This window comes from Phyllostomus hastatus, unplaced genomic scaffold (genome assembly GCF_019186645.2).
Source record: "Phyllostomus hastatus isolate PE091 unplaced genomic scaffold, TTU_PhHast_1.1 phas_contig_210, whole genome shotgun sequence".
NCBI classification, from domain to species: domain Eukaryota; kingdom Metazoa; phylum Chordata; class Mammalia; order Chiroptera; family Phyllostomidae; genus Phyllostomus; species Phyllostomus hastatus.
The window spans coordinates 22391258-22534390 of record NW_025333737.1 but is presented as its reverse complement, the minus strand read 5'-3'; the positions used below and the strand labels follow the sequence as shown (position 1 = coordinate 22534390).

The 143133-nt window shown below is 49.1% G+C and overlaps 1 protein-coding gene and 1 long non-coding RNA gene across 3 annotated transcripts; one reads left to right on the top strand and one right to left on the bottom strand.

Moving 5' to 3' along the window:
• Window positions 1-41757: 41757 nt before the first annotated feature.
• Window positions 41758-42713, bottom strand: LOC123817685. The gene is made up of 2 exons (XR_006785477.1): window positions 42451-42713; window positions 41758-42179 (listed from the first exon to the last, which is right to left on the bottom strand). It is a non-coding gene; the product is annotated as an uncharacterized LOC123817685 (long non-coding RNA).
• Window positions 42714-61065: 18352 nt separating this feature from the next.
• On the top strand, window positions 61066-111992 carry HLF (HLF transcription factor, PAR bZIP family member). 2 transcript variants are annotated; one of them, XM_045836811.1, is made up of 4 exons: window positions 61066-61658; window positions 63739-64071; window positions 104754-104974; window positions 109845-111992. In XM_045836811.1, exons 1-4 carry the CDS (start codon window positions 61544-61546, stop codon window positions 110058-110060), a joined length of 885 nt encoding a protein of 294 aa, XP_045692767.1. In that variant the 5' UTR covers window positions 61066-61543; the 3' UTR covers window positions 110061-111992. The 2 variants fall into 2 exon arrangements, with proteins under 2 accessions (XP_045692767.1, XP_045692766.1); XM_045836810.1 differs by having other exon boundaries at window positions 109842-111992.
• Window positions 111993-143133: the final 31141 nt, after the last annotated feature.

Sequence of the window (143133 nt, the reverse complement as noted above, 5' to 3'; positions counted from 1 at the left end):
TGGGGCCAGCAAAACCTTTAAGCCAAAATCTGATAAGAACTTTACAAGAAGTGAAAAAAATCACAGGAGATCTTAGTCATGAAGATGCAAAACTTATACACAATATATTAACAAACCAAATTTAGCAATGTTTAAAAAGGTTAATACATTATCACCAAGGAAATCTTATCCCAAGAAACAAATATTATTTTAATATTCAAAAAATTGAGCAATTAACTCATTACATTAACAAAATAAAGGCTAAATGTCATATTCTTATCTATGCATAAAAAAGCATTTAATAGAAGTCATCTCCATTTTATGATTTAAAAATCTCATAGCAAACTCAAAATAGGAAGGAACTTTCTTAATCTTATAAAGGGTACCTATTTTAAAAATCCACAACAAATATCATACTTAGAGGTGAAACATCCTATGATACCTTATCACTCAAGATTTCATCACGCAATACAGAACAGCATACAATTTAAAACTTATGCATGGTTTGTTACCTATTTCTGGAATTTTTTGTTTAACATTTTGGACCATGGTTGCCCGCAGGTAACTGAGACCACGGCGGCTGAAACCATGGATAAGAGGGAATTACTGTTCTCTCATGTAAGTCCCTGCTACAAAAGTCTCTTTCTCTGTATTCATTCTCTTCCTTCTCTTCAAAGCTACATCCTCATTTAATGGATGACAAAAACAACAACAACAACAACAAAAACGCAAGATGATCCTTCAGAATTTCTGTAAGAGATCCAAAATAAAAGGAGCCCATTCCTCAAATGACAAAGAAACCACAAAGGTAGCCATTCAAACCAGTCTCAAAGGCTGTGAAGCTAGGGACCTCACTGATGGCTGGAGCCGCCTTACGCAGACAGAGTATTTTGCACGTCTGTTGCAGACCTCTGCAGAATCGGCTGCCTCCCTTCGGGGCATGGGGTGCCATCATTCACGCACACCGAATGGCCTGTTTTCCTTCCAACTGGTTGTGCACAAGAGTAGGTTGCACCCGTACTCATAGGATATGATTTGCAAAAGGAAACCAGAGAAGCAGCATGTTCGTGCATGTGCAAAACCCTTGCCCAGAAGATGACTTATTACATTAGAGGTGATCAAGCTTCAGAAGGAACCAAGAAAATTCTTTTATGTTGTTGGGAACATGCACAGCCAAGTATGTGCCGAACTGAACTCCTCCCTTGGTTCTTGCCAAAGGGCTGATGTGCTGTGCTGCTCTTTTTTCTTTGTCTGACTCCAGGGCTGTATGGAACCCATTTTTAGAATGCCAGACATGCTATGACAAGTCCCAGATCTCGCAAGCCAACCCAAACCTGGCTGGGCTCAGAGATGGACGGCATGCTCTCCGGGAGCTGGCCCCTGCTCCTCTCTGCATGGATTCAGGAAATGAGGGCCTACCATTGACAACGCTCCCTCCCAGGGCTGTGCAGCTGCAAGGAGAGCACATCCAGATTCCCTCCACGGGAAGCTGCCAGGAGCCTGGAGGAGGATGGAGTATCTGGAGAAGGGGGTGGCCATGAGAGAGAGAAGCTCCAGCTCTGCGGAGTTGTCAGCCAGGGATAAAGGGGACTTAGAATGAAAACCCTCGGAGGGTATAACCTTTCAAAACCACCTTCAAGACAGACAGACATCTTTGCTCTGACAAGAGAGCCCAGGAGGACTCAGTCATCACAGTGAACTCAGTGGTAAGCAGGCCTTACCTCATTTCATCTTCATGATGCCCCTATGACGGGGGCTAGCATCCCCTCCATTTTGCAGATGGGAAAACTGAGGCTGAGGGAGGTCATGCAGCTAGCCCAAGACCCCACAGCCATGGGCGTTAAAGTCACAACCGGACACTATCTCCCACTGAAAATAATCCATAGCCCAACAAGGTGTTTAGCATACCAGAAGCATTCAGTAAATAATTATTAATGAAAACATATGACCTACCTTATGTTGAATAAGGCAGGTCAGCACTTATTATAAGGTCACTAGTTTAATAGAGTCTGGGCACTAATCAGCTGTGTGACTCTGGGTAAATTGCTTGACTCCTCTAGGTCACATTATCCTCTCCTAAAAAGAGGAGTTTAGACTAGTTACTCTCTGTGTTAGATGAGACGATGAATAATCATATGGTGAGGCCGCATTTAACATAAGCTATCTGTCTGGTTTGACCAGAGCGCCCAGTGTAACTTTGACCCGAGTCCCAAGAGAAAAAAGAAAGCATGAAGTCTAGAAACACACACACACACACACACACACACACCCCTTTCTAGCGCTCCATGTGACTTGGTTGAAGAAGACACTGCCATTAGCAGAAGGGCCCTATAGCACGGCGGCCACTCCATTCTCCGTGACCAGACTGTCCCATCTGTCTCCGTCAGAAGCACTGCAGCCACTCCTGACTCGAGAGGACCCCACAAAAGGCTTCTCTCTTTGCGCAGCCTGATGGCTTCTTGCTGGCAATTGAAGTGCCGAGTTCTTTTCCACAAAATGACTTCATCGGGACAGAAAAAAACCTACCAGAATCTGCTCAGAGCAAAACTGTGACCTTGAATGTTTTCAGACACACCTTTTCTGTCCTTTAAAAAATTCCTTTTTTTTTCTTAAAGGCACTACATAATAGTGCATGGGCAGAACTTACTGGACTGTAGAATTGGTTGTTTTTGTATTTGTTCTTACTTTTCCTGACTGCTTCCGGACTCCCTCATTCTCCTCTATCCAGTCTCCGTCACAGCCCCCTCCTCTGGAAAGCCTCCCTTGACTCCATCAGGCAGACGTGGGCACGTTCTGTAGGAATCAATCAGACTTGGGGACTAAGGCCTGTGCGTTCTCCCCTTGGCATTCCCAGTGCCTAGCAAAGTCCCTGATGCAAGGTGGGCATCGAATATACACATATTTGGTGAATGAATGTTGAAGGGATGCTTCAAAAATTCAATTAAAAACATAAGAGAGTAAATAAAATGTAAATAATGAGAAAGCATATATTAAATACTGCTTATCAGTGAATGTACAACCAGACAATAAGTATGCCGATGACCATTTTCCTCTTTAGACTTCATGAAGTGCGTGAGCTGAATAGGTCCTGGGCGAGTAGAAGCCAATGAGAGGTAGTGTATCTGGGAGAGAGGAAGATGCGTTTCTCGAAAATCCAAATACACTTTCATCAGAGCTTCCTATGAGCCTTACCCCAGCCCCTACCACCAGGTGAGCGGGTCAGCCAGGAGGCATCTGTGAGAAACGGGCTGACCATCGCTGCCCTAGATCTGAGGAAGGGGGAATGAGGCCACGGTTAAGTTACATGCCCCAGTTGGAAGGAGTCGCCTTAGTGCGGAAGAGTGAAGGCTGGGTTAGGGAGTGATTTTTGTTGAAAATGAAGGTATGCAAGGAATGAAATTTGGAATATCACTCATTTCAAACACGGTGGCCCCTGTTAAGACAGAGTTTCTCTGCTGAAGAACAGATGCAGAGGGAAAACATAAGACTTTATTCACTGGGCAGGCGATGTTAATCTGTGGATAGAGTGACCGTAAATTCAGTTTGCCCTGGGCTGACATTCTGCCTCTTAGTAGCTCTGTGACCTTAGTCATGCCACTGACCCTTCTGGGCATCATGTTTTTATTAAGTATATTTTATTGATTATGCTATTACAGTTGTCCCATCTTTCCCTTGTGATCCCTCAGCCCAGTACCCCCATTCCCTCCGGCAATGCCCCCACTTAGTTCATGTCCATGGGTCATACATGTAAGTTCTTTGGCTTCTCCATTTCTTATAGTATTCTTAACCTCCCCCTGTCTATTTTGTGCCTACCTATTATGCTTCTTATTCAGTAGGGAGGGGGAGAGGAGAGAATGGGCATCATTTTTGTCACTAGGGATAGTAAATTATCACATATTTTTGAAAGTAGGCAATAATAAGGGTTTCTTTCCTTTGCTCCAGGCAGTAGGCCACTGGGGGAAAAGAACTGACAGGAAACTTCCTAAACTGGGAGGAAATTGGCCAAACTTCCAACTGCGGAAGGTTTCCTGTTGAAATAAATTGGTTGTGGAAAGAAACAGCAAAGACAGGTAACTTAGGGTTCCAGAATCAACCACCAAGTGAGTGTGTGTGTCGGGGGCGGGGGGTGTTCCCACAAAGCACCAAGTAGTTCTTTGGACGCCAGCTGTGTGTCCTGCAATTCAGCTCAATTCTGATGCCCAGAGACAGCAGTGGATTCTGCAGACTGAAGGCTCAGTCCTACAAGGCTGTTTCGGGCACCACCCCTCCGCTCACCCCACCCCACTTCACACACCAGCCACAAGTCCGGGTTGTTAGCTGTGCTTCTGACTGACCGGCTTTAGACTGGAGGTCCTAATGACCCCTTCCCTGGGCTTCAGACACCAGTCCTCAGTCGCGTCCTGGCTGTTCTTTGTACTTCTCACTAACGGGCTGTGAACGATAGGCTCCCATGACCCTCTTCTCTGGTTTGATTAATTTGCTAGAGTGGCTCACAGAACTCAGGAAACACTTTGCTTAGTAGATCCCCAGTTTATTGTAACAGGACCCACCTTAGGACAGCCAAGGGAAGAGATGCATGGGGCAAAGTGTGTGGGAAGGGTGTGGGGCTTCCTGGTCTTCTCACTGCTGCCCCTCCCCCCCCATCTCCACATGCTCACCAGCCCAGCAGCTCTCCAAACCCTGTCTTTTTGGGTTTTTATGGCGGGTTCATTACACAGGCGTGACTGATAAACTCCTTGGCCACTGGCGATTGATTCAACTTCCAGTCCCTTGACCCTCCCTGGAAGTGGGGACTGAGAGTTATGAACCTCTAATCACATGGTTGGCTCCACTGGCACCCAGCCCCCCAGCATTAGGTACTTTCTAAAAGTCACCTCATGAACGTGACAGACACCTTTATGGCTCTCATTAGTTAGGAGATTCCAAGGGTTTTAGGGGCTATGAAGCAGGAACTGTGGGTGAAGATACATATATATGTATCACCCAAATGACCAAGTATATATTTCTTGCAAATCATAACATAGCAGTCGGAACACTCAAAACTTGGAATCCGTGTCATATCACTCGCTTTAATTCTACAGATATTTATTAAATGCCTACTATGTGACAGGCATTGTGCTGAGCCCTGAACATGCGGGGAGGAGTCAGAGAGACAATCCCTGCTGTCAGAGAGCTCACAGGCTATGAGAAAAGACACTCATTAAGACTTTCGCATACTTGAGTGAGGAGCATTTTGAAGGGTGGGTGCTACGGGAGAGTAGGGGAACACAGGGTCCAGTGTGTGCTATCAGATTGCTTACCTGAAAGTTCCATTGATGCTGAAAACAAAGGAATAAGGATGAAATGGTAGATTTTATATTTTCCTCCATTACACAGATATCTCTTGTGTTCCTACTATGTGCTAAGCACTAAGGAGACAGAGATACTAAAGACGCTATGAAAAGTCTCAGCCCCCTGAGACCTCAAAATCCACTGGAGACGCACAAAATGAAGTGCACAAATGCCACGTTATATCATAAACTAAAAGCTTTGGAAATAGAGGAGGGAACAGTGGATCTGCTCCCTCCAAATGGAGACAAAATGCACACCTCTGGGTTGGAGAGATCCAGGTGTGGGGCTTGGCTGGTGATTTCCATGCTACCCACCCCCCCAGCTTTTACCCTGTGACTCTGAGTGATCCTGCAGTGCCAGCTGGTATTGCTAACAACTTGAAGCATTAATGTGATACAGTGATGCCCTCAGAAAATAAATAGAGCTGATAAAAAAAAATTAACATGTTCAAAAATAAAGGCATCCTCTGTTGACTTGTTCACACATGATAAAGTCTACTCAGAGCAAGAAAGAAAGAATACAGCAGTAAAAATCTCCCAAGCGACGGCCAGAGGAAAGATCTGTCTCCTCTCCAGCCTCCTGTATAAGTGACAGAAGATCTTTCACTTCCAGGGCCCTTTCCAGGTTTCAAAGTGCTTTCGTACTCAAATGTCATGGATCCTGCCCACCAAGTCCTAAAAACAGTGAGTGTAGATACACCGCACCCACTCTATCCACAGGGATGCTGACGCTCTACGGGAATAAGCCATTTGTAGAGTCGCATGGCTGAGAGTGGTGAAGGGAATGTTAGAATACACGTCTTCTGATTTTCTCTCTAATGATCTTTGAAGACCCAAGCCAGCACCTCTCAAACTAGAATGCGCATGTGAGCCGCAGAATCAAATTCATAAGTATGGAGTGGAAGCCAAGATTCTGACTTTTCAGTTGGCTCTGTGATGCCCAGGCTGCTGGAGAAGGGGCACTTCACAATGAAAGGGGGCTGCTGTGGTTTATATACATAATATATTTACAATACATAACCTGTATTTCCCAGAAGAAATTATTTCAGTGAGTCATGACAGTGGGCGATCCTTTTCACTTTTTCAAAGTACAAAATAGTAGTCCCTTGGCAACTTTTACTTGAGTAATACCTATTCTCCACTCATGTGTCTGGGGCCATTGGTAGGCTTACTGTAGTCACCTGTCTTGGTCTTCTCTTGTCTTTTTTCTGGGTCTATCTCAGTTTCTGACTCTCTGACTCTGTTACCCTCTCTTTCATGCTTGACCATCAGATGATGTCCTTGAATTACAAGAAGTGGTGGTTCACATTTTACGCTGTCCATAGTGTTCTGCCTTCCGAGCTCAGGCCACTTTCCCATAATCAGTCCATCGATATGTACTCACTAACTGCCTCAGTGGGCTCAGGAGACACTATACTTCAGTACGGCCTGCCTAGAAAAGAGACACATGATGATTTAAACCAGAAAAACATGGCATCAAGGAATAAGATATTGAGAGTAAAGCAAGTGTGCTGTTGGAAGTAATAACGGAAAGAAAATATGTTCAGTGCTACGAAGTTATGGGAAAAAATGTAAGACATAGTTATAGCCCTCTAGGATGCTTTAAATCTTGTTGGGAAATTGATGATGAAAATAATTGCACTCATATTTATTGATGGTAGAGATCAGTTAGCACACTTGTTTGATTTTTGCCATCGAGCATTCATTCCTCATGTGTGACTGAGGGGGTGATGGCAACGTGTCCCCCTCTGGCCACTGTCTAAAGAGGCCTCTCATCTGCATAAAGATTCCCTGCTTACCATAATGGAAACATTATTTCCCTTCCATAAAGGGGTTGGAAGAAGTAAGTTTGCAGCTGTATGAAAAATAATACAATAATTAAAAAGTAATAATACCAAAAACTGTTTTGCCTAGTCACAACTATAAACCTACTTTTGCCAATCCCTTATAAGCTTTCATAGTAGTTTGTATCTTTTATGTAATTTTACCCTACACTATGCTTTTTATATGTGCATGTCTTTGCCAGATTCAACTGTGAACTCCTTAAGGGCAGGGGTGTGCCTTATTCATGCCTCTGTCCCAGTGGTGAGTTTTGGTTGTCACAACTTGGCATGAGAGTGGCGGAGAGGGAGAGTGCTATGGGCATCTGGGGGTAGAGGCCAAGGATACTGTTGATTGTCCTTCAGTGCACAGGGCGGCTCCCCCAGTGCAGTCCATATGGCAACAGTGCCAGTGTTGGGAAACCCTGTTGTACCCGTAGTGCCGGGCACATAGTAGGTGTCCGATAAATGTTTGCTCAGTGACTGAAGATGAATGGATGGTTTGTATGTTCTTACGTAGCTTATCTCTTGCCTGAATCCCCTCCATATGGGTTGGCTCAGGGATAATGTCATTGTCTCTGGATGGAAGGTCAGTCACGGTGACCTGCACTTTGTAAAATGGCACTTGATTTGTCTGCTTCTTTCTCCCCTTCCACGGTGCTCCACTGGTGGTAGATCAAAATGCATATTCCTGAGGATGGTAGACAAGGCCCTCTGTGCCTGCCATGCACCACTCCCTACTACGTACCCCATACTCCAGCTACCCTCACCCAGTTATATTCAGCTTACAATACATACACTGCTATTTAGAATTCACATGGCTTTGCAAACATCTTTCCTTTGCCTAGAGTTTTCTATCCAACCCTATAACATATGTACTTTTTGAGCTCCCCTTCCTTCACCCAGTCATCTTGTCTATTTTACTTTTGTGTGTCCCCTTATTCACTACAGAGAACTGACCAGGCATTCTTCTGTGATTTCCTCTTGGGTTCATTGCTTCTACATAAAATTTTTATGACATTATATTACAACTATTTGTTTGCATATCTGTTCCTTCCAACTAAACTGAGATCGTTTAAGATACATATATTTTCTCACTAGCACCTGTCTCCATTCTCCATTCTTGGTAAATAGGAGGTACTCAATAATTGGTTGATAAATGAATGAATCAATCAGTCAATAAAGGATGGATGTTCTCTAAGAATAGCCCTGTCAGGTGCTGGAATAGACCTGTTTGAGGTTTCAGGTCTAAACCCACAGATATCGGACAAATCACTTAGATCTGCAGATGACAATAGCTAAGTCATAATAAGGTTATGATGAAGAATATGCATATTCTGGTATGTTTATAATAAATCCAGCCAACAATTCCCTTTATTGATTATTCCTTTGTTTTCTTTTTTTTAGAGAAAGGAGGAAGGAGGAAGAAAGAGAGGGACAGAAACATCAATGTGTGGTTGCCTCTCACATGGCCCGCACGGGGCATCGGGCCCACAACCCAGGCATATGCCCTGACTAGGAATCGAACCAGTGACCATTTCGTTTGCAGCCTGCACTCAATCCACTGAGCTACACCCACCAGGGCTGATTATTCTTAATATAATAACCTAGATCCTTAGACCTGTGAATGGTAAACTAGGATGCTGTAGACCAGTGATTCTTAAATCTAGCTGCATATTAAAATCACCCGGAATACCGTTACAACACAAAAACAGTTGAGACACCTCAAGTCCAACCATTTGAATCAGAATATATTGGATGGTAGGGTGGACAGACATGATTTAAAAGAATAAAAGAAATAAGAAAATAAAATCCCACCACCCTTGGTAATTCTAATGTGCATAAAAGACAGAGAACTGCCCTGTAGATCTTCAGAAGCTCTGCACAGAGGAAAACACTCCAGAGACTTAAGCATGCACAGGAAAATGTGGTTCCTCTCAAAATGAGTGTGACCAATGGAAAACTTTCTACTTTACATAGAATGGGAGGGAGACTGGGGCACTCGTTCACACAATGGGAACCAAGCCCATCCCTTCCACCGGGGAACCTACAGTGGAAAATCTGACCTGATTTCTTACTGCGACAGGGAGGGTCATTGTGGGAGGCTCCCCGGCCAGTGGATGTGGAAGTGCCAAGCCCTCCGATTTCCTCTCGGCCTTCCCTTAGTGCGGGCACTGCACCGTGCATGAGTGTGCTGTGGCTGTTCACATGCTAAGGACGGGGAGTTGAAGTGATTTCTTGCAAGTCTTGTTTGGACGAGGGATTCTCCACTAGGGGTATACATCAAAATCATCAAAGAAGAATTTTGAAATAAAAATCCCTGGAGATAAAAACCCATGAATTTGTTTGTTCGTTATAAATTCCATGAGTGATTTTCAAGTTTCAATCCTAGTTAAATATAACTACACTTTAAATGAACCAGCATCTGGTAAAAAATCAGTTCCCTGATTTATCAAACTTAAAAGGAAATAAGAAAGATCAGTATCATCTTCTGAATGTACTGAATTCCTGCTTGGGGGAAGTTCATTTCAAAAGGCATTTATTCCTAAATAAACTGAAGAGCACTGCTTGGAGACAAGGGGCACACAACTCCATCCAGGACATGAACTGCAAGTAGGCAATGTTCTGTTAATAATGCCAGCATCTGTTCTGTGTTTTCCACTGGAAAGCAAGCATTTCCCATCTAATTCCACCGATTCACTCTTCGGAGTATTATAAATGCTATGACAGATTCTCTCCTTCCATGCCAATGGATTGGGTTGGCTGTGTACAATCACTAAGATTAATTTATAGAAATATGTAATGAAACTTTTCAAGGGTTGGAGCATGGGCACATGCAGCTAGCATCACATCCATGCCCATGGCCACTTGCCATGCTGTTTGAGGTCTGCATCTGCTGCTGGTTAGCAAAAATTCCATTCACAGCTGTCCAGATGAATCAAATGTCCAATTAGCATTTCTTGCTCAGTGACAGGATTCTGCCCAGAAGAAAAATTTGAAAACAGAAAGCACACCAGAACAGAAACTTTTATTCATGTTCTTGCTGAAAACACTGCTAAGAATTCTTGAATGTCTGAGGAGGAAAAACTATAGAAAGCTAGCAAAGTCTTCTAACAGTATATTTTCTTCCTAGATGCACTTAAGTTCAAAGGATTTCTCTTCCTCGTATGCAGACTTTCCTGATGAGAAGCCTTGACCTGCCCTCCCCTACTCCTCAATTCCAAAAGACCATCAGCATCGTAAGTTTCCTATTCACTAGAAATGGAAGATGGTGTGACCTTCCACTAATAAAACCATGTCTTGTTGCCAGTCCAAAGTTCTATGGTCACAGGAAAAGGAACTCAGCCTAATCTTCAGATTTCCCTTAGTGGTGGTAACCAGGATTTATTTTGTACTTACATGTTCACGTATGCTAAGGTCCTCAGAATAACTACAATAGAATAACAACTCTTGAAGACTCATAGGAGAATGGCCCAAGAAGCTATTTCCTCCATTGGTTAAAGGTTTTTTGGTGGTTTTCAACTTTATATGAAATAAAATTACCAAGGCCCAGCATGGTTTAGCCTTTAGTTGTTTCTCCACTTTCAGCTTCTTCCCTTGGTCCATGTGCCGCAGACACACTGGCCTAATTTCGGTTCTCTCGCTCAGTAAGCCAACGTCTCCTCTACCCCAGGGCCTTCTTCGCGCATGCGGCTTCTCCTGAATACTTTCCTTACCTCCATCTTTCAGAGTTTCACCTCCTCTGATAGTCTCTCTGCGATCAAATCCAGCTCCATACCCCTCCTGTTGTAAAGCACTTCTAAGTCCCTTCTTTGTTTCTTTGTACCACTTAGTCACAGTTTGTAATTTATTTTTCCTTTGTGTAGATTTTCTTTGGCTTTATTTCCCAGTGAAAGGAAAACTCCAGAAAAAGCAGAGCTTATGTGAGTATCTCTTTCCATTGCCTAGCACCGTGCCTTTTACTTACTAGCATCTCAATAAATTTCAGGTATCTATAAGAATGAATGAATGAGTGTGAATTTATATTCTAATTCACAGTGTGACCTAACCATGCTTTACAATGGGACAGACATCTTCTTTTTTTTTTCTGTCACTAGTAATGAAACTATTTTATAAAGAAAGTCTTTCTAAATAAGGATGTTTCTGTGTAAAGAGGAAGTGAAAATTTTTAACAGACTTAAATTCCTTAATAACAGCCTCCATTTGTGTAACATATTATAACTCACAAAGCACTTTCTTGCACTTTTATGTTTGTCTTCCCTCTACTACAGGGAGGAAAAGTATAGAGTTTCTGTACTTTCCTAGTTGCCCATGTCCACAAATTTATGGAGGGCAAAACTAGGATTCAAACCCAGGTGGACAGGCACTTGATTTACTGGCCTCCCCTCCCCCTGCCTCCTCCCAGCCTCATTATTCTCTCTGTCTTGCAGTCAAGTGACTCCTGCCAAAATCTGGAGATGATTTTTGGAGGAATTTACCCTGAAGGAGAAATATAGTTTGATTTAAAATTTGATTGAATGTACAGCTAAATTAACATGCTGGAGAAAATCCATTTTCTAGGAGCGGTTTCAGTATATATTTGCAACAATTACCAAATACGATGCATATGTTAAAAACAAAAGCAAAACCATAAAAAAAAAAAAACAAGACAATGGGAGAAGCAAAGTAACAGAAACCACTCTGTCTAACCCAATGGGAAGTGTGCGCTGCTAGCCAATTAAGAATGGTCACAAGGAGGAGAGCCGTCCATATATTGTTTTCTCTCTGGAGACAGGTGCGCACACACTGTGCTTAATGGAAGTACCCCCCATAGTCAGAATTGTTCCGTCCCTTGTCATTTCCCCGTTCCAGAGTTAATTTTTCGGACAAGCTTCCCTGTGGACGTTGCGGCCCAGCCGTTTCCAGGGCAGCACGTGGGCCGCGGCTGCAGAGGTCAGCCAGCCTCCCCTCCGCAGCCACGCCGGCATTCGAGGCAGTAATTACAAGAGCAAAATCTAAAGTCAGCCAAGTTTTCTTTTCAAATTTTTACATAATGATTGTAATATTTTTACGTAAATACGTGTTACTTTTAAATTATTTATTATCATGTATGATGTTTCCTTCAAACGACGAAGATCAAAATGAAGAAAGGGACAGGAAGATAAAGGGGTAAAAGAGGGAGAGGGAGGGCAGGGAGGGGGAGGGGGAGGAGAGGAGAGGGGGAGGAGGGCCGTGTGCCAGGATGCCAGTGTCTTGTGTTATTAATGAAAATAAATTTAAAGATTCAATTACTTTTTCAATATTAAGACGCGTTGTAATTACGGCATTTCTCATTCCCATCAACTTCCAATTCCTTTCTCAGCACGCCTCGGAAGTTTGAGTATGTTCTAGGGAGAAAGTCCAATCGAGATGCAGCTGCTTGCTGAGGTCACAGAGAAGGAACTGTTCGCAGAAAAGACGGGGAAGACCAAGATAAGCCTCACGGGGAGATCTGCTCTCCCCGTATTTGTTTCCTCAGCAGTTTTCCTTTCTCAAAACTCTGAGCAGAGACACAAGCTGCAGGGCTGAGCAGCGAGAACAAAGTTGACTGTTGTCATCAAGTGCAACTTGCACAACATTGTATCTGAAGCATAGTTCGTAACGTTTAGAGGTCTCACTGTGCTGCGGAGCAGCTAGCATAAATGGTAAACAATTCCCACAGAGGGTGGGACTACATTTACATTGTCAGATCAAGATGTTTCTTTTACTCTTGTCCTTCATTCTTTAGTATCCGTTGTAATAGTGTCAATAATTTACCTTTAACTTGACCAGTATAATCAAGACACATAGATGTGGACACACACATACCCCCCCCCTACACACAAATGGTGACAGAGTCAACTCAAAAGCCAATTCACATTATGCCTGTGCTTCAATTCCTCTTCACCGTGGCTCAGATTTGTGCTTCTCTCTCACCAACTCAGCCTTCTCCACAGTCTGCTTCTGTGGCTCTTCAATCTCAGGAACACCTGATTCAAACATGTATATGCGTACAATTCCCACCTGCATGCCTAATCTTAGATGTCTGAGAATCCAAGGAAGTCTAAATAGGTATTGAATCTACCTGTTTAGGGGCTTGTGGTAGGTTCTTCTATATGAATGATAGTATCTACGTTTTTCAAGAATCTAGCAAGTCTAACACGGTACATTTTTTTCTAGTCAACATAGAAGTTGAAGTTTAAAGAATGACTTGCTCAAGGTCACAAAAGTAGTAAGTGGTGAAACCGGCCAGGTGTTCAAACTCCAAATTCCATGCTCTTTTTGTAGCAACACAGACAAACTCAGGAGGCTGGGATTGCAGCTATCACCTGCCATTTAGGCTGAGAGAATGGACTAGGCATTGCTTATATCTGACCAGCATCTTATCCCTGGGGGTCCTACTGCTCCCTTACCCCATGAGATTCCCTTGTAGATGGAAAGTGTTGATTCTTCTCTAAGCACATCCTCTCCTCCTCCAAAAGCTGGGTACATGCTTCAAGGATGTCTGATCCTGGAACTGAGTTCCTTCACTAAACTCAATGGCCCAAGGGGTGGGCATAAGAGCCAAGCAAGGTCTATCAGCACCCATCTCTGGAAAATGATAAATGGAATAGAGGAAAAAACCTTCTTTTTCCACTGAGTTTGCTAAGCTGGAACAATGCAATTCTTGAGCTGCTGGAAGTTGTACTTCCTGGCTGCAGGAAGGAGCTCATCTGCTATCGTTGAGAATAAGGCAGAAAGACCAGATGGCATGCTCTTTCACTTCTTTACGCTTTTGCACATATGGTTCTCCACCTCGAGAACACCTGTTTTGCTTTTCTGTTCAAAAAGAAAAATATATAGCTAACTCCTGCCTCATCTCAGCTATTAGTTCCTTCAGGAACGGTGTCCTCTTTCTCCATGTTGCATTAGATGCTCCTGCTCTGCACTCTCATAACATCTATGCTTACTTACACCTATAATTAAAATGATCACACAGCAATGCAGTTACTGCCTATGGTCTTCCCCACCCCCCACACGATGCTCCCCTTACAGAGAGTGAGTGTGTTGTGGTTATCATTGCATCCACGTCACTTAGGAAAGTCACAGGTACACAATAAATGCTCATTGTTTCTAGAAACAATGGATGGTAGTGGATCTTAGTTTGAAAACTGCTTCTCAAACTCCAGAAGCTGTTGAGAATTATCCTCCGAGAAGAGATACAGGGAGAATTATCTGAAAAATTCTGAAATTCCAAATTCTCTGCAATTCTCATGGTTAAAACTAGAACCAGTGAGCATTAGAGACAGATATCTTTTAGGCACAATATGAGAAAGGAAGTCCAGTCAGTCACATGATTTTAATGGTTTTCTTTGTCTTCGGTTTATAAGCAGTTTTACTATGTTCTATATAGATATGATTTTCTTTGTTACTTATTATGATGTGATAGTACTTCTTGAAAATGCGATTTGATTCCTCAGTCATTTTCTGGAAATTCTCAGTCAGTATGCCTTCAAGTATGCTTCAGCCCCATTTTTTCTTTCCTTTATTTCTAGGACTCCAGCTACATGTATGCTGGACCTTTTCGCCATGTCCTTCTATCCTCCTGTTTCTGTATTATCTAGATATTTTCTTCTGGCCTACCTCCAGTTCACTAATTCTCTCTCCAGCTCTGGCTAATGTGATGTTAAACCACTCAGCTCTAATTTCAGTTACCACATTGTTCATTTCCACAGTTTTTATTTGCTTCTTTTTATAGGCTCTAGTTTTTTGCTGAAATGCTCCATTTACTCATCTGATTTCTTGAACACATTAATCATGGTTAACTCAAAGTTCATACCCAACAACTCCACCATCTTGATCATCTGTGGGTCTATTTCTATTTTCTCATTTTTTAATTTGATATTTGTTGTTCATCTATATCTCTTTGCCTGACTCATTATTTTGTATTGCATTCTAAATATTGTGTATGAAGAATTGCAGAGATAATGCAAGGCTATAAAAGATGTTATATTCATCAGAAAAGATTTTATTTTGCTTGTGTTTTGCTGGGCATCAGTCTTTGTGAGGGCTGGAGTTAGTTTATTTCTGGATACTTCCACTTCTGAAGTGTAGCTCTTTGAGAATTTCCATGGAAATCCTTGGGCTAGTCCTGCTTGGCAGGCCCTGTACTCAATTTCTGGCAGAGACTCCTCCATATGAATCAAAAGAAATCTCTCATTAGTTTCAGCCTCTCAGCCACCAACCGACATCAATTGGTCTCAAATCTAAAGACTTCATTTGCTCTGAGTTCTTCCCCTTCAAGTACTTGCTGCATTGGTAGCTGTCCAATTCCTTCAAAAAGATTACACACACACACAAATATAAATATACATGTATATGTATATCTATACCTATATCTACATCTACATATGTATTTATTTCTAGTTTAGTAGTTCTTCAGTACTTTCAAAGAGACTTAAAAAAAAATGTTGTCCAGCCTTTCTAGTAGTTCTTAACAGTGGGGATTCATTTGAAATAAGTTTGTCTACCACTGCCAGAAGTAAAATCCTACAGAAGTATTTGTATGACAGGCTTGGATTTGACTGGACAAATCTTAAACTTTGTTTGGAAAAGTAGATGCTAGGTAATAGCCAAGGAAATGTTTCAAGTTATAGAAATGTGTTTTTATACTCTACAATTTCAGTAATAAACCTGTATGATGCTGAGATAAGAATAGAAAACTAGATCCATATAACAAAAAAATAAAGAAATGATGGTTATACTATATATTTATTATATACTATATTGTTGGGAACTGCCCTGCCTGGTTTCAGAAGCTGTAACCCCCTCAAGGCTAAGACTGAGGGAGCGACCTTCAGACCATAAAACACCAAGGAGACAAAACTTATCTCCCTGGCAGGAGCACTGCTTCTGCTCCTTTTACTTCATCCATAACTGGCCCCCAATGCTTGGTCAGCTAGCCAATGACAGGTAAGATTCCCCAAGGGGGGAACGACCTAAGACAGGCACGATCATGTGGGATGCCCCCAAGGAAGGACTTGGGGGGCTACAGCAAAAGGGGATGATGGACCCTCACCCCTCGGCTTTTGACAAAGCCTGAGTCCTCATTCTGTCTGCCAGAAATCTCCTAATCTCTTGGCTGCTTTACTTCCCCTGCCTGACTTAAGCCTGAAACAATGCCTTAAGCCTGAAACAATGACAGAGGGTGGTGCAGCCCTGTGCTGGAAAGGGTGGGTTCCCCTGGAAATCAGGCCTAAGAAAGAATATGTAAAATTCTGTGAAACCTGCTTTGTTTAGAATGCTCTCAATTAAATGATAAGGGTCCAAGTAAGAAGTAAGTTTGTTCTTCAAAGTTTTATAGCTCTTTAGCTAACAGACCCTGACTCAGAATAAGCCCTCAGAATTCTTTGTTATCTGTTGTTTGATCCTTACTGCCTGACAATGATTAATGAGCTTTACCTGTATTCTTGTGCAAACGAACCCAATAAAAGCCCATTGAGGAAAAGGCTCTTGGCCCTTGTGCTTTGAGAGATCGGCCACCTTTCCTCCCCAAGCAGATCATGTCTTGGTAGACTTATTCTCATCTGTGGCAGCCAGGGGGGCCCTGCTGGCAGAGCCCCCCCCCACTGTCATATATATAAAAGGCATTTAACCTCATATAAAATAAATTTCATGTGATTTAAAGGTCTAAAGATTCAAGTAACCATAATATTGGAGTAGAAAAATCCTTCCTAGGTGAGACACAAAGTAAAAAACAAATAACAGATGAGAAAGATATATATCTATATCTTTATCTATATCTATATATGTATGTGTATACGCTCATTTAATTTATATACTTATATACATATGAGTGTATATAGAGACAGACAGAATGACAGATAGAAAGAGACAGAAAAGGGGGGGAGACAGAGATAGAAACAGGGAGACAGAGAAAGAACTCTAGCACAGACCAATACAAAGGTAAAAAGACAAACTGTCCAATAGAAAAGTGTCCAAGGTGAATAGACAATTTACATTAAAAGGAAACTTTCAAAACCTATTTGAAGGAGCCCAACCTTACTGCATTAAAAAACCTGAAAAACAAAATAACAAAAAGAGAGGGGTTTTTTTAATATTTCAAATTTAAAAAATTCATATACATTCTTGACAAAGGTGTGAAGAGATGGGAGCTCCTATATACCGTTAGTGGGGAGATAAATTGATGCAGATTTCCTGGAGGGCAACTTGTCGGTATTTATCCAACTCTAAAACATGCATGTCACTTATACAACTCACTTATACAGAAATATTGGCAAAAAAATGATATTGGCAGTTGGGTAAAAAGAAATACACCGAAGCATTATTTCTAACAGTGTAAAATTAGAAGCTATCCAATGTCCCTTCTTAAAGGAAAGGTTAATTAAATGGTTGTGCATACAGTAATAGCCCACAATAATCTACTTAAACATACAAGGCAGTTCTATACTTACTTTCATAGACTATATATTGATTAGCGAGAAAAGCTGGTTATAAAAATTTTAAACTGTGATGTCATACATGTTATTTGTATGTGTCTGTGTGTAAGTGGCTTCTTAAATGAGTTGAACTCAGTAACCAACAGAAAGTAGCTGTGTAATTGTTTCCATGTTCCCCCTCCCCAGTCGTGTGATACTCTAAAGGCAGACCCCACAGCCCCTTTTCTGATCGCTTGCAGATAGGAAAAACACAGCCAGTCCAGACCAGAACTTCAGTTTTACCTTCAACTTAAAACTTCTCTTTCCTTCCCAGCACAGGCCTGTGTAGTATAGAATCAACAGTGGGGGAGGGGAAAATATCGATTCTTTCACACTTTCTTCCTCTTCGCCCACCTTTGACTGACAGGGTCAAGTCATGGAAAAGGAGGTTTTAAAGAAAGAAGAACCAAATCTGACCACCACTGTGAAATCTGGGTGTCCTGTCGATGACCTCCGTCATGGCAGGCACCCAAATTCTAGCTCTGTCATGGAGGCACACCTGTGAGTCCTTTAGGAATCCTTAGTAGAAGCTTCGAAATGACAGAAGGGGCTTCTTTGTCCTCCTACAACTTGCCAAAGCAGTTCACCCTGCAGTGCATTACTTCTGGGGTCCCTGCACCCTAAAAGACCACCCATTAGGGCAGGCTCTCCTCAGCAGGAGTCAAGGTCAATGATACTTTGTGTGCAAAGCTCACACAGTCTCCCCCACCACAGACAACTTGCCGAACTCCGGACCCTCGTGGGGCGCAGCCATCACAGATAGTCCCCTGTCTTTGGGCTTTTCCTGGAGGAAGGCGGCCACCCATCACTGTGTGCACACACATCCCCACTCCTGCAGGCCCCCTCAGGTCCCCCTTAGAACCCTCCGGCCCCACTCAACATCAGCACCCTAGCCAATCGGTGTCCCTCCCAGCAGACGTTCGGCTGGGGGGCAGGACCTCTGTTTCCTTTCTCGTGGGCGTGAGCCATTCATGTAGGGACCCCCCTTACAGGGTCCGAAATAGAGGAGGAGGAAACCTAGACAGCTCTCTCCACTGCTACAGATTCCTTCCAAAAAAATTGTATTTCGTGTTAATTTCTAGCTGCATTACATCAGCTGTTAGTGGTAATGTCACTGGTCTCATTTTCCTTTGTTTTAGTAAATCCTGTGTGAGTTTGTATCATGTGTCTCTTTAGAATAAGGACAGTTTATCATCTATTATCTTCAGCTTTGGTTCGGTAGCTGCAAATCCAAAACAATAGGAAATACCTGCTTTGGCACCCTGTCACGTTTACACCACACACACTGCCCAGCGCACACAGGTGTATACATATATATGCACCTGTACTCATCAGTGCCTACCCCCTGGGAATGCTGAGCACCCCTGCAGCAGAATTAGCCAGCAGGGGGTGAGCTGACTTTGACTTTCATTCTATATTTCTGTATTATTGGATTTGCTTACAATACATGCAGTTCTTTTATAATTAAGAAAACAATAAAACAGTAATGATAGTAATAATAAAATATTGATAATATCTAGCATTTTTAAGTCTCAAAGTGCCAGGCTCTGCGCTAGATGCTTTATGAACATGATCTGTTCCACTCCTCTCACCAGCCCCACGAGGGGACCATTTTAATAGGAAGTGATGAGGAAATTGAGATTCTTTGAGGCCAACTTGGCCAAAGTTCCAAACTGTGCTGGGCTTAGAAAGCAGTGTAGCCTGCCTCCAGAAATCCGTGACAGTCTTTCTTCTGTGTCCTAATCCAGTGTAGCACATAGCAGAGCAACAGGGAGGAAACGCTCAGTGTCGGTCAGCTTGTCTGCAGGCGAAGATCTGTCTCTGGGCTTCTGCACCACCCAGCACAGTGTCCTGTGTGTTGTGGATGTGCGTGAGATGCTCAGTGCATGCAGGCTGAAGGCACTGAGAGGTCATACAATTTATCCTTCAAACCAGGACACTTCTGGTAGTGAATGTGAGTGTTATTCATAGTTACACAGGTACAACATGTGAAGATGAGCATTGTTCTGTGGGGGCAGGGCTGGACAGTCACCCTGTTGGGGGAAGGAAGGGAGGAATGGAGGAGGGAGGGAGAAAAGGAGGGAGGGAGGGAGGAGGGGACGGACGGAGGGAGGGAGGGAGGGAGGGAGGGAGGAAGGAAGGAAGGAAAAAGGAAAGATGGCAGGCAGGCTGAGGGAAGAGGAGGGGAGAGAAAAGGGGGAATACCACTGTGTCTATGGTATTTTATGATCCCACACATTTCTGAGTAGTGACTAAAGCTTATTCCTCCACAATTAATGGCAGGAACCTTGAAAAGTAAAATAAACCCAGGAGAGGTAATATATCTGTAAATGTGTTTAAGTTATTCTAAACTAATTGTGTCAAGTATTAATAAAGGGGAGGGATAGACAGCTATCCGGAAGGGAGAGAAGGGTGAAGGTTTTGAGGGCACATTACCCTGTTTATGTTTAACTCCTGACAGGCCAGTAGTGACTGTGTGAGGAGTTCGTTCCCATGATCCAGCGAAGAGCAAATGCCCAGGATCAGAGTTCCCTCTAACCGTCCGGGCAGGGAAGAGCCGTGGAGAGGCCGGTGCTCTCGCTCAGCGGCTGTGCTGCGAGCTGCTCAGCCGGCCGGAGGCAGGGATGCCATTTCCAGGCCAGGCCCAGCCGAGGGTCATCAGTCCTGTCCTCCTGCTGAGGGGGACCAGCACAGAGGACAGGCCTGAGCTGAGCAGCAAAAGGCTTAAACAAACTGCTTGGGCAAATGGTGTAAACCTTCCTCGTCTGCCCAGCTGGGATGACCACACTCACCTGACAGGGTGGAAACTCAGGGAAACGGACGTGGCAGGTGTGCCACATCCTGCCATTCACTCGGTCCATTTGTCCTGAGTGAAGGGTGAGCAGCCGGGGACCCAGCCAGTGCTCTGCTCTTTCACAACTGCCGGTGCTCTGGACAATCTGTGTGTTCCCCCAGAAACGTACATGCTGAAATCCTAACCCCCAGTGTTTGAGTTTTCAGAGGTGGGGCCTTACACAGGTGCTCAGGTCATGAGGGCAGGGCTCTCACAAAGGGGTTGGTGCCCTTATAAGAGAATCCACAAGAGCTCCCTAGCCCCTTCAATGCCCTGAAGTTACAGTCAAAAGACAGCCATTGTGAGGAAACAGGTCCTCTCCAGACACTGGACCTGCCACTGCTTGATCCTGGACCTCCCAGTCTGCAGAACTGTGGCATCTAAATGCTCGTTGTCTGTTAAGTCACCTGGTAGTTACAGCTTTTTTGTTACGGCAGCCCCGGTGGACAAGACAGAAAGAATGTCACATTTGCGTTGCCCTGCAGGTCACGTCCTGGACCAAAAAACAGCTTGGGCTTGCTGAGAGCATCCCTCTCCCCCGACTACTCGTTCCCCCCACCCCACTGCCGGGAGGGTTCCCACCATGGGGTCAGTCATGGGCTTTTCATTCTGTGGGATTCAAGGCACCGTCAGGAGGCATGCTGAATGCTGAGGCCCAGCACTGACAGTGGTGGGTGGGTCCACAAAACAAGTTGGGGTGTGTGTGTGTGTGTGTGTGTGTGCATGCACGTGCACATGCATGTGTGTTTAGTGGGAGGGGACGAAATGAGATGCAAAGGAGTGAGGCCCTCGGTGAACCACGAACTGTCTCCCACACGCTGACCCCTGCATTCGGAATCTTCACTTGTTCTCCACATTTAGTGAGGGGGAAAAAAATGAGTCGCTGACACACCGTATAAATCTAACTTTTCTAAGGGCACTTTATGTTATTAAACCTTAATGAGAAAAGCCTGAGCAGAGGAGCAGCCTAGCTTATTAAGCTCATTTTTTGCTCTATTTGTCATTTCATAAAGAGATTCCTATTCAAAGCCTGCACGACAGAGAAGAAGTGCTCATTCTCCTTTGTGGAGTAATATGTTTTGTTTGCTTTAAATTGGGTTTGCATTGGGCCTCGGAAGGAGGGATGTCATTAAATCCTGATCTGTGATGTTGGCAAGCCGCCATCCGAAAGGCCTGTGTTACTTCCCGTGGCAGGGTTCAAAGAGAAACAACAAATGCCAAAAATAAGATTATGGTTTTGCTTGATGTGTTGATTTATAATGTTTTCATCAAATTACAAAAATCATAAAATTAGGAAGGTAAAAAGAAGGGCATTAATTTTTGATAGGGAGACTTGTTCCCCCACTTAAAAGATTAGAAAATCATAAGACTAGAAAGATAAAGAAGAGATTAATCCTACATAGGCAGATGCCCCTCACCTAAGGTACGGAGATGCTGTGTGTGTTTTTCTGTGAAGATGCACACGCGCAAACCCATAAACACATGTGTGTGCTGTGAAAATGGTATCACACCTTGTGCATAAATGTGCATCCTGCTCTTTCCACATAGTCGTGTGTCATTACCAGTTCTCCAGCCATCAAATGTTATTTGAAAACAAGATTTTTTAAAAGATTTTATTTATTTATTTTTAGAGAGGGAAGGGAGGGAGATAGAGAGAGAGAGAGAAACGCCAATGTGCGGTTGCTGGGGGTCATGGTCTGCAACCCAGGCATGTGCCCTGACTGGGAATCGAACCTGCAACACTTTGGTTGGCAGCCTGAGCTCAATCCACTGAGCTATGCCAGCCAGGGCTGAAAACAAGATTTTTAAAGCTGAAATGGCTACACGCTCCCTATCAGACATAAACCATCGTTCACTAAAAGCCCTGTTTTTTATTGACCACCATATTAAGTAATGTGTGAAAATTTATGTTTAAACATATATTGGGGGTTCAATATCTCTTCAGATATTCAAAGAATGGCCAACTTCAAAGGTTTCGGGAGTCTTGTGAAACGTCCCCTGCGACATTTCTTACTGCGGGACTCCCCCTCGGGCCGAGGGCCCAGGGGCACCCCATACTCACCCACCTGGAGGATCGGTCATTTCGGTCACGCCACGTGAGGTGCCCTTTGCACATTTTTATATCAGTGGTAGTGTCTGTATGATTAGATATTTCTCTTTTTAATTTAAAACTATTTGCCCTTCTTTATGTTTGTTTGCAAATTTTCTTTCACCAGGCATTGAATTTATTCACTCTTCCAAAGCTCTCAATTCTGGTTCACTTATTCCCCCTTTGCTATCTGCAGCTTACCGAAAAAGTCAGGTAGTTGAGTAATTTGTTTTGATATCCTACAGATCACAAACAGTTTAGTACTTTGTCTACATTTTTCTTCACTATGTCTTTGCATTTATTCTTTCAGATGAAATTCAGAATCAATCTGAAAAGCTTCCCCACCAATTCAGTATGTTGCTGAGATCATGCTGAGCCCACGCATTACTTGGGGAATGCCTGTTTTCCAGACCCCAGCACTTGGGAGCATGCGCTTCCTACGCGGGGCTTTAAGCCTGCCCTTTGCTGTTTCCCAGCGGTGTGGCCCTGGGCAAAGGACCAGACCCCCTTCTACCCACTTCCTCCTCTGGACTCCAAGCCCACGGACACAGGGAACATAACTAGGGCAATCCAATTCATTTAAACATCCAAGTTAGATTCTTATTTTATGTTTACCAGAAGATGGCTTTCATGTGGTGTAAATATGTTTAAAATTTAAAAACAGGAAGAAAGCATTTGCGGATAGTAAACTAATTAGGGATCAATGAGACTTAAAGTCTAAAAGCCACAGAAGAGCTCATTAAAAGGAAGGGTGTTATAGCTGATCATCTAAAAATGTAAGGAGTTCATCACCAACACTCAAAGCAAAATTAAAACGGGTGTGACAAACTGGAAAACTCATTTGCCTATAATTTTTAGGTTAGGCTACAGTTATAATATTCAGAATTTCTGAAATTACCTGTGGTAAAATCTAGTTATAAAAATTATGTATCTCAAGGATAGCATTGTTATTTTAAACCTTATGTAATAGTGTAACTTGCTTATATCAGTCTCTGGATTTGGGTCAAAATACTTAATGATCTTTCCATTGGAAATAACTGGTAGTGGAGAAAAGTTTTTGTTAGTTGTTACAGTGTCAAATGACAAACAATACTATCTTCATTTTGCAATATATTGAGTTTGCTGGTGCTATTTTAAAACAGTGAAGCAGCAGCCTTGCAGGAAAACAAGAAAGTTTAATAATAAAACACCCAACTTCTTTAAATTCTTTATTATTTATTATTTATCTTCTTCAAAAAAGATAAAGAATAAAAATTACATAAATAAAACCTCCACCTTGCTTCCCCTGCAAAATAAAAGGCCCCAGATTTCAAGGCAAAATTCCTCTGCCTTGAGTCTCAAGAGTCTATTTGGAATTTTTTTTTTAAAGAAAGGAAAAATATAATTTAGCTCTCTTCTAAGTTCTTTGTGTCTCCCTTTAATGAGTGCTCTTGGAGGCCATTAATGCTGTAGAGTCGGTGGAGATTGGGTCGTGGTGTGAAGGAAGGAACCAGACTTCCATACGTGTGTTTCAAACCTTCAGTCACCTAACGAAAGTGACCACGTGTGCACTGACCTCCTCCCCACTCTGAAGGGAAGCCCGTGGCCTACCGCTGCCGAGCCTAAGGGTGGGAAAGGAGACTCGACAGCAGACAGACGTATGCGTGTCCATGAATTACCGAAAAGCGCACTTCAAAGCCCATGAGTTGATGCAAGTCACCCAGGAGGGATTTCTTCCAGGCCTTCCCTGTCCTCCGTGAGAAGGACCTCTGGAAACAAAGGGATGAAATGAAGGCAGTCTTACCCAAATGGAATTATTGGTGGAATCAGGACTAGCATTAAGCATTCAGAAAATTATTTGTTTACATGCAGTTTTAATCTGATAAATTTGACAACGTAAAATGAATGACAAAGACAATCCTATCCCCATGGGTCCTACGTAATGGACAGTGAATACATTTTAACTTTGTAGCGAGCAAAGACAAATTAATATGTCTCCACCCTGGCCTGTGTGGCTCAGGTGGTTGGAGCTTCCTCTGGAAAGGTCTCGGGTTCCATTTCCGGTCAGGGCACATACCCAGGTTTCAGGTTTAGGTTCAGTCCCGGTTGGGGCATGTAACAGGGGCAACAAATCCATGTTTCTCTCTGACACTGATATTTCTATCTCTGTCTCTGTCTCTGTCTCTCTCCCTCCCTCTCTCTAAAAGCAATGAAAAACCATCCTCGGGTGAGGATAAAAAAATTAATATGCCTCCAACCCGCAATAACTTCGGAATTGTCAAAAAAGTGACCTGGGAAGTACAAGGTCCTGTTTCTATTCATTAATCAGTTTGAGGCGCCTTAATTAAATTGTCCTTTGAGCTCCCAGAAGGTGAGTTGAGACCATAAGGCATAGCTTGAACAAAATTCTCCAACAACTACAATGTCAATAGGGGGAAATAATCTCTGGATCTTTCCAAGATAAAAGGAAAATGGAATTCTCTTGTACTACGCATTTTCTGTTGGAAGGACTAACATGTGGAAAAATAATTAAACTTCTTTGGGGTTCTTGTTCTGCAAAGCAGAATTAGACTTACATTTTAGGAAGGAGGGTTTTTAAAAGTATAAATTTGTCCTAGTTTCTCCCAAATCACACTAGCATGAAAGGGGCCAGGGGGAAACCAGAGAGGTGACAAGCTGAGAGCGGTCAAGCCGCTGCTAAGGGTGCAGGCAGTGACCCAGTGGTTTGCACTGAATTCACATCCACAGTAGAATCACTGGCCCTGAAGTTCTTGGGTCTCCTGGGGGTGCGTTTATCTGCTTCTTGCCTTGGGCTTGCCAGTCTCTCATGCTGTGACCTCAGTGTGCCACAGGGTGGCCTTGACCATCAGATCTTCTTCTTTGCCACCTCTGCTTCATTCTTAACTTCAGGGCTACCATATTGCTCTAGCTGGACCTCCGTCTGCCTGTGAAAGAGGGGGAGGTTCTTCCCAGCATTATGATAACTTCTTATAAGCAAACCCAAAGAGTAACCTGGCTCTTGTCACTTTTGTCCATTCATCTAACGTGCATTCAACAAATATTTAATTAACATCTACCCCATGCCAGACTCTGGGGTTGGAACTGGGGGCACAGTGAAGAGCAAGACAATGATGCTCCCTGATTTTGTGGAGCACATCTCGTGTTGTCATTATCTTCCTTTTCCAATAAACTTCAGGTAATCTCCTCGGGTTCAAAGAATCATCTGACTGGCACTTTCTAGGCTAGTTCTCAAAGCATTGATTCCTGCCCTGGCTTGTGTGGCTCAGTTGGTTGGGCATCATCCTCTAGACCTAGAGGTCACAGGTTCAATTCCCAGTCAGAGCACATGCCTGGGTTGCAGCTTTGGTCCCCAGTCAGGGCACGTGCAAGAGGCAACTAATCAATGTTTCTCTCTCACATCGATGTCTCTCTCTCTCTCTTCCTCCCTCCCTTCCCTTCTCTCTAGCATCAATACAAGAAAAAACACACGCATTCATTCCCACCCAGCCTCTCAGAACCCTCTTTTCTCTTTACCTTGGAAGGTACTTCCTGCTTACCCAAGTGCTTTCTGCTGCCCCCATGCCTTTTTCTGCTCACCTTTCTCAGATGTTTCAATCACCATGTCTCAGAAACCCACCCTGCATTCCATCGCTCAGCGCTTTCCCAAGAACCGCTGGGGGTCAGTATGAAAACGGAGTGCCGCCAACCCTCGTGGGCCAGCGTTCCATTGATCGTGGGAGGGTATGAGCTAGTATTCAACCTTCAGAGCTGAATAGTTTCTATGATCAAAAATTTCACAGGCAGCTCTGGCTGGCGTAGCTCAGTGGATTGAGTGCGGGCTGCAAACCAAAGTGTCACAGGTTCGATTCCCAGCCAGGGTACATGCCTCGGTTGCAGGCCACGACCCCTAGCAACCGCACATTGATGTTTCTCTCTCTCTCTCCCTCCCTTCCCTCTCTAAAAATAAATAAATAAATAAAATCTTAAAAAAAATGTTCACAGGCAATGGGTGGTTGAAGTTCATGGTTAAAGTAATAGAGGATGCATTTCGTATGTTTTGCACACTTTTCCTCATAGCTAAATAGTAAGGAACTCAGGAGCAATGTTAGAAAAGTGTAATAAAACCAGTTTTCTACTTCCCATCCTACACAGTTTATGTACTGTTTAGGGAGCTTTGTAAACGGGAATGCTTCAACACAATTGGGGTGAGCTCTAATGGGTCTCCAGCTTAAAAGGAAAAGGTATCTAATTAATTTCTTTACCCTTTTCCCTTTAGGATAGTGCTTTTGTCATTCCTAAACATCTTGCATTGCAGGAACAACCAGCATTCCCGTTTTTCTTAAGGAGCTTTCTGGTCAAAATATAGTCAGAGCCATAGCTGTACCTTGTGCATAGTTGCACACTCTGTTCACACTGGAAAAGACATTTGTGGCTCTGAGCAATGTTCTCCAGGATGGGGAGGCCGGAACGTCCGATCTCAGGCTAATGAAGGAGCACATCCAACCAGCCCGTATCACAGCACCGTATCACCAAACGAGACCCTGATAACAAACACCTCTGAACTGGCCTCAAAGGTCAGGCCCATTTGTCCTGTCGGTCTCAGAATTACCTCTTCCATACTATGGCCCGTAGGCGGGGGGAGTGCCTGTGCAGAACTGGAAGACACTGAGAAAGATGTTGCAATACGGACAGGGCAGGGCCCGAACAACCACAAACCTTTATTGTGTTACATTAAACAGTTGTAATCTTCTGAGCCGGATTGGCTTGCTTACTCCCAGGGTGAGAGGGGGCTTGTGAAGTCAGTAAAACTGACTGGAGATGGGCAGGCAGAACCATGGAATCCAGAGGCCTCAGAGGAGTAACAGCTGCAAACGGGACATTAGGACGTCCCGACAATGACAACAAAGAAGAGTGCTGGCTGGACCGTCTTGAAGACACAGATGTAGAAAACAATCCCTAGGAAGTATCCTGACCCTCTGCAGTGACTCTGTGGACTGAAGGCAGAATCGCCTAAGCGGAAGAAACAAAGCCATGCACCCAGGAATTCTGGGTTTGTCAGCAAAGGCAATGCAGAAAGAGGATACGAAAAGTTTTCCCAGACAAAAGAAAAGGCCAGCTGATCCCAGCCTGACAGATGCTGACCTGCCTGAAGGGAGACTATGGCGACAGAACAGGATTGGTTGGCCAAGAGTGTAGGAAAATGGGGATCGCAGAAAGAAAAATTGGCATTGTGTTCTCGGTCCCACCCAGGGAGGGAGACTGTGAATCTGGAAGATTCGCCACAGTCCACACGTCCTTCAAGAGGCCACACACACACAATGTGTTGGCTCAGAACTCCTTTAGAGTCAGATTAACCAGGACCGTAGCTCACCCACCGACTTACTCGCTTCCTTATTCACTGACATACTTGCTTTCTTGAACAAGATACTTAAATTCTCTGAGGCTTCTTCATATGTAAAATCAAGATAACAATAGCCAGTTTTGCTGTCCCTTCTTTATGCACGCACAGTGAGACTCCATGTTCCAACCTCTCCCTAAGTTTTGGGAGTGGCCCTAGGACCCATTTCTAGCCAATGGACCATAAGCAGAAGTGGTGTGCAACTCTTCCAGGCCCGACCCATAAAAACGCCCCGTGTGCAGTCTCCGACCCTCTTTACGCCCCCACTGGCTGGGGGTGACAGAGCTCCCAACACCCTCGATCCCTGGGTGACTGTTTGGAGCAGATCCACTTACCAACCTGGAATCACCTTAGCCTCGTTGCGTGAGAAAAAATGAAATTCTATTTGGCAAACCATGACTTCTTTAATTTCTAAAAAAATTAAATTCTATTGGGTAAACCATTATGCATCTTAATTAATATATGAGTAATTGTTTTGTTGCAAGAAGTAGAAGAGATGGATCCATAAAACATACAAGATAGTGTTGGGCACAGAGAATGTGCTTAAAATTTGTAGCTCCTATTTCTATTTTGAGCTGGACCACACTTCTTTGACGCTGGCGCAGATTTGAAGGTAGCAAAATTGAAAAGTCAGATGCAGCTGTTATTTCTTTTATTGTTTTTTCATTGTCATAATAGCAATAGACACTCCATCTGCGGTAGAAAGAAATGGTGCAGATATGCTGGCGTGAATTCACATGTATCTGATACCTCTACTGCCTCTCAAGTGGTACATCCAAGGTTGAGTGAGCTCGGCAGCCCACACAGAGACAAGATTGTCAAGTTGAAAGAGCCCAGAACTGCACACTCACTGTCTTCCTGCCTTTTAGCTCGGGTTAGGAGGTGACGAGGGGGAAAAGGCTACATCAGATCACTTGTCTAAGATGTCATTTGAAATTAGGTTTATATTTTTTCTTGCTGAACCACAGTTATGTAATGTTCTTAGTTATATGTTTTATTTCATACCATTCCACTCAGTCTACCAGAGATTTCAATGCACTAGGACAGGCTGTAACCTACCACACTCTACTGTCTTTCTCCTTCCATACAAATTCCTCACTTTCCAAACTAACGTGTGCTCCCATGTAGCTCTCTTGTCCTCTGTAACTGAAAACTAAAGCCCAGGAAGAAGGACACAAGCATTTGGGATCAAGAAAGGAAATCCACTTTACAAATGAATATAGTCAAATATTTATCCATCAGCCATGTACCAATGACTCTTTACCCCAATCCTGCATTTTTTCTTTTGTGGCATTTACAAATATCTGAAATTTTATTTTTTATTTGCTTGGTTATTATCTACCTCTTCCCACTGATGTGAGCTCTAGGAGAACAGACTTGATCTTGTTTACGATGGTATCCCAGCATCCAGAACAGTGTCGGTCAGAAAGTAGATACAAAGAAGCATTTTTTTTCCAAATAAATAAATGAATTTGTAGAATGAATGGAGGTTTGTTGTAGGATGGTTTTCCTGGATCTTTTCAATTCTGATCAAAGAATTTCTAGACCAAAAAAAAAAAAAAATCTGATCCCCATGCCCCAGACCAGATCTGGCACCAAGATCAGGTTTCTCTGCAGGTGCCTGTCCAGCCCTCCAGACAGCTGGAACCTGGAGGCAAAGCGACTCCAGGCCACACAACCAAAACGGTGCCGGAGAGTGGAAGCTCATGCACCACCTCTGTGGAGATGCATCTAGCTTGTCGCCACTCCATTGTATCGTAATTCATTGTTTCCACTTCCAGTGTTAGGGAAAGAGGAGGGCTTTGGGGATTTCTTAGCCGAGAGGAGAAACGCTGAGATGAGACAAAACCTGCTCACGAAGACAAGTCTTGTCAAATGCGTCGTCTCGTGTCTGTTTTGGTTAGGGCCACTACACTGACGCACCTTGGGGGGTGCTCTGCATTGAAGGGCTGTGTGGGGCCTCTCAGATTATCCTCAGGGACAAGAAGGCAAATGGTGGGTGAACTGGCACGTGATGGAATGGTCACCAGTGGAGAATGTGGATCTTTGGTGGTGGATTTGGTATGAACACCTGGAGTACACACTGGTCAAATCCCAGACAGAGCTAACAATAAGAACTAACACATAGTGACAGAATCATGTCCCCTAAATGTCTCATTGAGCTGTGACAATGGACTGAATTTAATAGAGATAAATATCAAGGCATACACTTGGCTTCAACAAATCAATCACACACCTCACCCAGCTAAGTTCTTTTAAACCCACCAAACCGTTCTCAAACTGCACAGTCAATATCCTGGAAAACACAGTCCCCGCCAACGTGTGTGGCCCACGTCTAGCACCCTCTCGCCCAAGGACACAGCTAATTCATTTCTCGATCCAGCCTGTTACCTCCTCTCCGGAGCTCTCGCCTTGTTCCTGCGTTCTGGCTGAACACTGACTTGTCCTTTGGTTTTGACCACGGGCTTCCCTCTGCCGCTATGTTCTCATTTCCCTGCTTCGACCTCTCCCAGTTCACACTCTAGCCTCTTTGAGCCTAGTGTCTGGGGCCCCTACCAGCACCTTCTCTGACCATAGACAGCTTCGGGACAGAACACTTCGAGTATTGACCAATACTGGCACACACGAACAAAATGCAGGCCCTTAGCTAGCTGGAAGCGCAGTGCAAATGGCCTAACCGTGGGTCAGGCTGTGTTCAACTGGAGTCATGTTGCTGAATTCATGATGCCTAAAACTAGAGGGGCTGTTGCCTCCCTGTGTTCATTCTGCGAGAGTCAGGCTGCATCTTAAGGTAGGACCTGCCTCCGTGCATTGCACATGCCTGTGTGTCTCAAGAAATAAAGGTGAGGGACTTGAAACCACAATCTATGAATGAATGTTCCCCCTTTATTCCCAGTGAAGAAGGAGGCAAGGAGTTGCCTTGGTTCTTTATTTTTAAAAGACCCCACAAAACAAACTTAGCTCATTACAAAGGTGTACTCGAGCCGGTCAAAGCAGAAGACAGATAAGCACAAAGGTATATGTATCTTCATTCTTCTTCTTTCATTCTTTCCTTCTATACATTTATATGTTTAAAAAACTGATTCACACTTCATTGATTCATACCTTTTTGTACTTTGCAGTATATTAAGATGTTTTGTTAATGAAGTAAATATTATTCTATGGCAGGTTTATCAAAGAATGTACATTGGAACTTTTCAAAAGCATAGAGAGGGGATTTTTGTTTTTAAACTTTAAGAAAATACCATGAGCCCTGGCTGGCGTAGCTCAGTGGATTGAGCATGGGCTTCGAGCCAAAGTGTCACAGGTTCGATTCCCAGCCAGGGTACATGCCTGGGTTGCAGGCTATAACCCCCAGCAACCGCACATTGATGTTTTTCTCTTTCTCTCTCTCTCTCTATCTCCCTCCCTTCCCTCTCTAAAAATAAATAAATAAAATCTTAAAAAAAAAAGAAAATACCATGTATAACGCCATGCTAATTTAAAGATTTTTTTAAAGGAAAATATAAATGATCAACATTGGCTCAAAAGGAAGTCTACTTAGTTGGTTCCCTAGCTCAAGGTTCTCTGACTGGCGACCCTTGTCCACGTGGCCACATGTCCATAGTGGGACATGAAGGAACTTTGTTTGTATGTTTGTTTCATCAAGGGCAATTGATATCTTGGAAAGCATTTCCCTGTCCCCAAGTTTCCTTTGATAATGACTTAATTTTCTAAGAACGGAAATGCATCAGGATTCAGCCACGTTACTCGAGGTCTGCTCCGATGTGTCCTTCCCCCCCCCCCACCGTTGGCACTGGCCCACCCCCTTCTCATAGGACAGGAAGTGCCCTCTGTTCGCCACGCTTCATGCCTCTCTCTGAGTGATGTCAGGTGGCGGGTTTGGGGAGGTGCCAAAGGAATAATAAACACTGTCTTCAAACTGGCTCAGGAAGGCTGGTAATTCCTGGTGATTTCAGGCCGGGTGCCAAGCTGTTTGCTGAAGTTAGGAGGGGGACAGAGTTCTTAGCGGATGCCATCTGCACACCGCCCTCCCAGATCCATCGCTGGGCCCGGCACAGCCTCTCCGCCTCTCTCTCTCTCTCTCGGGGAAGGAACAGAGGAGGAGGTTCACTGTGACATGATTTGGGAACCTTTGACTGTCTCCGTATGGTCCTGGCTTCCTCTCATGAGGCAGCAACACTGAATCTCCCCTGCCAGTTAGGGCCACTTAGTACTCCAGAGAACAGGCCACCTGAAGACACCCCTCCTACTCTAGAAAATGACGGAGTTCAAAGCACACTTTCAGAGTGTGCACCCACACCAGGCTAAAGAACTCCCACTGCCCATGCAGACCTGATGAGGACCTGCCTCCCCACCTTGCCCTGTTACGTCCCCTGCATGGAGCGCACTTCCTGTCCCTTGATGGCTTATCTTGCTGCCAGTGCCGCGGGAGCAGCCCCGTACCAGTGTCAGTGATCCGCCCTTCACTTGGGGCGCGCTCACTCGCGGCCATTCTGTTATCTCTTCCGCTGCACTTACAAACGTAGGAGCCTTAACTCCCCCACTGGAGTCTTGACTTACTTATGGCACGGACAATGGCTGATCCACCTTGATTTCCCCTTGGGCACTCCACAAATGAATGAAGGATGCATCATCCCAAGAGCTGCCGATTTCCTGGTGCCCAGGGACAAGCAGCTCACTTCTGTTTCTTCTGGGACACTTTCTAAGTGATCCCTCTTTCAAAACGTACTTAGTCCCTGCCATCTTCTTGCTCCCCAGAGCTCCTGACTAAGCTCTGTTTCTTGGAATCAGGGAAAAAGTTCTGGGTTCTTTTGAGCTTGTCTTTCTGCAAGCTCACCTAACACATGTTGACCTGCAGAGGTGCTAAGCATTGGCCATATACAATAGCTCCTCCAAGTTCCCCCATTCCCTCTCCTGTGTGAATGCATCACACGACCGACTGACAGACTGCTGTCCCAGCAATCACTGCAGGGGGAAGCTGGAGGACTCCCCCTGCAGACGCACCTGTGCCGGCTTCACAGCGAGGCAGAGCCGTGTCGTGGAAGGCGCAGCAGCCCAGGAGTTGAAAACCCAGGTCTCCCCTTGCCTTTCTCTGACTCTGACCTCTTGAAGAGCCATTTGTCTTCCAGATTTCTTCCCTGTGAAATTTGATCAGTGCCTTCCAAATCTTTTCCAGCCTCATAGCCCTTTGTTGTAGTGCAGTCTTACATGAAAATGAAAACAAATAAGATAAATAAAAACAGAGCTGTCCTGATTGAAATTACAAAGGATGGGGCTTAATCTCGTTCGATTTCTCTTTCCCCCATTCCCTCCCCTCCAGCTGCCCCTGCGAGAGCCCTGTGGAACCTCTAAGTGCCCTGCGGGACAAAGTCCGAAAGTAGAACAGATGGTCACAGAGGGGGCTTCCTCATCTGAGTTTCTGATCCCATGATGTGGCCGTCACTGACTACCCAGCCTTGAGGGGAGTCGAGGGCAGCACAGGGTCATTACCAACAAGAAGAACCCGAGGTCTGCCCAGGGATGATGGCCCGTGTATGCAGATGGACCACATACCAACGTCCCAGGTGTTACCCATTGCAGGGCTGCTTCAAGGCAGGGACTGTTCTTCATTCATCCCTGCATTCTCAGCACTTCGTGCTGTGGCTAGATCAAAGCCGTCATTTCTTTCTCACCTTTGATGAATCCCAGTCAGTCTGAGCTGCTTCCCCTGCCTCCTCTGATAAAGCATTTAGTTCTACCCTGCTTCACATCTCAATTAGTTGTTTGTGCACCTGTCTGGCTACCATCCTGCTAGATACTTGAGGGCACGGACAGCCTCTTACTCATCACTGTATCCCAACCACACGAAGAGTACAGAATGAGCCATGGGTGGAAAGTTGAGAGAGCCAACCTAGAGATATTCAGAAAACAGCTGAAAAGCCAGCAGCAGGAAGTTTAAGTGAGTGAAGAGCAGTAAGTTTTAAAGGTAGGGAAAAGAGGAGTTTTTAAATCTCAGCTACTAAAAACAAACAAACAAACAAGAACTCACAGTCCTCCCAGGATCAGACCTGAATGCAGAAAATTGGAAAGTGGTCAGCTGAGGTTTCTGCCCAGGGCTGTGAGAATACAGCAGGAAGGGCCAGGCACCTGATGTTGTAACTAGAAAAGACACCGGCGTTCGGCTGCCTGTCACTACCAAATCCAGTAAGCAATGACAGCGATTGAATCTTTTATAGGCACTTCATTCAGATGGCCGGCAATCCGAGAAGATGGCAGGCTCACACCCTAACAAACCGTCTTGCCCTTTCTTTCCCAGCCAGATCTTTTATAAGGGGGTTGGGGGAGGACAAACAAGGTGTCAGTGAAAACCTTTGAAATTCAACAGTTGCCTCAAAGGGGGAAGGGTAGTCACTTGCTTCTTCCTGGTACAGACGTCTCCGTCTCTAGACGAGGTAATCTCCAGACAATGCCCCAGGAGGTCAACTGCTTAATCCACGGCACCAGGATGGGCCTTATCTGTAGTTGCTGAAACAAAAACTTAACATACACATTACTTGCTAGATTTATGACTATTTACCTTAAGCTAAATTTTCCCAAGTCTTAAACCCCTATCATTGTGTGGGAACTGGGAGACACGTCTAGGTATTGACAAAGCTACCCATTCCCCTGGTACAGGGAGCTTCCAGGTGACTGGGTGGGGTTGAGCATATTTGCATAAGGAGCTGAGTTTTCAAAGGGCTGGAAACTCCCTTTTCTTTCCCTTTTGATGTTCAACATTGTTTGAAAATTCCTGATGGTTGTGATGGTACTAACTAGATAGAACAGGATACCCACATGTCACAGTAAGCAGAGGCGGTGTCCCTGGCGACCATGATTGTCAGATTGAGGATAAAGCATGTGTTCCAGCCTGGCCATCTTATCACCAAGGAATGTTAGCAGGGACCATAACATTGGGAGCGCAGAGATGAGCAGAATGCTTGAAAGAGGACCCTTATTTTCCCTGTGTTTTCTCTTGGAAATGCTTTGGCAGAAACAGCCACTGATAAAGAGCCTTTCTAGGTTATCTTTGGCAACAACTTTGTGACAGAAAAGCTGATTTTTAGACAATTAAGTTACTGGTTTGTATCAGTCAGGATAGGCTAGGGTGGATCACAATAACAAGCAAACCAAATCCCAGTGGCTTGGGAAAGTAAAGATTTATTTCTTGCTCATACTCTATTGTTGGGAAACACCCTGCCTGGTTTCAGAAGCTGTAACCCCCTCATGGCTAAGGCTGAGGGAGCGACCTTGGACTGTAAGCCACTAAGGAGACAAAGTTTATCTCCCTGGCAGGAGCACCGCTTCTGCTCCTTTCACTTCATCCATAACTGGCCCCCAATGTTTGATGAGTTAGCCAATGACAGGTAAGATTCCCCAAGGGGGAAACGACCTAAGACAGGCACAATCACGTGGGAGGCCTCCAGGGAAGGACTTAGGGGGCTACAGCAAAAGGGGGTAATGGACCCTCACCCCTCGTCTTTGACATAGCCTGACTCCTCATTCTGTCTGCAAGATGTCTCCTAATCTCTTGGCTGCCTTGCTTCCCCTGCCTGACTTAAGCCTGAAACAATGACAGAGGGTGGTGCAGCCCTGTGCTGGAAAGGGTGGGTTCCCTGGGCAATCAGGCCTAAGAAAGAATATGTAAAATCCTGTGAAAACTTCTTTGTTTAGAATGTTCTCAATTAAATGATAAGGGTCCAAGCAAGAAGTGAGTTTGTTCCTCAAAGTTTTACGACTCTTTAGCTAACTGACCCTGACTCAAAATAGGGCCTCAGAGTTCATTTTTATCTGTTGTTTGATCCTTACTGCCTGACAATGATAATGAGCTTTACCTGTATTCTGGTGCAAATAAATCCAATAAAAGCCCATTGAGGAAAAGGCTCTTGGCCCTTGTCCTTTGAGAGATTGGCCACCTTTCCTTTCCAAGCAGATCATGTCTTGGTAGACTTATTCTCATCTGTGGCAGCTGGGGGGGCGGGGAGTCCTGCAGATGGAGCCCCCCCACTCCATATCCATAGCAGGTTGGCAGGGACTCTGCTTCATCTTGTCATTATTCTCAGTTGGGGACCAAGACTGAAGGAGCAGCCATTACCTGAGGCATAGGTGGTCTCCTTGGCAGAGTGAGAATGGAGCCCTGGTGGGTCCTGCATCAACAATCAAATTCTCTAGTCTAGAGATGGCATGCATTACAGTTCTACCTGGTGCCAGGAAGGTAAGGAAGCTGGAATCCTTGTGAACATCTTTTAACAACTACTGTACACATGGCATCCTTTGCTTAAGCTGCCTCACCAAATTCAGACTACAGTGGGAAAATCGGAATACCAGTAATGACACCGATGGTAGGAATAATAATAACAAGTAGTATTTATTGAGGGCTTGCTATTCTATTAGAATAGAGCTGGATACTTGTCTAAGCACTTTCCCTATTTCTCCCAACAATCTGGATCACAGTGAAGGTGATCTTAGGGCATGAAGGAACAGTCTCTCAGCATGAGTCTAGTCTTACACCCATATAGATTTTATTAACAAAAATGAACTTATTGTATAAACCAGACTTATGAAGTGGGACATCAATTTTACATACATATCCACTTTTCACTTGGCAAAGGATGGATTCAGCCGAACAAAAGCAGGGAGGTATAAATTCAAGGTCATGAGTAAGTGAACTAGGACACTGTTGCTTGTAGTCCATTGTCTATGTTAATAATAGTCACTTTATCAGTTCATGCATGGCATTTTATGACAGGCTTCTCTCATCCTAAGCAACCACAGGCTTCTCAAGGGAATCAGTGATTAGAATGCCTTTCCCCCCATTAGCTCAGGGACCGTCCCTGGAGGAACACAGGCAGGAGTGCTTGCTATGATATATTGTTTGTAGAATTCTCTCCGAGGGACACTTAGAAATGGAAGAGGAGTGTGTGTGTGTGTGTGTGTGTGTGTGTGTGTGTGTGTGTGTCAGAGAGAGAGAAATCAGTCATGCCTGTGTATCCCTAAGTGTTTTTATGTCCGCACACCTTGCTTGCTCTAGTCATAATGTTTGTGTCCCCCTAAAATTCATATGTTGAAATCCTCTCCACAAAGATGATGCTATTAGGAGATGGACCTTTGGGAGGTGCTGAGGTGATGAGGGTGGAATTCTCATGAATGGGATTAGTGTTCTTACAAAAAAGACTCCGCAAAGCACCCTAGTCCCCTCCCACCATGCTAAGGACATGCTGGGCTGTTACTATGTTGGATGGGTGCCCTCACCAAAAGGCCACCATGTTGTCACCTTGATCTTGGACTTCCCAGTGTCCAAAACTATGAGCAATAAATTTCTGTTGATTATAAGCTAGCCAATATTTTGTTATATAGCAGCCTGAACAAAGACTATAGCTATTTTTACAGCCCTCAAAGGGAATGACCTACCAAATATTTTTGAGAAATTGCCACTGATTTGGGAAAATGTTTTAGAAACTGCACACCAAAATTATGAAATAATAATAGCTAACATCTGAGAGCTTATTATGTGCCAAGCACCAAGGTAACTACTCTACCTCTACATGCATTTGGTTGTCCATCCTCAAAGGAATCCTATGAAGTGAGGAATATTATCCACTCAAGTTGACAAAGGATGGATGGAGGCACAGAGAAATTACACTGCTGTCCATCAGAGCCAAGGGCTTTCTGACACCAGAGCCCACACTTAGGACCTTGGCATCACCTGCCTTCTTGAGCTTCCCTCTGCCCACCTGAGTGTGACACTGTGTTCCAGCCCCAACCCACCTCTAAAACTTATTGTTCCCTATGCATTATATATGTAAGAACAAAGGCTCTTAGAGAAAAATGGAAGACATCCATAACCAAGATCCTGAACTCAAAGGGAATCTGGTTAAGTTAGGCAGACAAGACAGACACTTGGAAAACACTAAAATGATGCAAGACAGCATGCAATTAAGAGCCAAAGTGGATGCAGCACGACAGATCTTCACAGCACAGGGGCCACAGGGGTGGGGATGGGTTGGAAAAGATAAAGAAGAGGAGAGGGCCTTGGAGGATTGCTCAAAGTCAGATGAATATGGGAGAAGGGAAGGGCTGTGTAGGTGGTTGGGTACGATATGAGCAAAGGAGTGGAGGTAGAAATGAGTCTAGTATTCTGAAGAATAGAGACCAGACTTATTGGCAGGGGTGAGGAGGAGTTGTGTTGAAGAAGAGGGAGAGGTGATGTTGGAAATGTAAAAGACCAGGTTCCCCAGGTTTATATCCTCTACGGTTATAGATACACAGTAATTATTTAAATTGCACTGGCTCCCTCTCCTCTGCTCATCATTTCTAGTTATATCAGCGAGTACCCAAGAGTCTTTCACATGGGCTTACAGGTCAGCCACCCAATTATGGTCACCTCACAGCACCTGCTATGGTCTTCCTGTGCTGCCCTGGACCTCCTCCTACCATCCTTCCCTGGGATGCAGGATGAAAGATGTCTCACCACCGTTTGTTATATGGGAAGGAGAGGGAGGAGTCAAGAATGATACCAAATCCATGCATGCATCATGTTCATGGCATACTGTGTCATCATGGTACACACGCACACAAAGCATACCCGGTGTTGGCGTGTTCACACCATAAGGGGAACGATCTCCAGCACACTGTCAAATTCAACAACTATCAGTTCAAGATCAAAGTGTACACTCAAGAGCATGAGCAGGACTAGAGGGAGACAGATGAAGCTGGTAGGGTACAAAATTTCAGGAGGCACTCACTCTTGGAGTCTTGCAAGGGAAACAGTTCAGGAAGAGTCTGTCAATGTCATTGTCATGTGGGCTGGACAGGCCCAAACTAGAAACCTTAAAGTGTCTATTTGAGACTCTATGACTCAGAAATATCAAGGAAGTCTTAATAGTTGTCAACAATAGATGTTGGGTTTTGACTTCTACTCATAATTGTCTGTTTTTATCTTTCTATTTGTTTTATTTAAAAGTATTTATTTATTTATTTATTTTTAAAGAGAGGGGGAGGGAGGGAGAAAGAGATGGAAGGAAACATCAATGTGTGGTTGCCTGTCGCATGCCCCCTACTGGGGATCTGGCCCACAACCCAAGCATGTGCCCTGACTGGTAATCAAACCAGCGACCCTTTGCAGGCTAGCACTCAGTCTACTGAGCCACACCAGCTAGAGCTGTAAGTCTTTCTTACCCATCACTTTTTCCTTCAGCTCAAATCATACTCTACACTTTAAAAATTATTAACTAGGTATGAGAATTTACATGAATATATAATCTGTTTATTCATTTGATAATTGAACAAACATGCATTAAGACAGGGATGTGTTAGTTGTTGTGTCTATGAAGAAAATAAACAAAAAAAAAATCAATGAAAGTTTTGCTTTCCAGGAAATCCCAGCCTATCTGGGGACGAGAGGGAGGCAAGCTTGTGAACAACTAAGGGCAATGAGCAAGTGTAAGTTTGTTGGGGGCTGCAGAGACACAGTGAGTGCGTGGCTCTCTCCATCACAGCTGGCAGTGAGTAGGAGGCAGGACATCAAGAGGCGTGACCTTCACGCAGGGTGCAACACTTGAGCTGGGTCTTCAGGGGTGAGTCGCCCTCCACCCCCATAACCCAGGCTCTCTATTGCATCCTGTTTCATAGCATCATTTTGGTATTTTCCAAGTGTCTGTCTTGGAAATGTGGCCTAATTTGACTTTATTTCCTTTGACTTCAGAGTCTTCATCATGAATGTCTTCCATTTTTCTCCAAGAGCCTTCATGCTTCCACATACAGTAGGAGTCTAATACTTATACCATGGGTGAATGAAGAAATAGCACATAAATATGGTATATGTACACTTCCTTCACAGGGTTCATGCCAAGGGAGGTTTTGCCCCCCTTGATCTCTCACCACAGCTCCAGCTGGTTTTCTAGTGGTGGAGGTAGATTTTTTCCCTGATGTGGTGATGTTCTTACCCCCTCACTGAGAGAGCATATAGTGCAGGGAAAAATGCAAACACCCTGGCAGCATAGTTTGGGTCAAGCTGAGATCTGTCACCTAATCCACACCTGGAAAGGGGAAAAATAATAGCAATATATTAATATTAGCAAACAGTAGGAAATAGAAGCGATATGAGGGGTTGTGGGGGGACTCGACCCACAGGGCCTCCCCCAGCCCTGGCCACCACGAATGAAAATAAGTCTACCAAGAACTGATCTGCTTGGGGAGGAAAGGTGGCCGATCTCTCAAAGCAGAAGGGCCAAGAACCTTTTCCTCAATGAGCTTTTCTTGGATTCGTTTGCACCAGAATACAGGTAAAGCTCATTAATCATTGTCAGGCAGTAAGGATCAAACAATAGATAACAAAGAACTCTGAGGGCCTATTCTGAGTCAGGGTCTGTTAGCTAAAGACCTATAAAACTTTGAAGAACAAACTCGCTTCTTGCCTGGACCCTTATCATTCAATTGAGAGCATTCTAAACAAAGCAGGTTTCACAGGATTTTACATATTCTTTCTTAGGCCTGATTTCCAGGGGAACCCACCCTTTCCAGCACAGGGCTGCACCACCGTTGTTTCAGGCTTAAGTCAGGCAGGGGAAGCAAGGCAGCCAAGAGATTAGGAGACTTCTGGCAGACAGAATGAGGACTCAGGCTTTGTCAAAGACGAGGAGCGAGGGTCCATCACCCCCTTTTGCTGTAGCCCCCCAAGTCCTTCCTTGGGAGCCTCCCACATGATCCTACCGGCCTGTCTTAGGTCGTTCCTCCCCTGAGGAATCTTACCCGTCATTGGCTAACCGACTAAGCACTGGGGCCAGGCAGGGTGAAGTAAAGTGGTCAGAGGCAGTGCCCCTGCCAGGGAGATAAGCTTTGTCTCCTCAGTGGCTTATGGTCCCAAGGTCACTCACTCAGCCTTAGTCATGGGGGGTTACAGCTCCTGAAACCAGGCAGGGCATTTCCCAGCAAGGGGCACAATTGCCTCAGCATCCATTCCCATTTGTTTGTTTTCTCTGGCTCCCCTCAAAGCACAGGGGCTAACGGACTCCCCAAATGAATTGGCATGATCCCTTCTCCTGCTGTGGTGTGGGCAGTTGCCCCGAATCAGACCAGTGAGTTCGGGGAAGATGTTTGCTCGCTGCTTCTGGGAAAGAAGCATTTTCATGAAGTGAGACCCGCCCAAAGCTTCAGATGAAGCTGGTACAGTGGGAAGCATGGCAGAGGGATGAAAAGCCACCAGGTGCTGGTGACATTGTTTAAATGCTGCATCAAACTATCCCTGAAGTCTGTCCCGTCCTGGTTCAACTAAATGAACTTTCTGTCCAAGCCACTCAGAGTTGCAGTTTCTGTTAACTGCAACCAAACATACCTGGCACACTGAATGGCAATTATAGCCGCATTACAAATCCAGAGTAATCGGGAGAGCAGAGCTCCACTGCAGATGCAAACTTTCTTTGTAGGCTTTAGAATGCACATGGGTTACTGAGGGTCCTTCCTTTTGCAAGATAGAATTCTGACAGGATCTTAAAGATGTAGAGGACTTGTTATCTAAAAACTTTTCTTAACAGAGTTTATCAGAAAACTTGCAGTTTTGAAATACAAGCTGCACAGAATAAGAAATGTGGTAGGTATCATACATGACAGAGTTTTCAGAGGGAAATGATTTTCATAAAACCTGGTGTTCAGCACAGAGTAAGTGCTAAATAACTCTTTGTTTTTAACTTTTTGTTTTTGTAAATTAATCATATAGAGTACAAAATTTAAGTTATAAAAGTGTGCAAGAGTCAGACTTTTTCCTTCCTCTGCCCTCTCAGGCATCCAATATAGCTTCTGGTATGCTCTTGGTGCATTTTTGTAGAACTATTCTATACATTCACAAATATACATATATATATTTGTATTTTGTCTAGATACATTTACAAATACACATGTGTATATTTTGTATAGATACATTTACAAACATAATTATATATTTATTTTTGTGTATAGTTACAAATATATCTACCACATAAGAGTTAGCACCCCACACACACTATCCTGCTCCATTTTATTTATTTATTCATTTATTTATGTCACAGTGAATTTAGTGGTCTCTTCATGTCGGGGTCTATGGAGCTGTCTGTCCATTTCGTAACTGCAAAGAATTCCAAATACAGCGCAATCATCACTTATGTTTCTGTGTACTTGACCAGACTTATTGTTTGTTGGACATTTAGAGAGTTTCCCATCTTCAGCAAGTCAGTGATGTAATGACTGCCCTTCTAAGGCGACATTTCACACAAGCGGGAGCCCATCTGTAGAAAAAAATTCCAAATCGTGGAATTGCTGATTCAAAGGGCATATGCAGAGTAACTTTGTCTTAATTTTTGAGTTCATGAATGATAATTTCGGTGAATTCGTGGGAAGCCCCGTGGAGCGCCAAAGCAGCTCTCAAAGCTGAGGGTTATTGGCACGACGATTGCAGGACCCGCAAAGCGAAGGCTCGGTCAGGCTGAAGGAGGCAGCTGCATCCTCTGGTCCCCTAACTCGCTGAGCTCGCAGGCCGACTCGCAGCACTGAACTCACCTTTCCATCTGGCAGGGACTAGAGCACGCCCCGCCAGAGCCCAGGCCCTAGGACCCAGCACGTGCGATTCCATGTGAGCTTCTCCGCCGGCGCTCAGAGGGGAAGTACGCATGCGCCTTCCAAAGTAGGTCAGACTCCTCCTCTCACGTGACCCGCTCCCCTTAGCTACCCCGGCGCCTCCTCGCCAGGGCGCAGTCGGGATGCGCTCTGCAGCCAACGTGATGGGGCCGGGCACGGGTGGGGGCGGGCCTGGTCCGCGAGCGCCTGGTGCCCGTGAGGATTCGTCGGTTCTCCTCCCTACGGACCGCTCCGCTCCAAAGTCGGGCGGGCGAAAGGGAGCGCTGTGCGGGTGATCCTCCAGGAGTGTGCCTGGAAATGAATGGGCGAGGAAGGGACCTCAAATCCCTGGCGCTGGCACCGGGCTGAGTCCACTTTCCTGCTGTTTGAAGCAGTGCCGCCTGAAAGAAGGCAGCGCGCGTCCCGTTTCAGTGTAAACCGAACCACACCGATCGTTTGCAGTCCCATTTGTATGTGGTGTAACTCAGACATTCATGGAAACTTGTAAAAGGAAATGAAAAAGAATGTTAATGGCTCCTGGAGCTTTACAGGGATATTGCACAGGCTCCATTTCTAATCTCCTTCCCCCCACTCCCCCCACTGAGACACTCCCCCTAATAGGATTTTAAGCAGATTTCTCACCTTCCAAAAGAGATTCCAGAGATGCTAGTGGTGTTGATGGGGCGGGGAGGGTGGGGGGAGCTGAAGGCAGCTCCGAATCAACTGAAGCCTGAGTTTTATGGATCAGGAACATTTTTTATAGCTTGTCCCTCCTCTTCTGCTTTTTAACTTGTTGCACACAGGACAGGCTGTGCCTTAGTGAGTTGCGGTCCAATGGGGGAGACTGACAAGCAAAATCAATGGGTTACAACGCAATGGGCTACCAACCCTTGAATAGAGGAGCGCCCGAGGGTTACATAAGCACGGTGGAGGTGGGACAGCCAGGAGCAGGGGTGGGTACCCTGAGTCTTGAAGGCTAAGTGGGAGTTAGCTGGCAGGAAAGTAAGGCCGAGGGGGAGGAAAAGTGTTCCAAACAAAGGGAACTGCTAACAGTTACATAATATTTCCCTCGAGGAGTTCTTTACTATAATTGTTTTAGCAGTACATACAGTTGGAATGTATATTGTTTCCATTTGTGCTCTTCTAAGACAGTCTTTAGTGAACACAGTTGAGCATAATGCTTTTTTCCCTTCCACTTTTAAACAAACCCCAGGAGTGGGATTGCTATGTAAAAGACACAAATGTTTTGTAACTTATGATAAAACATTGTAAATTGTTCTCCAAAGAAATTGGTGCTAATTTGTACCAAGGTGGCATTTAAATTTTTAGCGTTTAGGTAGTAAGTAGTCCATTATTTATTTCAAGCCAATGAAGCCCTATAAGATTAATACTGGATACTAGAAATGCCATAGATCAAAATGCGGCACTTCCATTTTTTTGTGATTCATGATAAAATTCTAATCGAATTCAAGTTTGGGAAACGGAAACTATCAGATCAATGTGTTTCATCCTTACACGGAACTCCCTGGCATGTACCCGTGTAGGGGGTGTGGTGGGGGGTGAGGGGCGGGGAACAGGAGTGAGACGATCTCAGGTGGCACCAAATGTCTGTCTCTGATTGCTGCTTTCTCTTTGTGAATCAACTGCAACAAAGTAACTCCGCATGAGCCAGAACAAGCCTAGGCATTTCCACACCTCGCCAACATTGTCAGAACAGCAGCAGAATCAGAGAGACCCAGAGTTTGACCCAAGAGGCCACTATAACTTGCAGGAGGAAGATGGTCACATATTTGGCAACCAATTTCCAATAACTTCCAAGTTTCCCAGCTCAGTTTCTGCTGGCACATGTTTGGGAACCAATTTCCAATAACTTTCAAGTTTCCCAGCTCGGTTTCTGCTGGCACCTGTACCTGCAAGGAAAAAACAGTAATGTGACATTCAAAAGGACATTTAGGAAAATGATAATTTAATTTCTGTGGACAGCGAAAGCAGAATGCATGTAGCTTTTTGTCTGTATTAACCTAGTTCATTAAGGAAACCTGAAGCATGGTGCAGTTGTAATTTTGCATTGATGTGACTGTACTTCATACTGTAGTTGTTTTTCTAACATCTATTGTGCACACCGTCTAATGAGTGACCTTATGTTTTACATGGGGGGGGATGGGGATCACCACCCCTCCATTTCAGGGGTCGTCCTTAATTGAGCTAACAAATCAGAGTAGTTTCATTGTCTTTTCATGAGGATTAAAAGAGCTAATTCAGCAAAAGCACTTAGAAGAGTATCTGGCACATATTTAGTGCTCAATGAACATTTGTCATTATTATTGTTAGTGTAACAATGAGTGGTTCAGTGAGAGGAAGCCTGGGCTTGTTTCAATGGTTACCTGATGCCATTCTTTCTCCTTGGATGGGGTGAAGAAGCATGTGTAACCATGGATGCCGCCTTTCCGCCCTGCAGGGGAGCCAAGCCAACCACACGCCTGATAAACAAGAAGAGGCAGAGGAGGTCACACCCAGATCAAACTGGACTTGCAGCCCACACTACCTCTTGACATTTCTGTTGTTTTAGCTGAATGCATCGTGCTTGTTACTTCAGTCACTGGAGCTGGGTTTGGGCTTTTTGTTATTTGCCCACAGAAGCAAACAGTCCCATACAGTGGTCCTGTGTGTTTGTTTTCTAGGGTTGCCACAATAAAGCACCACTGGGTGGTAACACTGGGTGGCTAAAACAACAGGAATTTGTTTTCCCAGACCTCTGAGGCCTGACAGTGGGAGATCAAGGTGTTGGCAAGGTGTGTTTCTTCTAAGGCCTCTCTCCTTGGCTTGTAGGTGTGCATCTTCTCTCTAAGTTTTCACATGGTCTTCTCTCTGTGTGTCGGTCTTACTTTCCTCTTTGTGTAAGGACACCTTTCATAATGGGTTAGGGACCACCCTAATGACCTTGTTTTAACTAAAATAACCTTTTAAGACCCTATTTGCAAATACAGTCAAATTCCGAGATACGGTGGGCCAGGACTTTATAATATAAAGTTGGAGGGAGGGGCATATAATCCAGCCCATAACATCCAACAAGACATTAGTGATATATAATATGGATTGTTTGAAATCAGATCTTTACTCTTATCCTAGTTCTCCCCAAGGTTTTTGTTTCGGGGGGCGTGTGTTAGAGGCTGAGGAAGGGACAGAAAGTGAGATTGGATGAACGTCCCTCTGAGTATCCCTCCAGCAAAACAACATGCAACGAAGCTGCAGCTAAGTCTGCTCGTAAACATCTGCCCTCACGTAACAATTCACATTGATGACAGGAAAGCAAATGTAAAGGTCGCTTTGGTTACGTCGCCCTTTGTGAAGATGGGCAGCTTTTCTAAAGAATATGTTTCAGGCCAATCTCTGTCTCTTCCCCTTTTTCTTTCTGAACACCTCTTGGCTAGACCATTAGCTCTTTATCGAGGAATGGAGCCTCGTTGCGGGACATGGCTGAACAGCTGTTTCTGCATTCTTCCTAATTTCAGGAAGGCTCGGTTCCAAAACGAACAGAGAGCTTGGGTTGCGGTCCTAGGCCGGCCGCTGAACTGCCCCGTTTGTGCTGCAGGGAGACGCTGAGCGGCAGGAGGAGTCGCTTTCCCGCTTCGGACTCAGTTTCTCCAAATGTAAAACCAAGCAGACGCACCCCAAAATTCCCCGTGTTTCCATCTGCTCATCCTATAACGGGATGAAAAGAAAGTATTTTGGTTTCTTTGTTGGGCTTTGTTAGTAGAAACTGGTATTCTTCTCCAAAACACTCCCCCAGCATGCAGGTGGCGGTCACACCCCTCCCGTATCAGGGGCTCACACACACACACAATGAAGGTGTGTTTCTCTGAGAATAAGAAGATCCAGGTCGTCCACCTTTGAACACCTAGTGCTGTTGATTTCATTGTACAATTCCTTTATTTTCATTTCCCCTGGAGTGAGGACGGGGAGGGGAGCAGAACGGTCTGCGGCGGAAGCCAGCGTTTGCAGGACACTGTTTCGTCTTTGCTGCTCAGCCTGCCACCCGGGAAAGGGTGCTCCCACCCAGAGGTTCCTCCCGGGGATGCGTGGCAGAGTCACCGTGAGATTTGTAAAAATGCGTGTGCCTGGGGCTGCACTCCTCAGAAGTGTGAGTCAGCGAGTCTGTGGAAGGGCCTGCATTTGCGGACAGGTCTGCGGGCATAACGCACCACCAATTCTGAGCTGTGCGTTTGCTCCCAGCCACTCCCTCCTCCCACCCGACCAGCCCCAGGCCCAGGGGACGGAAACAGCTCGCGTTACAAGTACGGCCCCCACGGAGAGAAGCACATCTGCAATCACGGGAGACAACTCTTCTCCAAAGCCACGTATTTGGAGTTTTCGTTGGTTGTAAGAAAAAAGATATCTAAATAATTCATAAAACGTTACCTATTTCACCACTCTAAATGCAGTTATCATTTCTGGAATCAGGTGTAATGTTTTTCTGTAGAACTAATGACTAATGTACTCTAGACAACCGCAAAACCTGGTGTGGCATTTGCAGTGGATGGAGAGCAATATTTGGTGTCAGCGTTCTTTGTTAACTCACCGAGGGATAGTTTAGTATTACCGCCCTAAAAAACAATAGGCTTAATACCATCAACCCTCCCGGAGGGTCTGTGTAAGGAAATTGTTTGCTGAACCACAAATCAAGCAAGTGCCAGCCGCCCCACTCCTCAGACTCGCGTCGCCGTGGCTGCCCGTGGAGTTTGTTCTCACTGCACTCCAGTGAGGAGCATTCAAGGAGAGAACAACGTTACGCAGAACATAGAGGAACCAAGAATTCCCTGTTTCTGCCAGAAGTCCAGCGCCTGGAGCCGGGGTATCAGCAGGCGTTTGGGAGTCTAACAGAGCGAATGGATCCCCCAGCTCCCTCCTTGGCAGGACCAGGCTACCTGTGGAACTCCGACCGTCACCTCGCCTTCTGAGCTCCAGCAGCTTTCCCCGCGCTGTGGCCGTGGCTGCAGTCCTGGGCGGGGTCGCTGCAAGGATCAGAGTCAAGAGGTCGTCGGTAAAGTGCTCAGCACCCGACAGGCACCCTGAAGTGGTTCCTGGCACCATCATTATTATTTTTCCTAAGGAAAAAAATAGGTGACAATAAGCAAGAATGTACTTTTTCCTCATGGTTCCCACTTACTGCGAGAAATTCAGAAGGAATTAGACTAAATTTGGGAAGCTCGGATTTGCCTGTGGGCAAACAGGGGCGGCAGGCCTGCAGTGGCAGCTTCTCCGCAGACGGAGCACACGACGTGCACAGACACTGAGGCGTGCGTGACGTTCCCCTCGGCTCCCTTTGGACCCCACGGTGGCCGTGAACCAGCAGCTTCCCTTGCAATCTGGTGACAACTCAAACCCTCTCAAGTTGCTGCTACAGGTCGGCACAGTCTTCGTCAATACGGGGAAGGTGGACTCAAACGGAGAATGGATTATTTACAAGATCTCATGTTCTCACAGGACCTAAGATTAGTGGGTCCAAAGCAGGTGGCTGGAAACTGCACCTTGGTTATTATGAGGGAAGGGAAGAGGGAAAATGAGCCCTTTAAAAAATGTTAACCCATTTAAGTCCTGAACTTGCCTGGGGCAAATTCTTGCATCCATTTGAATGTCCAGGAAGAGTGGAAGCAGAAAGGAAGGAAGGAAACAAGGAAGGAAGGGAGGGAGGAAGGATGTTAACATCAGATATTCAAAATCAAGCAGAAGTATAACTACCTGAAATATAACTACCATAAATCTTTTTGCACCAAATAACATAACATGAAAATGTAAAACATAATACAGTTGAAATAACATATACATATCAACAATTTACCCACCCTGTAAATAGAGAATACATATTTTTTTCTGTGCTGAAACATTTTCAACACTAACTACATACTAGGACTCAAACATTTGGTAAATTATCAGATGTTGGCAACTGCCCTGCCTGGTTTCAGAAGCTGTAACCCCCTCAAGGCTAAGGCTGAGGGAGTGACCTTTGGACCGTAAGCCACTAAGGAGACAAAGCTCATCTCCCCGGCAGAAGTGCTGCTTCTGCTCCTTTTTCCATAACTGGCCCCCAGTGCTTGGTTGGTTAGCCAATGATGGGTAAGATTCCTTAAGGGGGGAACGATCTAAGACAGGCATGATCACATGGAGGCCCCAGGGAAGGACTTGGGGGGCTACAGCAAAAGGGGGTGATGGACCTTCACCCCTCGGCTTTGACAAAGCCTGAGTCCTCATTCTGTCTGCAAGAAGACTCCTAATCTCTTGGCTGCCTTACTTCCCCTGTCTGACTTAAGCCTGAAACAATGCTGGAGGTGGGTGCCGCCCAGTGCTGGAAAGGGCAGGTTCCCTAGGGCGATGAGACCTAAGGAAGAATACAAAAAATCCTGTGAAACCTGCTTTGTTTAGAATGCTCTCAGTTCAATGATAAGGGTCCAAGCCAGAAGAGAGTTTGTTCCTCAAAGTTTTATAGCTATTTAGCTATCTGACCCTGACTCAAAATAGGCCTTCAGGGTTCTTTGTATGTTTGATTCTTACTGCCTGACAATGATTAATGAGCTTTACCTGTATTCTTGTGCAAAATGAACTCAATAAAAGCCTGTCAAAGGAAGGACCGGGGCGCTCTCCCCTTGAGAGAGTAGCCGTGCCATCCCTTTTTTTCCACAGGACTCGGTAGTCCGTGTGAATTTGTCTCGTGTCTCATCCAGGACACTGTGGACACTGAGGGCCGGTGTCTGCGTCAGTCAGATGCGCACATAATATTAGCACTGGTTAACTCTGAAGGCAGGGTTCAGACTGGCCTGTATTTTTTGTGGTCTTGTACAGAAAGTATTTGAATATTTTATAACCAACGTATGTCATGTTTATTAGAAAAAATAAGATTTTTTTCATTAGAAAATAATATCTAAGAATTACTCAATACTTACTGTGTGGCAAGTCTAAGTATTATTAAGCATGTGTCCTGACATTTCATTTCATCCTCACGACAACCCCTGCAATAGTACAGCAAAGACTGATGGTTTCTCCCGTCTTCCCACACCTCTTTTCTCTCTTCCCTAATGAAGTAAGTTTTAGGTAAACACGTACCACTCACCTAGAGATACTTCCCAGCTTCTCTTGCAGCTAGGCAGTCAACTAACTGGATGAGAGTGGAAGAGATGAATGCAACACCTGCTCCTCTTCTCTCTTCTGACCTCTCTGGCTGCTGGGCGGTGGGCCCAGTGCACATGAGGCGAGCCATTGCCAGGCCAGTGAGGGCCACCCTGTAGAGGAATGGGGAGAACGAAAGAGAAGCCCTGGGTTCGCGATGCCATGGCGCCCAGGCTAGCCTTGGATCGGTGGCAACCGACTATTGAGAGAGGGAGAAATAAATTTCTGTCTTGTTGAAACCACTGTTACTTTCCTATCTGTTAAAGCTGCCAAATGAATATTATTATTTTACATTGTGTAGCTCTTCTTTCAAGAATTGTAATATTTACATTGTTTTATAACCACAAAATTTTATTTTAATTTTGTTTAACATATTTCAGTGCTCACCAATAAGCCTTCTATGCCTTCAACATGACTACTTTCATAAATATTTTATTCTAATTATGTTCAGTGGCCCTGATGCTGTCTTTTTATTTCAGAAGGACATGCAGATGACAGTCTCATATTCCTAGAGTCCTTCATATTGGAATGGCAGCAGGGTTGTTTCCAGAATGCCCCGTTTCCCCGAAGTCTCTCACATTGTTTCTTGTGGTGGTTGTCATTGTCTTGTTGTTGTCATTGTCTCTTGGGCTGACGGGAAGTTTGATATCATCCTGATTGTTTCTTCTCTTAAAACTCGACTCTTTCTGCTAGGACACCTTAGAATAACAGCTTCACAAAGGTTGTGTGACAGCATCAGCCAATATTTAATCATTTTAACAGAGCACTATAAACCCTTCAGTGGTAGATTTCTGATTTCATCATGCAATTTTCTTCTTATATCATTTAAGTTTTCTTTTTGCTCTGTTATCATCTTAAGAAACACCAACTATCTATCTTAACTTATTCATCCATTCAACATATATTAAACAAATGTTGATTACCAGTTTTTCTACTCAAACAATCATTTTTATCTTATTTTATTTCACTTTATTTTTTTGTAAAAAATAATTTATTTTTTACTGTTGTTCAACTACAGTTGTCTGGATTTCTTCCCCGCCATGCTCCTTCTTCCCACCCACCCCCACCTCCCACCCTCAATCCTACCCCCTTTCGGCTTTGCCCAGGGGTCCTTTATACATATTCCTTGATGATCCTACCTCTTCTTTCCCCCGTTATCCACCCTCACCCCTCTGGTTACTCTCAGTTTGTTCTTTATTTCAGTGTCTCTGGTTATATTTTGCTTGCTTGTTTGTTTTGTTGATTAGGTTCCATGTATAGCACTCTTAATGTCACTGTGTGCCAGGCATTGTTCCAGATGCCAACAGCAGAGTAATGAAGAGGGCAGAGAAAGCTTCTACCCCATGGAGCATGTATTTTAGTGTGAGGAGGCAGAAAATAATTTAGCAGACAGAGAACTAAACAAGATTATTTCAGATACATACATTTTAGAAAGAAACACCAGGATGACGTGCCCGCGTGGCTGCCACAACACAGTGGGTCAAAGACAACGTCAGTGTTTGAGCTAAATCCTGAATGATGTGAAGGAGCCATTCATCCAAAGCTCCTCATCTCCTCTTTCTTTGTCACACTTCACATCCAACCCCTCAGAAAATCCTGCTGGGAGTTTTTGAAAGTAGATTTCAAAATATATCTTGAGTCAGACCACTTTCACCATCTCAGCTGCTACCACTCTAGACCAAGCTACCTTTATCTCCCATCTTGTCTCTCTGTTTCCAATTGTACGCATGCCCTCCAGAGTTGTTTCCTCTAGCGTCCGTAATGACTTCTGAAAAATTAGTCAAAGTGTGTCGTTCCGTTGCACAGGTCCCTACACTGGCTTCCTATGACAGAGAGGGTTATTTTCTACCAGAAACCATTTATTTTTTTTCCTCTACAAATGGAATTGCTCGGGTTTAGCTGGGCACATTTCCCAGCTTCTCTTGCAGCTAGTTTTGGCCATGTGACCAAATCTGCCCAATAGGATATGAGCACAAGTGTCATGAATAATTTCTAGTCTGTGCCCTTAAGAAGAAAAGGATTATCCCTTCCTCCTCCTTCCCCATAGTTCCATTGGCAGGCATGTGGACCCACACAGCGGTGAGCTACCTTCCTCCAAGGAGAAGATGGCAAACTCTGGGGGAGGGTGGGATGACACAAAATGTACTTCCTGTCGCTGTGGAGGCCCTTGGACTGCTTACCCTCAGCCTGTGACGTGAGAGAGAAATAAACGTCTATGGAAATGAAATCATTGCCGTGCGGGGATGTGAGCTGAAATGATGAGTGGCACTTCTGGATCATGCGCTTCCAGGAAAAGATCGCTGTGCCTTTTCCTGACCTTGCTCTCGGGGGTGCAGACACAGCGGCAGCAGAGGGAGCAGCCACCTTGCACCTTGGACTCGGGGCTGGAACGCTGTGGTCAGAGCTTCGATCTCAGCTGCTATGCCGCAGAAAGCCAAGGATTTTAAATAACAAAGAAAAGTGATCCAACACCTCTTCCCTTTTTTAATCCTAGTGCCTTTCGAGGGTAAATTTTTTTTGAAGTAAAATGTATATTCAGAAAAGTCTGCATATTTTAAGTGTTCAGCTCAGTACATTTTAACAATATAGAGATCTCTATTTAACCAGCATCCAGGTCAAGAAGCAAAACATGACTCCAGGCCCAGAGTCTCCTGCTCACATCTTGTTCCGTTCACTTACCCACCCCCACGTCATGCTGAAGCTGACCCCTGGCAGCTTGCCCATGATGGTGGTCAAATTTGCAGGAGTTTACGAGCTGGTTGTTAAACACAGCCACTATGAAAAATAAGTCTCTATAAACTTCCAAGTAAATAAGTTATATTAAAAGCAAAGGCAAGAACCAGAAAATGCAAGCAAAAGTATAGTAACAGATAGCAGACCAGGGTGGCCGGGAGATGGGGAGGGGGAGGGGGAGGGGCTAGGAGGGGCCTGAGGAAATCGGAAGGGCAGTGGCTGTGCTCGTTAGCTTGATTGCGGTGGTTTTGTAAGTGTGTGCAGAGGTGAGAACTTATCAGACTGTATATTTACACATGTAAGTAGTTTATTATATGCCAATTATCCCTCAACAGAAGTGGCAGAAAAGAGAATGTGCCGAGGACACAGCTCACCAAATATTTGCTGAGAAGCTAAATCAATACAGACTAGACTAGGAAGGTTCAAGGGTGGTGGAAATCCCAAGTGTCGTTGGTCGCATGACATCATTTTAATCCTGTATTCTCAGGGGACAGCCGCCTCTGGGGCTTTCAAATTCACCTGTGAGCAAGGTGCTGGGAAGGCCATTTGGCACACAGAAAAAGGTAATACATATTCAAAACCTCCCACTTCCTAATAATATTCAACTGTGTTTCACTAGTATTTATGCTCTCGACATTATTTACATGTATCGTCTCCGTCTCGTGGAAACCCCACACGTTTTGCTACAGCAAAGCTTTTCCCAATTCTGTCTTGTGACATCACAGTAGTAGCTCGAAACTGGCCAAGATAGGAGGAGTATTTACACCAGGGAAATCAGTCAATACTACAAATCATGACTTTCTTTTCTTTTTTTTTTTTTTTTTGGAAAGCCAGTTGTTGAACATTTCTCAGCCCCTGCTCCCCAGAGTAACCGCCCCTAAACTGGCTTCTAAACCCATAGGAAGTCTGTGGGCAGCGCAGACCCTTTCGGAGCCCACTCTGTGGCCCCGCCCACCAAAGAGTGTGCGCGCTTCGTCCACAACTTCGTGTGGAGTGGATTCACGGAGGGGAGAGTGGATGGTGGGGGTGTGAGGATGGGCGAGGTGGACGCCAGCGAAGACGTACGTGTGGCCACATTTTGCTCTTGGGACGATATCTGAGAATGGGGTTAGAAGGGGGAGGCAGACCTTTGGGACGATGGCCCGATTCTGGAGAGGTTCTAGGACCTGAACTGCTTGGAGAAGAAGGGCTTGAGGACTGAGAAAAGGGTAAAAGTGTCCAAGGAGGGGGCATCATCTAAAAGAGGTTTAACCTGCAGTTAGAGGATTAGGTGTTCAGGAAAGGACCGCGTGGTCAAGGAGACGAGGCAGGTGGCAGCCATGAGATTAGGCCCCCCATACTTTTGCAGAAAAGGCAGGTATTATTGCAGATCCCTGGTTTCAGAGATTTCTTTGATTTGAGTCAGGATGGGGAAGGTGACTCACACACAGGAAGAGAAAGAGGAGGAGTCTTATCTCGATGGTAAAATTACACTGATAAGATAGGGAGGAGAAAACCTGGAAGAGATTAGAGGGAGGAGGGGTGGATTTTCTTTTTTTTTCTTTTTTTTCAAGATTCAACATTCAACAAACTCCTACGTGAGTGGAAAGAAGAGGAGATACTTCTATCTTTTTGTGCGTTCATTCATTCATTCATGCATTTAATGTGTATGTTTCAAGCAGTCGGCTCAGAGCATTTGATGAAGAGGCAATGTCTGAGCCTAGAACTTACTTAGATTTTACAGTCAGAGTCTTATTGTGGTGGCTGGAAAGGAAAAGATTAGGCATTCAGGAGGCGGTGGAGCCGGTTGGGCAGGGGTGGGGGGGGTTGCACAATGAGAGCGGAGGAATAGAGCCAGCCCTCCTGCTTCCCCCCGCCCCCCCCCCACAGCCAGGTGAGGAGGAAGGGGTGTGCTGCTGCTGGGGGCGGAGCTCCTTCTCCTTTTTCTTTCTTATATTTTTAACTTACTAGTATCCTAGCGTAGAACCTTGGAGCTATCACGAAACCTAGTATCAAGATAAGTTCTAAAACTGATCTAGAATCTAGGGCAGCACTTTTTTTTTTTTCTTTTTTTACAGATGGCCTCAGAATCCCATAAAGCAGAATAACCTCACTAATGGGTTAAATTTTGTTCCCCCCAAAAAAGATATGTCCCAATCTTAACCCTTAGACCTGGTGAATGTGACCTCATTTGGACAGAGGACGTTTGCAGGTGAAATGAAGGACCTCCAAAGGGGTGCTAAGCCTAAGGACTAGTGTCCTTACGAGAGGAAGCAGAGGGGGGCTCGAGACCCACAGGCAGAGAGGCAAAGGCCACGTGAAGGTGGCAGCAGAGCTTGAAGTGATGCGGCCACAGGCCAAGGAATGCCTGCAGCCACCAGGAGCTGGGAGAGGCGAGGGAAGATCTTCCTCTAGAACCTTCAGGGTGGGGAGAGGGGCAGGTTGCCCTGCTGACACCTTGATTTCAGACTTCTGGCCTCCAGAACTGTGAGAGAAAAGTTTCTGTTGTCTGACACCACACTTGGGGTCATTTGTTAGGGCGGCCCTGGGAAACTGCACACCTTGTCAAGAAGGCAGAAACATCGACCCACCCCAGACTACTGCACGGAAATGTTTAGCAACAGACCCAGGAATCTGCATCTCAACGAACTCCTAAACTTTGCTAAACTTTGACAACTACTGATTAAAAAAAAAAACAACAACACCCAGCTGAATGTGGCTTCTGTCTTTCTGGACTGAAGTGGCTCCGTATTTCAAGATTTAAAAATAAAAATAAAAAAGGAAATCCCATAGTCTGCCTGCCATTCATTTTCTTAGCAAAGAACCCAGGCTTATTAAGCAATGATATGAGATACCCAGATTACTGGTTATTGGAGACTTGTAATTACTTAAGCATTGACTGTGTAGCAACTGGAGACAGGGTGACAGGCCTTCTTGGACAGGAAACCTTTCTGATTCTGCATGTGCGAACACTAATAAGGAAGGAGAGCTGAATGACCGAGGTTTAGTCTCGGCAGGTAAACAGAAACCCAAGCTGGAGAGGTAATGAAGAATCTGGGAAGCATTGATAACAAACACGATTAACATTCAGAATTGGATGAAAGCTGACAGGCAGAGGAGGAAGAAGCAAGCCCCTGAACTCTGGAAAGGACATTGTTCACCCTTCCAAGGGCAAGCGAGTAGGAACAGTTGAAATGTGAGAGTCAGAGAAGACGATGCTCAGCAAGCTGATCGGTACCTTTAGATGACCCAGGCAGGTGATTCTAAATGTTGATGTTGCCCCCATGCAATCTAGCGAGTCACACCTTTGAATAGTTCCTGGGTGTCTTCTGTGCAGTGAGCGAAGTGGCAGGCACAGAGGACTATCCGGAGCAGCAGTGGGGAGATGGGTGTGTAAGCAAGTTCCAGGAGTACCAAGGAGGACTAGCTTTTTGAGGAACGCTTCACCGAGGAGCGGCCACAGAGCCAAGTCCCGAAGGTTGTGACAGGCATTTGTCAGATGAGGAAAGGAAGCGAGTGTGAAATGCGATAGTATGGAAACTCGTATTTATTGAGTCCCTGTTTTGTGCCAGGCACTAGTGTAAGTTCTTGATGTGCATTACTGCATTTAATCCTCACCCCTGAGGCCCCTATAATCACTGTTCTCATCTTACAGTTGAGGAGCTGATGCACCGAGAAGCTCAGTGACTTGCCCGAAGTCACCAGGCTAACAGATGGTGGAGCAAGGGTGTGAGCTCCAGGGGGATTGTTCCAGAGCTGTCACTGAAACACTGCATGCTGCCTCCTGCTGTTGGGGGCGGGGTACAGGTGGAGAGCTAACGGCAGGGATGGCGGGGTCTGCGCTGAGCTGGAAATGAGCCTGGAGACTGGTGCTCAGCTGGGCTAGGTCGTCCACTGCATAAGAGCATGGGTTTTATTCTACAAATAGTGTGGACACACTGAAGGCTCATAAGCGAGAAACAAAATAAAACCGAATGAGTACTTCTGAACAACGATTTTGGCGGTGATGATTTAGAAATGGGAATGAAGGGGACAAGTGTGCCGACAGCAGTGAGTGAGGAGGCTGCGGAGACTCTCTGAGGGAGAGCTGGTAGTGTTTTAACAAAAGCAGCGACAGGATGGGAGGGAGAGGGTGTTTCTGAGAATTGTCAGGCTCTATCCTTGATGTTAAATATTGCCTCTGGTGCTCAAAAAGTCACATTGGGGGAAGAGGAAGAAAGCAGGGTTCAATGTGCAGCTTTTCACTTGGTGGCAGGGTGCGCGATGCCATTACGGGAGGGCGGAAGAGTGAAAAGAGCTCCTTTCTGAGGGAGAGCCAGGCCAGGCCAATCTGGCTGCACATGGTTTGTGCCATGTGTCGGAGGTAAGCCAGATGCCTTGGCCTCTAGTAATTAAACCAGGTATCAGTGTCTCAACAAAGACACCCACTAATAGATGTAAAGTTGGCCAGTCGCTTACAAGATGGCTCACAGGAAACCCTGCCCGATGCAAGAACGCGGTATGAGATGATGACAGTTTCTATGGATCAGAACCTTTGGGGATGAAGACACAATGCATTTTAATCTTGGCTAATGTAATTATGATGTACCTTGGTGTGTTCCTCCTTGGATCCAACTTCTTTGGGACCCTCTGAGCTTCCTGGACTTCCTAGAAATCTCTTCCCTTTGCCAGAATGGGAAAATTCTCCTTCATTATTTGTTCAAATAGGTTTTTGATTTCTTGCTCTTTCTCTTCTCCTTCTGGTACCCCTATAATTCAGATGTTGGAATGTTTAAAGATGTCCTGGAGGTTCCTAAGCCTCTCCTCCTTTTTTTGAATTCTTGTTTCTTCATTCTTTTCTGATTGGATGTTTCTTTCTTCCTTCTGGTCCACACTGTTGATCTGAGTCCCAGTTTCCTTCCCATCATTATTGGTTTCCTTTACATTTTCCTTTATTTCACTTAGTGTAGCCTTTGCTTTTTCATCTGATTTGCAACCAAATTCAACCAGTTCTGTGAATATCCTGATCACCAGTGTTTTGAACTGTGCATCTGATAGGTTGGCTATCTCTTCAATGCTTAGTTGTATTATTTCTGGAGCTTTGATCTTTTTTTTTTTTTTTTGTCTTGATGCACCTGTTACATAGTGAGGGGCAGAGCCTTAGGTGTTCACCATGGTGGGCAAACCACATCACTGCTTTGTGATGCTGTATGTGGGGAAGGGGTCCCAGAGGGAACAATGACACTTGCTCCACTCTCTGCCAGCTTCCAGTCACTTCCTCCACTTCCCACAAGCAAATTGGGCCCTTCTGGTGCTGATTCCTGTGTAAGTGGGCTTGTGTATGTTCTTGGACCCTGTGGGTCTCTCCAACAAACTCTCCTGTGAGGCTGGGAGTCTCTCCCGGCACCTCCACTCCCACAGATGTTTTCAATCAGTATTTTGAGGCTTTATTTCCCCGAGCTGGGGCCCTGGGTTGCGAGACTGTCTCGGTCCCCAATTGTTCCTCCCAGTTTATCTGCGCACGAATGTGGGACCGCCCACTCCACCAGCCACTGCCCAGTCCTGCCGGCCAGCTGCAGCCTTGCGTGCCCCGCTCCACAATCCAGCGCTGGGTCTGCCAGCTGCTGCCTTGCCCGCCCTGGTCCTGCAGCCACCGCCTTACTGCAAGTCCTATCCATGTGCCCATCCCTGCCCCTCCTACAGGTCTGGATGAGTGTGTTTCTTTCACTCCTTGGCTGTTGGACTTCCATATAGTTCGATTTTCTGTCAGTTGTGGTTGCTTTTCATTTTTAAATTGTTGTCCTTTCTGTTGTGTGAGGAGGCACAGTGTGTCTACCTACGCCTCCATCTTGGCTGGAAGTTTTGAAAATCTTTTCAACAGTCACTGCTAGAATAATCGGGTAGTCCCATGAGAAAAACAAAACAAAACAAAAAAAAGAAGCAGCAGCAGCTGAATCCGTACCTCAACATTATACGCAAAAATGAATTTGAAATGAGCCAGAGACCTAAATGGAAAAGCTTAAACTTTTAATAAATAAAACTTTTCATGATAAAAGTTTTAGAGGACAGTATCTCTAAGACTTGGGGTAGTCAAAGGAGTTTCAGTTCACAGAATGTAAAAATCATGCAAGACAAACTGGTAAATTAAACTCATCAAATTAAAAGCTTCTGCTCACCCTGGCTGGCGTAGCCCAGTGGATTGAGCGCGGGCTGCAAACCAAAGTGTCGCAGGTTCGATTCCCAGTCAGGGCACATGCCTGGGTTGCAGGCCACAGCCCCCAGAAACCCCACATTGATGTTTCTCTCTCTCTCTCTCTCTCCCTCCCCTCCCTCTCTAAAAATAAATAAATAAAATCTTAAAAAAAAAAGCTTCTGCTCATGGCAAGACAACGTTAAGAAAATTAATAGGCAAGCCACAGATTGGAAGAAAATATTCACAACACATGTATCTGCGAAGAACCTGTACCCAAAATGTATTTAAAGACTCCTAAAATTCACTAGTGAAAAAACAAACTACCCCATCTCAAAATGGGCAAGGGACCTGAACAGACACTTGGCGTAGTCCCTTCCCACATTAATTCAAGCCTCGGCCAGGTGTCTTGCTCTGACCGGTGGAACTTGAGTGAGCAAAGTGTTGATGAGCACTGCACACAGGGGGATGCATCTTGAATTGCCAGCTCACGGCCACCCTGAGCTGCTGTGTAAGAAGCCTGACTACTCTGCTGGAAAGACCACATGAAGAAGCCATGTAAGGAGACCGTGTGAAAAGAGAGAAGTAAAAGAGAAGGCCAGTCATCTCAGCATCCCAGCTGAGCCTCATCCAGACTGCAGAATGATGGGAAATGAAATGCTTGTTGTTTTAGGCCACTCATTTTTTTTAGCAGGGGGTGGGGGGGGGCAATTATAGGTAGGTGGGGGAATGAAGCAGGGAAATAGCCTTTGCCCCTCCAAAGGGATGGAGGGGGGTCCCTTATCTCTGAAGAACAATACAGTAGAATTGAGGGATTCACAAAGTTCAGGAAAGACCGTTAACTCCATGCCCAGCTCAGACTCCTTCTCTGGACTCCCTCCCCAGATGTAAGTGCCCATGTCATCTGTATCTCTCTATTTTAGCTTTTCTAAGACTATATTATAATGTTTGCAAATATGCCAGACCCTAAACTGTAAGTTCTTGTGGGTTAGAATAGTGTTATTCACCCTTTTCTCCCAAGTCCCAGCACAGTCTCTCCCATACAGAAGCTCAATACATGTATGTAGCATTAGCTAAAAGTCTGTTTTTGAAATTTGGCTGAAATCTGAAACATAACACCATTTCACTTAGAACTGTTACCTTAACTTTTAGTCATAATTTTGAAGTAGGGGGAAAATGTAGAAGTCATTTGATCGTATGCCCTTTTAGGAGGAAACTGAAGCTCAGAGAGGAAAAGGCACCTGCCAGAAGTCACTCTGCCTGGGACCCCCCGCACCCACGTGGCTCTGCGGGGCTCCTGGCTTCCAGGTGCCTTCTCCCTCCCACCTCCCTCCTGGGGGGCTCCAGGGAAGTAGAACGCACCAAGACTCCACCTTATCCCAGTCCAGGGATGTGGGCTTTGTGGAGGTCTCTACACTGGAGAAGGCCTTTATGTCTTAGTGAAAGAACATTTTCTTTAGTTTGTGCCCATTCCTTCTTGCAGACCCTCTCCAGACCACACTACCAGGATCTGAGAGAGATGTGGGGAGTGGGGGAAGAACCTGCTTCCCTGGAGCTCTCCAGGCCTGGATGCCATCACCCTGAGCCCACCCCAAGTTGTGTGGGGGATGGGGATCCACTCGCACTGGGGGCAAAAGGGCATAGAGCACTCCTGGGCCACCAGCGCTGTGGTGCGTCAAAGTGACAGCCAGAGACACTGCTGCTGTGGCAATGAACGCCAAGACCCCCTTTAGAAATACTTTGCAATCCTATTTTAATTACCGTGTGGACTTTGTAACTTGACCCACGAATGGTCATCTGTATTCTCCTCGAGCAAATATTCCTAAATCCCACTCAAGTGTGTGTGTCTCTTCCCTGACCTCATTCAATTGCAGGCAACTGTGTATCCCTGTTGCTACCCCCTGACAGCGTGGGAAACAGCTCACAGCGCTAGGTCAGGCGCTGCCCTCTCCACTCTACTTTTTGTATATTACTAGAACTGGCGGTAGGTAGCTATTTTCCGTGGTTGAGGGAGCGGGTCAGGAGAGGGGGCACTAAGCTCTCTGGGGCCAGGAGAAATATTTAGAAGAGTATTCACCTTCAACTGAACTAAACTTGTCGTTCTTAAGCTTCAGTATTCATTAGAACCACCGTGGTGCTTTACCAACTAATGATGCCTGGATGTCAGCGCAGAGGTCTGACTTAATTGACCTGGGATGTGGCCTGGGCATGTGGATTTTTTTTAAACTCCCCAGGTTATTCCCAGGTTGAAAACGACGGAAATAAATCCCCCATCCTTTGAACCACACTTTAAAACATCAAATTCTTAGCCCAGGACGTTGGCCTTGGGGATCTGGCACCTGACCCTTTACAACCTGCCAGCTCCGCATGGTCCTGAAAAATCCGCGCGGGCGACGATGCTAAACACGCTGCCGCGGAGGGCGGGGCGGGGGCGGGGCAGCGCATGACCACGCCCCCTATACGCCTATCGGTGCGCGGTGCGGGCCCTGACGTCACTCTTGTCAGGGCCACGGCACATGGGTGGCCGGATGCGCTGAGCCCGGCGCTGCGGGGCCGCGGAACGCGGGGGAGCAGCCGCCACCGTCGCGGGGAGGGGGGTGGGGTGGGACCCCGTGTGGCCTCCGGCGCTGGCGGGACGGGGCCGCCGTGGCGCGGTGTGTTCCGCTGTTTTGCGGCCATCTGCATATTTTGTCTTTCTTTTTTTGAATTTTGAACATTTGACAAGACGAAGGGGTTCAAGGCAGGTGAGAGCATCCCGCGCGTCGCGGCGGAGCCGGCCGGGCACTTGGCGCGCTCTCCAGAGACCGTCTGCACCGGGGACCTGAAAGTTTTTTTTTATGCAGATGTATTTATAAAGATATAAGTAATTTTTTTCATCTCGTCTCCAAGCGAGTACTTTTGGCAAAGGACGGAGGAAAAACCTCAGCAACATTGGGGGGGGGGCGGTGTTTTTTTGCTTTTTTTTTTTAACTAAAAAAAAATATTTTCAACGCGATGGAGAAAATGTCCCGACCGCTTCCCCTGAATCCCACCTTCATCCCGCCTCCCTACGGTGTGCTCAGGTCCTTGCTGGAGAACCCACTGAAGCTCCCCCTTCATCATGAAGACGGTGAGCGCTGCCCTCCGGGCTGCCCCACTCTGGGAAGGGACGACGCTCCCGGGGTCCCCCCTCCTCGGCATGGCACCCCTGCTGGCTCGCTGGAGCGTCCACCCCCCCGCCCCCGCCCCGACCCCACACCCTGGCCCTGCTTCAACGAACTGGAGGGGCTCTCCCATCACCCCACCCCTCCTCAAGCATGGGGGACCCGCTTGCTGAGCCATGTTTGAAATAGCCGTGGGGACCCGGCCCAGCCTCCCTGGGTCCCAGTCGTGCGGCGCAGGTGGGAGAGGTAACTGGACAGGTCAGTCTTTCCTAAAAAAAGGCTTATCCGCCCGCAGAGTGAAACCAGCTTCTCGAGAGCGGGGCTGTTCCGGATGGGGAGGAGAAACCAGGGGGCTTGCCTTTGGGCAGGTGGGGGCTCCGGTGGGGGAGTCTCACTGCCCAGGCCGCGTGTTGTGATCATATTATTGTTTATGTTGTTAGCTGGGGTTTGGAACTCAGGAGGTGTGAGCAGAGTTGCGTGTTCTCCAGTGAAGAGTAATTCAGAAAGGGGGGTGAGAGATGGCAGGGAGTGGGGGTTGTTTCTCGGCGGGAAGCCGTGCACGCCTCCTGCGCTGACACTTTCCCCCGTGCACTTTCTTGGTGGGAGGGGAGAGAGGAGCAGCCTCACGTGTAACCGCGCAGGAGCCTCCTCTGGCTTGAGCCCTTTCTTGGTAAGTCCCAAACCTTCCCCAGCAACCTTGGCTGGGAAGGGACCCGAGGGGTCGGTCGTGCAAGGAGGTGCTGAACCAAGCTGGTGCCACCAGGGATTTGGCATTTGGGCTATTGCGGTTTCTTGCTTTCTGTATCACAGCAAATGCGGGCGGTGCAGCTCAAAGTCTTGAAAGATCATTTGGCTGCAGATACATTGGGAGTGCTGGCATCTTCTTTCCTAGCCGGAGACAACCTGTTGCATTGCAAACATTGAGGGGTTTGGTTCGTGGTCTGCAGTAGCACAGCTTTCCCGGTGACTGCCCTTTAAGGAGTAGCGTTTGGGAGGAAGGTGCTGCCAGTCATCTTTTTTTGCATCCGTTGTTGTTTTAAGTCAGATTCTCAGCAGATGAAACCCTGGTGTATTAGAATGGAGGACATGTGGAGGCTGTTTCTCTGAAGAAGAAACTCCGAAACCAAATTCCTTAGTCCCAGATTTCACCAGCGCCTGAGGACTAGACTTGGCAAAATTCAGAGCACTGGTTAAAGCCCTCAGGGGGTGAGGCAGTACTTCCAGGTAGAAATAGCTGCATACCTGCGTCATAGGTATGTGGAGTAACCACCTTCTCCATTAGCTGTGCTTTTGATAGGTTGCATACATGTGTAATTTTTGTGAATCAGTTTACACTTAAGTGTTTGGAGGAAGAGGGGAGAGAAAACACTGTTTTAAAAAAAAAAACAAAAAATCTCCTTTTGTGAAACACAGTGTTGCCCCGTGGATTTAAAAGCGAATACAGGGGAGCTCAGGAGGTGTTCTGGGTTTCCTTCCACGCCAGCGTGAGGTATTGGTCAAGTTCCTTCAAGGCTCAGGGTCTCCATTTCCTCATTATGAATGGGGGTGACCGCTATTTGCAAGTTGATTACAACATTTTTGGAGGTAATTTATGAAAAGCCAACTCACCGGCTTTCCAAGTCTGAATGACTTCATGTTGTTACTGTACTAAATTTGGTGGCGGTTGCCTGTTGTCTTAAAAATCACAGCAGCTTTATGGAATTGCAGGTGTTGTATTCCCACCGTGGATTTTGATTGTCTGTCTCCTCAAATAATGCCCTGAGGTCTGTGCTCTCTTGTTTATATCCTTGAGCAGCCTGTAGCCCTGTCCCGAGGGCAAGTGCTTTCTTTCCAAAGTAAATAGGAAGATGTTGAAAAATGGGCAGAGATCCGAGTCCTGCCTGAACTTTTAACTCTAGACCCACACAAGCCAGCGGCCAGACAACCCTGCTGTTTGTGAGGAGTGGTTTTATGGCAGAGTCCAGGGGAGGTGGTTAAAAAAAAAAAAAGAGGGAAAAAAGAAACTTTGTTTCTTCTTTAAAGTCCAGTATTCCCCTTTTCCTGCAGCATTTAATAAAGATAAAGACAAGGGAAAGAAGCTGGATGATGAGAGCAACAGCCCGACGGTGCCCCAGTCGGCGTTCTTGGGACCCACCTTATGGGACAAAACCCTCCCCTACGATGGAGATACTTTTCAGTTGGAATACATGGACCTGGAGGAGTTCTTGTCAGAAAATGGCATTCCCCCCAGCCCTCAGCATGACCACAGCCCGCACCCTCCGGGGCTGCAGCCGGCTTCCTCAGCTGCCCCCTCCGTCATGGACCTCAGCAGTCGGGCCTCCGCACCCCTTCACCCGGGCGTCCCGTCCCCGAACTGCATGCAGAGCCCCATCAGACCAGGTAAACTCTCAGGAGGCTCTCCCTCCAGAGGGGAGGAGGGCTAAAGGGAGGGGCAGGATGAGGGGGGGGCATAAACACCTTCATCAGGGGGCACTTAGCTCGCTCTAAAAGAGGAGCCTTGTACCGGATGGGGCAAATACAAGTTTACAGTTGTTTGTATGGAAAATGATACCATAATAAATAATAATGCAAGAGTAAACTGTTTTGCATGCTCACACTGTAGACCTACTCGCCCCCCCATCCCCCATATTTCATGCACAGCAATGGTTGTCCCACTTCCGTGAGTATCTGTATTACCTGGAGAGCCAGCTAAATGCAGATGCTATGGACACCTACCCTAGAAATTCTTATTCTTCAGATCTGGGGTCATGGCCTAGGAATATGCATTTTTAACTAGCTCCCTGGAGGGTTCTGATGAAGCTGACCCAAGGACTGCGGTTTAAGAGCTACCAACTTACAGTTAATGGTTTGGACAATTCAGGTGTCCGTCTCTTCTGCTGTCTCTCTTCCCCGTTCCCCAAACACACAGATAATAGGCTCCTGCTGAATGAAGTGGGTAGACCCCCTGTAAGGCTGTGGTTTACCCATGTTCATCCTTGACTTGGCCTAAAGGGAAAAATGATGTGAGTTTTGGGTGTGCAGCAGATAGCTTTTTTTAAATCTTTCCATCTTGTGTTGTCAGTAATTGGGAAATTGAATTTAAAAGCAGCTCTCATATTAACTAGCCTTTTTCAACACCAGACCCTATATTTCTCTCTTTAGCATTCATGTGCCTATCACACTTAATCTGCTTTTGCGAAAGCCCGTGAGGCCACAAGGTCGGCTATAAATAGTGTTGAAATATTACAAAAACGTCACCTGAAATGACCCCCGCTTCAGAGCCCACTGCTGGGCACTCAGACGCAAGCACGCTGAGGCCCCTGTGGCTGCAGGCCCCCTGCCCTCTGTAGCACAGAGTGAACAGGAAGAAAGGCCACTCTCTGTGCACAGGTAACCAGGAACAAAGGTGCAGCCAGATACTCTGTCGGGAAGGTGGCGGAGCTGAGGCCCTTAGCCGCAGGGGAAGACAGAAAGCAGGACAATGGGAGGCTTGTGCTGGAGATCACTCCTGAACCCACCGTCCTCGCCTCCCGCACAATGTCTGTGACACAAAGAGCGAGATTAAAATGAAGGAAATGATGCAAAGGAGGAAAAGCACACCCCTCCCTTGAGTATTAGCACTGGAGTTCGAGTTCTTCCATTCGTAGCTCTCCGTGCTGGCCCCTTCTCGGAAACCTGCTTTGAACTGGAACTCAAGGCTACCGGCTGGAATGGAGTTTAGCCGTGACCTCTGACCAACCCCAGGGGCTGCAGAAGCCTGGGGAGAATACTGCATGGGAACCCGAGTCCCTGTCACTGAGAATGTGCAGTGGCACTATCTTCACTTTCTTCCCAGGAACACACACCCAGCAGAACAACCACAGTGGGGAAAACCAGGGAGAAGGGGACAGAGCCCCAGTGAGGAGGCACAGCTGTGTCTCAGTACCTCTTTGCTGCTGTGTGACCTTACAAGGTGACAACCTCTTGGAGCCTCAGTTTCCCTTTGTGTAGAATGGTATAATTTGTATTTGGTTGGGTTACTGTGAGAATTAGAGATGGCCTGTATCAAAAGGTCAAAGGACGACTAGCACAAACGTTCTATGAATGAGAACAGTTACGGTCGTTGTTATTTCTATGTCTACTTTTATCCTTTACTTCAACCCCTGTCTCCTGGAACACCTACTGACAGGGGTCGGGTCCAGTAGAGAAGTTCTTCTTGAGAGAAGCGTCAGGGAATTTGGACCAATGGGGATTGGATCGGGGTGTTTAAACCCCAACACTTTCATTTAGTTGACAGGTATGTCTTAACCCTCTGCCAAATACAAGACATACCATGTTAGAAATACCAAATTTTCCCCCGAGAACATGCACATATTAGGTCCCCAAAGCTGGGTTCGCAGTGAGAATCAAGAATCAGGGTTTGGGGATTTGAGGCTGCCACAAAAATCATTTGTTGTCAGAGTTCGTTAGGATCAGTATTCCTCAGCAACTCCCAGGAACTCGAGGTGCCCTGGCCAGACTCGCCATCCACAGCCGAGGGCCCCTGAGTTTCCGTGAGTGTCGTTCCTTAGCTCTTAGCTCGTGGAGGAAGGAAGGGCCTTAGAATCCAAAGGGGCAGTGGGATCTACAAACATTTAACTCATCATTTAAGTGTCTCTTTGATCATGGAAATGCACCCCCAAATAACCTACTTTCAATTGAAAACTCAGCGATACTCCTAACAAAAAAGGAAGAATGTCAAAACTCTTTTTCAAGTACCAGATGCAGACAAAGTGACCCCCTGCTGTTTATGCAGTGTCCATCCAGATGAAGATTATGCTAGGGGGTGTGGCCCTGGTGGGTGGTGGCTCACAAACAAACCTGAAAAAGGAGAAAGTTCTTGATTGTGCTGTGTAATCACCCCGGTGGCCAGACTAGAAATACCAAGTTAATCTTGGGGAAAATAAGCCCTCAGAAGGGAGGCGCATAGAGGTAGCCTCGAGCATCCTGGGAATTGTGTCAGTTCGGTCCAGAGCAGGATTTCTCCGCCGTGGCAGCGTTGGTGTTTCTGGCGAGCCTTTGCCATGGGGACTGTCCTGTGCGCGGTAGGAAGTTCACACACACACACACACACACACACACACACACACACATTTCAGCTTTGACGAGTGAAAACGGATCCAGTTGCCGCCCAGATGTCCCTTGGGGGCACAGTCACCCCTGTTGAGAACCACTGATGTAGACTTGCAACCTGGACAGCACACTCAGGGCTTAACCCAGGACTCGGACACACATGTGGTGGGGGGGGCGGGGGGGGGGCGGGGGGGTTTGTACCGCCAGTGGTGAACGCCCTGTAGCAAAACCTTCGAGAGTGCCAGCAGACGGTTAGGTCTCAGGAAGATATACAATGTCAATAAGAGCATCGCTATGCACTTTTGGTGTGGAAAGCTATGACATCAGGTTAATCCAGAGACAGTTTCAGAGTGATTTTATTAAACATTTATTTTCTGCTGTTTGCATCTTTCGAGCTGTGCTCGGTAGCACCGTGCCATTCGGGCTCCCTGAAAGGGAGTCTGGCTGAAAGGGAATGGAGCCCTAAGGTGGCCCATTGTGCATTGCTAGGTCTGCCCAAAACATGTCTGGGAATGACGAGATGAGCCTTCTTGCGAGTTCTCCTACTACCTGCCGTGAGTGCCCCCGACCCCATTTCCCATTTTATGCACCCATCTCACTTCCTCTGATCCAAGAATGGATCAGATATCTGTAGAAATACACTTTTCCTTGGAGAAATGACCCGGGCGCCCGCTGAGACCTTCTGTGGCTCTGGGGAGACTGCCAAGCGCTCTGGGCTGACGTCTTCATGAAGCAGGAGAGCGGTGGCCGCCGGCGCTCCGGCCACCTGCACGAGCTCCTCTGGCACCTGAGGGGCAGCTTCCGGGGGGGACCCAGGCCAGCAGGGATGGCGGAGTCATCCTGACCCTGTCGTCAGTGTTTGCATTCAGGTGCTGCCAGAGGTGGTACTTGGAACCACTGGGTACTGGAAAAATAAGGATCAGTTTGCCCCAAGAATTGAGCAGTTGCTTTAAGGACAGCAGTCCCTTTAGGGAAAGTCATCTATAGCAGACAAAGGCAGAGTTATTTTTAAATCACATGCTTGTAAAGCCAGAGTTGAAATCGTTTCCTCTGGTGGTTTTTCTTTGAATAGCTTGGGGGTGCCCTGCACTGTTAGACCCATATTCAGCTGAGGATTGAGAAGGCTCCCTTTCCAGCCCTGAGCACCGAGACTATGTCAGGAGGAGGGCTGGTTACGGAGGGAAGTGAAAACCCTCACGTGCAGGGTGGGGTGGGGTTGTGGGAAAAGGGGAGCTTCGGTGGGCAGCACAGAAGAGGGGGAAGGTCGGCGGGTGGGGCCCGGTGCCCCTTTTCCAGGCTGGAATTGGTGGTGTCTGCACTGACCCGCCCTTGTGCGAGGGTCTTGGCGTGGAAGGACGGCGCTGCCTCTGGGACCTGAGTGACGGGGAGTGGGGGGGGGGCGAGCCCTGTGCTGCCGGGTCTGGGGTGGCGGGAGGTCCTGCCAAGGCTCCAGCACTCGCCAGCTTTTCCCAGGCCCAGGAGGTGAAGCTTCAGCTTCCCCCTCCCCACACGTGCAGGCGGTTCGTGTGTTTCCCACCCGTCGTACCGACACCTCTGCAGGTCGGGAGTGTCATGGCTGACGGTTGCTGTGCTCTGGGCCTCGAGTGTCCTGGAAGAGCCTCAGGGTCCAGAAAAACGTGCAGAGGACAGAGCCAGCTTTGCCGTGGAGGCAGGCAGACTCTTCTCTGCCTCCTCTGAGAGTCTGTCTTCTCCAGCAAGCCCTGCGGAGCACAGGCTTGCCCCGTGTCTTGGCCGTGTCATGCTGTGCCACTCCCAGGGCAGTAGCCCCCAGTCCCCGGCCTTCTGGCAGAGGTATTTTCAGAGAGGTATGGATGAGGGCAGTGTGCTTGTTAGGGGCGTAGGCCGCAGTCCCAGGGACTTGGGTCCACAGCCTGGACTCCCATTGACCTTCTGTGTAACCTCGGGCCAATTTCTCAATCCGTTTAAGCCTCAGTTTACTCACCCATTGAAGGAAGAGTGTAAATAGGCCCCCTCCCTAGGGTTTTAGCAGGGTTCAGTAAGATACCACGTCACAGAGGGTGGCACGGGGTGTGGCCCACGGAGACCCGGTGCCGGAGCTGCCCTTACGGTGTCAGTGGCACAGGGGGGAGGAGAATGACTGCACCCCCAGCCCCTGTTCTTCACTTGGGATTTGTTCCATCCAGTCCCCTTCCCTCTGCGAAAATAGGACATGCAGTTTTTTAATTTTTTGTCAGCACTCCCAATATTCTGTGCAGCCTGCCCGACTCTTCTCCTGCACTCTGAGTTAGGACAAGCCACTCCCCCATGTTCACCCAGCAGCATCCCTTCTGGGCTAGCACCTCCTGTGGAGGAACAGCCACGCGCTTGGTGCCCGCACCATCCCCACTCCAGCCCCCAGCCGCTCCGGGGCCCAGCTCGCGTGAGCCCCGGCGACCCTGGCTGCCTGCCCGCGTGGCCGTGTGCTTCAGGCACGTGGCCGTGCCCTGCGGAGCTCGCCCGACTCCGACTCCGACTCCGGGTGGTGCGCTGGCTGGCTTCCGCCCCCCTCCCCCACGCTTGCTTCTCTTCCCAGGAGAAGCCCAGCAAATGCCAGCGAGAAATTGTAACGCTGACCCTGGCACGAGAAAGCTGAGCTCTGTGGGGAGATTCAGATGCCAGGGAAACCTGCTCTCTCCCACATCCTAGCCAGACCCCGAACTTGGCCCAGTCTCCTCCCGTCTGCCCAGCGGCCCCGTCTTCTCCACATCACTGGGGTGGGCAGGGTTCCTGCAGGCCAGCTCCTGCCAAGGGTGTTGGCAGAGTCTTTCCAGTTCAGCACTGTGCTTACCAGACTAGAAAAAACAGCCGTGTAGGGACAGAACTAGGTAGAGGAGAAGGAAAGGGCTGGGGGAGGTGGGAGGAATAAAAGCCGTGATAACATCCGAACGTAGAACGCCAGAGGAGGAGAGGACAGCAGTGATTTATTGAGCTTCTCAGAAACCTCTCTGCCAACCAGCACTAATCACTTTCACCCAGGAATCATTTTTTATGTCTCAGCAGTGAAAATAGAGGGAGGAGGGAAGGTAGTAGGGGAGGTAATAAGATTTAAAAAGAAAAAAAAATGGGAAAAAGTCACACGGCAGAAGGACAGGGAGGTCCAGGGTCTGTGTTTGACTCTATAATGGGAATGCACGAGAATATTTTTCATCCACTGTAATATTTGGCGTTGCCTCAGCGAGTGTCGGCCGGAAGCCACTAAACCATCGTTTGGGAATAAACTTGCATTTCCTTCAGCCACAGGTTCCTGCTGGCTCACCTTGCACAGCGTCCGTCAGAGTGGCTTGTGTTTGAGACACAGGTCTGGTATAGGCAGCGTCACGAGGCGTCAGAGCCTAGGGTCTGGTCAGCCAGCCAGCCAGCCAGCCTGCTGTACACTGACTGTGCCATGCGCACTCCAGATCTCCGGCAGGTCGGCTCAATGACCCGAGCCCCTGACTTCCCATCTGGGACTTTGGCATAATAGGGGACCTGCCTCATGGGATGTAGAGGGTCCCAGGAGCCAACACGCGTGCAGAGTACTTGGCATGGAGCCCGGCACCCAGGAAGTGCTCAGTGACAGCCCACTGCTGTGGGAGGCATCCTCGCTACCCCCCGACCTCGGTTCTTGGGAGAGGTGTGGGAGGACCCAGCCCGGGGGTCTCCACACCTCTCCCTTCCTAGCTGACGAAGGCCTTGGGTCGAGCCATTTAAATTTCTTCTCTGTTTCTCTACCTCAGTTTTCTCCGCCTCTCTTAGCCTCTGAGTTTTAGGTAACCTTGGGTCACTGGCTGTAATCTTTATTTATTCCTCCTCACTCGCTAGATTAGAAAATCAGACAAACAAAATGCAGTTCAAGGAAGTTCTTGATTAGAAGATTTCTCCACGATATGTCTGCTAGTACAGCAGTCCATCCATCAGTGCTACTGTTGCATTTTTAATAATAGGCATTAGTCATTGTACTTGATGTAACATAATGGCCTGGAGGTAAAGAAACTAGAAAGGCATGTTTCGGTGCTGGGAGAAGGAAAAGGTCCAGTCCAGTTCAGCCTCCTGCTTACAAGCAAGGCTTTGCATACTCCAGAATAGTAATTTCTCTTTCCCCGAAACGGCCCTGTAATGGGCAAGTTCTTCTTCTCTCCGAACCTTCACTTTCTCATCTGCAAAGTAACATCTCTGTTGGGTGTATGTGAGCCCTCTCCCTCCACCACAAGTCAGTCTTGTTTCTTTTCTCTGGTAAATGGCATGAAGGTTAGAAAGCCACAGGGAAGTCGTGGGAGCAAGGAGCAATGTGGATGGCGCCCAGAAGCAGCCTTGGCTTGGAGCTGCACCCTGGGGCAGACAGGCAAGAGTACGGCTTGGCTGCTGGTCTCAAGGAGATGACAGTGCAGTGGGGCTAGTAGGGAAGATAGAACATTTAGGGGAAGCGGTGAGTGACGGGACGAGCTAGCGTGTTCTCCGTGCCAAACGATGGATTCACGGAAGCTGCCGATTCCTACAGAAAGGGGGAGAGGGAAAGAAAGAGAGTAACATCTTTCAAAATGAGGGAGGAGTGCAGACAAGAAGACCTGCCAGACCTCACAGGAAGCAGCCACTGCCCAGGGCAAGAGTGCCCCGGGCGAGGCTTCTTGGAAGAGTGGGGCCTTCTGTTGGGCCTGCAGCGAGAGGTGTAGCAGCCAGAACGGTGCTGCTGCGTGGGCAGAGCTACAGAGGCAGGAATGCCCACGGGGTGTTTAGGGAACAAGGTGTAGATCCAGTTGGCTGGTGCAGGAAATTCACAGGAAGGAGTCAGGGAGATGAGTCTGGAGAGGTGGGTGCCAGCGAGGCTGGCAGCTGCGTGAATGCCAGGCCCCAGTGCTTGAACTCGATCCAGCAGGCCGTGGGGAGCCCTGGAAGGTTTTCCAGTAGGGAAGTGGCATGTGGACATTTCCACTTGGGTTCAAGGTTGGATTGGAAACATTTTTAGATACTTCACAATAGTTTCCTCTGGCAAACCGGGACTTCCTTATTATTATTGTTTGGAAAATAAATACTCTCCCTTGAACATCAAACAGCTTTTCAAAACATAGTGTTCTAATGATCTAGACAAAGTAATTCAAAAACACAGGGTTTAGGTTTCACTTACAAAGCCCATAATTTGGGTGATTGGGGGAAGCACTCTTTGGCAAGGAAATAATTCGAGGGATTTGAATGGTTCAGAATGTAAAAGTCTAAAAGCAGGCCTGGTCTCATAGGAGTAGAAAAATAGATTTTAATAAACCTAAACGCATTAACATTCATCACATTTAAATGCTTCTACTTTACAAAGCTTACTAGGTTTGCAAACAAGTGTAGGGAACCGACCTCTGTTTGCATGTGTGTTCGGTGTGTGTGTATGTCCACGTGAGAGAAGGAGAACGAGGAAGCAGGCGTTGATGCCTCAGCGATCCAAATAGCACTTGCTTATAAGCATTACCTGCAGCAGTGATATCAAGCTAAAAATACTTAGCTACGTTTCTGGCCAGCTTATTAATTTTACTCCTGAGAGACAAAGGAGTCATTATTACAGTTTTGCATTCTTGAGTCCTGACCTTGTATTTGTGGCTTCCTTCTTCCCTGGAACAGGAATTAGCTGCACAGCGCGCTCAGAGAAGGTGGCGTGGGGGGGGGGGGGGCGTGTATGGGTTCTGTATTGGGAGTACAGCTAGGGGAATGGAACTTGGTGGGAGGACCCGGGCTCTGAGACGGGGGTGGGGGGTGGGGGGGGAGCTGCCGAGTGGCGCCGGCATGAAACGATTCGTGCAGGTGCCCCTGAAGTGTGCTCTGACGTCAGGCCAAGACTGGAGAGAGCTGGAGGAGTTGTCATAACCCACACTGGCTGACGTAAATAAAAAACCACAGTCCGTGTGTGCAGTCGCACTTGCAGCGATGTGTCGTAGACAGTTACAGGAGTGTTGGCAGCATCGAGTGTCTGCTGGTGGGAAACGATGCAGGACTCGCTCCCGTGGCGCTGGCTGCTGGTGGATGCGCGCTCCATGACTTCATGGGGAAACTCCCAACACGTCTTCCTCCTCCTCTGACTTCAACACATACTGTTATTGTCTCCGCTGCCTACCCATCCAGCCCAACACGGGGATCCAGTCTTACTTTCTGTCCTGAGAAGTCACACAGTTCCCCTGTCACACAAGGCCCTGAAAAGTTTTGTTTTTAGAAGTTCAATCTAGGATTTTGGTTTTTCATGAATGATTTTGGGAAGGTGCTTTGAGATTTGGGGTCTTATAATCAGGGATGGCACATGGCTAATTAAACCTCTTTCCCCAGATTCCCACAAACAATGAGTGTGCGCTACAGAAAGATGCTCGAGGGAGCTACCACACTAAATCATCTGTGACAAAATGCGCTCTTAGAAAGTGGGATTGCATAAACGGATCAGCAGAAATAAATGCTTTGGCAGAGACTCCTTGAGTGGGAAAGAGCAAGGCTTTCTTTTCTAATTAGCTCTGGGTAACGGTGAGCTTGGATGTCTTTGCTGAGAAACCGAGGCGTGGACAGCAGAGCAGAGAAGGAGAGTCTCCCTGCTGCACTTTAATGGAAAGAGTTAAGCAAGGCTGTCCATTCATGCACGAGAAGTGAACGCCTCTTGAATTGAATCGAATGGGAAGAGCTAAGGGTTGTTTTGGGAAGGGTGCCCCCAGGCCCTGGCCAATGGGAATCAGTGCTGTAAACCAGATGGACGAGATCATCTGCACAGGCGGTAATCAGATTACCCAGAACAGACGTCAGGATCCACCGAGACCTACAGGGTTCTTCTGAGGAGAGCAGCAAACAGTTACGCTCCCTCTGTCCGGAGGACGGAACTGAGGACTTAATTCACCTTAGAGTGGATTCCCCACGCTGCGGCCGTAGTGTCACCGTTGGGGGTCATGGAGGCCTTTGGCAGAGAAAACTTGGAAAAGAAAATAGGGTGGAGATCTCAGAGCCTGTCAAAATAATACTGCTTTTAAAAGACCAAAGGCCACCGAAAGATTTATAGAGGAAAGAGCAGGTTATGTAAAACGTAAAGATAAAATTAAACCTGATAGAGCTTATGAGAACAAGAAAACATAGTTTTGTAGAACTGACTTTGTAAGACATGGATTTATTTCATTGCAACTGATTTCTTTATATTAATATGCTTTCCCCAGGAAGGTGGGTACCTTTTTTCCCTGGTAGACTCTAAAGTATCTTTATTCAAATGGCAAGTGACAGCTCAATAATTTTTAAAATATTTGCATCCATGTCAAAAAATACATTTTTTTCGAATTATAAGTGAAATTTACCCAAACATAACAAGCCACTTAGTAATATTTAGTTATTGAGTTCCTTAGAAGTTTGAAGATGAATGACAGGAAGTTTCAGTAATGAAGCAATTTGAGTTTACTAATACTCTGTTTCTCTTTTTACCCGCAAGCCAGCCTGGCAGTGGCATTCCACTGATGCAGAGTCTGTGACCACTTGATCCTGAATTCATTAAGCCGAAATCATTTTCTCTGTCCTCTTTATAAAGAAAGATATTACCAAACACATGAATTACGCACACATGATTTGGGGGGGCACACTTATTTGCATACAAAATAGGCTGTAAAGATCTTAATTGTGTGTATATAAATTGTTCTTAATTACAGTGTACATTAGCGAATAGCAAGAAAACTTCTGTCACTTGACATTTCAGTAATTCGGGCTAGTAATTCCGTGAAATTGTTGCGAAGAGAAATTGTTCTCTTTGTCTCCAACCCCAATTTGTCCCACCCCACTAAATTTTTATATTTTTAAACTTCAATTTTCATATCATTATGTGGAATCCAAAGAGCATTTTTGTTCATTTAACTACCGTCAGAGAGCATGTCCTAGACCAATGCCCGAGGATGCTGGTCTCCTCTGCAGTCTTACTAATGAAACGATGATCTATTTGAGCAACCTCCTCTTGTTCTTCCCTCCTGCTCACCAGCGGGCAGCATTAGGTGGTGGTTGAACCCCTGGCCTCAGCTTAGACCTCGGCCCTGCCCTCTACTGGCTCCGGGGCTCCCCCACCTTCGTTTCCTCCTCTGCGTGTGCAGCCCATAACGCCTGCCCCCGAGCATTCCTGGAGGAGCCGGGGAGATCATAAACGCTAAGTGCACAGAACAGAGCCCCACATGGGAGTGGCAGCTTTCATCCCTGTAACTTCTATGCTACGATGACTGTTCCTTCCCCTCCCCTACCCGCACAGTCATCTATGGACGCTTACGGAGGACGCTTCTTGTGCTGCGGCCATGATGGCCGGGAACTGCCCCCCACCCTTCAAGCCACTGTGGGGCAGAGAAGGGAATGACGAGGTGGAGTGGTGAGCATCCTGTCCGCTGACCTCCGTGAAAGACACACTGCAGCAGGAGACGCCGGCAGCGGGGGTGGCCCTGCACCCGTGCGTGGCCCGCCTTCGTGGGGAGCTTTCCTAAGAAATGGGGGCTCCACGGGCCAGGGCCGCGTCTTTCGTCTCTGTCCCCCGCCACCCTCTGACTCTGGGCCCGGAAGACCTTGAGCAGGCCGGGGTGATGAGGGGTGAAGGGTGAGATGGAACTTCTCTGCGTTTCCGTGAGCACCCTCGAGACTTTCCAAAACACATCATCAGGTTTTTGTGGCTCGGGTTTTCTTCTTTTTCCTTCTTGGTGACACCTCAGGGCCATGAAGCGCAGAACTGGCCGTTCCCCTGGTTGCTGGTGACAGGCGGCTGAGTGGGGATGGGCAGGACGGCGGGTCTCCAGTGGTAGCCAACTCCCCGGCCTGCTGCTCCCCTCGTGTAAGTCTCTCAAACAGCTTCCTCCTTAACTCTCCTACGAGACTGCAGTGTGGCGGAGGCGGGGGGGGGGCGGTGCCTGGAGAGCAAAAGTGGACCCTTCTGTCGAAGTGGAATGGAAACGGGGGTCAGGGGGCAGGGGGGGAGACGACGGAGAAAACAGCAGTAAACTCTGTGGAAGACAAGTGCGAAAATGGTTTTTCCTCCAAGGGGATGACTGCAGGTGGGTGGATTTAAGAATTGGTATTGACCTGATGGGAGGGCTTTTCAAAGGCATTGTTAGCGGCGTGGAGCTCTTGGCAATGGTCTGGACACAGTGCGGCCCGTGCTGTGCGTGGGGATGAGGCAGGATGAGCTTTACACCAGCCCTGACCTAAGGACAGCAAAGTACACGGTGGCAAACCAGGCCAGATCGCCCCCTCTGAAGAGGGGTGTTTCATTCTAGCTTCCTCAGCGTATTTTTATATCCTATCAGATATCTCTGAATTTCATAAGAGAGTGCACACAAGGCTCCTAAGTTTAAATCAGCTCAATGCATATGAAATCATAGGAAGCCAGAACATGGATTACAGCCGGGGCGGTGCTGAGCACTTGACGTGAGAGCTTGTCCGAAATCAACTCCCACTAGAAACGGTACTGGCTCCTGGAGTCCAGTCTGCCCCCCAGAGGATGGAACGTGGCGGCTGCATGGCCAAGGTGTATCTTCTCCTCTCTGCGTCAGCTCTTCCATTCTCATTGCAGGCAGCTTAAAAATACATGCGGGCGGATCTCAGTGGCCAAAAACCATATGGAGATCAGGATGAAATCATCTCCAAGGCAGAAATAACAAGCTTTCAGAAAGGCAGTCAGAGAACCTCAGTCCTAATAGCATCAGCACTTCACTGGCAGGCCCCTTAGGCACTAAACTCAATTGGATTTGGAGTCGGACATCTCCTGAGAAGCCATGAGACCTGGACGAGTCACCTACATTCTGAACCCCTCGTTTTCTCCCCTGGACCACGGCCGGGTTGTCATGAGGGTTGAACTGCATGGAGTGGGCCAACCAGTGAACTGACCTGGGGCTGCTCAGAGCTGTCCTCCAGAAAGGTTTAAAGCGGAGTGAAACTCTGGCCTTTAAAGATCTTTTTCTACAATGTGCTTGTAGTTGAGTCTTCTGAGTCTCACTCCCAGATTTCTGAGTTGCTGGCTGAGGCCTTTTTAGACCTGTGGCACGTCCCTAGGTCCACAGAGAGATCTCACTTGTGGTCGCTGCTCTGCTATTGGTTAGAAGCAGAACCCTAAGCAAATCACTGGCCTGTCTGGGTTTTACTTCATTTTCTGCAAGATGAGAACAATCTGTGTGCTCCTAACTTACAGATGTGTCATCATATCAAATAAGAAAGCCAATTAGAAAAGTAGCCAAATAAAAGTCCAATCAAATTATAAATAGGGTTAGCATTATTATTGCTATTGGGTTTTAGGTTCCCCCATTGGCAAGAGGGGAAAACAGGTAGCAACAGTTGCAAGGTAGGCCATTCCCAAAGAGCTCTGGGTTCCAGAGACGGTTTGCTGGAGTTGGGTCGGGTCCCTCAGCAGGTGACTGAATCTCTCCAGTCCTCGGTTTTCTTATCTGCAGAACGTGGGTGCTTGTTTTAGCTCGGTGACTCTGTGTTCTAAGACTACTGTGAGCTGGAAGATTAGCACTCAAATTTTGGTGCAAAAATATCAAGCCTCTTGGGGCGATGATACTGTTCCCAAGCAAGCACATGGATCAAGGCTGGCATTCTGCCACCCATAAAGGAGGACAGGTTTAAAAACTTAAGCTGCAAAGCAAAAGACAGCTGACACCTTTGGGGAAAAAATGCAACCGCATTAAATCTAGTTATTTCTTTAAAAATTGCCTGTACTCTGGACAGGAACCACGGCTTCTGTCCGGTGCTCAGCATTCCAGAGTAAACCTGAAAGCAAATTATCTGGCCAGAATGACTGCTCCGAGGCTTGGGTTTGTTTGTTTGTTTGGTTGTTTGTTTTTAGCCATGGTTTGTTAGCCAGACAAAATAATTTTTAAAGAAGAATAAAAAAGGAGAACCCCGAGGCCCACAGCTCAGTCTTTTGATGGCGACTTTTCTGGAAGGGCAGTGGCCGGCTGTGCTCCTGGGCCGCTCCTCTGGGCGGCTGGCTGCGGGTTCGGAGGACCTCCCGTAAGAGTGGGTTACGTCTCACGGCCACTTTGATGGACTCGTGGGTGCTTGGAATGTCACCTCGACAGACCGAGGCTTGTTCTGGGCTCGTTGGAAAGAGTTCTGCGATTAATTAGGATGGCTGCCGTGGGCCTTGGGATTTGCTGTCCTGACAGAGAAGACTGGGAAGACCCTTCAGTCCTTGTTCCTCCGCTGAGCACAGGGTCAAGGACTCGAGCCAACGCTGTGTCCGGTGTCCTAGCAAAGTGTTTTTCCAAGCCCCTGGCATGCACTGCCTTGCTCTCCGAGGGGGGCTTATTCTGGTTGGCTTACAGAGAGAGTGGAAGAAGGGCGGTCTGTTGGTTCTGCTCCCTGGTCACAGGACAGGAAGTGCAAGGCTAAGGGAAGCTGTAATTCCAGCAGTGCCTGTCAGATTCCTGTGGGTCCAGAGGAGCACAGGCTTGGGCACTCGCCACTCCAGCCACAAACCCCAGAGCCCGGTGGGCTGTGGCCAGCGGTCATGACTGCGGATTCCCTGGAAACCCAGCCCTCGGAAGGAGCAGGAGGCTCGCCCCCAGCACTCCACACTCGGTGATCCTTGACATTTAAGACAGAAATGCTGTCCCCTTCTTCAGGAAGGCACTGGGGAATTGACCAGTTGACCTAGGGTTTGGGGATGCCCTTTGGTTATCCACACTGATGGAGCCAATAGTCGGAAGCCTGTTTCTCTTCACCTTTGGAATATGCTTCATGCTGGTCTGCTTTCCTGGACGTTCAAACTCCTCAGATTTTTCTTTCTGTAAAAAATGCTTGAGGAGGAGCTTGGTGCTTTTCACAGCTCCTCCATATGCTTTCCATAGCCAGCCAAACGCCCCAGAGGTCTCTCAGTCCCCTAAGTTTAAATCCGTGAACTGCACCAGTGGAATAATAGTAATGGCATCTTATGAGCACTTAACTATGTGCTCCCTGGGGCCAAGGTCGCTCTGAGGCAGGGAGCGGGCTGAGGAGCCTGTGGGGCGGGGAGGGGTCGTGGGCTGGGGTTAAACACAGTCTGTGGAGACGCTACAAGAGCTCCCCAAGCGTAGTGGATATGACTTCCTCTGCTCATGTGGTTTCTTACCGTTTCCGATGGCTGCACTTGAGCTCTGCGTGAGATCGGCTTTCAGTTATCCTGAGGCTGAGGAACCGGTTTGCAGATTAACCCTGGTGAAGAAGGCTCACCTGGGCCTGGGAGGTGCCTTCAACTCAGCCCGCCCTGTAATTAGCTGGTTTTGGCTGATGGCCTCCCCGTGGTCAGGGAGCCGAGATGCAGCGTCTTCTAGGACCTTCTACTCCCTTCACCCAGAGGAGCCCCCTGGCCTGTCACGCCCTGCAGCCTCCAGTGTCGTCCCTGAGAGGCTCTGAAACTCCCCGGGGTCCTGGCCCACTGCCCCTGCCACCTTGGGGCCCCAACACAATCTCCGAATTGGGAAGAGCAGGTTGGCTGGAGGGCGTAGTGAATGTGAAAGCCCCAGAAATGGGTGAGCTAACATGTTGAAAGGAAGCCCTAAGAACGAGGCAGCTGTTCTCCTTCCCTCCTCAGCCTGCGGGGACCCCCCTCCCCCGAACGTAGACTGACAGGCTTGAGACACTGAGCCACGGCCCCCTCCTGAGGTCAGAGGAGGCCGAGGCCACAGTGGCGGTGAGGCAACCGTCGCCTGCCTGCACAGGCCCTGGCCGGGTGGCTCCGTTGGCTGGAGCACTGTCCCGTGCACCAAAAGGTTGCGGGTTTGATCCCCGGTCAGGGTGCATGCCTAGTTTGTGGGTTCGGTCCTGGTCTGGGCACCAATGGGAGGCAGCCAGTGAGTGTTTCTTTCTCACATCGCTCCCTCCCTCCCTCCCTCCCTCCTGCCTACTCCCTCCGCCCCCTTCTCCGTCTCCCCTCTCCCTCCCTTCCCTCGAGTGAGGACTTAAAAAAATTAAGAGTTGCCTACAAATCCAGCTCCCTGTGGTCCTGGCCTTCCCACAGTGGTTACGCCGTATTTTTCGGACTATAAGACGCACTCGCCCTCCCCCGCCCCACCTCCAAACGTGGGAGGGATAATGGTTGTTAATGCTGCTGTCGAGTTCTGTTTACATTTACTTTGTTAAAATATTATGTTATTTATGTTATTAAATATTTTACCTCATTTTTTGCTTAAAAAAAATTTTTTTTCCTATTTTCCTCCTCTAAAACCTAGGTGTGTCTTATGGTCCAAAAAATACATTGTTTGGGTTGCTCGGAGTTCATCCCCATGGCTGCACGGGGTCATAGGAAGTTGGCTGCATTTGCCAGGTCCCTGTGGGATGAGGGAGGAGAAGTATGCGTATTTGCCACACCTTATCCCAGACCAGAATACACACGATTGAACCTAGGACTGCAGCTCGTTCCTTGCTGAGAGTGATCTCCATTTGCAGGGGAAGGTACCTTGGATCCCAGGTTCACTGCCAATCTGGAGAAAGTGTGCATGGAGGACTTTGGTCCCGGTCCACTGAGAGAGGATGCACATTTGCACAGGACCCTGTGTGACAGATTTCCACGGGTTACCTCTGTGTCTCAGGCAGCATTCACCCCAGCCACTGACATGTCTCTCCGTCTCTGCCTCTGTTTTCCTTCTGCACACGGCGGGCCCAGAATGTCTGGCCTTGACCCGGCCGTTTGCAGGCAGCTGCTGTCCCTTTCCAGCCGGGGCCATGGGTTTCCTTGGGTCCTTCCCTCTGGCTCACGTTTCCCCAGGGCTGCTGATGTGTACAGTCTAGAGATCACATTTTATTAACACAAAGAAATCTGCTCGGGCTGCCTGGCTCTCGCAGTCACGTGGAGAGAAATGTGCTCCTTCGCTACGCCAGCCTGCAGCTCTCTGCAAAATACACCCGAGCGCCGGGCAGCGGGCCAAGCTTACATTTCACTGTGGAACACACTTTCGCATCCCTGCTTGGCAGAACATCCACGGCGGTGTCTATTTGGGGAGTAAGTCAGAGAAGTGTTGTTTCCCTCTCATGAGTGGCGAGAGATAGGACCTTTAGAAAATGACTTTCTCCAGTCTTTGTCATCTCCGAGGTGCCTAGGTAACAAGGTGATCCAGCCCAACGTGGCCACCTCCTCTGCAGAGAAGCCTCCTCCCTCCCAGGTTTCTCCCATTCCCCTGGCTAAGTCAGTAAACACATCCAGCACTGCTGGGACCAAGAAACTTAGGCCAAGGTAATAACATCAAAACCAAAGCCCTGGAACTCTTGAGTAAACCAGTTGGCCTCCCAGATAAAACAACTCTGTTGTCCAAATCTTTCTTTCCAAAGATCTAAGACTTTTCAAACGTTGGTCCAGGGCCAGCCATCAGAGGAAGGAACTTCAGCAAGGCTCCTGGAATGGCAAACGCTGTTAAAATAAACAAGGGGACATCTCCCACTCAGTTCTCCCTCGCTGGTCTGTTTTTGTTGCTGTTGCCGTTTCGCAGTGCCCACTCCTCTCCACCTCTCCTCCCATCTCCCTCTTACTTCTCTCAGGGGCCAAGCCGATCCTCGCACCTCCAGTAAAAGAAGTATCTAATTTCAAAAAGAGGAGGTGGTATGATATACTTCTTTCCGTATTCCCTCGTACTCGGTCCTTACATAGGTGGCTGCCCGAAGCCTGACTTGGGTTTGGAAATAAAGTTGATTTTGGAAGTTTAAACCCTGCTTAGGAAAGACCAGAATGTTTAGGAAACAAAGACTTAGTAGAATAACACTGACTTCTCTTTTCTCAATGAAATCGACGCCTGTTGTAGCCAGTGATTGACAAGACTCTCCCTTCCCCATCACACCAGCCCGTACATTGCACAGAGATTTGTCGAGTGCCAAGCCTTATTCTGATTCCAGTGTTTACTGCCTTGGATCGCGGCCTTCGCTGTCAGTACTATCCAGCCACGCGGCAACTCATCGAGATTTGAGGAAACCTTTCCAGCACAGCCCATATGCCAGGCTGCCGCTCCTCGGGGCAGGCCACCGATCGGGAGCCCCCACACTGTAGAGGCTGCCCAGCACCTCGGGGACCAGGATGCAGTCTCCCTGCCAGTCACCTGGTGAAGCTTTTGCTTACTCTGCAAAAGGGAGGTGACAGAAACCCATGCCACCTGTCTCAAAAACCTGCTAGTAATTAGCTTTAAAAATAATGCCAACTCCTCAGGTGGCTGATAGATGCCTCAGCTCAGTGCGGGGTGGAAAGCACGCTGCTTCAGAGTCCTGCTGTTGCAGTCACATTCGTCACCCCAGCTGAGTCAGGTGAGGCTGTCGGAGCGGGGAGAGTCGCCCTGCTGTTCCAAAGAGGTCCCCTGAAAGGATTGAGGAAAGGTTGAAGCTTGTAAGTGTGCTTGGAACTTTGTACTGACTGAGGACGGCCTGGGGTCGGTGTCAGGTGTCGCTTCTCTGTTGTGTGCGCATCCGCATCACCTGCTGGTTTCTCAGCCACCACGGTAAATGTGTAAGCCCTGGCTGCTTGCCGTCTGCCACCCAGCGAGCCAGCACCTCGAGGCTCGCACCCCCTGCCCCGACCTGGGGGAGAGTTCGGGCAGTGTGACTTCACATTGTGATTACCTGAAGCCGTGCACGGTGCGTTTCTCGGTGCATTAGAACGGCGGGGTGCTTGTCACTCAGAATTGGCTGCACATACCCTACTTTGAAAATCAGTAGGTCCCCCTGCCAGCGTGAGTCCTGTAGTCCTGGAGGATGTTTTTTCGTTTTGCATAAAACAGGTGAAGGTGTGTGAAGCGCATCTCCCAAACTCCCAATGCATTTCCGTGTACGTAAGTTCCTGTTGACGCGCCTGCGCTTCACGCGGAAGCCCCTCCCACGCAGGGACTAAGTAGGCTTTGGTCTCCAGCACCTAAGCACGTGCTTTGCAACACTGTCGGTACTCGGGCAACTTCTTAAACAGAATCAATCAGGGTGACATTGGTTAATAAATGGTATAGGTTTCAGGTGTGCACTCTGTAATAGATCATCGTGCATTGCATTGTGTGCCCGCCCCAACTCAAGCGTCCTTCCATCTACGTTCATCACCCTTTACCCTCCGCTACCCCCCACCCCCCTTTGCTCCTGGTAATCCCCCCCTACTGGTGTCTGTGTCTATGAGTTGTGTGTGTGTTTTATTTTTGCTAATGCCTTCAGCTTTTTCATCGAGCCCTGTAACTCCCCCTCCCCTCTGACAGCTGTCAGTCTGTGCTCTCTGGGTCTGTTTCTACTGTTTATTTTGTTCATTAGATCCCACGTGTAAGTGAAGTCACACGGTACTTACCTTTCTCTGAGTGGCTTATTTCACTTAACAGAATGCTCCCCATGCTGTAGCAAACGGTTTGTTGAGTGAATGAAATGACAGGGACCTTTTATTATTACTGATTTAAAGAATTCTTGTGCCCACTGTGTTATCGTCAGGTGTGCTGGCAGAATTTTGTTCCACGTGGTGCCCCTTTGCGAAGGGCCGTGGTGAGAGGACGCCAGCTCCCCGGGGCAGGGTGGTCTCAGAGGAGGCGGGAGCGGACACGCCCCTGCGGACAGGTGACAGGTTGGCGCCCCTCCAAGGTGCAAGTGAGCTGTTCTTCTAGGCAAACATTTTCCTGTTTTCTGATTGGTTATTTAATAGTCAAGGAGGAAGAGTGTTTTCAGACAAGAGGATTAGGATGCTTACAAATAAAGGTGGATTGTGAGGTACCTCCCCCACTTTCCCATGCTTCGGGGGCTGGGATGTAATCGCAAGTTGGTGGCTCCAGCCTGCTTGTCCCAAGATCGCCTGTGAGAGTTCTTAAAACTCACCTAACACCTCCTTAAGTGGGACTTTGACTGATTAAGCCAAGAAGTTCCACGTGGGGTGGGGCCAAGGGAGGAAGGCAGAGGGACACAGATTGACTCACGTTTCTCTGGCTAACAGAGGCGGGAGGATGCCTCCCTGCCTATCACGTTAGGGTGACTCTTTGAGTGCAGGCTTCGACTGGTTAGTGGAATGGCGCCTCTGCCCGTCCCAGCCAGAGGCCCCAGCCAGAGGCCGGGGTCGCTGAAACAGACCCGGCCCTGAAGAGAACAGGGGCTCCCATGGTCGGAACGGGAGCGGCTGCAGCCCACCCCTGAGCAGGGCTGCCGGCGGGCCCTGCCCTCCTGGCGTGTTGCTGGGGCAGCAGCAGGTCCAAGAGAGTTGGAACGGGTGGGTTCTGGGATTTGTGATACCCCCCGCGCTCCCTGGGCAGAGTTCATTCTCAGCCCCCCACACGCCGCCTGCCCTCACCAGAGACAATACTGTGGACCTTCTGGCGACACCCAGAGGCTTTTGACCCTTCCCACACAAGCTGCCATTCACTTCCCTGCGTCTCAGCTGAGTAGTCTGTTGGGGAAGATACTAAGGTCTCTGGATGGAAGCATGCAGAAAATTATTCCAGTGACTGAGGCATGTGAAAACTTACTTTGAGAAAGAATTAAAATATAAAAAATAAAAATAAATACATAGCACGCTCCCTTCTTCCTACCACCCAGAATTAGCAATTTGACATATTTACCATATGTATTCCTATATAAACTTATTTATTTATGAATTTAAACATTATAGGCTAGTTGAGGTGCTTCGGAGCTTTTTTAGAAAGAGAACTGTGTTCATTACCTCGTGAGGCCGAACGGGAGTAGTTCCAAGTCTGTTTTCCGAGGTCTTAGACCCTCCTAGCACTTCGCGCCTCGTGTGCTAATAAGTGCACCTGTTTTGAGTGCCGTCGGAAAGCAAGGCAGCCTCGTGCACTAGGATGCCGCGTTCTCCTTGGTTGTACTTGGTCGGAGGGAGGGCAGGCTGCTCTGTGGGAGACAAACAGATTTCCTGATGTTTCCCTTGGAACGGAAAAGGAGTGTTCCTTAACCCGAGGAGAAGCCGCACCAGAACGACCGTAACTCAGCGCCAAAGAAAAACAGACAAATGCACAAAGCTGACCTCAGAAGAAGGGCCTGGTGCACCTGCAGACCTCAGCCGTGTGCTGTGACGCTGGCTCCCCCGAGGACTGTGGGGTGACGGGGCGCCAGTGGGGTGACCGTCCCAGGTGGCCGTTGGACTGGGCAATGGCCGACGGCCACTCTATACTTTCTCTCCCGACTGGTGAGAGATCCTGGGATCCTTTGGGTGCCCAGCAGCACGCACCAGCCTTTCCCTCAATGCAAAGCCGCCATCGAATGCCATGAGCAGCGAAAGAACAGCCAGAGGGGAGCAGCTAACCCTGCCTTCGCGTTTACAACAGCCTGGGTGCTGGCCAGGTCACTTCAAGGTGCTCTCCCACTAAAACCCAAAACAGCATCCAGGCACCTCTGTTCCCAGCTCCAGGGCCTTGCTGTCCTTGGCCTTTTGCAGATGAGGCCGGAGAACTGGGTAGAGCGCAGAAAGAAGGGGGCGCAGTGAGGAGGCAGCAGGGCCGGAACACGCAGCCACACAGCCTGGCACCAGCATCCATGCGCGGAGCCGCGAGAAGGCACGTTGCCTCGTGGGAGGTGGCAGAACTCCTGGGACCTCAGAACACCCGAGTCGACGGGACAACACGGTGACAGACGTGTGCTGGGAGCCTGGCCGTGGAGGGATTGAGGACAAAAGGAGGAGTGACCGACGTCCGGTCTCCTCGGCCAGCTCCCTGGGAGTCTGACTTTCAAGGGTTGAGAGGCAATGGCTTTCAGAGCTCAGGCTTTGCTTTCAAATCATGAAGGATATAATTTTAAAATGCATTCTGTGATTTTGTGTGACTCTCAGTTCCACAGCACCTTTGGATATGATCTTAACAGTGAAACACTGTAGTGATAAACCCAGTGGTCTGGGAAGAGTTGGGGACAGTCCAGAGGGGACTTGGGAACACTTAGGGCCACCGTGCTAACACCACAAGCACAGTCCATGCAAGTCAGAGAGGACGAAACTCATTCTCCTGGTGCCCGCCCTTTGCTAATCTGCCCCAGAGCAATAGGGAGACATTAACACTCAAGAGGAACTCAGCCTTTCACGCCTGGTGTCCCTTGTCGACCATCCGGAGACATCCCTGTTAGGAAGCACGTGTGATTGTGTGCATAGGCGGGGCACCGGGTCTGCGATTTGCCATCAGGTGGCGGGATGAAGGGAGTCGGAGGTGCTCACTCGGTATTCGCCTCCACGTGCGTTTCAGAGACTTGCTCAGTGAGAGCCCTCGAAGATTCAAAACACAGGGAGCGTATCTTCCTGGGAGCCGCGCGTGCAAAGCCGCAGCCCAGGGCAGGCGCTGGCCCTTGGTAAATATCGGTTCTCTTCCCCTTCCTGCGGACGGAGGCAAGTTGTGGGAGGGAAGCATCGGCAGTTCGGTGGGCAAAAATAGATCTCCAGGCGAGGCTGTGGCTGCTTCTCCCCAAGCGTGGCCCAGATGCCAGGCTGCCTGGCGAGGACTCGAGGGATGCGACGGCTTCCTCCTTCAGGCCTCATCGCCTCTCCTGGATGGAGAAGCTTCCCTTTCGGGGCACTCCTTGGATCTACCAAACAAGGACCAAAAAGAGCATTGGGGGAGCAGCTCAGGAAACAAACCTGTAGTCTCCCTTTAAAAAGGGACTTCTACGTGTGTTATTGGGATCTTACTTTCAAGTTGGATACTCTGTCATCACATCATTGTCTTGGTCATACGATAGCAATAAAAATGAATGGAGACCCACAAGCAAACAGACATTTATTTTGGAGTGCATTTTTCTGTTTTCTTATCAGACATTTACTGAGGGCCAGCGACTTACCAGGTACTGAACTAGTAGGTGTTGGGAATTCAGCAACTCGTAAACTCGAGAAGGCTCCGAATTGCAAAGAGACAGATGAATAAGAGTGGGACAGGGGGTGTGCCAGGTAGAACCAGGAGGGCAAGAATGGCCTGCTCTGAATGAGGTGTAGAGGGAAGATCTGAGGTGATCTGTGAACGGTGTCTTGAAGAATGAGCAAAAATTGCATCAATAGGAAGGATACATACATTTAAGTGACCCACTGAGGTCTCTCTCAGTTGATATTAAGAGGTATTTTTCATTAAATATGCACAGGAAATCATTCTAATTGTTGTGTTAAGGGACATGGGAGTGGAATTTAAAAATTAGGAAAAAAAGAGGATGCAAAGAATGCGTATGGTGGTTAATCCACAAAGTGACCCCCTGCCTCCCACCCAGGCAAAGGAGGCCCCGCTGCACCGCGGGGCCTGGGCTCTGCGCTGCCGGGGCAGCCGAGTCACGTGTCTGAAAGGTGGCGCGTTTAAAGAAGACGTTGGGAGGTAACAGGCAGCAGCACTGATGTGATGTGACAGTTGCTGTGGCAACACACCCACTCCCTGAAAATCTGTTAGTGGGAGGGCAGGAGAACTCCTGGCACTTGTGCCCTGGGCCGCCCTGGGCCTCACACTGCTGGCTGGGCCAGAGGTGCGGAGAGATTCAGAAGGACAAATGTCCCACGTGGCTGATGGCCTGCCTTTCATGAAATGGACTCTGGAATAAGATAAGGAGATGAGTAAGCCAGAGCAGAGACAGCAGAGAAAACAGTGCAGACACACAGGGGGAGGTCTGGGTGATCATTGCCAGCTCCGTTTAGGGAAACATCTACCCAGTGTTGTATTTGAAGATTTTGAATGACCCATGGGTTTCTATGGGGAAAAAATGCATATGGTATAAATGTATGGAAGCTCCCACTTCTTTGTGGACGCAGTGGAAAAGAATGCTTTGGGCATAAATAAAAGAGTCCTTAGAGTAGCAAAAGGATCTGGGTTCATGAAAAATTGGTTTTGACAAGTTTTGGCAGAAGAGCTGGGTGATTTCCTCTGGTGCGCCACCTTCTGGCAAGTTAAGGGTATGACATGATGTGAATACTCCCCTCCTGGGTGGGTGGTGGGCTTCCTTACAAGCCTCTGGTGTACCCGCTGCGGACATTCAGGGGGGCTGTTTCCTCCACTGGTTCTCAGCCTTGACCTTACATGGGAATCACTAGTGGATTGGTTTTCTTTTTTGAAAAAGTACCCCCCGAATACCTAATTACGGAAGTAATAGATGATTATTTTAAAGTGAAGTCAGAACTGTGTAGGTGTGCCACGCGAGAGCCTATTTCCCACTCGCAGATTTAACTGTCAGCAGTTTCTTGGATACTCTTCCCGGCATTTTCTTCGCGTTTGTAAGCATATATATGTTTATAAAAGTGACATACATTTGTAAAAAGGTACAGTTCTGGCTTTATTTTACAACGATCGCATATACAGTGTGTATGTAGGAATATGGAAATATATGAGTATACGCTACACATAATGTTATGCGACTTGCCTTTTTTTTACATGATATCTTTTGGATGTGTTTTTATATTCGTACATCTAGATCCACCAGCTACATGAAATCCTGTTTGCTGGATAATTATTTAACAAGTACCGTTAGCTTGTTTTCACCCGTGGGTGCCATTCTCTGAATATTTGTACGGTATATCTAAAGTTTAAATTCCTAGGTGTGGAACTCCTAGATGCTGGTTCAAAGTGCACAGGCTCTGAAAAGGAAGTACTAGTTCAAACCCTCACCAAGTACGTGGGAAAGCTTTTTACTCTTTAATTAAACAAGCCAAAAAGAAAAAAAAAAAAACAGACCCAGGCCCTGTTTTCAGAGCTCCTGATGGCTGTGGAAGAGGCGCTGAACGTCTGCATTGGTGAAAAGGCCACCAGTGGGCCTGGTCCCTAGCCGGGCCGGAGCACCGCGGCCTCAGAGGGAGGGGCAGTGTGACGAGACAGTGCTTCCAAGTCACGATGCCTCGGCCACGTCCACTCAGGTCCAAACAGCACGACTTCCCTTCATGCGGTCGACTGGGAGAACTGGAGCCCCGTTTCCTCTGGAGTCTCTGTTAAACTGGAGATCTTGACTCAGACAGACATAAACGTTACCTGAGTCCGTGCTCACTGACTAGTGTAAGACCAAAGCTATAGTAAGAGCCAGAGAAGTAACACTAGGTACAATTTGATACTTTTCTGTCATTGTTTCATAATAATCCATTTCTTCCAGTGGGCATTTAAGAAAGAGTTATTTCGTTTCTTTGGGCTTTGCCTTGGATTCCATTAGAAGCAGGTACAGTTTGGGGGTATTCAGAGCCAGTACTGCTTTATCTTATTTCCGGATGAGAAGTCCCCAGGCTGATTCACAGCTGCCAGTTTGGGGCTTAAGTGTCTCCTTCCCTTTGCTTCACTGGCCTCAATGGAGCCAGTGGATTGCGAGAGAAAGGACTTTCTGTCTCCAGAAATCCCATTCACAGCATTATCCACCTTAAGGAGCTGATCTGGTGGTTGACCTTTCCACAACCAGTTTCCGAAGCCGCCCACTGGCCTCAGGGCTCTGATCCCTTCCCTCGCAGCCACGCCTCGGTGTCCTCTTCGGGTGCCTCTGTCTGCCCAGCCAGAGCTGGCAGAAGAGCTGGGTGATTTCACCTCCCCCCCCCCCCAACCTGAAGACCATTTCTCTTCCTCTAACAGCGGGTTTTCTTTTCTGTTTCAAGGAGCTGCCCTCTGGCCCCTCCCAGCTGCCATTTGCCAAACTTGTCTTTACAGCTGGTCTTCCTATCCAGTGGCTCCCTCCCCTGACTAGGTCGGCGCTGCCTTCCACTCAGGGGTTCTGGGTTAGGAAACCTGAGCCAACTGGGACGCAGCTCCGTGGGTGGACACACCGGAAAGGGAAAGGGTTTCAGAGGTGTCGGGATGATCCTGGTCCACCGGAGGGTGGCAGAGGGTGGTGGGACTTGCTCCCCCATGCAGGGTCCCGTGGGCGCCGGCTTCATGGGCGAGAGGAGGAAGCGTGCCCCACAGGGACGACCCTGGATCGGTGTTTGATCATGACTTCCGGTCAGGCCCCTGTTCACGCGGGAGGCACCCAGACCCCCTCACTTGCGCCTGTGAACCGCAGAGGCAGACTCTGGTCCCCGGCAGATTTCTCCTTTGACAGCATCAGGCAGGAGCCAGATGGGTGTAGCTTGGCTAACCTTCACGCAAGCTGGAAAATTTCAGCTCTTCTGAAACGACACATTTCTAAGAAATTGTCTGGTCTGGAATATTGTTCTAGCATGTGTCAGGGAACCGCATGACTTCAGGCTGGCTTACAGCTGTGGGTGAGAATGTGCCCGCATCTCCCCCTGTCCCCCACCGACGGTGTGGTGGTAAGAACAAGATTTAAGAATCCCCTCCAGCTTTACTCCTGTTCTGAGTCAGGGCCTGGCCACTTTTCTCCTGGGGGGACTTGAATGTATTTGAGAAAACCCAGGTGTGCGCCTTTTCCCAAGTCTTGGCTTGAATCCGAATGTAAAAATCAGATGCCTGCCCACTGCACGTCAGTTCAGATTACAGATCGCTGTGAACGGCATTCGTGGCCCATGGCCTTCCCCTTCTCCCTGCCTGCATGACTGATGACCGGGCTGTCACGCCTTTATAATGTAAGCCCTCCCGCGGCTCCTCGCCTCATAGGTGTGTGCCAGCTGGGCAATGCCGGCCTCGAGGCAGTGAATGCTCCTGTGAAGCCGGAGCACCCGGCAGCCGCCGCAGGGGCTGCGCTATTAGGACATTACTCACCTCCCCCCAAATGAGGCGCTGGGGGCACCAAATCCACTTTGTTTGGTTACCAGCTGACTGGGTGGAATTAAGTTGATTTTCCCCACAGGATCCATATCCCTGACTTAGCATCCCCCCACTACCTCCACCCCAGGCAGCTCCCATTGCCTAGCAACACTTATTTAGTAACCTTTCAGGATTATCATTAACTAATAAGGAGACAACGACCCTATTTGGCATTGTTCACACAGCCTACGGTGCAGACAACTCCAGCTGCAGGTGGTTGAGTGCATCTCCACGGGCCTTGTCCCCTCCCATCGTCCTGCCTCCACCGCCCTGCGCCCCAAACACACACTCACCAGACCAAGAGTAGCAAATAAATAAAAAGATGTCACGGGAACTCCAGGCATGGGAGCAACGGACAGCAAAGGGGGATGCCTCCACTAGGCTGGGTGGCTCAGCCTGTCGAGGTACCCTCGCAGACACAGCTCACGAAACACTCCCACCGAGAAGGGAAAGCAGGCACTCGGCATTCCGAGAGGCGTGTAAGAACCCCAGGGTTCCTGCACGTGTAGAAGCCGGGTGAGGGTTGCTTGAAGGAAATTGTCGGACGCTCGCCTTTGGCATTGATTTTGCTGGCGGACGTGCGTGGGTGGAGGTGGAAGGGCAGGCAGGAAGAAAGTTGGGGCTTTGGAGTCAGCCTTGGTCTGAGTGTACTATTCCAACTGTCTGACCCGGAGCAAGTTACTGCATCGGTCTCCTCGTGTTTTTTCTCACTCGCTCTGTGGCGTTAACAAAGCAGCTCCTGGCCGAGGAGGCCCCGTGGCTGCCCATGAGGCTTCCACGGTGGAACCGGGAGCACCATCTCCACGGCCAGGCCCGTTCCACCAGCTGCTCCCAGAACTAGTGTACCTCCTGCCTTCCTGGCCTCCTCGAAGTATCCTCCGGGGCGTGCCCTTCTTCTGCCACTCCCTGAGGCGTCGGGGTCCCCAGGGCCTTTCTTCGGTTTTCTCCCAGCTCCGTGTTCCCTCCTGGGGGGCAGTCTCCAGGTTTTCTGTATTGCTGGGGAGGATTTCTCTTCTGAAGCCCAGAGTCTGAAGCCAAGCTCAGCGGAGCTGAGAGACCCACGTCCTTCGGCCTCTTCCTCTGGGGGTCCAGAGGTCCCCCGGACCCGACGGATCCACAGCCATGCTGTGTTTGCCTTGGAATCCAATGTGTTCCCTCTTCCAGTGAATTTTGCCGTCTGTCTATCAGCTGTCCAAGCCCCAAACCTGAACGTTTATCTCGGTCTCTCCTCCTCGCTCACTGTCGCGTTGCCCAGAACTCATGTTGAACCCACCTCATTAACAACTCATAACTCTGCCCATTCCTCTGCCGTGGATGTGGGGTAAACGCTCAGCGTTTCTGGTCTCCCCGTGACCCCTCCTGCACTGGGTTGCCATAGCAACATCTCATCTCTCACCCCCCCTCTCTTTGTCCTCTGAGCTGCAACTACACCGGGTACCTTCCGTTCCCTGGCTGGCCCCTGGGTCCGTCCGCTCACATCCTCATGCCTTCACACAGTCCGTTCCCTTTGCCTCAGTCACCTCTTCCCCTCTTCCTGTCTGGCCAATTTCACAAATCCACCAAGACGCCATCCTCCTCTGAGAAGCATTTGCTGAGTCCCTACTCACCCTCCAAGGATCTGGATTAGTGGTCACCCTTTGCACTGCAGCCTTCCACTCTCCGGGCAGATCTGTCTCCTCGCTCTCAGCACCTTCATTCTCGCTGTCTGTCTGCTCATCTGTTTCTGCCTCTAGACTGTGTACTTACTCCCTGGGGCTGGGTTTTCTTTATATATTCTCTGAGTCTCGTCCAAAGTAGGTGCTCAATAAAGGTTTAAAAATAAGTCTCAATCAACAAGCCTCTGTTAATAATCTCCCTATGCAGGGTACTGGCAAAGCCTTTGCCTGAAAATATTTCCCATCTAGTTTGAGAACAGGTATTGCTTAAAAGTTACAGAGTCATTTGATCTGATAGAACTTGCAGATGGGCTGCACTTCTAGGCAAAGTGCAGCATCCTATAGATGCTGCAGGTGAGGGAAGTCAGAAGCTGTGGTCAGCACCGGGACAACCGGGAGGGGGAAGGCTTGACTCAGACCCGAGGGACCGTAGACCTGGTAGAGTGGGAGAGGACGAGAGGTCTGAGCATCCAGGGAGCACGGCAGGCCAGCATGGCTTGAGCAGGGAACACACGGTGGGAACGACAGGGCCGGGAGTGGGAGTTCTTGACCGCCAGACAGAGAGGTTGGACTGGGAGGCGGTGGGAGGACATTGGCCACCTTTGATCGTGGGAGAGATGTTGGAGGAGGCGTCGCCTGGTGGCTGCGTTGGCAGACAGGATTGCAGGTGGCAGAGAGACCGGTCAGAAGGTATTGCAGTTGTCTGAGTCCATAGTGGATTGGCCCGCCCTTGGCCTACAACAGGGAGCTGAACCACCAAGGAAAGCCCCCACTGACCCTCCAGAAAAATGTGTTGCGAGAGCTAGCGTGAGCCATTGCTCTCATCCCAGACTTGCCTCCCAGTATTGAATGGGTGGTCACATGGAAGCCAGGGAATCTCACCCCAGCCCCCAGAACCGACGGGGTCGTTGGCTTCTGGTCCGTGGTTCATTTCTTGCTCCTGCGTGAGAGGTGTGTGGTTAACTGACAGAATGGAGACACGCTTCCCAGGCAAGGGGAGGCCCGGCCGGAGGAGAGGCTGGTGGTCACCGGGAGACCGGAGGACGCGTGTGGCTCAGCGACGACAGCGAGACTGGAGGCAGCGGTCCTCAGCTGCGGCGCCCGAGCCGAGCCGTTAGGACCCTCCGTGAACTCTGGTGTGAGGGACGACAGAGAGCACTGGCCCGCAGCCAGGGCGAGGCAGCTTTGGAAAAGCGTGTTTACTTACGGGCGCACAGTTGGAGGCTCACACAGGAAAGCATTTTTGTGGATCTCCTCGAGAAACCGCACAGCCACAGACACACCTGAACCTATTCATGCTCATCCGGAAGCTCAGGCTTTAAAACAATCCTGTTTTTCTTCCTATGTTTGTTTGGCTTGGTTGTGGGGGGCGGGGGCGGGCCGGGGAGAGGAGGAAGGGTGTCGTTTGGGCCGAGTGCAGACTGTTTGTGTGCCGTTGGTTCCCGGGTTCACGGTGGACGTCAGGAGCCTGTCACTTACCTAGTCTCCTGCTTTACGCCGCCCTCTGAATTCAAACAAAACTTGAACGTTGCCCAGAGGGGAAGACTCAGTGTAATGATTCGCCACGGCAGCACTTTAAAAACTGCAGGTTTCAAATGATGAAGCCTGAGCATTTTCACCAACCCAGATGATTAAAGAGACCACAGGGGCCTAGGTGGTACTGGCTCCAAGGCTGCACGTTGTCATCAAAACATGGAGGGAGCCTCGGAAAGTAGGCTCCGGTTAGGAGTGAGCTTGTTTCTCTGCTTGGTAAGAAGCTGTCCCCGTCCTAGGGGTGCTCAGGTAGATTGCTTAGTGGTTCTGTTTCTCCATAGGTCAGAGGTACCCCTTGACCCAGCGGTGTCAGAGGGCAGAGTGAGGCTGTGGATGTGCAGCACGCCATCCACGTGGGTCCAGGTGCAGCATGCACATGAAAGCAGGAGCCCCTTGTCACTGCTTCCCTGTGCTGGTGACGGTTCCAACACCATGCACGCCTCAGGGGCTCAGAGGAGGGGCTCAGGCGAACACACCTTGGCCTTCAGCCTCCACTTTATCCTCTCCGAAGGTCTCCTGTTGGTTGGCCTCAGTGTGTGGAGTTGCAGGGAGGCTGGAAATGGTCATTGGTGATCGCACCCGCTGTCGCCATGGCAGCCTGGGTGGGGATCGGGCCTCCACTCTCTCAGAAGGAAAGCTGACGCGCAGAACAATACAAGACTCCAAGCCAGGCGGCAGTGCACTAGGACTTAACTTCCTGCTTCCCGGGTCTTCCCCTCACCATGCATCCCGGCAAGCACCAGGGGGCCTGCATCCTCCCATGGACTTCGGATGGAGAGGGAGCAGCGACCTGTGTGTGTGACGGACAGTGCCCCTTGTTTCCCACTCACGACCCTCCATGCCCACCTCAGGGGGCCAGTGTTGCAAGATCTGAAACAGACCTCCTGCAGGCTGAGGTCTCGCCTGGCCAGTCTGGTACTTCTCTGCACCCCGAGGGGCTGTGACAGCTGTGGGGAGAGGTGCCCAACACAGGGGTCAGGGATGGAAGGTGCTCTGCCTCAGGGACAGGGGTGGGGAGGAACAGTGGGCCCCCGGGTGCTCTGACCACTGGCTGGAGCGCCTGTCTGCCCCTCCTTAACTGACTCTGCGAGTCTGTGGTTAGGAGCTCCTCTGGTCTCACCCCTCAGTCGGTTCAAGGAGGCAGGTTTCCTGCTGACGCCCTTGGCCAGAAGCGTGATGATAAACACTCTCGGAATGAGAGGCCCTGTTAATCCGGCCCCAGCTCCTGCCAAGTTAGGAGCTGCTGAGTCAAGTCCGGGCACTTTGGGTCCTGATGCCCAATCCCAGGGCAAAGTGCTCGTCCTGGATACGGGGTCACGCGTGGTGACATCCCACAGGCTTCACTTGGGCTGCGGATAGAGGAAAGTGGGAGCTGGGGGTGTGTGTGAGAGGGAGGTGTGGCCCCACACCCATCGAGTGGGCCTCCCACGCACTGCCCATCCCGCCTAGCCCCATGGCGGTGCGTCATTTCCCCACTTGACAACGAGGGAACAGGACTCTGAGCGCTGGACGGGTGGGCCCTGGACCAGAGAGCTGCGCAGGGGCAAACCCCCAAGGAGTCCACGTGTGCCTGCACTTTCTGACGAACCGTGCTGCCTCACAGGAGGGGTCAAAGTGGGGGGGCGAAGGCCAGAGCAGAACTGCCTTTCTTTACCCCAAACAGGCCAAGCATTTATTGGTGTCCTGGTCCTTTAAGGGTGTGGACACGAAGTGTGCCTCACCCATGAAGTGTCCTTAGAAGGCCACTTTCTATCCGCAGAAGAGACTGTTAGGCTCGCTGCCAGGAGCCCTCGCCCTCCTCCTAAAGAGGCATGGTCTCAGGCTCCCCAGAAGCTCTCGAAAGACGCCAGTGAGTGAGACGTAGCACTGCCAGGAACCCTGGCCCTGTGGTCAGCAGAGGCGGAGTCACGTGCAGACGTGGCCCTGGCACCACCCACCGTTCAGGAGGACCCATGTAATGGTGGCGGGGCAAGGGGAAGAGGGAGAGAGGAAGAGGGGTGGCTGGTTTCCCATAACTTCCAAAGGGCTCTTGTCCATGACAGGAGGCTATTCCTGCCTTTTCGGGGGGCTGCCCATGAACATGGTGGTCTAGAGAGGAGGGGAAGGGAGGGAGAAAGAGAGGGAGAGAAACATCAGTGTGGGGTTGCCTCTTGTGCACCCTCTACTGGGGACCTGGCCCACAACCCAGGCATGTGCCCTGACCGGGAATCGAGCCAGTGACCCTTTGCTTCACAGGCCGGTGCTCAGTCCACCGAGCCATACCAGCCAGGGCCTCCCCGCCTCCTCTTTGAGGGGAAAGGGCAGTGGATTAGAAAGAGCATGAGCCATGGGTCCAGTGGACTTGAGGCTGCACTGCACCTAACTTCCCATTTTTCCAGCCGAGTGATTTTGTACAGGTGCTTTTCTCTCTCTGAGCCCACCCCCACTTCCTCCTGCATAAAATGTGGGACCCAGCCCCCGCTTTGTAATGTGGGCCTGTGGTTCAGTGGTGTTCGTTAGGCTCCTCACCCAGGTCCCAACACGGGACTCACTCAGGCAGCACAGAGTCCATGGCTTTCCCCGGAAGCATTTGCGTGGGTGAGAACATGAGGTTTAGAGTCGGAAAGACCGTAGACTCTGCCTCATGTCCCAGTGGGGCAGCCCCAGGCAAATGATCACTTCTGAACCTGCCTTCCACTGTCTGTTCCTATCCTCTTATCGCCACATCTGGAAAACGGGGATACTAATGATTCCATCTCCACTCAGCTGTTGTGAGGATTAAACGAGGTAGTGCAGGGGAAGGACCTGGTAGACAGTGAGGGCTCCACCCAGTGACCCCTGGATATGGCCAACAGTGGTTACTCAGCAGGCTGGGGAGGCCTGCCCGCCCGCCCACAGGACTTCATTTCATTCGCCCGCTCAGACCCCCCCCCCCCCGCCCCCAATGTTTACAGAATGAATTGAGCTGGCTTTATTGTTTCACCCATGCTTCCGTTGACAGCCTGTCACTGTGTGGAGAGAGCTGTTGGAAAAGAGCCCCAGAGATCAAAGCCGTCTTTGCAGCAGGCCTCTCGGGGTGTTTGTCCTGGACTTACGGACAGCGCTCGCTGGGCGCCGTGTCTGAAGTGGGCACGCAGGGAGAGTGCATGGGATTTGTTTTTGCCTTCGAGTCAGCCTGTCAGCTGTGAAAGGCTTAAAACACTTGAAAAGTATGAGAGCCGGGACAGATTCCCAGCTGCTGGGAGCCTTTCTAGTTTAATCTTTGGCTCAGGCTTTTCTTTCTCATCCTTTTTCTTTCTCTCCTCCTCTCCCTCCACACTCCCTTTCTTCCTCCCTCACTCCTTCCTTCACTTCTTCTTTCATTCCTGTAGCCCTTCAGTTTCTCGGTCCCTCTTTCTCTCTCTTCCCTTTCTTCTTCCACCCACCGCCCTTTCTCCCTGATCTCCGCTTCCCGCTCGTCCTCCTCCTCTCCCTTTCTGGGTCTTCTCTCAGCCACCTGTGACGCAGCCCCTGAGACTAGCGTGTGCCCAGTAAGCAAAGTCCATTTTTTTTTTTTGGAAAATAAAGTTATTTTCTTCTGATGTTGAAGTAAAAGATACTTATTATAGGTAATGTGCAAAATATAATCAATAAAAAGAAAAATTGTCCCTATTTCCAAACAATTGTCCTTGTTAGGATCCAGGAGTGCTTGTTTCTGGTTACTCCGCGGTTTATACCGAGGGTCTTCTCCGTGCGTGTTCCGTCCGGGAGCTGGGGTGGCACAGCACCTAAGACAAGGTCCCTTCCCCATGGGGCTTACACTTGGGTGGAGGGAGGTGGTCAACAAACATCAAAGGAACAAGAAAATTCCAGGGGGAGCTGAAGCCTGTAGTGAAGGAAGTGAAGCAGGGAGGTAGAGGCAAGTCAGCGGATCAAAGGAGATGGCGTTTGAGCTGCTGTCTAGATGGTGGGGAAGGACCGGGTGGGCTGTGAGCAGGAGGAGCCTGTCGGAGGTGCAGGGACTGGGCGGGTCGTGCCTGGGTGTGTGAGGAGGGCCCCAGAGCGTTTGGGTGCACTGAGTGAGGAGGAGCCTTGGCTGTTACCGTGCAGGGCAACGGCAAACCTTTGGAGGGTTAGACCCGGGGGAGTGACCCGTATGGGCTTGCACTTCTAGGATACCTGCCAGTGGCTGGGTGAAGATGCGTCCCCAAGACACAAGTAGAGGGAGGGGAGCGGTTCGGAGCACGTGGCCGTGGATGAGGGGAGAGACCGTGCTCGCTTGGACAGGGGGGCATCGTCTGCTTATCTGGGTTTTATAAAGTATCTGTAATCATAGTATCCACAGTTTGTGTTTGTGTTTGTACATAGACAATTTATCGAGTAGTTTCCGAGCACTGTGCATTATGCTAAGCACCTTATTTTTATGCATATTACCTCATTCATTTCTCACACAACCCTGTGAAGCAGGCTTAGTCATCTCCATTTGCAAATGGAAGACTGGAAACTGGAACCCAGAGCAGTAGATTAAAATAAAACAAAATTAAATAACAACAACAAAAAAAGGAAGAAAATCATTAATAGCCCCAGTCCCTTAAAACAGGCCATATTAAGAAATGGGTTCTATTTCTTTCTTTTCCTTTGATCACAAATGCAGACGGCAGAATCAGAATCCAAACCCAGGTCTGACTCACTTCACAGCTTGACCACTACCCTGTACACTTAAAAAGGCTGCATTAATGTCCATGTTGTTGCGTAACCATCTCCCGCATACACCGTAGCTCAGCTTGTGCATAAGTCATCCATGGTCACAGTAAAGTTCACCAAACAGTCCCAACCGCTTACACGAGTGAGGGTTTACTTGTTCATGCCTCTAAAATTGCTGTGGGTCGGTCAGGCAGCTGCGCCGAACTTGGCCAGACTCTCAGGTCAAGGGAGCAGGTGATTTAGGCTGACCTAGGCAGGCCTGCCACACCTGTCTGTCATCCCCCCAGTAGGCTAGACTGAGCATGTTTATGGTGCTACAGAGAGGAAGCAGGAACAGGCAAAGCCTCTTTGGGCCCCCGTCTTGAAACTCACATGGTCACATCTGCCACGTTCTATTGGCCGATGCAAGTCACAAGGTCAACCCAGATCCAAGAAGTGGGGAAACAGACCGTGTCTAAAGCTGCAAAGTCACATGGAACACAACGTGTGCAGACGCCTGCCACCGCAGAGTGTGTGTGGGACAAGACAACAGGTTCCTGCCGTTGGAATGGAGCTTGGCTCATTAGCCTCAGAATCCAGAAAGCCATATCTTTAGGGTATACTTGTAAGACTTTTATTTCATCTCCGTACATATCGTGAGCACTCTTTATGGGCCCTACAGTGTTCCTACAGTCCTCTGAGGTCAGTGGCTCCCTGTGCTGGAAGGGATTCGTAGAAGCAGGGGCGTTTTCTAGCGAAGCCGTCTGTGAGCCCAGATGGTGGGCTTTTTCTTCCTGAAAGCAGTGGGTGCAAAGAGAGTCAACGGTTCTATTTCAGACTCAAATTATGGCTCTCTGGAGTGCAGAAGGTCACGATAAGCAAACAGACCCCAAACTGGTTTTGGGAGAGAGATCTTGAACCAAGATCTGGGACTAAAACTTTGGATCATTAAGGAACTTCACTCATCAGTTCCAATAGAGAACCCTTTGGCCAAAACCAAACCACTCTCTCTGCTCTCAGCCTTTTTAAATGGAGAGTGTTTGGCAGCCAGCGAACGCTCCTCCCTGAAAACGCCGGATACGGTGTCCGCCTGACATGACTGCTGCGAATCTAACGCTTCACTTATCCAACGGCTGAATGAGGAGCACGTCAGGAGGGTTGGAGGTGTTGCAGTTAACCTTGAGGGTTAAATAGTAAATGCAACTATAATTTATTATTTTGATGCAGCCATAAATTAAATAAACCACGGACGGGAGAGGAGATGAGGGCACAGATTGCTGCTGTTCCCATTCATTGGTGACATCTAACTCATCAGCTAAATGAGCGTGAGACACTGAATTCTTGTTGAAGTATGGAAGAGTAAATGGTAGTAGGAAAAATACAACAAAAAATAAGCTATTAAAAAAGTATGTGAGAATAGTAAACATCTAGGTTTAATTGTACAAGTTGGAGGTTTAGTCATGCCTCATCTGTGACAAAAGGGGAGGCCAACTCTGGGTTTAAAGGTCACTTCGCATCTCCTGTCAGATGTGAGTACTTTGTCCTGCCCTTCCCTCCAGAGACCCTCCCGACCCTCCCAGAAGTGCCTTCCACCAGTAGTTTCAGAGGCTACATCACAGGGTTGATCTCGTTCACTCTGGTTCTTTCAGCGACAGCCTTGGATCAATGCCAAGCTCGGACTTAACAAATACAGGAGAATCCCACATAATTATCTCAACAGCTTCTAAAAAGGCATTTGAGGAAATGCAATGCATCGTTTCTTATTAAAAATAGAAACACACACCAAAAAAGCTCAGTATAATAGGGAGGAAGGGTGGGAACTGCCTTAATTTCTCCAACTGCATCTGCTGGGATTCTGGAGCAAACCGGCATGCTTCAGGTGTGAAGGGTCACGGCCTTCTTCTATTCAAGTTTGGGACAAGCAGGGGTCTGCGGTCTCGCCCCCTTTACCCCTCGTCTGCAGAGTCTCGTGGATGCAGTGAGTCTTTTTTTTAAGTAGGAATTATAAACATTGAAAGAAAGCAACAGCTGTCACTAGAGGCAGCAGATAAGATGATTTACCTAGAAAACTAAGAGCAGTAAAAAAAGTCAGAACCATTAGAACTAATAAGAGGGTGCAGTGGCTGGATAAAAACAATAACAACAGCATTTTAAAACCAGTAGCTCCCTATATGCCAGCAATAACCAGTGAGGAAGTGTAACAGGGAAAATTTGTACTAGGAATAACTATAAAACATTTAAGGGATGAACTTAGCAAAAAAATGTGAAAATTAAAATGAAGAAAACCATGACTTAACTGCTAGAGATAAGAAAAAGACTAAAAAACAAAAAATAAAAATGGAGACTATATTTTGGATATATTCAATATTTTTAAGAGATCAATTGTGCCTAAATTATCCTGTGGCCTTTATACAATCTTCATTCAAAAATCCCAATAATAATTTTAAATGTAACTTGGTAAAATATATTCTGAAATTCACTAGAAGGATATAAAAGAAAATTTTCTGAAATGCACAGTGGTAGGAGGCTAGAACTTGCCCTGTCAACTATCAAACTGTACAGAGATGATTATATTAAGACATTTGGAAAGCCTTGGGTGCAGACCCTTGCCTATACTATACAGAAAGGTAAATTCCAGGTGACTCAAAGTTTTAAAAATATATTGGGGTGGCCAAAAAGTTTATTTGTTTTTTTCCATAAGACGGCTCTAGTAGTGCTTAGTTGTCTTTAACGACATTCAAAACAATTTCATCAGACTGTATTGTGATATCTGTCATATCAGCATGCATTAAAAAAAACCTTTTAAAATTGGTGAATTCTTATGCAGCTATTTTAACATTGAAAGTGGAAAAATGCACAACATTTTTGGTGTATTATGCTTTATTATTTCAAGAAAAGTAAAACTGCAACTGAAGTGCAAAAAAAGATCTGTGCAGTGTATGGAGAAGGTGCTGTGACTGGTCAAATGTGTCAAAAGTGGTTTGCAAAGCTTCATGTGGGAGATTTCTTGCTGGATGGTGCTACATGGTTGGGTAGACCAGTTGAAGCTCATAGCGATCAAATCGAGACATTAATTGAGAACAAGCAGTGTTATACCAGGTGGGAGATGGCCAACATACTCAAAATATCCAAATCAATAAAGCCATTGGTGGAAGTGAAAAATGTGTCTTTTATTTTACAGAAAAAACTAAATGGACTTTTTGGCCAACCCAATAAATCAGTTATATATGTATCAGAGAAAAGTGAGTAATACACATATATAGCCACACATGCATGTATACATATGTGTGTATGTAATATAATTTGGGGGTAGAGAAGGTGTTAAAATTAGAACCCATAAGAAGATTTCAAGATATTACTACATTTCAATATAAATCTTGCCAATAGTGAAAAACTATAAACCAAGTTAAAAAACAAACAACAGTCTGGGAAAAAATATTTTCTGTAGATAAACCAGATGGAAGGATTATATTCATAATCTATAAAGAGTTCTTACAAATGAATAAGCAACAAAATCTCTCCAGAAAAGCGGGGGAGCAAGAAATATGAAGCAGCAGTACACAGGGGAAGAAACAAACAAATACCCAATAAGCACGTGAGACATTCAGTCTCACTAGTAACAAGCAAAGTGCAAATTGAAACAGTAGTGATATTTGTGTACATCCTTTGGAAACATTTTAAAAATTAATATTTAATTTTGGGAAAATGCAGTTTCATAAATGTTGGTGCAAGTGTGAATAAGTATGACAGTTTAGCAGTGTATTTAGAACTATAAAACATATATGCCTTTTGCATGAGAAGTTTCACTTCTTGAAATCTTTTCTACAAAAGTGCTCACATACTAAAAATCTGTCCGTTGGAGAATGATAGGTAAATACTACTAAACCCTTAAAAAGAACTAAGTAGTTCTATGTATGCTAACATGGGAGATTGCATGTGGCATATTGAAAAAGGTAAGACATATGGGTGGCTAAATCATGCGTGTGTAAAAGCCAGGGTTTAAAAGCTTCTCACCAGACGTCAAGGGTGATCACCTCCCCGAAGAGCAGCAAGACGGACTGGGGGCAGGGGAGAGGATGACCTGGTGACACACTTCTGCATCTGTTAAAACTTTGCAATGAACAGCTTTGGTATTTTTTTAAAATTGTGCAATGATGCATTTTTAAATGGAAAATTCATACAATTTTACAAATCCTCAGAAGATAAGACAGAACAGTGAAGACCCTACTCCCGTCACCCAGTGACACTTGACACTTTGTAATAAAGGGGGGGAAATCAGCCCGACACAGGTAACTCAGTAGGAAACGTGGACACCCAGCATGACCGAGAGGAGTGCTGGGGCCAAGCAGAGCCTGGCCATGGTCCTGGCATTTTTGCTGCTTGCTGTTCGACCTTGGGGAAGCCGTTGACCTCATCTGGGGTCAGGTTAGGTTTTCTCCATTCTGCACGTAGGGCTGACCTACTAACATTGGACAAAAGGGCTGGAGAGAAAGAATGTCGAGGAAGGTCCGGCCTAAGTGGGAAGTATAATTGTTAGAATGTCCATGAGTGAATGTCAGAGCCCTGCCTCTCAAAGGGCCGCCGTTAGATGAGGAACCCTCTCTGTAGAAGCTGAGCTCTGAGGTAGGCAAGGAGGGCCGGGTGGGGAGGGGGTAAAATAGAAGAACCACCAGAGCCCCTGGTGTCTGGTAGAGGAGGACGTGTGTGTGTGTGTGTGTGTGTGTGTGTGTGTGTGTGTGTGTGACGGTTAAATTTATAAAGCAATGAAGGGTGACATTTTAATATTTTTTATATAGCATAACAAACAGAGTACCGAAGTTCTAGGGAGGAAGCTGAAGTAACTTGGAGCCATTAGATTTTGGAAATATTAATTAAGAGATGCTTCCTGAGGGTAAGGGAAGCGGGCACTTGCCTGTGTGTGTGTGTGTGTGTGTGTGTGTGTGCGCACGTGTGCATGTGTTATGGGGGCCGGGTGGATTGGAGGTAGGAGAGATGGGGCACTGGGTAGCTTTGTTATTAAGTTCGAAGAGAATTTCTAAAGGGAAAATGAAATCTCTGTTTGACTCAAGTATGGTTCATTTTCTGAGGCAGTGTCAAGAGGCAGAAGATCAAATCCAGTTTGACACCATCAGGTACGGAATGCAGCAGTCTCTGAGCTGGAGCTGAGCTGCCGCTTGGCTAATGAGAAATCTCTGTCCTCTGCCAGTGGCTTGGGGGCCCATCTCTTCCTCTTTGGCACTCGAGAGACAAAGAGCTCAAGCAGAATGGGGACCTAAAAGGTCATCAGCACATTCATTTTGCAAGCTCCCCACCAGGCCTTCCCAGAAAACGGACGCACTAGGTTTCCCAGATTAGCTAGAATGCCCGCCAGCGGCTTCGTGCTGCAGCCGGGGGTAGGTTTTAATGACCCCTGCAGGGCACACCCACTGCCCAGCAGTGGGCAGTGAAGAGGAGGAGGAGATGGGCCAAACGGAGCTGAGCCGTGCCCACACATTCGTCCTCTGGGCGTGAAAGGAACAATCAAAAAGTTCAGGTGAAACTTGAGGTTGAGATTCAGAGCTCTCCACATACACTGTGCGGTCTGTCACTGAGTTCACTGTGACCGGCATGACAAAATTGCAAAACTCAGTAAACCTGCTGTTCCGTGGACGTTTGTGCATTTCTGTGGTTTCACCTGCGAACCTTCAGGTGGCACTGAGATCGTCTCCATTATGCCCTTCCCAGTTTGTTACATATTTCTGGGGCCTCTCCCCTTGTCGCTGTCCCCACTGCCGGTCTGCAGGTGTGCACGGGCTGTCCCAGCAGCCTCGGGGCTGGTCTCCCACACCCAGTCTTGCCCCCTTTGGTCCGTTGCTCACGCCGCCCGTGTCTTCTCTCCAGCCCTCAGCTCTGCTGGTCACTCCGGTGCTCAGAGTCCTTCACCAGCGTCAACACAGGGCCTTGTGTGACACCCACCGCCCACCTTCCTCAACGCATTTCTTGCACCAACATCTCGCCTCCTCCTCCACCCCCACCTTGTGCTCCAGCCACTGAGACTGCTTGTGGTTCCTGAGACAGGCAGCCTCCTGTCGTGTACTTGTACCTGCACTACCCTTTGTCTCAAGATGCAGCTACACTGAACATCCCCTCTAGGAAATGTTCCCTAGCCTGCCCTGTGTTTCGTCCTTCTCCCCGCACTCTGGAAGCACTGATGTTCACGTCCACCCGGGCACCCGCACTGTATCCTCACTGGCTAGTTACTGGTCTGATTTCCTGACTTTCCTGGAAAACACCTTGAAGGTAACAGTCCTGTATTTCTACCCACTGCCCCTTGCACAGTGCGCAGCAGACAGCTGCTGCTCCGGGAATGTGTTACAGAAAAGAATGAGCCCACATAGGTTTAAATTTAGTTTGCGACTACGTGCTTGTGGGTCTTGGTTGTGCCTGATCAGAGGAACGTCGTACTCAGCCTGCTGTGTTCTCAGGAGCTGGGCGAGGATGAAGAAGGTAAATGACGTGAGGGCCAGATATAAGTAAGGGTAAGACTCCCACCACTCAGCTGGGAGCACCACCAAGTCGCTCGCTAGGCTGCTGATGAATTCCCACTCCCGTGTTGTTCCAGGTCAGCTGTTGCCAGCGAACCGCAACACGCCGAGCCCCATCGACCCCGACACCATCCAGGTCCCGGTGGGCTACGAGCCGGACCCGGCAGATCTCGCCCTCTCCAGCATCCCCGGGCAGGAGATGTTCGACCCTCGCAAACGCAAGTTCTCTGAGGAAGAACTGAAGCCGCAGCCCATGATTAAGAAAGCTCGCAAAGTCTTCATCCCCGATGACCTGAAGGTAAATTGGAACCGGTAATCAGGCCCTGGGCACACGGAGAGTGGGGGGACCAAGCGGCACATGACAAGGGTGACCCCAGGAAGATCCCTCAAGCTAATGAACAAAAGGACTCTGGATTTCTGGTCCTACTTCTTGGCAAGTTGCTTCCTCTGTGCGTGTCTTCTGAAACAGGCCTTTCCTGTCTTGGTAATGCACCGAAGCAAGGAGAAGCGATTCAGTGTAGGAGTGGTTTGCAGCCCGTGAAGGAGGCAAACTCCCTTTCAAGTTTGGGAAGAGAAAGAAAATTATTTGGGAAGGGCATGTTAATCTCCTAGTCTTCCAAGGGAAATTCCCTTTGGGAATTTATTGATACTTAATTGCTGCCATTTCCCTCAGGAGTAAAGCTGGACACAGGCCCTGTCTCCACATTGCCAACCTGGATGACCAGGGTGGGTTCCCAGACACTATTGATACGTAATGCCCCCTCTGTACCTCAAATGATGGTCGCCTGAATATCCCAACCAAAGGTTAATTCCAGGCTGGTTTTCTCTGCGGTGTTAAAAAGACACATTATTTATAAAGGAAAATAGATTTATTTTAGGAAGTCAAATGCAACTTAAAATTACTCTGACACATTTAATGAAGGGAGTCATGTCCAACATGATGCCATGTCCACTAACGTTAAATTAGAACCACTTTCGATGAGCCATTGCTTACACTTTTCTGTTTATGCTTCTTTTCAAGCATAGAGACAATAAAGGTAGGATATGCACATTCAAGGAATGGGAACCAGGCATGGTTAGCCCCTCCCTCCTTGCTGACCCCATTTCTTAGGACTAAGTGTGTTTCAGAAGGAACATGGCTCCTAGGCTGGGGAGACGGTGTGTGGGGCGTTGTCCTGGCACTGAGTTAGACTAGTCCCCTCTGCTTCTCCCGTCCGGAAAGAACACTGGGAGGTTTGGGGGAGGGGTGGGGGGAGAAGTGCCTAGCAGACTTGAATCACTGCTGTTGTCTGTATACCTGACATTACCTTTAGTGACCCAGAACCATCCTGTGTCAGGGCTGAAAGGGACCTCAGAGATTCATTAGACCAAGTTACCGTTTTGCAGCTGAAGAATCGGAGAAGCAGAAAGGTGAAATAAGGAGAACACTGCCAACTGCTAGGTACAGTAAGACCTAGCCCTGTCCCCAAGTCTTCTAGCTTCCAGAATGGTCACTACAGCGGGGGCTCTTGTCTGACAGCAACAGCTGCCCCCCTGAGACTCATGAGAGGCAAGCGCATAGTAAAACAGCAGAAAATCTAAACCAGCCAGGGAATCGATGGTTAGCCTCCAGCGGGGTGGGCAGGGGGCACCGTAGGTTTAGGCTCCAGGAGATTACTTGTCTTCTTTCATTTGGATGGGTTTTCTCATCTTGTGCTCCGGGCCATCCAGTCCTGTCATACGTTAGAGCCCATCCCTTACACCAACCCGGGGAGTGCATGCAGCATGGATTGCCTTTGGGATGGAGGGTAGTTTGAAAGGAGGCTGCTGAGTAATAGATGTAACTTCCAGCCAGACCTCCACAGGGTCTCCAGATTTCCAAGTTCAAAGCCAAGAGCAAGCTTCATAACCCAGACAACCTTGGCGGCAGAGAGACCGCATGAGTCTTACTGGGATTATGCTTGTCACTACTGTCATGGCTTACCTTTGCACGCTGCTTTTTCTCCTGCCCTGTGTCCTTGGGTGTCTTCATTTGCGAGTGAAGCCTCAGGCCCCAGACCATGAACCTGTGCAAAGCCAGAAGCAGAGCTGTAACGTATTTCTCCGTCTGGCAGAGAGCGCTGAGCCGGGTGGTGGGGAGGTGTCTGAGGCCCCCAGCCTTGCGTGAGCAAACCTGCTGAGTGCAACGGGCTTCCCCACAGCTGCCTGCACTTCCGCCCTTGAGCCATTCCTTGGGGCCATGCACCCCTGCAAGAGCTAGGGGGTGACATATGGGATTCCTAGCTGACACTCAGTTTAATTACTTCGATGTCCTAACACTTTTCAACTCCCTTGAAAAATACTTTTTAAATGCCAGTGTGTGCCAAGCCCTGTATGGGGGGCTGGGGATTCCAAGGTGAGCCAGTTGTTTCTTACCCTCAGGGACCTGCTAGTGTGGTGAGAAAAAGGGATGCTGTCCTGCTAGGAGAGGGCTGGTGGGGCAGGGGGAAGCATCCCACACGAGACCCTCGGGAAGATGGTGGGACAGGACTGAGGGGGTCCCTGCTGGGTGGGGGTCACTGGACAACCAGGTGGCATCTGCACCTAGGAGGTGGAGGAGAGGGGACAGGGGACGTAGGGCCACGCTTGTCAGTCCCCCTCAGAGGCCTGTTTTCCCCTCCCCCGACTGTTCTGCGCTACAAAGGGCAGCGACCCCGGTGTTCCAGGCCAGGACAGTCCTTCCATCACTCCTGCCCTCTGCGTCCTCCGCCCTCTCCTGTTCCCACCTCCCCATCCCTCACCTTTTATAGCTCGGCTGCACGTGTCCACAGGTGAGGCAGGGAGACGTAACACCTCAGAGGTGAGAAGAGCTCTGGGAGACAGAGTCGGTTGTTCCTCTGTGGTCAGCTGGTGACCCCTTAGCCCCTAAGGCCTGGTCACAAACCACCAAGTTCATGGCCTGCACCCCGTCTGTCCGCCCACCACATGCAGAGCTTCTGCAGTTTTCCAGGGGCTTGTGCCCGGTCTTCATCACCACCCAAGCTCCCGTTCCCCTGGGTACAGGTTCTGATACACCCTCAGTCAGCCGCTCTGTCCAATGGTCTCGGGAGCCGCCCTCCCAGGGGCATTGAGGGCTATGGCGGGCTAACTGACAGAGTGAGGCAGACCATGTCCATCAGAGCTGCAGGCTTCCCTTGGGCCCACTCACCCCTGGGAAGCCTTTCCCTCCCCCGAGCCCCTCCCAGCCTCTCATCGGCCCTGCGGCCTCTCCCCTTCCTCCAGCCTCTCCCCCCCACACCCCGCTGCCCGCTGTTCCCTTTTGGAGGCACAAATAACACCCCACCAACAGCCATGGAGCACCTGCCCCCAGCTTACTCCTCTCTGAGAACAGTTCTGGTATCAGCTATTGTGAAGATTGTTCTTTTTCTCTTTGTTACATATTATTATGAAACATATAAAAAGTGCTTTGTAAATAAGATCAGAGTCCCAGCTTGTGAACGGCAGACAGAAGGTGCCCGCACACGCTTGCTGTCTCTGTGCAGGGCGCATGTCTGCCGGGGGCAGTGGGCAGTATGGGGGTGGACCACTGACCTTGGACCTGGCTTGCAGCCGTGGCCCTAACCCACGTGACCTCCTCCAGTGCCAACTGCCCCTTGGAATGCTGGGGGAGGGTGAGAGCTGGCCCTGTTCTGGGTGGCATGTAACTGCAGGTATTAGGCTTGCTAGGACCCAGGGATCTGCTCTTGCAGATCGTCGAAAACAAGGTGGGGTGGGTGGCAAAATTCGCCAGGTGGCCCCATACACCAGTTAGGAAGGTCCGAAAGATGGTTGGCATTTCCTCGTCTGCCCAGGCCCGGTTTCCTTTCCTCTGGCAGGGAGAGCAGTGGTGGGGGAGGAGGAAAAAGGATTGCCTTCTCGTTGACCACAGTTAAACATTACTCAGACTAGTTAAGGCCTAGAGAACAGTTACACAGGAAATTAGACTACATTCTTTGAATGCTAGCCACCAATATGAGTGTACTGATCAGTGGCAGGTGGAAGTTTATTTTTTAAATTTCTGTTTTTAATCACCAAAGTGTAACTGCCCATTTTATAATATTCTCATAGTTAAGAAGGGTATAAAATACAAAGTTAAGGATGCTATCTTTGTCCTCGGCCTCCTTCCTTGACTCCCCCTGAGAAAGGCCAATTTGATGATAGCTTGGCACAAATCCTTCTGGGCCACTCTCTATGAATATGTAATTTTACAACTCTTTAACCAGAGTGGTATGAGGCCACACATATTTACCTGCAGGTTACCATTGTCCCCATCCCCGTGGTGGTGTATCATGAACATCTTTCTGGTTCCATGGGATCGTTGTTTTATTTTGACAGCTGCATAGTATTCTCCATCACAAGGTAGTTACTAAATCTCTTACGGATAATTGTGTTTCTAATTTTTTTTTAAATTACTTTTCTTTAATCCTCATGCAAGGATGTTTATCGATTTGAGGGAGAAGCAGGGGCGTGGGGGGTGAGAAAGACAGAGAAACAGTGATGTAAGAGAGAAACATCTATCGTTTGCCTCCTGTACACACCCCAACCAGGGATGAACCTGCAACCTTTTAGAGTACGGACAGTGCTCCAACCAACAGAGCCACCCAGTCAGGACAGGTTTCTTCCCCATATTGTATTGCAAACAGTGCTGCAGTCAAAATGTTGTGCCCGCGTCTGCGCATGCTCGTGAAGACTGCCTAGGATGGGATCTGAGAAGGGGCGTTGCTGGAGCAGCAGTGTGTGCCTTCAAATAGTGGATAGATATGGACGAGTTGCCCTCCAACAGTATTGTGTCAGCTTATATCAAAAAGCACGTGAGTGCCCATGAAGACTAGGGTTCATAAAATAAAATTTTCAGCAGGACGAGTAGAGAAATCTGGAATGCAAGCTAAGGTGTGCGGTGAGTCACTTGCTTTCGTCAGCCTCTGGTCGCTCCTCATAGGGCACATACTCTGCTGGGCAAAGAGAGCAGGGGCGCGCTGCGACAGGTTGGTCCTTGCTCCAGAAGGAAGCCATGGCCCAGGGACGCTCCTCTCAGCTGGGCAGAGACGGTCAGGGAAGGCGACACACATTAAGACACCTGGGCTGCTGCCTCCGCGCAGCGCCCCGGCTGCCACTCAGCTCTGCCGAAATCTAATATCTTGTTTCTTGTTCCTTCTGTAACTAACGAGCAGGATGACAAGTACTGGGCGAGGCGCAGAAAGAACAACATGGCAGCCAAGCGCTCCCGCGACGCTCGGCGGCTGAAGGAGAATCAGATCGCCATCCGAGCTTCGTTCCTGGAGAAGGAGAACTCGGCCCTCCGCCAGGAGGTGGCTGACTTGCGCAAGGAGCTGGGCAAGTGCAAGAACATTCTGGCCAAGTACGAGGCCAGGCACGGGCCCCTGTAAGATGGCGCACGGAGCGGGGCTGGCTTCTGATCAGAGGGACACTCCGTCTCCTGTCTGATCAGCGCCACACCCGAGCCCGCCTGCCCGCCGTCAGCACTTTACCAGAGGCAGCGATCCACACGACTGACTCACGTCGTGGTGTGCGTGTGCGCGCGCGCATGTGCTTGTGCTCATGTGTGTGGTCACCCGTGTGCGCGCACGCGTGCGTTCCTTTGCACTTGCCATTTCCAGATAACCCTCTCATCCTCTCTTAGCTCCAAAAAAAAAAAAGGTGCCATGTTTTTACTGGACTGTGGAGACCTCTCCTGGGGTTTCCTGCCCTCCCCCCGACCCCCACTTGCCCTTCCCACGTGGCTTCATGTTCGCTCCTCCCTGCTCTTCCGGGGCCCTGCGTGTGGATCCGCCGCAAAGGGCCCTGGGAAAACGGTAGCTCTCAGTTTTCAAGACGACAAGCCCTTGTTTCTGTTCAGCCCGTAAGCCGCCGAGCTAGCGCAGTGCACAAAACAAGCGGGCGCCGCCCCGCAGCGCGAGTCAGTCCTAGGTTGCTTTCCTCACGTCTTCGGTTTGGGTGGTAATCGTCTTCAAGTTAAAAGTGCTGTTTAGATTTGTTAGGTCCCGTATTTACTTACCGCTATCTACTAAGTTTCCTTTTAATTCTACTGACTCCAGTTAAGTCAGAGTACTATTATAGAACACAGAGTGTGTTTCTGCACTGTCCGTACCTGAAGCAATAATCCTATTGTACGCTAGAGCATGCTGCCTGAGTATTACTAGTGGACGTAGGATATCCTTCCTCCCTAAGAATTCCACCCTCTCTTAAAAAACAGAAATCACAGTAATGCATTTGAGCATGCCCAGAACATTCCCGGGACAGGGAAGCTGAGAGAATGCCAGGTGTAAGAAGGAGGGGTCGATTTATCAGCACAGGAGCCAAAAACAAAACAAAACAAAAGAAAAAAACGCGTCTTGGAACAGGTCTGACATGGAGATGTTTGGTTCTGTTCTCTCCCTTCTCCCGCACCCACCCCCACTTTTATAGCTAACGTTTTCCATAGCCCTCTTGATATTCAAAACAGTTACTTAAGATTCAGTTTTCCCCCATTTTTTGTAATATATATATTTTTGTGACTTATTATACCTTGCTGTTTTTAAAAATCAGTTAAGTTAATGAGTTGGTGTTTTGTACGACCCCTTTTCCCAGTGGTGTTATTTTTGACTGCTTCATAAATTAATGACTCTGGAGCTTTTGTTTCTTCCCTCTGTTTGCTTTTGAACGTATGTGCTTTTATAAAGTGGACTTTCTGAAACATGAATGTAAAAGACACTGGTGTATCTCAGAAGGGGATGGTGTTGTCGCCAACTGTGGTTATTAACCCAATCAGTTCCAATGTTTACTATAGACCCAAAGGAGAGGTTATTAAATTGTTTAATGTTTATACAGAGTAATTATAGGAAGTTCTTTTTTTGTACAGTATTTTTCAGATATAAATACTGACGATGTATTTTGGAAGACATATATTATATATAGCAAAGAGAAAAGGATAACTATTCCATGTTTTGAAGCTATATAGCAAAGATATATATTCATCGATGTTGTGCAGAGAAGAAGGGCCTGGAGGGTTTGAAGTCTTCGCCGTTTTAAGCCTGTTGCTGACACATCAGCGTGTTGTCTGCTTTCAAGTTTGGTGGCCGTGCGAGGCTTGCTGGGACGAATCCTGCTCTCAAGTACATGAGATTTCTTGTTTCTCATTAGGTCTCAGAAAGAAGTCAGTTACTGTCACTGAAAAGCACAAAATAGATGTTAGTCAAATATTTATTGGATGATGCAGTGTTTCTCAGGAGAAGCATCTGCCACAAAAATGTTCACTACAAAATTACGGCTTCACCGCAACCACCCCAGGCAGGTCTGTCCCTCCCCCTCCCGCCCCCCGCCCCCCGCCCCCACTGTGGGCACGCGCATTTTCGGCTGCGTGCGGCAGATATCGGTGCTATGTGTGTGGCTTAAAATTTGATGGATGTTTTGACTTTAAAGACGGTTCTTTTGTTTCACTAAGCTGTGTAATGTCAAGAGATTCTGCTGTTATTGCCAAGAAACATTCTGTGCTAGATTAAAATGCCCTTTCGTCCATGGGATTTTCTAGTGTCCTGCCTCCAGAATATACCCAGTTCTGTAGTGACCTGGTGGGCTCCCTGCCAGCCCCTCAGCAGTTCTCTCGGGATGTCACAGTCTTGGGGTGTCACAGTCTTGGGACACTTGACTAGCAGGGTTTCCTGCTAGGTGTCCATTTCTTCTTCCCCAGCTACCCTCTCCAGCGGGAGTGGGGAGCACGAGAACTGAAACGCGCTGCTCAGGTAAATAACTAGCACAGGAAACAGAGGAGACCTCTGGCAATCTCAGGCAGAACTGGGTAGGCAATGTTCAGTGCGAGACAGTGAGCTCAGAACTGGCCTTTTTATTGGTAAAGAGGCTAATTGCCGCACCATTGTTAAATGTCATTGTTCTCTCTGTGATGTAGTTAACTGCAGCTGTGTTGAAGGGATTGTACCCTGGACCACCCAAATCCATTGATGTATAAAATGGCAGCCAAAAAAAAAATGCCCCCCAAAACCAAAAACCCTGTATTTGAGCCCTGGTCTTTCTTGGAATTAGATTGTTTGTATCCAATGAGCATCGCACATGTCTTCTGCAGAAAAAAAAAAATTAAAAAGATCATAATAAAACATATTCTTTCATGTGCCAGGAAAGGTTTCAGAAACCTACCTCGTCTTAAAACTTTGTAAACTGCGGAGTCTGTCCAGGTGCCTTACATGTAGGTCCTTGTCAACACACACACGAGCACTCACTCCTCGACTCACTGCCTTCTGGCCAGGGCAGTTAGCTGGCAAATGAGGCAGCTCTGCCCCAGGGCGTGGGGGGCCACAGCCCGCTCCGGGGTCCCTGGGACCAGCCAGAGTCCGACGAACTCTGCAGACTGCAGCTGTTACAAGAGTCCTGTTGCCATTTTTCACCTTTTCATCAAAAGCGTCTTTCAGAGATTAATCACTCAGCCATTAAAAATGAAACCAAATCATATCACACCAACGTCATTGCGACACAATTTGGAATGAGGGGTCCAGGACTTCCTGACGAGGTCACACCATCGTTTCTTTTGACGAGACGTGCAAAGAAAGGCAAAGCTCGACCACCCTATCCCGCTCAGGCTGCCTTGTGGGTAGGGAGGGAATGAATGGGAGGGCTGAACGTGCTGTTTCCTTCTCTTAAGGAAGCGGCTGCCTTTTGACACCCCACAGAGGGCAAGATGTGATAGGTCTTTCCTCTGCACGTGTGACAGGCACCCACAAACCGTCCCTTAAAGCTGAAGAGCCCTTCGTTGGGGGCTCTTTGCAGATGCCGCGTTGGCTGGGTAGGAAGCTGTACTAGGAACCCAGAGCTTTTTTCCCACTCACTCATCTTGGGAGCTCGGAATAATTCTGAATAGACGTTTGAAAGGTCTTGGGTCTACTTCTGGAAGAATTTTCAGAGGATCCCTCCCCCACGGCCCCAGGGTAAAACAGCAGGCGTCTGTAAAGTGCAACCTGGTACTTATGTTTTTCAGTAGTTTATCTAATGTTCCCCTAGTGTTCCTTTTAGGAATGCTCAAACTGTATTGGAGCTCATCAGAGTGGGCCCAGGGCAGGCCCGCTTGGCCCGCTCGCTTGCTTGTGTGGGGGTTGGGCGGGCCTCCATCTGACCCGGGGTCCAAAGGTTGCAGGGGGCTGGACGCTGGGCTCCCTGCCTCCCTTGAGGCAGACGCCCACTCTTTGCCTGCCAGCTCCCTGCTGAGGGCGCCCGGGCGCCGCTGGGGAGCCCAGGGTCTCCCACAGATTTTCTCAGCAGTTAATAACGCCATTTCAAAAAAGAGCAAACCTTTGCCCACATTGTGACGGCTTGACCTTGGCCTCTGAAGTCAGTCCGTTTCGCAGAGGTCCAGATGTAGGTGGGGGCGAGCGTGTGTGTGAGGAGTTAAGACATAAAGATCCTTTGTTTTGGAGCACCTTACCAAATAGAACAGTAATTTACCATGATCTTTTTGGCAACACCACAAAGACTGTGTTTGCTAACCAGGTAAAAGTTCACATGAGGTCAGTTTAATTGTATATCATGATATTGGTGGTGTTTATGCTGTTAAATGCAAACCTTTCTCTGTCTGTTATTCTTAATGTTTAATAAACTTTGAATTTTTTTCCTTTCTTTCATGTATTTTTGTTGATAGTCTGCTAGAAATTAGATTCTGTCCCCACTTCTATCACGAAGAGACCATTTACAGAGATTAATTTCATAGATGATACATTAATTCTATATAATTAGTGATAAATAAACATCTACTGAATATTTATGTGCCAGACACTGTACTAAACACCTACATGGAATAATATTTCATTTAATCCCATATCAACCCTAGGAGGCGGGGGCAAATTCCCATTTTATAGAAGACGAAAGAGAAAGCTCGGGGCGTCAGAGAGCTTACCTGAGGATGCGTAGGTAGAAGTGACAGAAATGACTTCCTATCCATTGAATAGGTATCATTCAGAGTCGTGATTCCCCAAAACCACACAAAGACTATTTTCTGGTTGAATGTGTAAAAGTCATGCAGGTACGCACTCCAGGGCTCTGGACACAGTGATGTTGAATGGATCAACTGTGTGGCCACACAGTAGATCCAGGATGGGAACCAGAAATCATTGTTGAAAGGTTCAGCTAACCCCCATGTGTGGCCAAGAACTTGGAGCCAAGGATTCACAGACTCAGCTTTCATTTGAGTTCACGACCCTTTGGTGGAATCCACATAGAAGCTCCAAAACTTCCAGAATTATCGGAAATTGTATGCAATTTTCATGCACAACCAAACTTACTGTTTTTGGTAGACAATATCCATAGCTTCCTCCCTGCCCCAAGGCATCCGTGGTGCCAGGTGGGATGAAACCCCTGACCTGTAGGAAGGCTGGTATCACACCGTGGTTCCCAGCCCTGGCAGCCGCACACAACGGCCTGGGCTGCTGGAAACACCGGCCCTGCCTGGGCTGCAGCCGCAGCCAAGGAGCTCAGCATCTCTGGCATGAGAGACGGGGGCTCTGTGGTGCAGCGCTCAATGATTCAGATCTGTCACTCAGCAGGTATGCGACCTTGAGCAGCTACAGAGCATTTTTGAACCTAACGCTGCTCATCTGCGAGATGAAGTTGTCACTTCCACCTTGGAGGGCGGTGGGGAGAAATGCCAACCTCACACACGCACAGCTGCCGGCCCAGCCCAAGTCCTCGATAAATGACCTCCGAGGGAGCCCGGAGGGAAATGTGTGTGCCCTTGAGCACTTTTTCCCATCCAACAGCTCAGGCCATTTGTTGCTTCAGAGAGGACACAAAACAAGTCTCCTGCTCAGAAGAGGGAGCAGGTGGCTGGTGGCGTGGGAATGAGTGATGCCCGAACCTCAAGGTCGTTCCCGCCCTGACCTCACTCACAGAGCAAGGTTTGCACGTGGCTCGGTGAGCGTCCATCCACTGGAGAGCAGGTACAAGTGAGGGTTCCTCATCACCTCTCCTCGCTCAGAAGAATAGCCACAACCGTAACTGAAGATCCTCTCAGGGCGACTGATCTTATGTTTGGCATCTTAGGATCTCTTAGAGGAAGCAACTGCCTGGAGAGACTTTGGACTCCAAGGTGGCAGGAACCGATACAAGGCCAAACTGTGTCGATGCCGAGTGGCTCACAAGCCATCGGTCCCCGGGGCCCATCACATGCTGCCCTTGTGGGGTGGCTCTTCTGCTTATATTTAAATTAAAAAAAATCTGTTTATTGATTTAGAGAAAGAAGAGAAGGGAGAGAAAGAAAGAGGGAAACATCTATTTTTGTTCCCCTTATTTGTGCACTCATTGGTTAATTCCTGAACGTGCCCTGACCGGGGATCAAACCCACAACCTTGGCGTGTGGAGATGGTGCTCCGACCACCTGGCGCCCCAGCCAGGGCCTGTTTACGTTTAGAAAGACATAACAAACAGCCCAACCACTGAGTCCCTGTCTTCGAATTGTGCAAATTCAATTCCTTCTTTGAAAATCATTGGCTTAAAAGTCTCTGTGGGCATCCTTGGCCAGGAGCTGGGTGAGAGTTCTTGAAATTTTGCCTTAGTGGCCGGGACATGGCTTATTGGTCATAAATCTAAAGGATCTTTTGGAGGCGCCGGGCCTGGGCGAAGAAGGAAGTGAGCTTCCTCTGCGTCTCTAGGCTTTGAGTGGGTGAGGACCTGGGGCCAAAGCCCCCCCCCCCCGACTCCTTTTCATCCCGCAGGCCTGGCACCGTGACTGGAAACCAGAGGAAAAGCTAACCGTTCCCGAGTCCTGAACCCTGTACCTGCCATGTCTCATTTCATTCTTAAAGTTATGAAATAGATACTGTTGTTATTCCTGTTTCCCGGATGAAAGAACAGGCTCGTGGAAATGAAGCAACAAGAATTTAAACGCAGGCACAGAGCCTGGGTCCAGCGTTTGGGTGTTAAACCCTTCTCCTCCCCGCCAGGGCTCCCCATGAGGTGCCCCGCAGAGCCAAGGGCAGTCACTGGGGTTAGGAGGGTGAGCCTGGTGCAGGCAAACCTGGCCTTGGGCCCACTTCTATCGGCCACCATCTGTGCCACCACAGACAATTTGCCAAATTGCCCTGAGTTTATCTGTGAAGTGGGCATGATAATACTCTCCTTGCAGGATTGTTAGAATTAAGTGAGAATGAACACACATACACACACACACACACACACACATTGAACAATGCCCAGAGTGTAAGAAAGATTCAACAAATATTTGCTTTTTGTAATAGTAATAATAATGATCAGTATACAGGGTGAGGCAAAAGCAGGCTTACCGTTGGGAGCACACAAAACAGCTTATTCTTGTACTGCTGCTGATGAATCATTGCGTTATGTGCCATAGGAACAGCTGCGAGCCTCCTTCAGCCCCGCCCTGCCTGTCGCTGGGTGTGACCTCACGCACGAGTGATGTGTAATGACAGAGGCAGACCCCGTGCGGTGCGTTCCGGTGGATGCGTTTTATTCTCCCGATACTTGATTCAAGAGCTACGGCGGTGTTTTGGCGACACACCGCATGCGTTTCATGGATGAGTAACCAGTGGGGAGAGTATGACCCACTTTACGAGCCAAAAATGTTTCTGAAATTGATTTTATAAATATGAAATTCATGGAGCATTACCAGCGCTAAGCCAACTGCGCGGCCTCGGATATGGCTGGGATTTGGGAGACCTGCGCGGAGCGGCGCTGGGAAGCCGGTGTTTGCAGCGGGAGAGAGGCCCCTGCCCGCGGGGCTGAGACGTTCTGGGTGGCTCCCAAGCATGCTCCTCCAGCGCCTGCTCTCATACGTGCCCCTTTCTCCCCAGCCACCTGTCTGCCGCCCCCCGCAGACCCAGGCCCGGGCCCACGCCGTCACTGACAAGGGTAACAACTATGCCAGCGGCTTCCCAAACCCTTTTCTTTTTCTTCTGGACGGGATGTCTGCTTTACCAACATGGCTTCAAGTTCTTCTAGCGGCACTCCCCACTCCCAAATAGAGGGCAGCCCCTAAGCCACTTCCACCCACAAATTCCGAAGCCGCTCGTGAAAACGAGTCTCGGGATGTAACGAGGCGGAGATCCAGGGGCTTTGGCAGGAACCTGCGGCCCCGGCTGACCCCAGAAGGCGCGTTTTCCCCGGGGAGCAGAGCCATGGGCCTGCAGCGTGAGTCACAAGGTCCAGCGACAATCCAGGGTACTTCCCCAGTGATCCGTTCTGTCCCTTCTCTCGGCAGCCTCGTGGGACTTGAGAAGGGACGGAGAAAAGGAGGGATCCTCATGAACCTTCCGTGGGAGGAGGAAAGGGGTCCCCGGCCCCGGGACAAGGACCCCCGACCTGTCCGAGTGCCGCGGCGCAGCTCACCTGATTCCCACGCGGGCCCTTTTGGAGACCCCGTGAGGTGCTTGGGGTGGAATAAATACGGAAGCTGCGGCAAGGCTCGTCCAAGTTCAGGGAGGAAAGGGGCGGGGCTGTGTTTTGACGGCTCAGTATCCCCCACGCAGTCGTGCGGACCCCAGCCCCTCCCGCGTGTCTCCTGACCGCCCTGCAAACATGCCCCAACTTCCTCCGCTGTGATTAGTGAGGCCTGAGTAAGTTGAAGGAATGCGTGCCCCTGACAGGGTGCCGACTCCCCAGCCTGCACCCCGGTGCTCCCTACTCAGCGCAGAGACGGAAGACCCTGGCTTGTGAGGGAGGGGCCAGGCCCAACTGACCGCATCTGAGATGGCCAGAGTGGCCTTTTCCCCACCTGTAACCGCGTTCTCTTCTCGCTGACTTCTCTGTTCACAGCTCTGGAAGCCTGCCGTGAGCGTCCTTTGACGCGGCTCCGGCACCGCCTGGAAATGCCCCTCGCTGACTGCAGGCCCCCCCCCCCCCCCAGCCACCGGCCGGCGTGGCCGAAACCCCTCCACCCTTCCTTCAGGTCCCCCTGCCCCCCCCCCGCTGCTCCCCAGAACCACAGAGAGAAGCAGGCACACACAAAAGGCTTCATGAAAAGGTGCCTTTAAAAGACCAAAGGGCCTTTCTTTCTTTTGAATGATGGTGAATCTCAGACACAGAGGAAAAGGCATTTGAAAGGGGAGACGGTGGGTACGCCAGGAAGAAGGTGCGACTTCCCCTCGGTCTGACAGGTCTCCGTGGGGCGCTTGGATTTGAGCTATTTGTGCGCCGAGATTCTGCAGTCTTTCCTTGCTCCCCGGTGTGTGGCGGAGGGCGGATGAGTGGGGGCGCGCGGAGACAGGTGGGCAGGACTACGGCGGGAGTGGGGGCGGAGAGCCCAGGGCCGGGCCAGGCCCGTGGAGGGGACGGGATAGCCCCCGGCTGTGACTCTGCAGACACCACAGCCGGCTCCCTCGACCCCCGGGTCCACGGAAGGGTCTGTGTGCGCGGGAAGCCGGCTCTCAGAAACCCGCCCCAAGGCGCTTTGGGGATCGCACGGTCTCGCGTGAGTCAGAGGCTGCCTTGAAGATGTTTCATCTGGTAAGTCCTTTGATGTTTTCCGATGAGAACATTGTGGTCTGGAGAAGGCAAGTGATTTGCTCAATGCCCCCCTCAGCTCGGTACCATGGCAGCGACCCCCTCCTGCCCAGGCCGGCCTGCGCAGTTCAGCAGAGCGCCCTGCCCCCTGCTGCTGCTCCCCACATGCACCCCAAGGGCGAAGACGCTCTGATCCTCGTTTTTCAGACGGAGAAGTGGAGCCCCGAAGGGCCTCATCCACTCGGCCCACTGTCCTCTCCTCCTGAACACAGTCTTGAAGGGTCCAGGCCTACCCATTCCTCACGACGAATTGAGATGTCACTTTGCTCTTGAAATCTCCAGCCCTCTGGTTGGGAGCAGCGAGTCCCTCCTCCGAACCGCACCCCGCTCGCAGCACAAGCTCTCCATCTGTCCCTCTCTGCGAAGGCTCGCTTCCTCCAATGTGGTGTAGGCACATGTGTCTGCAACACAGCCCTCCGCAAAGCAGGCAGCATCTTCCAGGCACGTGACGGGTGCCGGGCGCAGCTAATCCTAACTGCGTAATTCAGCGCCATCTTAATGCTTTCATGTGCTTTTGTATTTTCCTATTCTTTTTGCAAAGACGAAAAAAGACAAAGAGAGGACCTAATCTTGGAACACTGAGTCAGGGCGGCCTGCCTCCACATAGATCCTTTCCGTAAACAGTGACACCTCCTCCAGGAAGCCCCCGTGGACAGACGCACACCCAGGCCTGGGTTGCAGGCTGGAGAAGCCCTGGATGCAGGCAATACCGGTGTGCAGTGCCTGAAGGGGCTTTTTAAATGGTAATATCAATGTTCTCTGTTATTCAGCCCTTTTCTCTGTTTTTGCTGAAGAAGAAAAGTGTCCACGTTTTTACCAATACAATGGAAATACGAGGGATTTTTCTTCTGAAAGTATATTTTTAAAGATTTTTTAATATATTTATTCATTTATTTACTTTTTCACATTTTCTTATTGTTGTTCAACTACAGTTGTATATATTTTCAAAGAGTAGGAGAAAGAGAGGGAGAGAAACATCAGTTGGTTGCCTCTTGCATGCCCCCAAATGGGGACCTGGCCTGCAACCCAGGCATGTGCCCTGACTGGGAATCGAACAGGTGACCTTGTGGTTTGCAGGCCGGCACTCAATCCACTGAGCCATACCAGCCAGGGCTTCTGGAAGTATTCTAATAGGCCCTTTCAACCTCGGAGATTTTGCCGTGGCGGATCCTGAAGGGAAACAGACATGGGCAGAATCGGCAGCCCTGGGCTTTATCGAGAGGTGGGATGTTTCATGTATCGCTCTGCCCTGCCAGACTTGCCCTCGTGGAGGTGTTCAGATTCCTGTTTGTAAACCTGCTGCTTTGTGCGAAAGGAAATTTCAAAATTGAAATTAAGAAAAAATTCTCCCGCCACCTCTGAGTGAAGATAGCTTGACAAACCCGGCTGCGTGGTCTACTGAATATGCAAAGAACGCCGATTTTGACGGTCATGGCCAAGTTTACCGAGGTTCAAGCATGAACAGAGAATCTGTAATACTATCCATTATTCCAACAGACCAATAGGCAAGTACACATCTTCCTTTATAAAAGAACATACATTAATAGAATTAAAAAGTATTACTCTATGACTTTTTTCCTTTTTCACTCTACTTAATTTCCGTTACTAATATGATGATGTATGTATGATGTTCAATAGAAGGAAAGTTTCATAGTTTGCTGGCTGTTATTATTTGGCTTCATTTATGATGGCTACTGCAAATCATCGTGCTGTATGTACATAGGAAAGGCGTTTGAAAATTACCCACTCTGAGCACACCCATTGGTGCCCCCTACCCCTGCTCAGGGGTGAGCACCGTTTCCCCACAGTCATCCCAGGGAAGCTTGGACTCATTTTCCCCCAACAGCATTCTAGAAACAAAGCCTTTATGAGGCTCTGTATCTGGCAAATTAAGCTTTATTGGTTGTGTCTTCCTTATTACATTGTAAGCACCTTGCCTCTGGGTCCTTGTCCACTGTTACAGGCGTGAAAGGAGACAGATAATTTCCTCCCCCAGAATCCTCTGCAATACATCAAAGGGTTTTTCCACCTCGGCACTACAAAGTTTTAAGCCGGATACTTCTTTGCTGTGAGGGCTGTTCCTATGCAACACAGGACGTTTCCCAGCATCTCTGGCCTCCACGTACTTGATGCCCAGGGACAGCCCCAGCCCAGGTGTAACAACCAAAATTGTTTCCAAAACTGGCCCGAGAGAGAACCGCTATGTTAGACTGAAATTCAGCAGCTTGCATTGAAGTGGACCGGGAAGAAAGCCTCTTCTAAGTCGTGGAACAAGCCCTCCCGTCATCCCCGAGCCTCTGTTTTCTGCCTCTGTAAAGTCTGAATAAGAACATCTACTTTAACTTGAGGCGAAGTTCAAAAATGGTAGCGTGAGGCAAAATGACTTGTCTGCCCTAAATCTATGCACATGTGTAAGGTCATCGTAATCAAGAGGTCAAATTTTTACACGGCAGTACAGTTGTAGGGGAAAAAAAATGTAGCTCATAAAAGCATCTATAATTGGTTTCATCTTTATTTGAGTCCCCAGGAAACTCAGTTGACCGATTAAAAGTAATTTCTTTGTTTCCAGTTTCAAACGGGCTCTTTCATTCAACTTGACCTCTTTGGGTTAAGAATTTAATCCATTTAAAACTCAACCGTTCAGGGCAGGTTCTCTCTCCACCTCCTCCTTCTCCAGATTCTGTCTGGGTGGAGGAGAAGCTCACAAGTCATGTGAGAGTAGGGGTTGGCTCCGTTCTGTGTGCTAACATTTGGGTCTGGTTCCTGGGTCCTTCCCTGGGAAGGGAATCCCACTTTGCCCTTTGGAGATTTGTGTGTGGTCTCTGGCTTGGCCTGCAGAGGTGAGTCCCCACTCCCTGCAGCCACCTTACCTACCACCCGCGTCTTCTTCCAGCCTCTGCGTCTCCCTGGGGCCCCAGGGGCTCCCGTGTGTGTTACTTGCACCGGCCTGGAGTCTGCAAGTCTCTTCCAGTCGGACTTCTGGCCCCCTCACCAGACGCCTTCCTTCCTTAGCCCTGGTTCCCGCTGCTCTGCAGCCCCACTGGGTGTGTGCTGGGCCCACCTCGGGCTGCCTAAACATTTGCACTTCTCAGGGGTGAATTACCGTATTTCCCTATCTGGGTGCTCCTAAACCTGCTAATCATCCACCCCCCTCCCACCTCGACAACCCTGGTCCTGACCTTGATTTTGGGGAGCAGAAATACCCACATCTCCTACCTTTTGCCCTGTCTTCTGTCTCTTCTGAGCCCCCTTCTCAGACCTGTCAATGCTCTTCCTCCCCTTTCCTTTTGGGTGTGGCCGAGTTTCCTTCCACGTCTTCCTTCTCCCCTGACTCATAGCTTTCCTCTGCGCCTTCCCTGGGGCAATACGGCCAAGGGCTCTGGGGAAAGAAACAACCTTATCAACAAGAGAAATACGGTGAGACGTATTTCAAAAACCCTAGCAGTCGCCCTGAAGGCTCAGGGCCAGGTGATCCTTCGGAAACGAAAAGCCTGCCGTGCACTGTCCTCATTCCCAGTCCAGCCCGCCGTCTCCCTGCAGAGTCAGACGCCGGCCCCCAGACAGCAAAACCTGCCCTCGGAGAGGATGTCTCTTAAACCTCTCAAACCAGCGTGGGCTTCTCAGTTTTCCTGCCTTCTTTTCCTCCTCGCTTCCCCACTGTCTTCTCCTCTCTGTCTGGACCTGGGTTCCTGTGGCGTTTGCTCAGGGTCGTTGCCCCGGAAAGAGGCGCCTGGGTGAGCAGAGAGCGCCCCTCCCGCTGTTCTGTCTTGCTGTCCTGGGGAAGCTGAGTGGGCACAGCTGCTCTGGAGACCAGTTTCCAAGGAGCCACCAAGCACGCGAGCCTCCCCAGACGGGCTGGGCCTGCACCCCCTCATGGAGCCATTCCAGTGGGTTCCTTCGGACCACCTGCAAGGACCAAGGCCCGGTGCAGTCCGAGGCACCTCCGGAAGCAATTTCCAGATGGTTCCATCGACAGCTCCTTTTGAAAACTCATGTCCTCCCACCTGCCTGGGGCCAACTGTGCATTCTTGGTGGCCTCTCCCAAACTTACGTTACATGCAATGCACACATGCATGTAATCACACACAATGCACACATGCATGTAATCACACACAATGCACACACACCTCCCCCCTTGGGCTCCGTGTAGAAGCCTGAATTCATATAATGGAACTTCCTCGGCCACATGGACTAAAATAACTCTGGCATCCCCTTCTGGATAGATTTTTATGAGGAAAGACACAGCATTTAAATTATGCTTATTACTTTCAAGTTGCTTGTACAGGCCGTGGAGTTAGGAAAAAGCAATGAGGGCCATGTGTGCTGATTTGTTACTAGGATGGCTCTGGAAGGGGGACATAATGCCGAGGCCCCCTGAACCAGCCCTCTCCCCTTTTGGGCAGCCTGGCCGAGAAAGGAGGGCAGGTCCTGCCAGCCACCATCATTGCCACCATCACCACCACCACCACCATCATCAGTAACACTCTTTGAGTGCCTCCTCTGTGCCAGAACCCTGGCTATTAAGCACTTTATATGTGCTTAGCATATTATATCTTATAATATCTTATAAGCATTTTATATCTTATTTAATGAAATAATTAGAATTTGGCCAATAGAACTAATTAGGAACCATGTGCTTCTAGGGGAGACCAGGGATGAACAGACCTTTGGCAAAACTCAGGGGTCCCCCCTGGAGCTGTCGGGTACCTATCACCATGCCCGGCTGTGAATGGCGCATGTGTGGTGAATCGATGTGTAAATACATGAATGGCTGAATGTAATGGGTGTGCTCAGAATGAATCGATGCAGAACGATTACGTGTGGGAATGTGGCCTGTTACCCATCGGTCTGAGTCTGGGCCGCAGATTTTGCTTTTGGCTAGACCAGGTAGGTAGCAGCTTGTTCCAATGAATGGGTGACTTTTTGGTGGGATTTAAAATTCGGAAGAACGGAGAGATTTTTTTCTCTCCCCTGCTTCTTCTCCCCCAAATCTCTGTTGGTATCTAAAGGGGAATACACTTCCAGGCCACCATTATGTCTTCAGGCAAATTATCGAACTCATGTGACTTTCCATTTCCTCAGCTGTAAAGTCCCGTCTGCCTCAGAGCATTTTCTTCGGATCTTCCCAGGTCAGACACGTAGTCGGGGGACTTGGGGCCCAAATATATTAAATGACTTTACCACCGTTACTTAGTCATTCGGCATACATTTGAGGATCTGTTGTGAGCCACAGCTTCTTCCAGATGCAGAGAGTGCCACAGAGACTGGGACACACAAGCCTCCTTCGTGGGGAAGAGCAGACAGATAATAAACAGATACACACAGTCATTGCCGATTGTAATAACACCACAGCAGAATAAAAGAAAGAGAGTGAAGGAGCTGGGATGGGGGTGGGGCGGGGAAATTTTAGAAAAAGTCCTCAAGGAAGACCTTTCACCAAAAAAAATAAGCTGAGATCCGAGTCATAAGCAGCAGCCGTGCCTGGATGGGTGAAGAGCCGCCCCGTCCACAAAAACAGCAAGTGCAAGAGGAGGAGTGGGTCCAGCTTAGGCAGGTGCCGAGTCACGGGAGGCGTTACAGGACGTGGCAAGGAGTCTGGGTTTTATTCTAAGCTCAGTAGAAATATGTGGCAAGTTTGAGTAGAGAAGCGGCGCGTTCTGACTTACATTTCTAAAAGACCCTTCCGGCTGCCACGCGGAGAATGAACTGCAGGGGGCGCACAGCACAGTGAGGCGGGAGAGGAGGGCAGCAGGGAGGGCAGCCTGGACTGGGGTCCCGTCATGGTGGGAGGACTTGGACCCAGCGGGTGCGTGAGGGAACTGGGATGAGAACGCGGGCCTCCGGCAGTGTCTGCGCCTCTAGCTCGCCATGTGCTCATCGATATACATACTCCTGCTCTTCTTTTCCGAAAAAACAGATTTGCCACGGAGCAGTGTTTCCGGCAGAGCCACGAGGTTGCTGGGAACTGCTCGGTCCACAGGTGAGCAAGCAGGCACGCCCGTGGGTCTGCACGGTTCGCTCACCTGGAGTGCTGAACATGACGGGGGCCCGGGGAGCCCGGGAAGTCACAGGAAGAGCGGCTGCTGCAGGGTATGGGGCTTCCTGTCCAGAAGGAGGAGGCCTGAGGACAACACAGTAGGGCGACAGCCAGGAAGGGGGAAGCCCGTTTCCGCCTAACTTCAACAAGCTTGCTGGCCGCGTAAGACAAGAGATCCTGCGTGGAGGGTGTTGGGAGGGACAGGGTGCATGGGAGCCGGTGGCCTTCAGAATTATTGGGTGGGAACACACCTTCCACTTTGCAAACCAGAAGGGGAACCTTAAGAAGCCCCTCCCTCTTCCCACCAGTTCATGTCCCCTCTGGAGGTGAAGAGGAAACGCTGCCAGCACCCCCAGGCATTCCGTGTGCCTCCAATGCTCTGCGTCTCCATCATTATACCTCGGACATCTCACCACAACCCTTTGTTTGTGGGTCTGTCTCCCCCGTGGGAGAGTGGTCTCCTTAGAAACTGTCTTATTTCCTTTTGCATTCTTGGACCATATCAAAGGACCGGATACGTAGTAGGCAGCCAGCAAAAACTTGCTGAACAGTTCGACGTGTGACCTTCCTGGACACACACAGCCAAAGGACCGCTCTGAGGTGCGTAAGAATTTATAACCCAACCTGACCCTTTTGAGAAAGTAATGACAGCCGTGGATTCTTTCTTCAGAAAGAAAACACCTACATATAAAAAATTATGTTCTGTATACAAGTTCTCCTTTTTTCTCTTTTTTGCAGATGGGAAAATCAAGGACCAGAAAACAGAAATTACTTATTCAAAGCCACACAACTTGTCTGTGATAGCCACACCGGGGACCCCGAGGTCCTGACCTCCTGACCCCCTGTGCCCCCTCCACCAGGCCTGGGCAGGGCTGGCGAAAATTTGGGGGCTCTCTCACAAATGCACACAGAGCGGGCAAAGATAGCCATCAGGACCGCACCAGCAACTGGCCCTGGGTAGAATCCTTGGAAAGCGGACGGTTGCAGAGATATTAAGATGCCCCGCCCCCCTCAGCGATGGAACAGCCAGGAGGGTATTTAAGTGCCGAGAATGAGTGACTACTCGATTGTTGCTGAGAGGGAGGCAATAATACCAAGTGTGTGTTCAGGAATCCGAACCTAATTGTAATTGCTAATTAGTTCATTTTCAAGAAGCAGCAGAACACTGTCTTTGCATAAAAGTTTATTCAGGATAAAGTCTCAAGGGGATGCAAGGACTTGGATGCTTCTTGGAGCCCGTCCCCCCTGGATGGCTACAGCAAAAGGAATCACGGATTTTGCCTGCTTAATCCCACTGTGTGTGGCAAAGAGAAGGAGGGAGAGAGGGAGAGAGGGGGAGGGGAAGGGTCAAGCAAGCAAGGGGGGAGAGAGGGAGAGGGGGAGGGGGAGGGAGCGGAGGGAAAGGTGGAAGGAGAGGGAGGAAGAAGGATGGAGGAGAAAAAAGGAGCAGGGAATGTGGTGTGGAAGGAAAGGAGTAAGGACACAATTGCCTAACAATGCTATGGTTTTCCAGCCTGAACACGCTTGCTCAAGAAGACCCAGAGAAAAAAAGGAGTATTCCCTGTAACCATTCTGTCCTCAGTCTTCCTTCAAGAGCCATGAGGATGAGTCCTCAGGAAGACAGAACAAAGCAAAACACACACAAAAAAGAGAGCTCACTTCCCTCTGGGGATTGTCCTGAAACACCAGATGTCCGGCCCGTAAACCACAGCAGCTGTGCGGACAGAGTTCCCAAGTAGCCTCTCCTTCCCGCTCCTCATGCTACCCAAGTCCCTGTGCCCTGCTGTCTGGCGGCAGCTTCCTCCGCACCCCGTGCAGAGTGTGGGAGTCCCGGCTCCGAGGCCAGTGTGCTGTTGACGGATGGGATTGGGTTGGTCCGGACACGGCCTTGCTGGCCCCTAAGGGACAGACTGCCTGCCTTCCCCAGCCCTCCAGGCCCCTGGCACACTCGCATGCAGTTTCATTCAGCTCCAGAGTCACCCCTTCCGTGTTGCTTCTGTTCCTAGGCACGCTCTTCCCCCAGGGCTGGAAGACAAGGACACTGCCATTCATAGACATATTATGTGCGTACCACGTGCTGTGTCTCAGGACCAGGAGCAGCTGGGGTTCCTCTTGGGTGCTCCCCTGCCTTCTCCCTGGCGCTCGGACTCCTTGAGCGAACCCGACTTCCTTTCTCCATCACTTCGGGTGATGAGAAGCTCAAAGTCAAATTTGTGACCCATTGCTGGTAATGACACACTCTCACGATGTGACCTAAGATCCTAACCTTGTCCCTGTTTTCCCTCATTTTTCCTCACTCTGCTTTTCCCTCACCCTGACTTTTATTACCTGCTTGAAACAGCAAGTCACTGGGCTGCTTTTGTTGGGAGCGGGTCAACTACAATGGGTCATCATACAAATAAAACTACAATGGGTCATCATACAAATAAAAAGTCAAAGGCAGTCCATAAACATCTCTGTCACTTCCGTAAGAATCTTGGAACTTTCGAGGGAAGTGAAGCTCAGAGACTTTCTGTAACTTCTTCAAGGTCAAGCAAAGTGGAAGTTGAAGAGCTAGAGGTGAAAGCTATGCCCACCTGACTCCAAAGCTCATGCTCTCGACAGTCAGAACTGCTGATATTTTAGCGAGTGCGTCCTATAGCTGGTTTCACGCTGAGTGCCCCGCATGTATTATCTCATTTATTCTCACCACGTTCCTGTGAAACAGCTACTATTATTACAGCCATTTTATAGATGAAAAAAGTGAGGCTCAGAAAGACCCAATAACTTGGCCAAGGTTACTGAGTTTACTGAGATTCAAACCCACAGGGCCTGGGCTTTGAATTTCTGCACTCTTTCCAGTTTCTCTGACTTGTAATAGAAATAACTATACCAAAAAAAAATTCTAATTAAATGTTTGACTTCTTTGGAAGGCCCAGCTGCCTGGTTATACATCACAAAGGCTTATCAACTGACAAATCCCGTTGGAGAAATGGGTGTCTGGCTAGAAGTAGGTATTTCTGAGTTTCACAGTTCTTCGTGGAGCAGATGGATTAAAACCACCAAGTCTGTGTGCAGTACTGGATTTAAATGTCAGCCTGAGCATGACAGGGAGGAAGATAATTACCTAGCGCCCCAAAGGGTGGAAAGAAAAGCCTTGGGAAAGGGCAGCGCTGCTCACTGGCGCCATCTGGCAGTAAAGGTGAGTAAGTGCTCTCAGAAGGAAACCAACGACTTAACTGGGCTCCTCGTGTGTTGAGCACTTAATATACATCTCTTTCTTTTTTTCCCTACCAAACCTGCAAAGAGATGTCATTATTATATAAATGAGAAACTCAAGGTATTCAATAACTTGTCGAGAGATATGACCACAATCTGCTTAGCCTCCCTGGACCTCTGTTTCCACGGCACTGTGCAAACCCTCCAAGGTGGTTTTCCTCGGTAGCTCCTACCTCCTCCAGCCCCTCACGGCCGGCGTCGCATACGCACCACACACTCCTCCAACAGGCAGGGGACAAGTCAGCAGTGGGCACTAACGGGGCTGCTGTCCTCTGTGCCCACAAGGCTGGCCCAGTTCACAGAAGGGGGCTCGAGCCCTGGAGACAACGCCTGAGGCTCCAGCTCTGAATTTCAGTTCGTGTAGCCCGGGCCTTTCTATGTGGTATCCACTCTCTCCGGTCCAGAGGTACACCCGTGGTGTTCCAGCCTTTGATTCGGTTTTTAAACACTAGCCAACTCACCATCGTGGGGGTCGTGAGAAGATGAGAAAGAGGCCTCCTAGCTGAGGACTCAGCTTCCATACTCCTGTTTCAGCCACAGCAACAGTCTCCTTTTTATTTCTCTTAAAGTTCAGTTTTATTAAGAGGCTTTGCTTTAGCAAAGTTTGGCTCCGCGCTGGTTGATGGCAACATTGCCAGGGGTACACCGAACTTGCCCTCTGCCGCCAGCGCTCCACTCCGAGACATCACGCCCAACGCCTTCTCTGTTAAGTTGCCTCCTCCCTGCTCCGGAACACCCGCTGACTTTTTATCAGCCTCTGAACAAAAAGGTCGTCTTCCGCCACGGAGCCTCTGGGGCCCTCTTCCATCAGAACAAAAGGATCAGGACGATGCCTTCTGGTCTTCAGTGTCCTCCGTGCACAGGGAGCAGTCAGGAAGTAAACACAAACCCAGGACACTGTTCCTTTGGGGAAACTTTGCATCCTCCCAGCTCCTAGGGCCCTCCCTACCCCGTGCAAAGGAATCATATCCTGCAGATCGAACGAGTCATTCCTCGTCACGGCCTACTTCCTGGTGCGCAGCTAAGCTTCCAATTAGAAAAATGACCTGGCGATGTTTAGAAAGTGCCTTCCATTTCCATCCTCTGTTGTCTGGAAAGATACCTACTTCTGGTTGGCCTACGAATTAAATTGGGATGAGCTCAGGAATCCCTTGAGGACTTCAGCATTACACCTGGCTCTTGGCGCCCCCTTGTGGCTATCTGTCACCATGCGCAGGTTAACCCGATGAACATAAATAAATATCAGAAAGGGAGCCCCCAGCTCGGAGCCAAATATGCTAGGGAGGCATTTTCCACGGAGTAGATCACTTATCCTCACGATGGTCCTCTGCGGTCGCTACTAGTCATTTAATAACTTGTTCTGAGTGACATAGCTAATGCTTTTTTTTTTTAAATAAAAGCATCTATATAACTATAAACATTAGCAGCAATGATTGTTAAATAACTTACTATAACATAATGCGTTGATGACATACATTTACACATATATACAGATAATCTCCTCTTGAATCAAATACAGGGCATCCTGCTGGCCTCCAATTTTCGTTTACTTTGTTTTTCTGGCATTTTACGTGGCTTCCTCTGTAGTCTCAGACTTGTCTGGGGCCCTGGCTGGTGGTTTGCGGCTTTGGTCCTGCTCAGCCCAGCTGGAAGACAGGCCCCTAGGAAACGCACTGGGGCCTCATTCTTTGGCCAGCAGGAGCAGAACAAGGTTGTCTGAGTCGTCAGCACACCAGGACCTGGGGAGAGGTGAGAGCTCTCCGGGAGGAAGGGGACGAAGGACAAGGAGGGTGGCCAGTCCAGCCGGAGCATCCCACAGCGCTGCTTCCCAGAGCTCGTCCCACTCAGGGCGCAGCCTGGAGAAGGCCCTCCGGCTACGATGCTGGAACAGATACTCGGATTAAAGGTAGTGTGAGGTGTGGAAGGGTCTTGTTTTGGGGAGAATCGCAGGCACATCGAAGGAAGAGCTGGGGCTCGCAAAGCAAATGGGAACAGAAGAGGGTGATAGAGAAGGCGGTTTCAGCGTCCACGAGAAGAAGGCTGGGCTTGTCTACTCGGTGCGGCTGCCCGTCGGCGGAGTCAGAACTGGGGCCAGCCGTCTGCTGCCCTGAGTACATGACAACAAGCCGCCTGCAATGACCCCCTTGTGACGGCCTCAGCAATGGCATTTGTTGGGACCACAGGGACCCAGCAACTCTCCTTGCTAAGGAACACGTACAGCCCTTCACCGGGGCCCCTCTCACATGGACAAACCAAACGGAATAATATATCCAGCCTGCCCAGCACACAGGAAGGTGACTTTCCACCCACTTTGTTATAAAAGCACATTGAAACAATGGACAACAATTCTAAAGAACTGTTTTTTTTTTCTCCCCTCTGAATTCTTATTTCCCCTCTGAATATAATTGCCATAATTATAATACTGGATTACTGCTACAGCTGATGCTAAATCCCTGTTTGCACTGGGTGGGATTCCATGGGAAGTGGGTCTGCCCTCGGCCCCTGCCCCTGCCCCGTAGGTGCAGTTAGAGAAGCTGACTCCCCGGGGTGGTCTCACAGAAAGAATGACAATTACTCCCACTGAGATGTCTCGGCCAGGTGCTGTGCTGCACGTACATTACCCCCCCACCCCCACCCCGCTCCTGGACCTCTGGGAGAGAGGTATCAGAACTCCAGCGTTATGCATGAAGAAACTGAAGTTTAGGAAGGTTCTGCTGCCTGGCCTGAGCTATTTGTTCGTGGTCCAGTTCATGAACGAAAGGTTTTCTTGAGCGCCGGCCATGTCAGTGGTGAAGCCCAGCTAACCTTTGGTTGGGATCTTAAGGGGGATTTTAAAGCCCGGTCACCTCAGCCTGGGTCACTGTGATCAAACCCCAAAAACCACACAGTTAAAAATGACAAGTAGAGGCCCCGGCTGGGTAGCTCAGTTGGTTAGAGCAGCATCCCGATACACCAAGGGTGTGGGTTCGATCCCCGGTCAGGGCACATAGAAGAATCAACCCATAAACGTGCAAATAAGTAGAACAACAAATCAATGTTTCTCTTTCTCAAATAAATTTTTAAAATGAAGTGGAAATGTGTACCTATATTATTTTTCTTGAACACTGATGATTTTCATCAACAGGGAGCTTCAACTACAGGAATCGGCCCGTGGGCCTCTTCCCCTTCCCTACTGTCTCCCCGGCCAGTCCCACTCACGACGGGGGCTTAACCTGCCAACTCTATTCGGATGAGTCCCAAGTCTTTAACTACAGTTCAATCTCTTCCCTGGGTTCTGGACTTACAACTATCCAGCTACCCATGAGACATCTCCTCCTGGGGTCCCTAAGGGACCTCAAACCCAATGCGCCCCAAACTGAGCCCACCCCGTTCTGTCCCAGCCAAGAGTCTTCTCCCCTAGTCCCTGTCTCCCTGGACAGCCAGGGCAGGGACCTGCAGGTTGGTGTGGACTTTGCTCTGACTCCCTCTTCCCAGGTCTGACTGGTGGCCAGGTCCTGTGGAGGGGCTCTCAGGGTAAGGCGTCCAGGTCGTCAGCCTCCCTCTCTGATCACACCCTCCCTGAGGCCTCTGTTGCAAAGCAGGCCCGCGTCCTCTCCTGCCTGAACTGTTGCAGTGGTTTCCTAACCCGTGCACCTTCCTGCAGCCTCAGGCCCCTCCAGGCTATCCTTCCCTTTCCTGCCAGAACGTCCCCTCTAAACACAGACGTGATCACGTCTCCACCCTGCACCTTTGGGCATTCCCCTCATGGGGGATTTGGAAACAGGAGGCCGTCCGTTCTTCAGACGGTTGTCCTCTGGTGGCCTGGGCCGAGTGCCTTCACCTCCCTGGACCTCGGTTCCCTCGTCTGCAAGGGCGTACCACTCGCCCTCGTGGAGATGGGACAAGCCAATGTGTTTAGAGAGGTAAGACGCTTGGTCAACCATAGTGAGTCAGGCAAACCTAAGGTCCTGTTGTCGCTGCACCTCAGAAGGTCCCCAACACAGACGAGGAGAGAGGGATCGCCTCTTGATGCAAGAGTCCACCCTGCGTGAAGAGGCACATGAGGAGTGTGCTAAGTGCACGGTCGGGCCCCTAATGACGAGGACAGGCGTCTGTTTTCTCCACCACGTTACGTCCCTAGAGGGAGGAGAGGCTGCTGTTCACTCTCACTGGTTCTGGCGTGCCATCCTATCGCAGCTCTTTTTCTCCCCCTTCAAATCTTCTTTTACTCTTCTGAGACCTTCCTGCGTGCAGGCTGCTGGATGACAGGTCTCCGCAACCCAGGTGGGACCACACAGCGAGAACAGCCCGGTCGAAGGGCGGGGGCCTAAGGGCAACAACAGCGCACTCCAGGTGTAAGCTGCAAAGACCTAACAAACCCCTCACTGAGCGAGGCTGCCTCGGCGGCCCGCTTCCGTCTCTCAGGAGGAGGAACGTTAGAGGGCTGGAGGGAGAGCAAGGAGCAGATGGTGAGTGTGCAGAGAAGGGGCCCTCCCCCCTGTCAGCTGCAAAAAGGGTCGTCGGATGGTAGCGTCCCCCGGCAGGCGTGAATACCCAAGAGAGGAGCGAGGCCCCAGTTCCTGACTGGGCCCTGGGCGGCGTGCAGGTGTTCCTCATGCTTCCGAGGCCTGAGGACAGACGGTGGAGATGGTTGGTTACACACGGGGCTGAGAGCAGGCGGAGTCTGAAGCAGCCACGGGTTTCTAGGCTCCAACGCAGTGTGGGGGGGAATTGCAGATTTCCCTGAGTCTCCAGGAAGGACCTCGAGAGTCAGCCAGCAGGTGGATCCCGACAGGGTCTGCATCCTGATGAAGTCGAGGGGCAGCAGCCACTCCCCAGGTAGCCACACCTGAGGCTCAGGCAGAGGCCGGCACAGCGGTGAGAGGGGCCTCCCCGGCCTCTAACAGCCACCTGGGGCTCAGAACTCAGACAGCGTCCTAGAAACTCCCAGGAAGGAAGAGAGGAAAATGTGGAACCGACTGAGACAGCCGGACTGAGAATTCCGTCGGGAGGGCGGGGGGGGGGGGGTGGGCAGGGGGCATGGAGGCTGGTGGGGGCTGGGTCACCGCAAATAACAAAGTAGGCATGCCTTTCTGAGACCCGCGAGCTTCGTCTGATCCTCCGTGAATGGGTGTCTGTATGTCGGGATCCCCGCTGGATTGCAAGTCCCGTGTGGCCTGTTTTGCGTCTTAGGTGTCCTTGCCGCCCTCAGGCCCACCTGAGACCCTGGTGGAGGTGTTCCGAACTGAGCCGAGCCGGAAACAGGTGCTTCCAGCGCACCTGGGCCGAGTCTCTCTTCGCCGTTGAGTTGCGTTCATTTGGGGATCGGCTCATTGCCGTGCCCCCAACTTGACCTTTCTCGCTCTCTATTTCTTGGTCCACAGGATGGAGGTAACGCTGGTCCCCGGGGTAGTACAAGGTTAGACGGTGTGAGGCGTCTGGGAGCTGGCTGTGACCTAGAAAGGCCTGCGGAGTGTTATTTTGGAACGGCCTTGCCCTGTGGGAGGCGCCACTCCCTGCGTCCTCTCTCCTCCTCAGCGGTGCCCTGGCTCATTCACTCAGTTAGTTCCCTTTGACAGACAGGTGCCAAGTGCTTGCAGTGCATCAGGCACGTCACAAAGTGCCTCACCTGGGCGATGGCGACCTGGGAACAGAAGGCGGTGGAACTCTTGGGTTCGTCAAAATCCTCGAGGGGAGCCGTGTGTGCGGCAGGATGGACCAGCTGCCTGGGGTGGGGACTGCGACCCTTGAGGCTGCCTTCCTGAGCACACTGGCCGCCATGCTTCACACGGCGAAGCTCCAGGGCCTGGGAGATAAATAGTAACAACAGTCCGGCACTCTGCGAGAGCAGAACCCCAGCCGTGATCTCATCTCACTGTCACGGCCACCCTGGGCGGGGCTGGGGGTTGGTTTGGTCATTCCTATATTGCAGGCGAGGAAACCCAGCCTCAGAGCGACTTTCCAGAAGCCACACAGGTCAGAGGAGGAGACACGGGATGCAGGGAGCCTCCTTCAGCCTCGAGTGCATCCCCCCTGCAGCGTGGGGAGAACGGGCCACTGACTCCCTGAGGTGGAAATACGCATATGCCCCGCAGGCCTGCTGGGGGGGGGGGGCTTGTTTTGCCTTATGTGTTCTCCTGTTAGAGCTAAGCTGCTGCCTACTCTTGTGTGCCTATGACAGTTTCCATAATAACAAAGTTAAAAAAATAAAGAGAATAGGGGGGAGCTGTTTGGTCAGCCCTTGGCCAAAAACGTCAAGGAAAGGTCAGGTGACGAAGGGGTTGGGCTTCAGCCCTTTAAGACTGGACTTGACAAGAGAAGAACGAACATTTGGGAATAAGACACACGAAAACTCATGTGTGAGCTCCAGCAGCTAAAAAAGAAGGCACAAAGGCATGAGTTGTTCCCTCTGGGTTTTATATTCTCTTGCCAGATCCTTTAATGATGCTTCTGTTCCTCTTTCCCCAAATGTAATCCCCCCCAGACTTGAATAAAGAGCAGACGGTGCTTCACGGAGCCCGGGCGGAGTGGCCTCTCAGAATCCAGTCTTGCCCGGGTGCAGGCCCCCCTGGAGCTGCAGCTCTTGGTGTGAGGGCGGGTCATGGCTCACCCCCTCAGAGGCCCCAGGTCTCCAGCTGTAACAGAGGAAGCAGACCACTTACCCCCGCAAAGGCCCCCCGAGAAAACGGAGGAAGGCGGCAGAAAGGCCCTTGACCATGCCCAGAGCAGCCCGCCTGGGGCCGGGAGATGACGTTCCCGGATGGATGGAGCGCTCCGCAGAGTCGCCTGGGTGCGTGGGCTCCGGCAGTGCTGGCCCTCCCCTGGCCCCGAGTCAGAGCTAGAAGGGCCTCAGTGCCCTGCCTGGCTGGGACCTTAGACCTTCTGGAGCTGGGGCTCTCTCTGGGGCTCCGGATGCCTCCCGGTTGACTTGACGTGGTTTTATCCTGTAAGGCGTTAGCAACGTGCTCCGATGCTTCAGGAGACGGTGTCCTGAGGAAGAGGTGGGGACAGGCCGTGGTATACACACTAAGGGACAGAGCACAATCTCGAAGAGCAGGGCATTTCAAGGAGTACAGGTCATTGTCATTCAGCATGGCAATGGTTTTTTTAAAAAAATTTACATTCTTAATTTTGTGTTGTTCAGACTGAGTTTTGCTAGATGAAAGGGAGAGGTGGCCCAGAGAGATCTGGGGGGAGGAGGGGAAGGTCATCTGGGGTTAAGCCTGGCGCCAGACTTCCTCCCTTCGCTGTCACTTTCCAAGACTTCCGTGCACGCACTGACGGCTCGTGTGACAGCCAGCCTCCCAGTGTCCTGTCTTCTCAATGCCACTGCCGTTCTTTCAACAAATGCTCCCGTGGGTGCCACTGACCATCGCGTCTTCATTTGACCACTCATTCATTCCCGTCTCAATAGGCGGGTACCAAGTAGCTCCTATGTGTCAAGGACTTCTTATGGGACAGGAGTTCAAAGATTAGACACTTACGTTACCTCGAGGCCCATTGTGTGGAAGAGATGAGTTCAGTGGTGTGATCAGTGACTCATCACGGAACGGCTTCGGAGAACGCGATGGAGGAGCCCTTCCGAAGCCCAGTGGGGCCTTTCGGGAGGAGGTGACACTTGGACTTGGACTTGAAGGATAAGGAGGAGTTTTCAGTGTGCATGGATGCCGTGAGGGTGGGGGAGGGAGAGCATCCTGGGCAGAGGGTGCAGCACGTGCGAGGGTGTGGAGACGTGGGGAAGCGGCGGCAGGCGTGTCGGTGGGCTGGGGGGTGCCGGTGGAGGGGCAGCAGACGGGTCCAGGCGGGTAGGCAGGTGGCAGGTCCAGCCCTGGGCTTTTCCTGAAGGAGAAGGGGAACTACTCTGTAGAATGAGATCAGATTCTGGTCCCTGGTAGAAATGTAGGGACTGGTTATGGGGAGGTTCAGAATCAGTCACCCCAAGATGTGCCTCGGTGGTAGGCAGTTTGTTTTGAGCTAAAGGCAACTTCAGCCCCAGACTCAAGAGAATCCTCTAAATCAGGGCTTGGATGAGGCTCCTGGCCCATAATAGGAGATTATCCAAGATAACTCCTCTTGACCTGTCTCTGGGGTGGGGAAAATTCTGTTTAGTTGACACCGCTCCCCTTATCCTCCCCCTCTGAAGCCCCCGGGGCACTTCTCCTCACCCCTGGGTCAGGATGTCCTATATACCCACATTCCCCCTCCGCCCTGACTCTCATGTGCGTGGGGTCCCCATACACAGGTATGTGTTAAATGTGTTATTTTCTCCTGCTAACCTGTCTCATGTCTCCTTGATTATTGGGTGAGCGGAACGAACCTTAAGGGGAGAGGAAAGTTTCTTCCTGCCCCCCAATGCGAGATGCGTGGGACTGAAGGAGGAGGATGAGTGACAGAGAGACTTTGGGGGGCTCTCCCTGTAAACCAGCTGATAACAGATAGAGACCCGGGCTCAGGCGGCACCTGCAGAGGCAAGGGGCTGGAGACACCGGAGCGGGGAATGCGAGGCTTGGGGACTGACGGGATGTGGGGGTGTGTGTGAGGGGGAGAGGTCTAGAGCTGCGCCTGGCTCACTGGTTCCGGCGATTGCGGGGACGGGCGCCGTGTCGCTTACTCGGGACTAGAAGAGGAGAATCGAGTTTGGTTTTGGTTTCGTTTCAAAGTTTTGTACGAGTTTATTTGAGTCAAACTGATGACATGGCTGGAAGCAAGACCTCCAATGCTCTGAGGAGAATCAAGTTTGAGGCCAAAAAAAAATGTATTTAGCTTTGAAAATATTGACTTGGAGGTGGATATGGGACGTGTGGGAATAGCTTACAAATATTTATATTAAGAAAATGGAGTTCACCCTGGCTGGTGTGGCTCGGTGGATTGAACACCATCCTGCAAACCATGTGGTTACCAGGTCGATTCCCAGTTGGGACACGTGCCTGGGCTGTGAGCCAGGTCTCCAGCTGGGGGTGTGCGAGAGGCAACGGATTAATGTTTCTCTCCCTTTCTTTCTCTCTCCCTTCTCTCTCTCAAAAATAAATAAGACCTTAAAAAAAGAACCTGCATTAAATCGAGCAATTTAGGGAAAATTAAACATATTAAAAAAAAGAAAAACAGACTTAAAGATTTAGAAAACAGAAGGGAGTTTGGGGCTCGAGCCCCTGTCCACGGGCGTCGGTGAGACCCCGAGGGACGAGTGAGGAGGCAGAGGAAGCCAGGGGCCGACACTGAAGGACGAGGAGAATGGGAGGTGGTCGATGTGACAAACGTCCAACCTGCAGAGAGTTTCGGTGGGAGTTTATTTGACCCAATCTGGGGGCGTGTGCCGGGGAACAAGGTCTCAGGTGCTCCAGCGAGTGACCGTGCGGAAGCTGCTCTTGTGCGTTTGAAATTGAGGAGGGGACATACACGGAGGGGGACTGGGAGCAAGGTGGGAATCAGATGACAGGGTGATCAACAGGACTTTGTGCCCTCCTGAGGGTGAAGAGCCCTTTCCCAGACTCTTCCTTCTGGAGTTTCAAAGGCCTGCTGACCTAGGTGCACAGAACAATGGACGAGACTGGCTTAAAAGCTTTCACTAAAGAAATTAGAGTCCAGGGCGTGACTACCCACCTTGACCTGCCCACTCAGGCATTTAGGATCCCTGGTGAGGTTACTTTCCATAGAAACTCTTTTTTTTCATCCACAAGGTGCCAGGTGAGAAGACAGAGAGGCCAGAAAGGCCTGAGGGACGCTGGGAGGCAGGTACGTGAGGGAGGCCAGGCCGAGGGAGACCGAGGCAGGGTAAGGGTGGCGGAGCCTGGGGCGGGGGGGGCCCTGGCTGGCAGAGCAGGGCCCACGCCGCTGATGGGCCCGGGGAAGAGCCTTCAGCAGGAACGTGGCCGTGGACCAGCCAGTCACCTGGGACGAGCAGAGCTAGTGGAAGTGCCATCTGCTTGTAGTCCTTTGCCCTGGTTTCTAGCCAAGGGTCATGTCACCTGAGAAAGGGAAATAGATGGACTTCAGCACCTACTGACGGTCAGGTTCGGTGCTGGACACCTCACCGAAAACAGTCTCACCATAGCCCGGGGAGGCGGACTGCGTAACCCTCCCTCTCCAGAGGGGCAACCCAGGCGCAGCACGGCCAGGCTCTCCCCTGCCCGCTGGCTGCCGGGTCATCCCCCAAAGCAGACCTGTGACAGTCCATCCCGGGGCCTCACATCTGAAGAGCCAGCCTTTCCTGTCTCACTGGCTCAAGCTCCTTAAAGACAAAAAAAATAAAAAAGATAGCTCTGGGTCAGATATAGGATACGATTCCCACCACTGAGGCCTCCATGCGAAGCAGCTAAGCCAATGGGCAGGAGAAGGAGGGGACGACACACGAAGCAGCTTTCTTCTGAAGGAGCGACGGACGGACGGCCAGGAGGAAAGACAGGACCGCGGGGGTGACTTCGGCTCCTTCCCCGTTCCCGAGCGGCACCCCTGCCCCTGCACAGTCACACCACTCGGGCTGCTCGGGGACATGCTGGCCCACTTCTTATCTTTAAGATTGGTGCTCATTTTCAAATTAATATTTTTCCAGTGTTCCACCACCTTCTGAGGCTGACGGCCACATCATTGCCATTTGCGTCGTAAAGATACGTGAACTGAGACTCGGGGACGTGCCCACGTCCTCCTCGCTCTCTGGGAGCCACGACTCGGACATCGGCGTCTTTCTGCCAGACCCGGGGGTGGACGATTCCACAGGGAATGTCGTCACTAACGACAACGCCCCACACAAGTGACAGTGGCCCTTCCCGTGGCTTCCAAGGCCCTGCGTATCCCTGTTAGAGAGAAAAACTGTTCACGACACTTGTTACAGATGGAAGGGCAGACTGCGCTAGGGGTTGCGGTGGGGCTGCTGCACGGGGGTGTTGGAGTGGTGCAGAGAGACAGGACTCAGCTCAGTCCTGTCAACAAGGACACGTGGGCATTCGTAGACCAGAAGCAGGGAGGAGGCCGTGGATGGAAAAATACTAAGAGGAAACACCAGGGGATTCGGTGAGAATCCCCTAGAGATATCAGTGGTGAGGATGAGGAATTCCATCTGCTATCAAGGGCGGGGGACTTTCCACTAAGCTGACTCAGCAGGATTCTTGCTACAACTGGACTGAGCGGGCCAAGGACAGAGCCCGAGGTCAGGGATGAGTTGGGAAAAAAACTCAGGAACCCGAGGCAAGTTTGTTTGGTCAGAGGAGAGTCTTTGTCCTCGTCACCAAGGCTGTTCTCCCCTCGCGCGAAACACTCAGGCTGGGGCCTTGCAGGGGACCAGGCATGCTCCCTGTGAGGGCTGTGCCGCCTCTGCTGCAAGGCCTTTCCCTGCCGGTATTGGGGCCTTGCGGGTCTGAACACAACCCACCCTTCTCAGCCAGGCCTTCCCCAGGCGGTGCACATATGAGCTCCTGCCCACCCTCTCCCCCTGCCCCTTTCGGGCTGAGATTTCTCCACAGAGCTCATCACCATTTAACAGACGACTTACACAGTTGGTTTATCGTCTATTCCACGCCCCCCCCCACCCCCGCCACAATGAAAGCAGGAGTCCCAGGAGGCAGGGACCTCAGTCTGCTTTGTTCCCTGCTGTGTCCCCAACACCTGGAACAGCACCTGTGACGTAGGAGGGACTCAGTGTTGAGTGCATGGGGCACGGGAATGAAGGTCTCCACAAATAACCCTCAGGTCTCGATCATCTGTGTCAGTGATTGTCAACCTTGTTCATCTCCCGGCGCACATAAACTTATTACTCAAGTTCTGCGGCACACCGCAAATATATTTCTTGCCAATCTGACCCCAAAAATTAGGTATAATTTTGATTCATTCACACCAAGGGCTATTGTTGTGTTGGCTGTTGTCATTTTTTTATTTGAAAATCTAAGGGAAAAGGGGTCCGTGCCCCTGACTGATCGATCAGTCAGGTATTGCCTGTTACAAAAACTCTTGGGGCATACTGGTTGCAAATCACTGATTTATGCCCACAGCAACGAATAATAATCCCCAAGGATGGATGATCCGTCCAACAAGTTTGTAATGTACTTGACCAACCATTATGTCACTTTAATACAGGAATGAACTCAGATGAACCATGACATATGTGCCTTTCCATAAGAGTTCTACGTGTTAGGTGCTTATGGGGTGGGGGGACGGTGGAACGAGGGGAGAAGCCCAGAAATGTTGGGACAGAAAAAGCCATCGAGGATGCAGAGTTGGCTGCAGAAAATTCCACATGCAGACAAGGTCATTTGCCTCACTCCCCAGAGTAACTGAAGAGCTGATGTGCATATATACACATATAGCATGTATAACAGGTCCTTGGCAGGCACCCAACCTGTATTAGCTGTTAATATTAGATTGTCATTATCTCCCCTTCCAGATGTCCCATGCAGCGTTTTCCCAGATACACCTCATGCTGTTCCTGACGCCTGCCACGCCTTCTCCTGTCCCATGCAAGGCCCATGAGTGTCCAGGCCCTCCAGACTGCCCTCCAGACTGTCTGTCCCCTACCCTGTCTTTGCCCACTGCCCCCTGGTAATGCCTCACTCACACTTCTGGTCTCCACTGGAATGAGCTCTGCTGGGAGGACTCTGACTCCCCTGGGCAGGGCTAATCATTCCCTCCTCCGATGACAGCATCCCATACTACCACTGCCATTATGTTGCATGACAAGTCCTAGTTTGTTCCCAAGTCCTTCTCCCCAGAGATGGTAGGAGCCTGGAGGGCAGAGACTTACCTTATCCGGTGTTGTATCTCCAGCCACTAACACGGGTGACACACCCCAGGACTAGATGCATGATGGAGGGGCTGTCGGTAGCCCAGGCACTGCTGACAAAAGGGAGATAGCTCGGCCTAGACAGGTGTTTCTCATTCATCATCCCTGCCCCGGGAGGCCAGGTCCCCCTGCTTGCAAAGAACCTGACCCCGGGGGAACGAAAGTGCTGCTGACGTGGAGGGAGCATCGTCCATTCTACGGGGCAGAGGTGACCGCAGGCTCCTGTCAGTGAGCTGCTTTGGGGCTCTCCCAAGCAAGAGCTGATTCCAGACCGGGAAACTGAGCGCAGCCCAGCAGACGCAAATCTGCACGAAGACAGACACCCCCGGTGAAAACTCACTAAATCACTGTCACTTTCCACTGGCCTGCACTGTCCCGTGCCCTGGCCACGGACATCTGGGTGGTGAGCGGATCAGCAAAATCTCACCGGGGCCTCAGACCCAGATTAGGGACTGGGGCAGGGAACCATCTGGCCCGAGCAACGGGCAGGGCTTTTGCTCTCGTTTTCTTTTCTTCTCATTGTAGCACCCCCAGTGCCTGGGCCAGACCCTGGCACACCCTGGACACCCAGTTAACATTTGCTGGAGACTGTGTAACCTGGGGACCCCAACGAACCACGAAGGGTTGGTCTGGTTGAGTGTGTCTCCCAGCAGGCACACGCGCGTGTGGGTCCAGCTACAATCTCCACCTTTTCCTACCCCTTCGCCATCTAATGCTCAGCCTCGGTGTCTTCGGGAATATTGAGTATTTAAAGAACGCTTGTTACGAAAGATGCAGAACCACTGGAAAGCCTGGGGTGGCTACCCGCCTCAGTGTAGCCTTGGCCGTGGTCGGTCCAGGACTGCCATGAAGAGCTAAAAAATGCACAAGACTTTGTTAAAAAGAGTGCCCTCCACTGTGCCTTCAGGTTGCTTCTCTACGAAGACTCCCTGCAGGTGGGCTGTAACCACAATTTTAAAAGCTGGGCCATCTGGGCAGGAAGCTAACATTTATCTAGTGCCAATCATACACCAGAATGTATACGCCAGAAGCTTCTGGTGTGTGATCTCATCCCCACGGCTGCGCTCAGAGGCAGGTGCCGTACCTCTGCAGCAGATGGGAGCTGGGGCTCAAAGGTGGCAAGGAACTTGCCTAAGCTCACCCCGCCCACCTGCCACAGGCTGGCGGGCACCACGCCCACTCCACACACAGCCCCCAGATGCGATTCACAAAACACTCTCGATCTTAAGAGAACCGAAGCCTTTTGCTCAATAAATCTTCCTCGTTTTTGCAGGGACTGACACATTCGATCGGGTGCACTAATGTGGCCTGCTCCAGGTGGCGAGAGAGCCTGGGATAAGGTAAGGTAAGGCTGCAAAGCAGATTTTCCCAAGGCCCCCTCGAGCCTGGCTGGTTTATTTCGACTCGACAACTCCTGACTGTGGTGAAAGTCAGAAGGATAATGAGCTGTGTAGGAGAATGAGCGCATTCTCCTGTGTTGAACAGGCTCCTGATGAGAATAGCTTAACTCCCCTTGCAACGCAGCTGAGCGCTCTGTAGCAGCGCGGAGACGCTGCAGGGGTGTAGGTGGGCGCCGGCAGCACAGAACATGGGAACATGTCGGCACTGTCTGTTTAAAATAGCAAGAGCAGCTGCAAGACACGCGTGCAGCACTCCTAACCTCGTTACCCTGCAAACACTCCTCAGGTCCTCTTGGGAGCCTTCCCTTTGCTCCACAAGGAAGGGGGTGAGCCACGGCCTCCCAGGCCGGCCCCCTTTGGAGACCTGAAAGCAGTGGGTAGAGCCTGGACACCAAGTAACAATGCACATGTGGGAAATGAGCTGTGTGTTTTTCTAAAGGTCTTCCTGTGAGTAAACCTATTAATAAACCTTTGACCCAGGAATTGCACTTCTGAGAATGAAAATA

What these genes read in the sequence shown, in the direction of transcription:
- HLF (XM_045836810.1), top strand. Translation starts at nt 61,544, where the DNA reads ATGGAGAAAATGTCCCGACCGCTTCCCCTGAATCCCACCTTCATCCCG. An exon ending in GCAGAGCCCCATCAGACCAG is followed by an intron (nt 64,072 to 104,753) that starts GTAAACTCTCAG and finishes GTGTTGTTCCAG; the next exon opens with GTCAGCTGTTGCCAGCGAAC. An exon ending in TCATCCCCGATGACCTGAAG is followed by an intron (nt 104,975 to 109,841) that starts GTAAATTGGAAC and finishes GTAACTAACGAG; the next exon opens with CAGGATGACAAGTACTGGGC.